The sequence below is a fragment of the Pipra filicauda genome, unplaced genomic scaffold (genome assembly GCF_003945595.2).
Source record: "Pipra filicauda isolate LSUMZ 115617 unplaced genomic scaffold, ASM394559v2 scaffold46_size3722508_pilon, whole genome shotgun sequence".
NCBI lineage: Eukaryota > Metazoa > Chordata > Aves > Passeriformes > Pipridae > Pipra > Pipra filicauda.
In genome coordinates, this window is record NW_024104609.1 from 2,986,912 (window position 1) to 3,131,090 (window position 144,179).

The 144,179-nt window shown below is 38.1% G+C and overlaps 1 protein-coding gene across 2 annotated transcripts; it reads right to left on the bottom strand.

Moving 5' to 3' along the window:
* Positions 1–12,404: 12,404 nt before the first annotated feature.
* TOX3 (TOX high mobility group box family member 3) lies at positions 12,405–85,699 on the bottom strand. 2 transcript variants are annotated; one of them, XM_027733512.2, is made up of 7 exons: positions 84,997–85,699; positions 37,913–37,978; positions 33,745–33,999; positions 18,667–18,936; positions 17,345–17,572; positions 15,965–16,045; positions 12,405–14,260 (listed from the first exon to the last, which is right to left on the bottom strand). In XM_027733512.2, exons 1-7 carry the CDS (start codon positions 85,096–85,098, stop codon positions 13,523–13,525), a joined length of 1,740 nt encoding a protein of 579 aa, XP_027589313.1. In that variant the 5' UTR covers positions 85,099–85,699; the 3' UTR covers positions 12,405–13,522. The 2 variants fall into 2 exon arrangements, with proteins under 2 accessions (XP_027589313.1, XP_027589320.1); XM_027733519.2 differs by having other exon boundaries at positions 33,745–33,996; positions 84,997–85,098.
* Positions 85,700–144,179: the final 58,480 nt, after the last annotated feature.

The window sequence follows — 144,179 nt, forward strand, 5'->3', positions numbered from 1 at the left end:
CAACTTGCAGCAAATCAATCAGTAACTCTTTAGATTGGCCTTCCTAGTATTCATATTCTTAATTATCTATTTAATGTGGGTAGAGACAGTTCATTATTTCTCTTCACTCCAATATTTTTAAATGAAGTTTTACAAGGCTATGACCAAGATATGCATTATTTTCTCATACCAAACTGTGAAGTCAGTAGTCACCCAATGGTGATCAAATAGGAGCCATGGTCTTACAGGTAGAAGCCTCCATCTGTTCCCATTGCAACTGAGTTATTTGGCCAGTTCGGCAGAGCAGGGACTGGTCAATGCTGAGTGTACTCAACTTTAGTAGTATTTGAACAATAAAATAAGGAAATACTGCTAATGTACCTACAGTTTGATAAAGAAAGAAAATCAGTAGTTACTGCTCAGTGCTTGGCAATTAAGCTTAAGACTTGGAAGACATTACCTTAACTCGATGTAGTAAATTTTCCCACTTCGGCTCCCATTGTCATGGATTTTGCCTACAGAGTTTGTTCATGAAACCCGGCTTTCCTTTCCCCATTCTGAAACTTCCCAAAGTCAGAGTAACCCTTGCAGTGGTCTTAAAATTAGTCTTTTTAACACAACAATTAAAATATAGAGGTTGTGAAGGTTTGCCCAGCCCATTCTCCAGCTGCTCTGGTATGAAGGTAAGCACAAGACATCCACAACAAGCTGTTTTCCCAGATTGCCTTCCAGTCTCCCACAGATTTTACGAAGGGGGTTTCCCAAACCAGAAATGGTATCTTTTTGTTGAAGAAAACTGAATGGGTTTTCTTTGATGACTTTGACGAGTCCACCCTTTGAACCCTCATAAACTTTTAGCATCCTGTCAGGAGGAGTCCAACAGGTTGAATATCTATTCTGCAGGAGCAATGGGATGGCTGGTACAGGTGCTGTACAGAAAAAGAGTGCAGGATTTAACCTTTTGCATGAATATGTCAAAGGAGGTATTTAGCTGCTTTGTAGAGTGCAGTAGCTATGTGGCAGTTTTATTTATTTAAAGCAGAAGTTAACTTTTTATTTAGTTGAACAGGATTGAACTAAATTCTACAAACTTTCATTTTCAAACTACAATAGCCAATAATCACTTACAATCCAGGTGCCAGGGAGGTGTGCAAGAACCTTTTAAAATGTAAAATAACATGATTCTGTGACAAATAGAAAGGAAATCATTTTCAATCTAAAAGCAGTTGGAAAATTCATGATGTGTACTCATTAAAAGTGCCTTCAAGATATCAAGACAGGCTTTCTCTGCAAACGCCAGATGAATAAGAATGGTAAGAAGCAGCTATGATGTACAAAACGCTTCACTGAACACAGTTGGTTTTGGTTTATGCTGCTGGGTTGGTTTTTTTAAAGCAAGTCTGTATTGCTTAAAAAAGCTGTATATATACCAAAAGTGGGACAGGAGTAGGGAAGAGAATCTAATCCCACTCTTATGTAAAGACAGAAACCCCAGCAATACTCATTTTGCTTTGCCACCAAATATTGGGATAGTGGAGGCAGCACTTTTTTTTGTAATTACTACCTGCTTAATTGCCTACAAGTGGAAAGCAAGACACTGCACTCACAAATACATGACTCAAATCATACTATAAGGGGAAACAGTATCAACTCTTTCAACATCAAATTTTTTCATTCCCAAATTTTTCCCAATCTCAGCATTGCTCACAATCAGTCCCATGGGGCTGCAAAGCCAAACAGGGCTGTGTTGGGCTCTGAGTCAAACGGCCTTCACCTCTCTGCCAGCAAGCATATAAGCACAGCTCTGAGCTATAATAATTCTTTTACGTTATAAAAGTACCAAAGCTGCTCTGTCAATTTGGTCCAGTAGCACCACAGCTACTGTGAGCTTTACAATGGATTTCAAGAGGTGGTGGCTAAAATCCCAGTGGTGCTACACTAAAAGTATAGGCTGGAAATTCTATATATGATACTGTAATGGGTTAATGAGTCTTTATTCAAGTGCTGTTTAATTTACAGAGGAATCATCTGTCTACTCTATTCCAAGGACTCAGTTTCTTACAGTACCTGACCAGCAAATCTCAGTAGCAGCAACATTTGCCTTGAGCTGCAGACAACCAGCCGCTCACCCTCTGCTTTTCCACACAGGAAACCCAGGAGGATGTTTTAAAGAAACAGGCGCAGTTATCAGCATTTAAACAGCCCAGAAATTAATTAATCCCCAAGAAAAATAGTGACCTGGTTCAGCTTTTCATGAAGTCACCTATTAAACCTGCTGCTTCAGTTTTAACAAAAACCTCTGTAACAAACTTTTCTTCTCACTTCACTTTTATAGAGTGAAATCCTTAACAGAACCAAAAGCTAATATAAAACATCAATCATTTGGGAATTCTCATTATTTCTATTTTCAAGGTCTGGAGAAAGAAGAGATGGATTATGAGTAGTTACAGGCTCTTCCACTGTTCTTAAATCCTAATTACGTTTCATACTCAGGAACATACCTCATAAGGAGCTTAACTCTGAGCATGTGCTTAAGAGCCATTGAATCCAAGGGGAACAAGGTAAAGTGTCAGGACGCTGGTAATCAGAAATGGTCTCTTGGCAGGCCACAGGTACCATTAGCTTATCTCCAGGTTCAAGGGTTGACAGAGGCCATTGATACCTACGGGACACTTAGAATGGTTTGATTTGACCTGGGCTTTTATTGGTGTTTATAATTTTTTTGTAATTAAAATTTATGAAATTTAAGCAAATTTTTACATCTAAACATGTGCTGAATCGGTATCACCTGAATGTCAACAGGCCTGAAGACATGCTTTTGCAGTGCACAGTAAGGGCTGAAATACAACCAGGCCAGTCCACAGGGGCTCGTGCTCACACCCAATCCCAATTCCAATCCCAGCCCCAACATCCATCACAAAATCAGCCAGTTGAACATCCATGTAGTAATGCTGCACTTCTCACCCACCAAACCACATGAACAGGAAGGATGGCAGTGAACCCCTGGAACTGCTGTCTTTTTGTAGGCATTTCTAACCCATTACCCCAGCCCCACCTTTCTCCTTAATGCCTTGTTACCAATCATTTTTCAGTGGTGTACAGAGGCTGAGGCCTACGAGGTAGATCAGTGCCATGTTACAGTACCTACCAACCCAAGAACAGCAGGGATTTTGTAACTCTATTCTGGACCCAAGATGCTGCAATTTAAACATCTTTGCATCAGGAACAGAAAGACATCAAGTAATCAAACATACAGGATTACATGGAAATCATCTCTCTCCCGTCCCTATCTTCTCCCTAGACTTTTAATCTTACAGGGGACACGTAACATTTTCTGCATGTGCATTAAAATAATTATTTCCGTAAATTAGCATTGGCTGTAGCTCGGGATCCTCTAGTGAAGGTGTTTGAAGGCAAAAGAATCATAGAATCATAGAATGGTTTTGGGTTGGAAGGGACCTTAAAAGATATCCCATCTAGTTCCAACCCCCCTGCCATGGGCAGGAACATCTTCCACTAGACCACATTGGTCAAAGCCCCATCCAACCTGGCCTTGAAATGCTTCCAGGGATGAGGGATCCGTAATTCTGATTTCCTCACATCTGACCCAGCCAACAGTCAAAATGCCCTTGACCCACAGCAGGGCCTCACGAGCCCACAGCCCCATTTCACAGCGAAGGTCCTCATGTCTCAGGGGTTTTCTATGGTGATCCTGAAAGTCACTTTACCATCAACATTGCCTGGCTGGCACTGCCTTGCTGTTGAGAACAAGCATCAGAGACTAATGATGTGGCCTCGAGTCTGCATAAAAATGAGAGTACTGAACCACTGGTAACAAACTGAAAGTAACATTTGCCCTCAAGAACAAGGCTTGGATAGTGCCTGCACGTGCACTGTGCCCTGTAGGGACACTGCAAGCCTGTCATGTTATTCCCAGTTGAATATTAGGAGCAACAAATACAATTCTGGAGGAATTTTTGCTGCACATGAAAGCTCATACAGTTATAATTTTGAGAGTGTTCTTTGTCTCTGTTTTTTGGGGGTTGGGATTTTTTGTTTCACTGGTTTTGGTTTTTTTTTTTTTCCACTACTCTCAAATAACCTGAAAGTTAATTTATTTCTTCATTGTGTGGCTTCTTGACTTCATCAATTTTGATTTTCCTGTGTTCACTATTGAGACAGTACCCTGTGAAATGCTTTTGGTTTGCTGAACCAGATGATTCTGATACAAAGTGCTCGTGTACCCTTGCATTTCCTTGGCTCCCAGATGTTGACTGGAGATCTGTCTAATCAAAACCATGCTTCCCCATATGAATGCCTGTTTGAAGTCTCTGTTCTGAGTAGGGCAGCTCCTTCTTAGGGTTTCTTAAGGGTGCAAATCATCCTAGAATACATAGTATACGTAGTCTGTCCCAATTCATGTAGATGACCAATCATCTAGTCATCTCCTTTTCTTTAGTTCTGCTTCATGCCTTTAGCAGCAGGAATGAGGGCTTGTGCAGCGCTCACCTCCCACCTGGCAGCACCTGAAATTACCCTACATGGGAGCCGTGGCCCCACCACAGACAGGTTCCCACAAGGATTGTGTAACTTTCCAAAGAGGTGACCTTCCTCTGCTGCTCAGGTTTCTGGTATCTCAGTCCATCTGTTTGTTTGGTCCTCTTGTGCTCCTGGCTCCCTTGGAATGGCCCTGGAGAACTGTGAGTTACTACCTGAGATAAAAAAGATAAGGCCAACAGTCTTGCCAACCCAGATGGAAAGGATTTGAAATCACTTTTATCACATTTGTATGTTAACCAAAACTCCTGCTCAGTTAGGAACACTGCAAGTATTTTGCATTTTTTACAAATAAGGCACCTCATTCTGGCAGCAGCTTTCACAAGTACAATGGCACTGTAGTTCTATAAAATAAAATGTAATATAATACTTACACTTTCCAATTACACGATTGTAATTGTGCATAATTACACAAAATCTCCGGCCTTTTTTATGGCTATTTCTAATTCTGAGTTTGTGTACACTATACAAACACCATCTGTAGAGAATGTAAGACAGCTTCTGTTGGAGCACAGATATATAAAAGTATATCATCAACTTTTCAGTGAGCATCCAGTGAGCATTGTCTGTACCTTCCTGTAAACTACATTAATTCAGTAACTCACCCTTTTGGATTCACACTCTTGCTTTATTGCATCCAAGCTTACAGATCTCCTGTACTTTCTGTTTATTGCCAGAACATTTATGCATATGCCCCAAATCCCTGGCTCCACCTCCATCCCATCCTCCCTGGGCTCCATCCAGCACGTGTATCACCACATCCTGCCCCAGCCCCTCCGTGTGCGGGTGTGATTATGCACCAGCAGTTGACACAGAGCAGTGGTTTCCAAATTCTTGCTGTGAAAAGCTTTTGAGGTGTTTCAGTAGAAGGCTGCTAGTTGTGAATACCAAAGCAGGAGCTTTCTCCGCTGCAGAGGCCCCTTCTTAAGTATGAAGTACAAACAATGAAAATGAAAAGCAATAAAAAAAGAGAGATCTGGGCTTTGAATGCTTCTTAGGGTCAAGCATTAAACCCTCTTTTGACAGCTACACAACCCACACTTGTTCTCCTCAAGAGAATTTGACCTCAAGTAAGGAATTGAACAAAGTGCATATTTTGTCTACAGTGGACAAATACATTGTTCTGAAGCAAGAAACTGCAGATAAAATATACACATAATGATAGGGGGAAAACCCCCACATTCCCCGAAATGAAACCCCACTATGATTTATGCACATTTAAAAAAAAAGAACAAAGTATTTCTGATTTCATTGACTTTGTGTTGGCAGAAGGTTAATCAAACTAAAGCATTATATTTCTCCTCTGTTATTGATTAACCAAAGTCAAATAACATTATCATTTTCCTTAATGCATTTAAATCACAAATATTTTCCCAGATGTTCTGCACAGGCACTTTGCAGATTTCAGTGGAAGCTGTTTACATTCTGAAACACTGAGCCTGGAGAGAAACACTTCGCTGTGATAGCAACATACACCCAACAGTTTTCATTTTCTCAATTCAGAAGGAAAACTGCTGTTCCTCCCTCTCCTTCGAATTCTCTTTCTGCAAGAAATATTCCTACGTCACTGGAAAAAAATTACAAGCTTGCTCATAATGGCTGCATTTTCTGTGTCCATTTTCAGCTAAGCCCTGGCCAAAGTCTCCCGAAATCAGTAGGATTATTTCTACTGGCTTCATGGCCTCTTATTTAGCCTTGAGTACACTGCAAAGTTGGTTTTAATTTATAATAGGTCCAATGGTGTGGCTTATGCAGAGAATTTGGCCTAGTGGCATAGGGGTGATCTCCTGCCCCTCTAAGTGGCTGCAGTTACACAACCGCTGGCCAGAAGATGCAGTGATCCACAACGGGCTGATCAGCTCCCTTTGGAATGATCAGTTATATCTTGCAGTGACTTTCAGCACTGAAGTGAGGTGAAATGACATAAACATGGAACCTGTTCTGCAGCCACAAATCCATGTCCTGCCGTGCCCTGCAGTGCTGGGACTGGCACCGATTCCCAGTGGGGAGCTGCCTGCTGTGCAGCTGAACGGGCAGAGATGCAGAATCAGGCATCAACTCTTTTTTTGCTGATCAGCGGCTTTGAAAATGGAAAGAAATAATCAGAACTGCACCTTCAGTTTACAGCCAAGTATAGATTTAGCAAACATCTACAGAAGTGCATGTGAGAATATTACATTTTTATTATAATTTTTGTTCAAAGAGGCTTAATTTGTCCAAGTCTGCTAGCAAGCTCTGTCCATTTTCTGAAGTGAAGGATAAGGAATTCATTTGCATTGGGTTAAAGGAAAAAAGGAAGGAAAAAAGAAAGACTGCTCAGCCCTTATACAGATACAAGTATCTAAACTGACACTTGGAATCACATGTATTTCACCACGAGTTCAAGATCTGCCATAATACGTTATCTGCTGTAAATGACCAAAAGACTTACAGATTTGTCTGCCACAATGCTATAAGGTAGAAAGTCTGTTTACACAAGGATGAAAATTATTACTAGTTCCATCTATATTCTGTCAGTGCCAAGGCATGCTGAGCAGTAACCAAATCCTTTGGCACTCCATGCTGCAAAGCACCTAGGCATGTTAACCCAAAAATCCTCAAATGCCTGCCTTAGACTTGAGTATATTTTAGACATTTGCCACATACAATTAAGTGCACACATCTGGACATCTCTGTATTAAAACATATATGTGTTGTGTATGTGCATGATCTATTAATTTCCTTCTGATCCACAGGAACAGGAGGAACATGAAGGGGGTCTGAAAGAGGAGAAGCTCTTCAGGACAAGCTTTCCACAAGTGGAAAGGCAGGAGCAGGGTGCAAGAGTTGGCATGGGGCAAGTGAGCCCTGGTTGCTCCTGTGCTTAGCAAAGCAGAGAGAAACGTAGAAAGGGAGAACAGGAAAAGTGAGAAGGTGGGAGGAACAGGGAATATGATTTGATTGATAGCACAGTGCAGCTACACAGCTGTTTGGTCCTGTGCCACAAAGTCAACAGCGAAATGCTCAGCACCCTGTGCTATGGGCACACAGGGCATGGCACCTTCACATGAGGCTGGAATGCACACATGGACTGCTCACTACTATCAGTTTAAACTCATATACACACACACACTGGAGCAGAAGTGAGAATCTCCTGATCAACAGCCGATAGAGCAGAATTTTCCAAAGAGAGCTCTAATTTTCAGACACAATGTTCTGCACTTCCAAAATTAAAAAGGAAAGAAAGTAAGAAATGGTACAGCTACTTAGTGTTTTTTAAATATAACGGCCAATTCTCATGATTTGTGGAACATCAAAACCAATTCCAAAATTAACCATCTGTAACCACCAGTGAGAAAATCATAACACAAGGGAAGTACATTGTTTATGTACTTCATACTAATGCAATGTATACGTTTGTTATCAGTACACTGTGGGATACAGCATTAAAATAAACTAGCCTGCAATAAACTACACCCTTTAGGCTTCACAAATATTGCCAGCAGGTATCCTGGTGCTTTGTTTGCCTGCATTTACCTCTCTGTTTTGTAAATACAAATATTTGGTTAAGGCATCTGCTCAGTCAAGAGCTGTGACTGCTGATCCAGGTAGAGGTTTTCAGATCTGTGCACAGAAGCAGCCCATTTAAATGACTGCAAATACAATTCACCATCAGGTTTATTCTTTACACATTTATGATGATTCACAGTCATTGAACCAGCACTGTTAGATATCTGTACTTGAAAATGAAACCTGTGACCTGTTCAGAATAGAATTTAATAAAAGAAAGCGCCAAAAATGTAAGATAGACTGTATTACTTTTAGGTTCTGATTATTCTTATTATCAATACTTGGAACTGTTTGGAAAACAAATGCAATATTTTGCAATTAGACCCCTGATCTATGAAAGTACTTGAGCAACTGTATAATGGAGCATATAAGTAGTCACTTTAATGAAATTACTACTTATATACATGAATTATCCACTCATTTAAAGTGATTTGCTGGATCAAAGCCTTTCTGTTACAATTAGAGCAGCAGAGCTAAAATAACAGTAACTCCAGTTTGGAGAAAATAATAGACCAAAGGAACTGCATCATAAACATATTCCCAGAGAGGAAAGGGAAAAAAAGATATCTGTAGGAAGTGTCCATATAACTACATCACATCAAATATAATTATCTGTTCAATTTTTTTTACCTAGAAGATTCAAATAAATTTAATTTCAAACCTTACAAGAAAATTCTCCACTAGTTTGGTTTGTATGTGGGCTGAAGATGTTAATGCTGCAGAAACTTGGACAAAACCCGCTATTTAAAATACCACTTCTGGCTTTTAACTGAGGTAAACAGAATGTATTATAAATCTCCAACATAGCCTATTGAAGTGTCAGAGCAGCTTGTTCAAAGCAATACATTCACTTTTGAAAGATTTTTGTATTATAATCGAAAATTCTCTCCCTCCGATGCACCTGAGAAGCATTAACTTCTTGGTGACTTTAAGAACCAAATCCTTTAATACAAACCTAGCTTTTCCCACAGGCACTTGAAAATATTTAGCATTTTTTCAGTTGGATGCAATTTTCATAATAAAGTAGCTCACTCGGCTACCTGACACCACAGACAAAGACGCTGAGTGAGCAGCTCCTGCCAACTTAGAGCATGAGCGCAACCCTCAGTTACATATTAAGTAGGCTTTGAGACATCCAACTGCTGTGACAATTCAAGTAATTTATGTATTATATATTATTGCCATATATTTTATTCATTATTCATAACATATGTATTTTATTCTGTAATGTCCAGGCACAACTCTTCTATAGTCCATGTCTTTCAGTCAACCTTAACGCAGCATACAACAGATCTTACATTTATGTAACATTTAAATTCTACCTTTTTTACAAGTTTTAGGATACCAAAGCAGCTCTTTGCTACTCTTCTGAACAGCACCAGCCCATCCCTATTTATGCTGCTCCCTATGTTCATTTCAATTTCACTGGCAAACTTTGCAGAAATGTATGGGAATTACATATATTTTGTTCTGTGCCAAAATATTCGGTCCAGTCCACCAAATTGGAAATGTTCATAGTTAACTGCATCTCTGGCAGTTTCAAGGGTATAATTTTAAACCTACAGTATATTTTGTTAAATCAAACCCTACAATGATCCTGTTTTACTTCCATCCACTTAGCCTATTAATGCAGGCTAATACTGCATGTTCTTGTGGCAGCAAAACCTAAAGTGTACCAGGAGACTCTGGTGATAGATTACATGTACATGCTGTGTCATATCCAATTAACTCAAATTGACTGTGTACTGCATTATGCTGTTAGTGCATGGAAGATCAATAAATATGGAGAAAATCCAACGAGGCGCTCTCCATTCCCATCCAATTCTAGTAGGTCTGAGACAGATCATGCTCCTATGATGTGTGTGCTGCTGCTGAAGAGGGCAGGTGGTGCATAGACACCATTCAAACTTGGCCTATTCAATCTAAACTCCTCTAACTCGCCATTCATGCATAGCAAAACACCATCTGGTCCTATTTTGCCTCCAGCAATCACAGCTGACCAAAAACGATAATAACAGCTGTTGCAAAACAAAAGCCAAACAAAGGGGGGAGGGAAAGGTTAGAATGCAGTCCAGTGCTGCAAAATACTCCATGAAGTGAGAAATGGAAAAGGAGCCATTCAAATAGGAATCCCCATTGAAAAGAGTCAGTGCAAGACTTGTGGTTAAACTTGAGATATTTAATCCATCTGTCCTGCAAACCACAATGGTCAGGTGATAATATAAAATTGAGATTATGTTGCACAGAGGTATTTAAAGGCTTTTTTCTCCAAGTTAGAAACTAATGACCCTGTGTCAGCTAAAAATTAAACCTCCTTATGTTCTTTCATCATGTGTCAACCTGGGTTAATGTGAAAGTAGAATGTGGTTAACCGGGGTGATAAAGCATCTGAAACCTTGGGAAAAGAAGGGAGTAGTTAAGTGCTTGTAAATGCTATGAAGGAAAACATTCTTTAAACCATGCACGACACTGAAATCATACGGATTATTGCATTTTTCCTGTATAAGTTGCATATCAAGCGATTTAAACTAACAGTTTTATTTATGACCTATGATAGCACAGTTATTCACTTAGACTTAGGGAACATGAACACAAACTTGAACAGTTTGAAACACAAGATGTTCTGCAATATGCTATTGTGGGTAATGTAAAATATAATTTTGTAGCAAGCAGGGGGATGCTCCAGTTTTTCAAGATTCGAATTTTGATATTTAAAACGTAAAGACCTGCTTGATTATTAATATTTATTTTTTTTAGCTGCAGTAATTAAAACTATTTTTCCTGGAATTGAACATCAGTAGTTCAGCAGCTCTTAATCAAATGTGATAAAACCCAGGATTTATGAAACTATTTAATGAGTGTAATAACACCTGCTTCTCGCTGCAAATAGTTGAAAACAGACTTCAGTTGTAATTAACTCTTATCACTAGTGACATTTTTCCAACGATATTTCATAGGTCTTCAAAATGACAATTATAGAACTAATACACAATTACTGTCACATGCAGTTTAGCAATTATTTCTGAAGACATTTGTCTAAAGGTTTCAAAAATGACTATAAAATGGTTCCCTTTGTTATGTAACATTGGTTAAAAGTGACACACACAAAATCTCTCCCAACCAGCCTCTGTTGTGCCATTTCTGATGCAGACAGGCTTCCTTGCTCTTGGAATAAACACCCTCCATCCCAGACATTATTAGATATCATGCTAAGGCTATTAGGAGCATGGGTAGCTGTCAACTAACACCTATTATGAAAAGCTTCAATTTATACATGATTTTTTTCTGCTCCAAGAAATCTATACATTTATAATTAGAATCTCTTGCTGTTCAATATTTGTACATAATAAACAGAGTACCTGAGGATAATGAAATATTGAAAGATGAATTCTTTATGAGTAAACTCACATGCTATACTACCTCTTCCCTCAAGTCTGGGTGCAACTTTTTGGGGATCTGTATTCCATTATTTTTGGGTTGTGGTCTGAGCATGGTAGCCATACCTCAAACAGGATTAGGATTCTGCTCAGGTTTGACACTTGCTGTTTTTAATTTTCATTTTATCATAAGCAGTTTAAGATTGTTGCCAATGGTAATTTGCAATTTTTATCAAGACCTCTTCATTATAGCTTCTGACAGGACAGATGCTGTAATTAATCATGCCAGACAACTGGGGATAGTGGTCAGACTGCACTCACAGCACAGATACTGCAGGCAAAGAAGGGAAAGAAGAAAACAAAGAATCTCTTTTCTGTCCAGAGCAAAAATATACGATCAGCACTAATAACACACTGGATGTGACTGTCTCCAAACCCTTCATACAAAACACCTGCCCTTTCCATCCCCACCTCCATCATGTTCTACTTCTATGAGAAAACAAAAGTCAGAGAACTCAGGACCTGCCTGAGTCAAGAGCTGGAGGTTTACAGAGGGAAGCCCACAGCAGTAGCTGCGTTCACATCTGAAACTCTCAGAGAAAACCAGAGTTTGTGCTGATTTGCATCTCTGAACACTATTGCTGAGAGACAGGTCCACTGCCCTGCTCCTGCAGATCCACGTAAGGAAGGCACCATGACTGCTTTGTGACTCTACCACCTGCTTCCTCCTCCTGAAGTTGCAGACACCCCAGAGAAGGTGCCTGGGACTCCTCATCGGTGCATCCTGATGGATACAAGAGCCGATCGCTCGCTCTGCTCTGATCGGTACCTGTTTACTCAGCATGCCTGATAAAAACCCAAAGCAGTTAAAAAAAGGTCCAAGAAAATGTTTGCAGAAGGAAATATTTCTGTTTTTTCTATCAAAGACTTACGGTTCATCAGTTTTACTGAAATGTGTTTATTCTATAGCAAGATAAAAGCATTTATTTTAGATAAGCAAAATACAAACAACTTAATTGCTGCTATCATAACTCATAAAAAAGTATAAAACAGCATAAAAACACAATAAGCAATGTAGCAATTAATAAATCATGTTACCAGTGTTTACATTAAAGCCTCATTTATGAAAACTTTACAACACATGATATGAAAACTTACAACTTTTAAAGAAAATATTTACATTGATTATTCGGTTGTGGAGTTTCATTTAAATATTCTACTGGTTTTACAGCGTATTAATAACTCTTGCATTTCTTGTCTTAGCTTTCTGAAATAACAGTTTTATTTAAGTGCATTTCCCTTTTAAAAATACAGTGTATTAAATCTGAAACTCATCACTTCGACACAGAATATAATATTCACATTTGTTCTGTAATTCAATTAACATAAGAGGGTAAATGTCAATATATATTTTCTTACAAACTATGGCAGGTTTATTTGGAGAAATGAAGTGAAAGGTTGGGTCAAACATTTAAGTCCACTTACTTGCATCTGTTGTTCTGAAGACATTTAGAAGAGAAAAAAATTAAGAGCTTTGGCAAAAATCTGTGATTTACTCTATTTTTTCATGACAAAAAATGCCATCAACTAACTCATGTCATACAAGTACGATTGTATGAAATCCAATCATCATTTTACAGGTAGTTACAACTGTGCTTTAAGGGCTTCATGAGTTCATACTGCCTTGAAGTGCATTATTCACTTTTAGAGAAACAAGGGTTATAGCATATAACTCTGAAAGGCCATTTTGCAGTCATAAGGTCCAGGTATTTATTAGGCCAGTTGATTCACATATTGTAGGTAAAGCTTAAATAAATTAAAAAGGCATCACATGAAAAACAGCTTTTCTTTTTTAAACAAAATGATTTATAGTCAGCTAAAAGATGATACACAGCTACATTGTAGTTCTTTATTGCCTATCTAATAGACACTTTAGAGGATCATTTGATCTGTTATGCATCCCTGCATAACTACCATCAACAATTTACAGTTTTCAGCCAAATATGGTTTACCCCTACCCCCTCCATCAACACAAAGCCATGTCGCAAGACCATTTATCTTCAGAAAATACTGACCTGCGATAATACTTGAGTCTGTGTCTGAGATTGTATTTGTGACTGGTGCTGCTGAGGTGCTGGCTGAGGGCTCCCAATGGCCGGGATGGGAGAAGTGATCTGCGAGGCTCCGGGAGAGTGCTGCTGAGGAGAAGGCTGCGACTGGTGTTGCATATGCTGCATTTGCTGCTGCTGCATTTGCTGAAGCTGTATGTGCTGCAGCTGCTGTTGCATTTGCTGTTGATTAATCTGCTGCTGAAGATGCTGCTGCTGCTGCAAATGTTGCTGCATGTGGTGCTGAAAATGCTGCTGCTGCATTTGCTGTTGTATTTGCTGATGCATTTGATGCTGATGTAGTTGCTGCTGCTGCATGTGCTGCATCTGTTGCTGCTGGAGCTGCTGTAAATGTTGCTGCTGGCTTTGCATCGAGGGACTGACTTGAGATGAAGACGGCGTTGCCACCATGTTTGTTCCCATAGAGCTCATCAGGGGAGCTGCAATGTTTGTTGGCATGTTTGGTGCAACGGTAACAGAAGCTACAATCTGGTTCATTGGCAGTCTCATGGTCAAGGGTTTTGGAGCAATTGCTCTAGGAAGGGGCTGTTGAAGAGTTTGAGGAGACACCGATACCGTCGCGTGTTGAGAAAGAGAAGTATTCAGAATAAGGGAGGAAGACAAATTTGTGGATGCCAGCGTTTGCTGAACAGAACGAATTGTCTGGGCCTCAGCAGATTCTGCAGCAGCCTGTGTTTGGAAAAGAAAATAATTGTCTTTTCAACAGAAAAAAACACTGTTACTGTTTACATGGAAATAAAAGTGACAGCTTCTCTGGGAGACTTCATCATGTTTTGTTTTCTATCAGAAAAGATCAATATACAGTCTGAAAATGATCACTGATCCACCGATTCATTACATCACCTCTTTATCTGTCTCCCTATATGGTACCTCCAGTTCTTACTTGGACAAAAAACTAACTTGTGCCCTTTCAACACCAGGAAGTCACAGATGGCCCATACATTTTGTTGCTGAAATTTAGAAACGGCACAACACTTTCTATATTTAGGTGTTTTAAAAAAAAAACCTCAAAACCTGTTCTTTGGGAGACAGCAGCATACCCCCCACACCAGTTATCATGGTAGTTTACAACTACCAAGAATTTAACTGACATGTTTCAGATATTTACCTTAGAATGTGACAAATTGTGCTGCATCCCTACTCTAAGCAATCATCTCAAATGAAAAAGCTACAGCAAGGATGTTTTAAGTTAGAGATGAGATAAATACGGGACTTTAGGTGTATTTCCACCTGCAGTCTTCCCACAAGTTACTTGGCAGACCAGGTCCCAGAGTTTTGGGGAGTAAATATTTCTGATGGTTTTGAAAAGGGAACTTAGGACTGGAAAAATAAAATCCCTCAAAGATATTTAGAATTCCTATTGCCATTGAACTTAGCATTGTGATAGCAAATGCTTTCAGAATATTATCTAAGTCCCAGAAGGAAGAGAAAAACACAGCTTCTTAACACAAGCAGAAGAAATCTTTCAGCTTTCAAAAACACGTGTGTATAATTTCTGCTGTTGTATTTTTATTCATTAGTTAAAATACACAGCAACTCTGTATGATTTACTAATGCCCTGCAGTTGTACATTCAAATAAATATTCTCAATAGTTAGACATCATCAGCCTCTGTTGTTTTCTTGTGACTGAATATGTTCTGGTAATTGATCTTCATGAAATATTATTAGAGAAATAACCACCTTGGCAATGTTTTACCCATATTTTAGATGTCTATAAGCATCTTTTCATTTACAATATTCAGATGCAACAGATCTACAACCCAGATAGTGTTGCCAGCTAGAAAGGTAAATTCTCAAATAAGACAGCAGAGCTTTGTTTTCTTCACAAGTTTTTATTTTAACTCAGGATCCACTAAAATACTCCATGTGGCTCACTGCCAGTCTGTTTGTAAGTACTCTCCAAATTCAGAGCCACCACGCATTTTTTACCCCTCACCTGCAAGAAATGTTTAAGCTTTGCCACACAACAACTGCTCTCCAGCTCCACGCAAAGCAAGCCTGTCTTTTGAGAAGCAGCACTTGAGGAAAAACAAACCTCTGCAAATAGCTTGCAAACGTTAACGTAAGGAGGTCAGTAGATTTTTCATGACCGAATTTTTGAAGAGCATTACTTTGCCTCCATAGCTCAAGGAGGATTTACATTTACAAAGGTCTTTTTCGGTAATTGTTAATATGCACGTAGAAAGACGAAATTATTTTTGGAGAGACTAAGCAGGGTTCAAGCAGCAGCACAACATCTTGTAGAGCTGTATGACAGGAATTCTAGGATGCTACTTTCGTTTTGCCCAACATCTCCCCCCCTTGCCGCCAAATTTTTAAACGCCATTGCCAAAAGCTCACTTGCATTACACGGAAGGCATTATTAGGCTTACCTTAGAAACAAGGCTTGCTCTATAGGCAGCAAGTGCCTTTAGGTACTCTTTTTTGGCAGCTTCAGTTTTTCTTTTATATACCTATTAAAAAGAGACCACAATTTCACCAACTTCAACTATTAAGATGTTTTTGCCAGAATCCTCTCAAAATCACTTGCAAAGAAACAAAAAACACAGACCAAAACCCCTGGAAACACTCTACTGTTAGATGTGCTTTTCCTTCCTTGAAAGTTCTAAATATTCTTGCAGGTGGCTACAAGATTTCAGCTCTACTTCCGGGACTTGCACTACAATTTATGTCAATTATCATGAATAACAAAAAGCTGCTGTCTGATATCAGTCTGAGCAATCAACTGTTTTACAAGACTAGCTATGCACACTTAACCTCCCCAGAAAATGGTATTTCAATGACACTAAGTAACAGGGATGTTAGAACATTGAGTATTTCAGATGCCAAAATGTATCAGCAGTAGTATACAATGCCTATGTATTTTTTTTCCCAAACAAATATCTGACCTACATGTAAAAACATCTGTATATGTTTAGAAAAGGGGGTTCAAAGAGCTTGGACTTGCCCCATGCCCAGCATGAGAGAATCATACTGAGTTAAACAAGAACAGTTAGGCAAAAACGAATAAATCTTTATTTTCAATCATCAATAAATTTAAAGTCCACCTTTAAATGATGTTCCTTATTACCTGCTACATCATACCAAAAGTTTCCAAATGTATTTCAGAAACAAGTACCATTCATCTCTTGCCAAAAGGTATCCTATATGGGAAGCTACTCTTCCACTGAAGTTTTTATTAACTGTTACTGGGAGATGAATGGAATAGCAACAGGCAAACAAAGGATATCTTTTTTAACCTCCTTCAATCTGTGTGCAGAAGTTACATGTGTATAAGAAGAAAAACCCTCAAGGAAGTACAAAATTCATCACTCTGTACCAAGTTTGAGTTGGAGATAGCATTTCACACACAAACAGTGTAATGAGACACAGAGGATTGCCTTCAAAGGTTGGAAATCAACACGCTTTGTAACAAATTCGTAAGGCAGATCAAAGGAAAATGGTAAATATGCTGTACCTTCTTTTCTAACTTATTAATAGCAAACAAGAGCTTTGAAATAGGAATCATCAAAAGATGGTCTTAAGAGGAGTCTAGGACACTATCACCTGAGCTCTTTTACAAACTGCTCTCTAAAATTTAAAGACAAATACAGTCACTTAACACTACCTACTGGGTCTTACAGTGTAGCCCTACAGAGGCAGTAGTCTACATCAGCAAGTAGTATGGTCTACTCAGAGTAGAGGTTAAGAGGACTTTTTTACAAGGATTACAATATTCCTTCTTGCGAGACAACCCCGAAACAATTTTTTACCTGTTTTTGTTCTTCTCCTAAACTGTCCCACATAGATGCCACTATTTTTGAAACATCTCCAAATGTAGCATTCGGATTCTGCCCTTTAATTGCAGCTTGTGTATCCCTGAAGAAAAGGGCATATGCTGACACTGGCTTTTGTGGCTCATTGGGGTCTTTCTTTTTCTTCTTCTTTGGAGTCTTGGGCTTTTTGCCAGAATCTGGGGCAGCTCTTTTTTCTCCAGTAGCCTAAGAAACAGTAATAACAATAACAGTCAATATATGCATTAAGTCACATTAATTACAAAAAATTATTGACAGTCAGCCTTAATAATATATGGAGAAAGCTACTATGTATGCAATTTGCAAGAGTCCTGTTGTGCAAGCCATTCTCCTACCAAATAGTTCTTAGTCCCAGCTTCATCTCATTGGATCTACTGGAACTAAATGCATGAATATTTAAGTATGGCTCAGAGAGTCAAATCCTACGAGCTTGACCTGAAAAAGTACACCCCCATGCTAATTTGTATTAAAAAATTACTGCTTAATTCATAGTAAATTTTGAATAGGCCATCTATGTTTTTCCATTAAGATGTAATTTCAGCAGCAGAGACTCCAAAGACAAGAGCTTGGAGGCATTTCCCAATTCCAAGACTTAGACTATCAACTTAGACACGGGTCAGGGATTAAAAAACCCACCTTTCAGGCAAAATGCAGCAGCAACTTGGCAGTTTCTATGCACCTGCAGTGAGCACTGGCTGTGTCCCCCCCACACCCTGGTGCTGGAGGCTCCATGCTATGGCCAGGTACTCCACCAACAGCCCCCTCTTCCCTCTGGGACAAGGAGCTCACCAGCAGCACACTCAGGTTTGCAGCAACTGCTATAACAACATTTGTACTTCATTTGTTGATAAAATTTTCCTTTTTATAACAGATTTATTTAAAGCAAAGTGTAAGTTAATTAAACTTTCAGTTAGATGAATGCTTTTTTTATTTCTGTCTAAAAGCATCTATATTTTACATGACTCCAGAAAATACCAAAATGACAAAATTGTCCAAAGTTGATGAGTGAAGAGATTCACCAGATCTGAAAACCTGAAGCAAATTAGACCAAATGTATATGCGTGTGTGTGTGTGTATAAACCTATCCTTAGGTTTATTATTATGAAGTATGAAAACTTCTTAAGTAAAGAAGCTAACCAGCAAGTTAATCATATTCCACTATACTGTAACATTTGTACTTTATATGAGTGCATTGCAGCTGAGCTGATATCACCACGTCCATGAAAATACAGCACACAGAAGTGCGAAGCTTGCTCACTACAGCACATGGAATAACTTACTCTATTTGATTCATCTGCATCTTCTTCATTGATAGAGCTGGATGGGGAAGGAGTGGCTGATTTACTTGCAGGAGGGGAGGGAGAAGTGTGTGGCAAATTAGTGCCTCCTAAATTTAGCCCCAGCTGTGCACTGAGCTGAGACTGGTTAATGGTGGTGAGCTGAGATGGAGGCATAATTCCGGAATGAGCAGAATCAGTCATATGGACAATAGATCTCATAATCAGAGAGTGATCCTGGCGGTACTGGGAAACTTGTGTGTGACTCTGATCCTAAAAGAGATTAAAATGTTATTTAGTCATTAGCAGTCACCATACAGCAGTATTGAGTAAAGTTATTTTCATGGCCTTATAAACCAACATTGTCAACATGCAGTTTGCTTCCTTTATTTTTAATGAATTAAATGCAGCAACAGTTACGACAATTGCCCCAGAATTCCCTGTTCCCCCACTTGTGAGTGTTGGGGTTTTTATGGTTTTTGTTTGTTTGTGGAACAAGAACTTCCCTATTTTTAAAACATTTCTTCTCTTGAGGCAGTAAGAAGTACCCACATAGGCAACAGGGAAACAGGCTGACTGACGATTCAGGGAAAACATTGCAACTGAGGAGACACAAACTGCTGTCAAATGCAGAAAGTAAACAAAACCAGGACTGGGTGAGGGGATACACATAGAGAGAAAAGCATCTTTCTTTACTGACATTCAACAATTCTTAGCTCTTACAAGTAACAATAGTAGCAGGTATAAAACAATCCTGTCTGAGTGGGATTTTTAAGCTGTTTTGAACACAGAACCAGTGTGCAGACACTGGAGTGCAGACACTGCAGCACGCTGGAGAACCAGCCCAGTAACCCTAAACACTCCCAAAGATCCTTGTTTACAAGTACCACATGAAACCACACATTTTTACCTTTAATCAAACAATCAAACATGTGAGGAAGCAGCACGTGATGTACAAACCACTGACTTTATTTTTCTTGTACTCTGTGTGTCAGAAACACAAGTGCTTGCATGGTTTGGTTTCTACTGTTTCTTGAGGGCACAAACTGTGTGTCCTACATCTGTGCAGCATTTACCACGTTTGTAAAGAAAAAGAAGCAAGACCCTGAAGGTAAAGTCAGCTGGAATCTTCCTATGAAAAACTCTTTTTTTTTTTTAACCACACACAGATCAATACACAATGAAGGAACATTTAAACAGAAGATTTTTTTTTTTTTCAAAGTTAATAAGAGAATAAATAGCTCACAAATTGATTCAGCAACCTGATTAATCCACAGTCATTGTTTGAACAGCCAGAAACATGAGAAATAAATTAGATTTTGAAAACTCTTTCATTATTAATAACCTACACTGCAATTAGTAGCAGGTGCAATGCTCCTTAATGAAATGACACAGAACAAAACAGCAATTGTGGGAGCCCGGAGTACAGCCCACCGGACTTCCACAACAGAGCCTGACCTTCCTGGTGCTCTCTTATTAAGTATGGATAAGCCCAAACCAGTTTTCAAAAATCTGTGTCAGCATGGAGGTAAGTTTAACTCCAGTGACTTTCCTCTTACTTTATACAATTCTGCCCTCAACAGAGGCAGTGGTTTTGTGCTCCTGGAAGCCTTTCCTTGCCTGGGACATACAAGGAAGCCATACACGTGTTAGAGAAGGTGCACACCCCGCCTCATCCATCTTTACATACAAGTGCTGCAGCACACTGCTTCCCTAGAGCAATAAATCATATTAATTCTGAATTTGACATTCATGTGTCTTTCTGCTGAAGCCTATACAGAAGAAAAAAAATCCTTCTTTAGCATAAAAGTACACGTAGTGTTGCACCTGGATCCAGTACAGATAAAGTTAACCTCACAAACTCATGATCCTGATCCTAAGCACTAGGGCTCACCCTCATTTTCCCCATGCTTTCCAAGCCATTGCCAGCTTGGCTCATAATCCATGCCATACCACACCACACTGCTTTTCCTACTTCTTGAATTTTTTTAATATTTTCAGTGAAGGACTGTAGTTCCTTAGAGATGAGTGTGTGCGTCAAAAGTAGAGTACTCGATACAGAAAGATCAAAACATCAGACTTATTGGCTGAAATACACATTTGCTTCAGGGTACCTTTCTGTGAAAATTTACTACCGTTAACTACAGGGTCATTTTGACTGTGACTTGTATTGGCAGTGGCATCTGGAAGTTATTCAAAGTCTTTTGTAAAACGATATCACTCTCTGTCCATTACTCCGATCATTTTATTTTACAGACATGAGTTTATGGCAGTAATTCTGATGGTTTTTTCAGCAAAGCTGAAGATCATCAGAATAACCTTCTCTCGTAAAAATTAACTTTCTTCATTATTGTGCAGACAGTACTTCCTTGGAGGTGCTCTACCCTAAAAGGCTGGCTTTTGTTCTCCTTCTATTGCTACACAATACAGGCCTTTCTGGCCTCTACACCGAGGCAACAAAATGTGATGACATGGGTTACAAACCATTTACTCCACGTCTTGTCATTTTGGTTGCATCTATGATTTTATTGAGACTAAATTCTCTTGACTTGCACTGACCCAGAATCTAATTTTATACACAAGCCCATGAATTCTTAACTGTCCCTTTTTCTGATACTATTTGATGTTTCTGTGGTTTTTTACATCCACTTATTTAATTTCAGTTTTTCTTTTCTGTATTTTTTCCTAATTTCTTGAGCCATTTTTTTTTAATCTTAAAAACTTCAGTAAAAGCTAGAAGTGGCAACAACAATATTTTTAAACTCTATTTAGCACCAAACTGATAAGACATGTTATATAAAAGCAAATGTTTCATAAAATTTCCAATCCCTTATAATTTACATTATATGTGCATATGAAAACAACTAACATTGTATTTTCTGCACTTTAAAAAAAAAAAAGGAATGGGAATTTCATTTTACTTGGGAATACAGTGTTGTGGGCCTCAACAACCTATGGTACCTATGAAAGAGCTTTCAGACAAGGAAATATAAACCATTTTTTCTGTTTGTACAGTGGTTTGGCAAGTAGCAAGAAGGTAGCAAGAAGTTAGTAGATATATTTTTATATAGCTCCTGAGCAAACAAAAATTTTCTAAAGAGGGACCTATAATCAAAACCTCAAAATTTCCATCAATTATCTTAACTCTTATTTTTTCCCTGATAGCACCAAACACCAATAACAAACCAAAAGGATCAGTGGCATTTCATCATGCTCAAAATGTTTATCAAAGAAACGTTTAACAACAAAAATCATCCTGTATCAGAAGCATGCATGGAAATGCAAGTGCACTGAAGCATCCACGTGACATCTTAATTATGTTACTATATGAAATTGAAAAACTCATGTCTCCAAAAATAATCCACTGAGAATCCTGGGAGAATTTTAGAGAATATCACAAGCTCTTTTACATAAACTTAACCAGAAGTAAAAGTGATATGCCAGTATTATGAGCATTCAGGATTTTTGGTAACATTAAGCAAAAATGACAGATTAGTTCTGACAAAAATTCATGAACTTCTCAAGCAGACAGTATCAAGTTTTGATTAAGCCTGATCTGCTTTACAGTCTTAGATTGAAGTTACGCAAAACCTGGTGATCTTAACACAAGTCAGGCAAAGCTCAACCACTGGTTTACTCAGCATGACAATCAAACAAGGATATAATGTGTGAAACCAAAAACCAAAGAGAAATAACTTGTGTAATTCTCTGCAGACTGGAATGACTTTGACTCAGACCTTCCTGTTGTCATCCTATGAGTGCTACAAAAAAATTAAGGTATAGAGACATTTTATTGAGGGGAACTTCAGAAACAGTCACCTCTCTGGCCTCTTCAGCTACAGGGCAAGGGGTTAATGACTCCTAAATGAAAGTGAGTAGGGTTGGATTAGATATTTGGAAGAAATTATTTAATGTGAGGGTGGTGAGGCACTGGAACTGGTTGCCCAGAAGAGCTCAAGACCAGTCTGGATGGAGCCTGGTCTAGTGGAAGGTTTCCTGCCCATGGCAGGGAGAGCTGGAATTAGATGAGCTTTAAGATTCCTTCCAACCCTAATCATTTTACAATTCTATGATTCTAATTATATACATGGATTAGAAAAAAAGCAAAATATGCTTTATTATAAAGACATTATAAAGACATTCAGCATTTGGTGCATAGAAGGCCTCATCAAAGGAACCTTAAGGATATCTGTACATCAAACTATCCTACTTTCAACTGTTCTAATCTATTTAGACCATCATGCCAGAGAAGTCATATTTAGTCAAGAGGACACGTTTCATGGCATATGACAAATACATAGCTTGTTTTACTTTGATTTGTAAAAAAATAACTAATTTAAAATTGATAAAATATCCATTCATCAACAGACACTGGAAAGCAAACAACAGAGCAAAGAGACTTAAGAAAAGGAATGTGTAAACTCCCGCACTTGATACAGTATTATCAAAGTGTTTTTCAACATACCCTTGAGTACCAAGGGAAAAAATTACGGTAATAAAAGATAAGTTCATTCTTCTGTTAGCAACTCATTAAGCATCCAGTACTTAGTACACTTTGTAAACAGTTAGTATTTATTTTGACAGATAAATGTATCCAGCCATTACATTGAGAAATGCCCTAATTTCCACTTAACTACTCTGTATTTTAAGAATCATTTCCATACTACAGTTTTATCCTGAATTTCTACCCTGATATAATTTTAATCTCTGGGGACATTCAACAAGATAATTAAAAATATAACTAGGAAATTACTTTTTAGAACATTTTGAGCAATACTGAAGTCTTGACTAAAATCAATGTCTACAGCCTTCCATCATTTAAATAGGCAACACCTCCAGGAAGATTCCAGCTGTATCAGGACTGAGCCCATGGAAGTGCCTACAGGAGGAAGTAGGGCTGGGATCTGACCCTACACTGCATGAGCTAGTTTAAGGGAAGTGAGAAATCTGCCAACCAAAATAACTAAGCAATAACTAAGCAAAACCCAACATTTATGGTTATGCTCACTGTGCCCTGGTTTCAGAAGTTGACTTAAGCCATTATATATTCCATTGCCTGAGGAATTCATCACTGTCAATATAACATAAGCTGATGTAATATTTTAAAGGATATATTTAAGTTGAAGTGAATGCACTGCAATGTAAAAGAGTGAAATCCTCTGTTGTCCCTGACTGTAAATTACTCTATTTTTAGGCAAGTCAGCATATCTCTAGAAGAAATCCTCAATACTCTTTTTCTCCACAAGTAAAGTATAGATAAAAGAATCCATTAATCTAAATTTTTACAGGATTGGAATTCACTGCCAATCAAAACAAATCAAACTAACAGGATGCTTTTCTCTGTCAGAGATTAAATCCTTACTTAATACAAAACAGTTGCACTTGATACTGCCACCACTGAAGAATTGTCCTTCCTCTCCCCTCCACAGATATTGCCATCACTAATAGATCTGTCAAAATGTAGTTATCAGAAGATCCTACAAGCAGCAGCTTCTTTTCCTGGCAATGAGAAAACTCCAATGTTCTACTTCATGTCTCTGCAGAAAAGTAAACCTTACCTTATTTGATTCCCAAATACAGTCTACAACAAACAGTACATGTTGATCCCTAAAAAAAACCAACTGTCTCCAGATCTAAGAGATGGGTTGGTGACAGGACACTCACATACATTCTGCTGCCTGAAGAACATGAAGAATATGCATCTTCTTGGTCTCTGGGCTCCCTCAGTTGTACTACTCTCTTCTGTTCACACATAAGCCTCAGAAGGGATATGAAGAGGAAAAAAAACAAACCAAAAACCAAAACCAACAAACACTGAGTGGCCACTGACTGGTTCCTCAAAACTGAGGAACTATCTTTTGTTCTGGCACCCTCAGGTGTCTCTAGATATTAATTTCCTTCTTATGTGATGGAATGCCCTCATACAGCTGCAATCTCCAGGTTAATTTAACATGTTTTGTTGGAATCTTTCCAATTTACTGTCCCTTCCTTTTCTTTGTGGTCTGGTCTGCAACCAGGCTTGCAGGGCCCCCTTGAATGGCCAGTGTTCCTCATCCTCCCCTGTGAAGCACAGTCCTCCCTTCTGAGCAGACAGCCTGACGCCTGCTCAGATTCCACAGATATTAAATAAAGTCCTCTGCCCAAATTAAGGTGCAAATGAGGCCAGATGCCAACTTTATTTTGCAAAATTAATTGTATAGGGTAAAGAGAGAGAGGAACGAGGAGAGAGACAGTGCAAGTAGAAGATAGTTACTGCTGTCCAGTTGGTCCTTCAGTGCCCAGGGCACTTGGTGGTGGGTGCCACCCTCTTCACTCTCTGAGTCACTTTGTACAGTCCCTTATTTGCGTGGGAAGCAAAGGTGGGAGTGACTTTCACTCCCTTGTTAGCATGGGAGAGGAGAATAGACGTGGTTTTGCCATCGTGTATGCTCAGGTCTTAATTTGATGGTTGTTGGAGGTCTGTTCTGTGGGTTGTACGAGACAAGTACCCCCAAAATCAAGCATCCTATTTGTGACCCCGCTTCTTGCCCTTGCCCAGGTATTCACTTGTTCCATAATGGGCCACAATAGCGTTGCAGTGAAAAGTATCAGTTTTTTCCTGCCTGCCAAGGCTAGAACTGAAATTTTGTCCCTTTGTGCTTTGTGTACAGGCACTGGTGTTTTCTGCAACAATTTTCACCACTGAGGGCTTGTTTAAGGCATATTTCATTAACCCTTTCCTTACACCACTTATGGGGGTAGTAGGTGTGATGTGAGACTATCAAACCACAAGTGAAAACAGCTTCTTCTATGGAAGTACATCCAGGGATTAAGCAGTAGGAGCACACTGCCACCAGGCAGTGCAACACCATCTCAGAGATGTGATTCCAAACTGGAAGGTGCCCAGGGACAGCGCCAACCAGTCCAGGCACCTGCTGGACCAATACAGCTCCAGGTCCCAGGGTTCACTACCACCGCAACATGAGGCTGCAGCCTCTGCTGGAACCAGCTCGTTCACAGCATGTTAGCTGTGAATCTCTAATAAAACGCTGCATTACGTGGTGAAGAAATACTGAAAGCTCACAGCCAGGCCAAAATCACACAGCTGCCAAACTAACGGGCAAAGACTTTTCTCTGAAATGCTTACAGTTCTTACTGGAGATGCCCCACCACCCTAGCATGGAGTGTTTTCTCTTTGGGAACTCTCTTCCCACCCTTTTACTTTTCTGTGACCCCGCAGATTCCTCACTCGATCCCCAAAGCAGGCTGAAGAGGTGACATTTTTTGGCTGCCTCAGTTGCTACCGAGTCCTTCTGTTCTTGCAGACAACCACAGGACAGGCTGGTGATAGCCCTCCACCCATCCACAGTGGCTGCTGCCAACCTAATTGATTACTTTATAGTTTAATCTTTGCACCATTTTATAGAAGCATTTAAGAACAGATTCTCCACTCTTTTCTTCCCAAACATCTACCATACTTTAAAGCATATTGAATCACACTCCTTTTGGACAAGGTACCCAACAGCATGATCACAATACATGTGTGACTCAGATCACAGATCTGGGCTCTGATCTGATGAGTCTCTTGGCATGAGGAGTTTCTCTCCAAATTAGCAGTACAAGCTTAGGTCTGCTGTATGCAAACAGTGAAGACACATTGCAAACAAATCCTGGATAGTTGAAATTAAGCCCCAGAATGTCAGATAAACGCTGTTAGCAGTTTTGTTACAACCTCTGCAACTTCAGGTGCTTCAGCTCCCAAATCAAAGGCAGACTTCAAAGGTCCTTATTATGCAGTAACATGGGGAGAGACTGCAAGGGAGCATGACAACTAACAAAGATTATCAAAGGTAACAAGAATTGTGCAAGGAATTGCAGGGGGACAGACTTGGGGGCTACATGGCATTTGTATGTTTAAAAATTGCTGCAAGTGTTGGTAGTTATGTTCAGGGGTACTTTGTGTTTCGGGGGATTTTTCTTTTCTGTGCATTTTCTTTGCTTGTTGTTTGTTTCTAAAGCAAATCAGAAAAGTAGGTCTCATTATGTTTTGTATTACCAGACTCAGGTATGTTTTTCTTCCTGCTACCTGACAACAAAGAATAATTTAAAACACTAAAGAGACTTCGCATTTCTTCATCAGTTGAGAACTTGAAGTGGAAGCTGAGTATTGGGTAAGCTGTCCAAGGGGAAACATGGGTGGTAACAGCAGAGAATGGCAGGAATTTCAAAGGAAGTTTTCAAATTTCACAAGAGCAGGAGAGGCTGGACCCAACAAAGCCTTTGGACAGGTACAACATTCAGACCAGCTGCAGCATCTGCCTCATTTGTCTGGCTTAAGGAAGCAGCACCTGATTTGAGAGTTTAAACTCAGGAGGAATAGCTTAAAGCCATGGTCCTGGCTTAATGCACAGCTGGTGTCCACAGTCATATACATCCAAGGTCCTTCTGAGCTCAGTTCTCAGGAATATCAGAGACTCAGCTTCCACTCCAATTCAGCTTTTCCCATTTTCTCCATATTCATATGGCACCTCACAATATTTTCTGGAGCTGATGGGTCTTGATTTAGGTACTTCTTAATATAAAATAGTTACAGTCTTTTTCCCCAGACTGTTCTGCCAATGTTACACTGCTTTTCTTCTTTCATGCAGATGTCTCTCATGTATCTATATAGGCAATAACCTACCTGCTTCATTTTTTTATTATTATATTTTTAGTTGTAGCAGTGCCTGCTATTCAGACAGGTGTCTTTGGTAACTGCTGCCACTTTGCTATGGACAGGTCCTTTCTAGCAGTTATTATGAGTTGCCTACTTCTAAGAACAGCAGAATACATTTCCCTTTCCAACCACAGCAGCTCATTAACAGATGGCCGATCATGTCTGTACCAATAAGCAAGGAGGGAAGAGCACATCTTTCAGAAAAGTAAATATATTATCCACACTGAGTATTACAATGCCACTGAGGGTATGAAAATCTTCACACTGTTATTTAGTACATGATCAGGCTAACACCATCTTCATGTCAGGTCAAAGTCAGAACATGGAGCCCCTGTGCCAAAGCCACTGCTGCCTCCAGGGCTCTCAGCCATCGTCCACCTGCCCCCAAGGCCCCTTCAGCTGGGCACACACATGCTCTGAAAGGTAACTACAAAATGCACAACTACATCATCAGGTGTAAAATAAAACAGTTTATTATACACCAAACCAAACCAAAAACCCCTAAACCTACTCAGTAAAGACTCGAAGTTCAAAAGCAAAGCTCCAACCTATGGCACAGCTCAGCTCAGTTGGAGCTTTCGAGTCCTAAAAGTCTCATTTTAGAGTGTCCAGCTTGTTCTGTATATGCCCAAATGTCACTGATCTGAGCCACCAGACCACCCTTTAATTGAGTGTTACTTGAGATGCATTTTTCCTGGTACCACAAGTTATTAAAACTAGCAGTGATAACAGCTGCCATTTGTGCTGGAAAGGCCAATACAAACCAGACTAACACTGTTGATTTAAAGCCTGAACTTAGCAATCCACCACAGCAATCAAAGAAAAAATAGAAATAAGAAAACACTAAGAGAACCCCTTTTTCAGTAAGACTAGTTGCTCCTCCTATAAATTAATGACTATAAACTTCTGAAATTTGTTCTATATTTTTTATCAAAGATGAAAATAAACATGTTCATAACAATAACAAGGGCTTGTTTTAATAGACCATTCCAGGCGTTAAACACATTAATGATCCATGAAATAACTGGTTCATCTACAACACATTAAACAATGTTGTTATAACATTTTATTAATGGAAACCTACTCCATTCTCTCTAGATAGGAGACTACTGACCGGGTATTAAAAGAGAGATGTAGAAATAAGTTTCTTTGTAAAGGAAAATAAAACATATAAATGAGAGACACCCAGTCAGGTGAGTAGGCAAATAACTATCTTTTGCCAATTTTAAAGCAACCCTTTTAGCTTTTAGTCTTGCAATCTCCTGTTAATCTATTAAAGTTAATTAGTAAATTGGGAATATAAACTACTAAAAATACTTAGAGCTGTAAGTAAAAGATACCACTTTTCTGAAACAATAATATTTATTTTGTATGCAGCCTTTAATAAGCTCAAATTTACAACTCATCTCTTTGAAGTCACATTGCTGAGATGTTTATTTAAAAAGTCTCTTAAAAAGTCTCTTCTTTAAATAAAAGCAATAGTTACCATCATGTCTTTGATTTGAGCACAGTGCCACTCCTAAGGAGTAATGTAATTAAAGATGAGCATATTCCACTATGAATTAGCCTTATCTGTGCAGAATCCTGACTGCATCTGGCAGCACTGCAACAATTATAAAATATAAACAGGCTCAAATCTTCATCAAATAGGAAACGTATTTTCTCTAGCAGCATAAGTAATGTAGGAAGCAATATATATAAAACTATCAGTCTGGTTTTGTAACATCTGTACGTTTTTGAATAAAAGAAAAAAATCAGACTGAAAAGAGACAATTATTTTACTGTCTGTTTCTTAGATATCAGAAAGAGAATTTTGAAATTCATCAAAGCTAACCTTCTGTTATGTACAACAGGCTAAGCTGAAAAGAATGTTAACAAGTTCAATTTTCATTCAATCAGCACTACTGCTCTCTGAAATGTTTCATTGCAGGAAAGAAATAAAAATAATCTATATGGTAATTATGAGGATGAATCCCCCAGTAACTTTCAGCTACATGAAAGGTCAGTTCTATTCAAGATATTTTATCAGTCCCCTGCACATACTCCTGTCCTGTCATTTTAAATCTGAACAGCATTTTATTTTCCCATTTACAGCTACCTGCAGAATTAAGTACTTAAGCCAAATAAGAAAAAAAAAAAAAAAAAGAAATGTTGAATGCTGGCAAAGGCTATAATAGCATGGAGATAAATCGTTCAGCTGCTCTCCCTCAAGCCTCTGGGGCTGCAGATTTTTCTTCTCCTGGTGCACTGTGGGTATTCAAAACTTGTTCAACATGATTTCATTTCATTTCAGGCACTGCCTGAGAAAACTAAATTACAGAATCAATCATACAGAAGGTCAGAGTGAGACTTCATTACAAGTATTGCATGCTTGCATGAATATCTTTCATTTATGACTGACCCAATATGTCACAATAGCTGTCTAGTAAAAATAATCCACTTTCTGAAATTGATGTACTACTGATGTCAATGCTACTCAGCAGGCTGGGCAGATTAGAGAGAGGTGTTAAAAAAAGGAACCCTCAGGAGCACAACTTGTAGTTTTATAGAATTGCCACAGTTTCCAGATTAAAATAATTTTTCTATGGGCAGCTCAACAGAAAAGAGAGCATTAATATAAAATATTGGGGGTTGATTTTTAATGAGGATATAGCTGTTGATTTCTGCTTATTTATATTCAAGTATTTATAGGGATAATATTTGCATCATGTAAATCCATGCATTCTTTGAAGTCAAATGTACATCAACACTCCATTTTTCAGTGACTCCTTTTTGAACATTAGAATTTTATTTGCATATTATTAAAATATTAAAATTAATAAAAATGCCTCCGTTTTATCTCCTCTTTTTGTTGCTGTTGCCTGTTTTTAAACGTTAAAAAATGCTGTAAAGATAACTGTATTATGTTTCTTGCCAATAACAATGAAGTTAATCAGCATTGTGACAAATTGTCATTCTTTCCATAATATGTATACCTTAATAGTAGAAACAATGGTTAACTCACCAATAAAATCTTCAGTAATTGCTAGGTCACATTTATGCTGAGAATAAATATTTTTCTTGCCCCATGAATGATATTTTCAATATAATAATACACAAAGAATATGTTAAAAAAAGAATGACTTTTTTTTCTTTTCCTTTTTTTGGTCTTCCTGTGGGAAATATGTGAGATACTTGCAGAGGCATTATGAGGTAGCTAGCCAACTCCATACCCTAAGGGAGACATAGGAAAACCTTGACATAACCTATTTTTAACCATGCCTCTGGCGATTCTGCATTCAAGTTTATAGGTGAACATGTCAGGTAGTACATAGAAAAAAGCCAAAGACACACAGTATTAATCATAATTCTGTCCAAGCCCATTTTATTTTTTCAACGTTTCTGATTTAAAATCTCGTGACATTTCTTCAAGGTGAAATTCTTCTACCAGGCTTCACAACAGGGTAAGACTACATTTACCTAAATTAAATATTGCTTACAGTAAAGCTCTCTAATGCTTCACAAGATACGCAATAAACTCAACGCAGTTACTATTAAAATAATTTAAGTTTGTATTCAGTTCAAGAAGCTTTAGTGATTAGCAATCCACTATTAATACAGCACTTAAATAAGACTATCCTGGTATCGCTGGATAAGAACATTGTTCTGTAAGTGTATACGAACATCATAATTATTTTACAACCTCATCTTTAGTTCTTTCAGATATAGTAAATTCAATTGACCATGAAATGAAATTTCATAGTCAAAATGCCTCCTTTACATTTTTTTATTGCTGCTATAAAGTTTTTATAGCTCCAAGGCAAGGTAATTCACGAAATGTCTAATTTAAAGATGAATTCTAATATTATTAATAAATATTTAGCATTTTAATAAACTGCATATTTTCACATAAAATATGATATCATGTTTTCGTTTTTTATTTTTTAAATACAGATTAATTGCTGGAAAATTTGAGTACTAACGAGAGCCATGTGAGTTCAGGGGAAACCTAGGCAAGGACCCTCTGTTAATATGTTTAAACTTCATGAAACTACCCAGCATTTATGAGCAGACTACGAAAAGACTACTAACTAGAATACAATGGCAGGGGCCACTCCATCTCACAGTATGAAACAAATCAAGCAGTCGTGGGGAAGTGTCTGACACATAAACCTCCCTATGTGGCTCCTCCATATCAAATCACACAATTTCTCATCAATTCTCTGCAGCAAAACTGCACACACGTTCCCAATCCACAGCTTTGAACTGGCAATCACCCTAAAATATACCACTGGACTACTGGGGTAAGAAAGCAGAGCTCCTCAACCTATATGGGAACAAATCCTTACCAATGGAGTCAGTGTAAACTATGCCATTAATTTCTACATTGCACAGCTGAGGAAAAAGGCAAAGATGTAAAGCCTCCCATTCGGTGCAAGAAGAGGTGAGCAAGGAGATATCTAACCAGGAGGCCTCCTCTGGTTGGAACTGTTAAGGTGACATCATTTACTCATGGAAGAATCACATTCAGTGAAAGGATGCAAAATCAACAGGGCAAAACTGGGTCAGGTTACAAACCACCTGGTAACATTGAGAGGATACTGGTACACGTAACACAACACCGATCCAGCCCACAATATTTATTATATATTTCTGAGCAAATTTCATTGTCTTCAGGGTACACACGCTCCATTACTTTCGTTTTCAGGCACAACATTCCTGACTCTCAGGTTTTGTTAATCCGATCATCAGCAGTCACCCTACATGTCCAGTGCAAACAGAATCCCATGCAAAATGGGATCTAAAACAAGTACCATGTCCTTCAAGGCCTGTTTTAGGGAGACCCTGTTTTGGATCCACGGAACGATGGAATTCTGTACCTCCTCAGGAGTGGGCAGTTTGTGCTTTACTCTGCATTACCCTGCATGACCTCCAAAGAAATATTAAAATTTGCAATGAAGTCATCAGCCTGTAGAATTACAGAGAAATATTTGCTGCGTGTTGGTTTGTAAATCTTTAACTAATTTTCACTTGCCAGAAAAATAAAAAAGAAGATTTACATGAAATCACAACATAACAACACGACCTTTATTACAGTCCAGCTGTAAATAATGTGTTTTCACTACACCAAGTTTAGCAAAAGGTCCTATGTAAAATAGCTAATCAGAAAAAAATATGGTTGATGTAAAATATCTGTTCAAGCTAAACATTCATTCACTCTTCAAGATGCAATACACAGAAGCTAATTCTAATTGTAACCACTGAGTCTAAAATGCTGAGTAGGATAAACTGGCTCACAGCTGTGTCTCATCACTGGGAGTGTGAATGCTACTGCACAAAGCCCTCAGAAACCCATGATGGGAGATCCCCCAAAGCTGAAAGGGAAACACAGCAAGAAAGTGGAAACTGCTCCGTGTACCCTCTCATGGAGATCATAGCCCTACAGTGTGTGTAGGTTCTGGAGGAAACTTCATACATTCCTGGTTTTGATTGCTCTGATTAACACTGGAATAAGCCTAACAGTCACTGTCACTCAGCTCTTCACACCCAGATCATCCCTCCCCGTTCTGGAGGGCCCAGAAACAGCCCAGGAACAGAATACCACCCTGCCCCAGCCTCTATGGCCAACAAGAGCACTGGACAGAACAGTCTTTTTATGGCCCTGTATTTCTGAATATGATCAGGGTAATACATCCCTATCATTTCTGAGTTAAAAACAAAATAAAAATCAATTTTCATTTATAAAGATTTAGTGGATAGAATATAGGGAAATACATGTTTTTTTCCTGCTGACTGGATCTGTGTCCCAACCTCGTTCTGAGCTACTCTCAGTACTGCACTTTCAAGATTTAATGTTGATGCTCAGATGTGGGTCCTACACTTCAAATACAGACAAGCAACTCATTCTACATGCTGCAGTTCACCCTGGCCAACCCAATGGCCTTTCAATCCTTGATGCCAGTGTCAACTGTATAGCACATTTTTGAATTTTAGGATCACTCAGGGTGCACATGGTGCCAATGGTGCCCAAAATGAAAATTCTGTGTTTATAAACCCTGATTGCTTCTTCACAGGAGATCTGTTCACTCACAGTATAGTACTACACTGCATATTAACAACTACGTTTATCTTGCTGAATCCACCAATATTAAACCCTTAACCATTTGCCAACTGCCTTAGGGAACTGAGTAATAGTATATCATTGTTTGCCGTGTACCACTGACAACACGTGTCATCGTTCATACACAACACGCCTGCACATGATACAGAGCGCTGGCAAAGGCTTGGTCAGGCTCCCCAGAAATCATACACATCTTCTGAGAGGTCAATGAAAACTGAAAGATGACACGAATCTACATTTGACAGACAATATTAGGCAACGGGAACACACAAAGAACCACACCTACCATATGCAATCCATTGCTGTGGATGACACCGTCTTGCTCCACGAGATTTCGGGATATTGTAATAGAGGGAAGATCCAAGCTCTGGGGGGGGAACTGAGGTGTAAATTCATTTCCTTGTGCAGGCAGCTGGTCACCAAGGCCCTGAAAGGGCAGCAGTATATCTGCCATCCCCAGTGCAGGGTCTGACTCAGGCGGGGGGGTAATGGGTGGGATTTCAAACTCCTCGTCCCCAAGGCTCGGCGTATGGAACGTCTGCTAGAAAAGGACAGGACAAGGCAAACCACGTTAGGGCACACTGTGCTCAGCAATCACCTCCACACCCACAGTCCAAATCTTGGTTTGTTCTCAAATGCAAACTCTATAAGCAACAAAACTTTTAAGTTTAATATGCTGAAGGGGTTTGTGGATCATTCCAATTAAAGATTTAAGTCTCATTATCATATGGTTTTAATGCAGTATCAGTATTAACAGTTTTTTAATGTGTATTTAATTAGCAACATCTGTCTGTTGTTAGTCCAAATATCAGCTACACTGGATTTGGCTGTATAACAAACTACCACTTTATTGATATGCTAGTAAAATAGCACAAACAGCTTACATTACTCTCATGCTTCATAAAACACTGACAATTTTGTAGCACACACAGAATTCAGCACTGACCATTTCACATCTTTTGTCTCCTTTTACCCACTAACAAACATGAAATATTATCATTCTGGTCTTCATTTCTTTTCCATTCCCAAAATACAATAAACCCTTTTAAACACGGGTTGTAATTTGGAGGAGAAAAGTATAAAAGCATGAGGGTGATTACAGCAGCTTCCAGTGCTTTCTGAAGCAAGCCAGCTTTGTTTGAACAGTAAGTTTGTTATGAACTAAACACCTGTTAAGATGCCTTGAGCAAAACATTTACTGCCAGTTATCTTCAGGGTTTGTGCATGTTTGTACGTGTGCATGTGTCTGTCAAAGATAATCTTTATTCAAGTAGAGTCTGTATCTGGCTTCAACATTGCTGACTTTTATTTGGGAAACAAATGAGCTACGCTTATTCAAATTTTTTGAGAGTTAAATGAACTTTCATATATTATTTCAGGTCCACTGCTACTTAATAATAGAAATTCAGTGCTTGAAATTAGGCCATTTTAAATGTACCGAAATCAGGACTGTCTTGATGAAATTGGGCAGTTGGCAATCCTAAAATAGGCACTCTTGTCTTGTTCTGGACATGCAAGGCTGCTCTGGGATTTGTTTGTTTGCATTAGTTCACAATTCAAGTTGGGGGGGGAAGAATTGTTTTATGTATTAATTACATTGTCTGAAAGAGTGACTTAATGCCAGTTAATTTAAAAATGATAAGTTCAGTGAAAGATCTCATTAACTGCTGCAAATTGTCATCCTTCAAACTGTTAATGATGATATAAATTAATAACCGCTTGAGAGAAGATGGAAACTGAAACACAAGAAAAACCTTTGCTTGCATATAGAACCTGTCAGCTGTCATTATTGGTCTCACACCAGAAATGATGAGGTCCCAGATTGCTGCAGTCTGCAGCACCATCAGAGTCTGCTGAGACTCTGCCCATTTCACTCCAACTGCAAGGCTGTAACTTAATTCTGGATGTGAAGGCTGGGCCTGGATTAGGGAGACGTTTGACTTCCCCGCTGCTATATTACAAAAGGTGTGAATTTTTCTTCCCATGGACAAACACAAAGGATGGATTGGCCAGGAGAAGTGGTTGGTTAATGAACATAACCCTATGGCTGCATTTGCAGTTATTTTGGCACTAATGTGGTCTAGTAACAGATGCAACTGTAATTTGTGACTCATTTGCTACCCCATTACTGCTTAATGAAATCTAACATATCACATTAACAATACGGATAAACACTCATTCTTGATATGTGGCATTTGGCTGTTTTCATTACCACTGTAATTAACACTTGAAATATTATTTCAATAAATATTTAAGGTGCTTTAAAATGAGTCGTAGCAATCATGACATAGAGACAGAAAACACAAAGCAAATGTGTGGCTTCTAAGCCTGAATGTGCTCTAGGATTACACTCTTAAGGCATTATTTACAGGAATAAAATGGGCTTCCTAGCTCAGCAGTGCTCAGGCCCAAAATAATACTGAGAAAGCTACATTCATGTAATGTAAAACCACTATAATTAAATACATTGTAATGTGGTAATTGCAAAGTTAGGTTGATGCTTTAATGTGAACAGTAACACTTAATCATATTTTTATTCCTTGTTCAAGCAAAAGGGTTCAGTGAAATCAGTATTATTATAGTACATTTGAACCTCTCTTTACTTGACATATCTATGAGATATTAGTAATTATAAGGACTGGATCTTTTTTTTCCCATCTAACAGAATAACTCTAGGACAGTTGTATAAATATAGAATACAGCTAGATAATATTACAATATTTTACTCAGAAAAGTAGCATTCATCTTAGTACTTATAGCTTACTACAAATGGGAGAGTAAATTGATGAATACCTTAACATTTTTAAATGTGAATTTAATTTTAACTCTATAACTTGTCCAAATATGTGTATATATATATATACATATTTTAAACATATAATGGACCTAAGAGTGAGGATAAAATAGATGTAATCTAAGAAGAAAGCAAGCCTCTTAGCAAAACAGTCTTAAATCCAAATCACTGAGCTATTCAGTCTGTAAAAAGAGCCTGAATAGTGTGCAATTTGGGACTGCAGAAAGGTGCTGTTATGACCAGAAGATGGTATAACATTTGTGAGATTTATCTTACCAATCACATTTTTTGAAGTTATTAACTTTTCAAATATTTATATCTTACATATTTAAAAAAAAAAAAAACAAAACTGTTTGCATGGTTAAATGCCATCTGTACTGAAATGTTCAAAACATTTGTTCCTTTTGATAAAAATGCAAATCTGGAGAACTGTTGTATCAACATATAACAGCCAATGTCTGACACGGTGAATTATCACAGCTGGAATTAAATTGTCTCTGAACAGCTGCTGGCAGCAGAGCTTTCATCAATGTTTGATTCAAATGTAGGAAAGAAATTCTACAGAAAGAAACATCATGTTGTCATTACAGATGGGGTTTGTGTTCATTATCACAAATAACACTGCAGCTAGTGCCAAACAATATTCCCTTATCTAAGCAGTCTTGCTGGGTAAAAAGAGATGGTGACCATTGTATAAATGATTCATAAAATCCTACTCTTAATTCTAACCTTCATATTTATTGTTACACCTTTCTGCTCATTTTCTCCGAGATCACTGTTTTAGAAGTGCACAGGAATACCTGCGACTGAATCCTGACTTACAACATGTAAAATCGGGGCTGCCCAGTTTTCTGACCTTTCCTTGTGTTGGGAGGATCATTTATGGCGTGCCCCCTACATCAGTAGTTCTTGTTGTCCATATTGCCATGCACACAGTACACAGTGCATCTTGCACTTTCCGTCCTTCCCTTTGGAGTCAGAGCTGTTGGGTTTTGGCCATGAGCAAAAGCTGTTTTGTTCTGGAGCTGGGGTCAGCACTGGCGTGTTGATGGTCTAGTAACTGACTGTAAGGTGACCATAACAAATACATGGAGCCTGTAGCTGCCATACCTTTCTCCTGCTTCCATTCTCAAAGGCAGTGATCAAATACATCCCCTCCACAACACAGCCAGCCTCCACCAGCCCAGCCTCCAGGTTTGTTCTGGATCTTGGTCAGAAGTTTCCTTCATGTAGCACACACACTTCAGGCAACAAAGCTGGCTTTGGTTTTCTAACTTGTATGAGTATTAAGAACCCAAATTAAAACATTTGTATCTATAACAAAAATTAGAACATTAGCTAGTAATGACTATTACTAAGCTTGCTTTCCAAGTGTACACCTACTGTGCTTTTTATTTGTTTCCTTCTGTTCATAATTTTTTTCCATACATAAAGCAGATCTGTTTCTATTGACATGCTATGTAAGTAACAGCCTTATGGACAGCTAAATTGACTAGTAATGGAGAGCTGTCAGGTTATTTTCTTTCTCATTAAAGTCTTTATTTTGTGCTCCATAAAACACGCAGAAATTCGGCACTTCACTCTTCATCCATTCAAAGTCTGTTAAATTATCACAGCAAACAGCAGAATATGAGCATAGATAAAAAATAAAAACATCTACCTCATTTGCAGCAAGAAATGCATTATTTGCCTCAGCCATGTTCATGTAGTTGTTATTGTTTCCAAACTGAAAGAAAAATAAATATTTGGATTTAATGTATGCCACGATAAACTTTTCTTTACCCCATTACTGGCATATAAAGAGTTGGAGGAGAAAAAAAACACAACAAAAACAAAACAGCAAACAGATAAGATGTAATTTTGCAGATGTTCTTTGAAGTCAGAACTAGATTGGATTCAGCTTTATTCTTTTTACTATTATTATTACATACTCTGCATGCCCCAGTCTGTACATGGAAAATACATATCTCTTCAACTTTTTTTGTCCATGCAGCAAAGCCACCCCACAGACCTAGAGGTGACTTTGGAAACCACAAGTCCATTAGAAAAAGACTGTTCTCCAGAAAAGTCACTTCTACTCAACTACACCTTTCGTGACACACATTACAATATCGCTCTCGATCATCCTGATCTGGAGGATTGCTGCAGTCAGAAGTGGCTGGCATGTTACTATTCCAAGTAGACCTGGTTTTAAAGAGCTGAAGGCCAGTAAGGGGAAGAATGAGAATCCACAATGTGGTTCCTAAAATCCCATTCTTTCCACAAAATTAAAAAGCCAAACAATCCCCCTTTGTTTATCCTTCATTCCAGTTGAGCTCCCACGCCCCCAGTGAACATTAACACCTGAAGAGTTTGGAAATCAGAACAACTGAGACCCCGAGACCTGCCCAGGGTGGAGTGGCCCAGTGCCCGCTTGTTGTCACTGAGGTGCAAGTCTGCTCACATGCCAGTGATCAGAAGGGATTTTATCGGATGCCATGGAGTCATTTCTTCCAAATTCTCAAGTATGAACATTTGTTCAAGTACTTTTTCTTCTAAGCACAGAAGAAAAGACTTTTTCAGACTAAGCACAGAAAAGAGAGAGATTATCAGCATAATACCGTGCCTTATGCCCTTCAACAGCACTTCCAAAGACATGTAAGGCTGGTAACTAATTCTGCACGTGTTCCCAGAGCCAGGCAGGTATCCAGAGTCTTTGCTTCAAGGAACAGACACCAGGCCTGCATTGCAGCTACCAGCAAAAGAGACTTTCACACGTGCACATTGTTATTACCAGGCACAGAGCACACTGCAAGGTAAGAGGGCTGAAGGAAAAGCCCCTGTGCTGTCCCTACCACATCACTGCTGCTAAAGCCACGCTAAGCATTCTTCACTTAACTTCCATTTTTGAGTTTTATAAGGCAATTTTTTTCAGGAAGGCTTTGTTTTATCTTGCCAGATCTTGGTGGACCTGCCCTCTCCTCAACCCCACAACAGCAAACACTCCTGACAGCAGAATAAGCTCCGCAACCAGTGTATGAGGATGGGTAACCATGCACTTGCACAGATTGTTCTTTCCAAGCAAGAAACTCTGCTGTGCTTTCAGAGCAGCTGAACCTCTCCTGAAAGAAAAACCACTTTGCTTCAGCTCAATTTGCTACAGCTGCACTTGGTTCTGATCGTTTTTAGTAGAGAAATGTTTCAGACCCTGACTCTCCAATTCCTCACCGGAGGGACCACTCACTGGAGTTTTCCCTAAAAACTCCAACAGCCATTTCTGAAATTAAGACAAAAAGTGAAAGGAGATCAAAAAAAAAAAAAAAAAAAAGATGGACACAAAGAATTGGAGCCTTGTGTACCTGCTGAATTGTCAGATTGACAACAGCTGACACCAACAAAATTAGAAAACAATCGCACGCGGGGGGAAGTAATACAAGATGGGATCCCTCATTCTGAAGTAACAAATTCCATTTGTGTACTTATCATACTGAATCTTTCAACCTATAACACATGTTCAGCAACAGAGGCCTTAACACAATATGTAGGCTGCCTCATAGCTATTAAAACTCTGTTATCCCCAGCTATGCAGATACTCAAGTAATGTCATCCATTTTTAAAAGCCCAGATGTCACCCATGTTCAGAGATTAAAAAATTCAAGTAAAATTGCACATTCAAATGACTGTTTTGGCACATAGGGATGTGTGTGTGGATTTGTTGCACAAAGACACAGTACTTCAGCTCAACAGTGCGATCGACAGGAGAGAATTTTTCATGTCAGTTAGTGACAAACTAAGAAAGATTTACATAAAAAACTCAAATGGCTCAAATAGAGCTGTTCTTTCTACAGGAACAAAAAAAAAAAAAATAATCAAGTTTTCAAAGGACACCCAAGTGTAAAGGTGTACTAGGCAAGTACAACTCTAACATAAATAAGAGTGGAAAACCCTCGTCCTGTTTTAATATAGGGGCTCTTGGGGGCTCCAGGGCCTCACAACAGAAATGCAGCTGATTTTTTACCTTGAAAAGTAAAATTCTACATTGTTTTGGTCTATGTGTATTGCTCACACCACAGCTACTGCTGTTCTGATTGCCACGTGGTTTTATTTCTTTCTGTTTTATTAAAGTAAAACAAAGAGAGAGTGACAACTTAATTTTCCATTTTATTAAGACTAGAAGCAACTTATGTAACAAGGAATGTCAAAGCTAAAAGTTACAGGTACATATCCTTCAAGTCATTCTGTTCTTGGGCTATACTATTTAAGACCCTATTGTGTATGACTTAGGCACTGATGGCAGAAACTGGAATATTTCAGCTTTTGTTAGTATGGATAACAACTAATATTCTTTACATTTATTTTTTGTCTCTGAATTGGAAATCCATTGAAGGCACACAACAATTATCAGTGAGTATTTCTAAGATTAAACTTCCTTATTATCTAATGGTACCTATAACAACAAAAGAAAATAAAATGGTTATTATCTTAAGGACTTAAACAATTCAAAAAACAAATTAAGCTTAGAGTGAAATAAGAACTGGGTTAGAAATCCTCTTCTGAACAGTTAGTCTGCGAATGTAATTACTGAAGAAACTACAGCTAATCAGCTGTGAATTGTATCCATTAATTAGTATTTGCCCTGGAGAAATGAGAAAAATCAGTAACAATGTTAACACTGCAATGCACTGATGAGTACTGAAACACAGGGCCCTCAGCATTTAGTCAAGCAGGTGGCTCCAATGGTCCAAGTAATTTAAAAAGCTCTCACCTGAAGTGCAGAGCTGGAATTACAAAGCACTTCTTGCATATCTTTGTATCTATATAAGGCTATAATTAATGGCTTTTAATTTAGAAACACTTTGTGATCAGCTGGGAACAGTTATAAATCATTCTAAATAGAACAAGGGGTTCTTGTCTATTTTAGTAAAATAATTTTTTGTGAAATGACTCTTGTTGCAGTCAACATTTTTCTCCATTTATTTTCAAAAGGATCCCCTGCTCAGAACCCTCATAAACATCTCAGAGCATTGGTATAATTGTCAGCAGGGATTCAAATTAAAGCAATTTGGCCCGCCCAGGTAGACTTGTGAAGGTTCCCACCTCTTGGGTTTCCCTGGGATAGAAGAACAGTAAGATGCAGCATTTAGTCCAGCTATCTTTTTGTTTTGTGCTGGTGTTGGGATGCTTTGTTAATTACTTAGCCAGAGTAGTTAGCAAGGTTTAGTATAAATTTTTTCATCTAAAGATCTCAGAGCACCCTCGCTCTAGGAAAGAATAAAACGTTTTCAGCTTGCTTTGGCAATACACACCATTGCATTACAAACTGTGACTTGTTTCCTTTGATTTCAGAAGCTCAAACTCCACCTTCAGTGTTGATGAACACACTGAGTCCCCCAACTGGCTGCCACCTCAAACCAATGGAAACCACACACATATGCCCATTTCATGAAACAAAAACAAACAAACAAACAAAACCTCTTCTGAACTGGTTTTGAATCACAACTTCCATTCTTCGTGCAAATCACTGCATTAAAACTTTGACAATTCAGGACTCTAGTCCTGCATGTTGTAAGGGCACTTGGATCTGGGCCCTGCTGGAATCTGTATGAACAGACATGGGGACTGTAATGAGAGAGACTGGATGCTGCTTTGTAACACCTTGTATAAAGCACTTCCAGAAATCTGATTCTTTCTAAAATAGCTGGTTGAAGCTCTTCTCTCAGCTTTGACTACCAAACCTGAAGCCCAACACCCAGCCTTATTCAGCTTTTCTAGCAAGGGTGTATATTTGCAATGCTAAGGGAAAATTCATGCCCTCTAGTCCTTCCCCAGCATATGCCCGAATGAAGACCCAATCAACTCCTACCCAGCACTGGGGATATAAAAACTGTATCACTGCTACAAACTGCATGTTTTCATTGACCAAACCTCTGGGGCCAGATGTTAGGATATCTGTTTGTAAATCAAGGGATAAGCCACTTGGAATCTGCACAGCACAACACTACTTGGGTTTTCAAGCTCCCCTTTGTACTCACCAGAGCTTAAAAACTGCTTGGTTATGAAAGCTGAGACTAATGAGCAGTAGTTTTAAGGCAGAAGTCTGATATGAAGAACGTCACAGAAAACCTTGGCAGTTTGGGATAAGAATCAGTGATTAAATGTTCACTGAGCCTGAATTCCTACTAAAAAGATCTTCCAAAAATCTCAAATGTTAAATTGTGGACACTCTCGTGGCTCTTCTTTGGCAACTGTGATTGACTCATCACAGCAAGAAACAAAAAAAAAAATCAAAAGAGAAATTTATGCCAAAAACTCCACAATAGTAAAAAAAAAAATCTTCAAAAGTAAGGCAAATAACTAATTTTGAAGGTGTTACGGACACAGAATAACATTTTGAACCTATAAAAGTTAATGGGAATTTTGCTACTGATTTTATTAGAGAAATGATTTTACTTAAAACATTCAGTCATTAGTATTTTTTATCAACTTTCTGCATCTCTGTTTTTAAATCAACTCAATTGTGGTGCAGTTCTAACCCGAAAAACATTAGAACTCATGCACAACTATTCATTTCCTCAAGAGGCCAAATACTGAAATACATAAATAACTTAAAACCAGACATAAAGGAGCCCAGACTTCTATCTGAGCATCTCAATGGAGTAAAAATACTAGTATTTTTATGCTCAAAAAGAAAATTTAATTCAGCAGGCAAATTCATTAGATATTCTAAATAATTCATTTTATAATATTGCTGTTTCATAGTGCAACCTCAAGGAAGAATAACCCACTAGAAGGGTTATTATTCCAGAACAGAATACCAGCAAAACCATGGAATGTGAATAAATGTCACAAATGAGAAACTCAAACAAAATATATCCAGAACAGGAATGAAACACATTTTATCATCTTCTCATAACTAATCCATCAACTTAAATTTTGCTTAAAAGGAATTACTGCAATTCTATACTCAAAGACTACATATTATGTATCTGAGAATAAATAAAAAAATTAATGGTTATTACAGAATCCACTTCCTCCCCTGTTTTTTTAATTAATTTTTTAAATTAATTATCCCAACCCTTATTGAAAAACAGACTTCTGGCTTAATTATCATGACACTCATAGTTCTTTCTTAATTATTAGTTAATATTTAGTCAAAATATGCATTTAAAGTTTCTCAGGATAGTATTTCCAGTCAAAATTCTCATTGCTTGCAGAACAAGCTCTAGTCTGTCACAGCACCACATATCCACTTGTGTACATATTTTAGACAGTTACACATCTAAATTCTATAATTTCTGATTCTAATTTACTGCTTAGGGAAAATGGCACCCTCAACTGATCACACTTCCTGTATTTCTGCAGTAAAATTAGAAGCCATATTTTTTAAAGTATGGCCATTAATAAAATCATTCTTTTATGGTGTGAGCACCCTCACGGTTTTATATAGAGTAATATCTACTTGCACAAACATATATGATGGCAAGGATCTCAGTTTTATCTTCATATTTGGCAAATTAATTCCTCTGAGGTTACACTATCCTTATGAGTAAAAAGGAAGATAACAATCCCAAAAGATGTAATTACAGACCAAAACTAAATTACTTTGCAGGTCTAAGTACTATATCTCAATAATTTCACAGGAGAACATCTTCACAGCATTTGGGCAGATTTGATTTTGCTGCCTGACCAATAATTACAGCTCTGGCAAATACAATGTCTGATAAGGACATCAATTAAGAATGAGCATTGTGTTATTTAAAAAAAAAAATTCATCATGTTCACAGCCTGTCTGATTGAATGAAATGCCAAATTAAATTAATGGAGATTGCTAAGTCTAGCTGGCTGGTGGGGAACCATGCAGAAAGTGGGACAGCATAGACAATAAACTGTCTGTAATTAAAAGATGAGAAGCTGGACTAATGCTACTTCAGCCTGATTATTCCAAACAAAACAATATACACTAAAATTATTCTGGCAACAGAAGTAGATGAAGTGGGAGGAGGGCTGGGACAGGGGAGTTTTTTTTTTAAGTAGTATTAACTATCACCATCTATGAACAGCAGTGTCTTCACTAGATGCATTAAATTAAATACTGGGGTTTTCTCATCAGGAAACACAATTTATTTTCTCAATGAACATTAAAAAAAAAAGTCAAAAAATCTGCAATCATTCCTGTTCTAGATGGATATCCAGCTAATCTGTGTAGAGGCTTTCTCTGTAAGCATGATGTGTTCATAGCAGGAGCAGAGTGTTCTTTTCTGGAAGAGCAAGTCCTTCATAGCAGTTTCAATACTTCAGAAGGAGTAGGCAGTATCTATATTATTTTAAAAAATACAGGCATTCTATTTTCATTCTGCTACTAGAAACCATGAGGCAGATTTTAGTTGCTGGTACACAGATGCAATACCACTAAAGCTGATAGGGATTTATGTCGTTGTAAGTGAATGAAGCATTTTTTTAAATGTTGTAAATGCACAATTTCATCTCGGAATGAATGTAAAATGGTAGCCTTGATTTTGACACTGCGTCATGACCTGCAGAAATTTCAGTACTCCCCTGGCAGAATGCTCATGTTTTAGAAGAAACAGTATGTGTTACCCAACACAAGAAGTATTATTGACCACAGACACAGGCAGCTATATAGGAGGTTATGGATTGAGTCACTGAGCATAAAGGAAATGGAGAGTCGGACCAGATGCAGGCAAAAGGCTGTCTGTCCATTTGGGTCAGCCTCTGACCACATGGCAGTAAGCTGATAATATATCCCAGTTACATCTAAGAGCAAACTGCTACGTGTGTGTGCACAAGGGTACAGATACATCTACAGAGACAATGCTTTTGTCAGCAAAAGATAACATTTTGGAAGAACTTCATGAAGTACTGAACTGCTAGGTAACTTGTGCCACGTTTATACTTGACCCTTTCCGTTCATATTCTTAGAGAAAATTTATGATTAGTTATTATTACAGAACAGTACAATAGCAATCAGCTTTCTGAGACAGATTACAGCGTTTTCTTATTTTCAGTAGTTCATATTTTCTGGAAGTGGGTTTATTTCCTGCTAAATTCTGCAAATTTTCTAGGACAGCTCTTCACGGACCTGTAAAAACCTACCCGGAAAGTGTCACCCTTGGCAACTTCGGCCACCAAAACTTACTATGTGACAGTTACTTCTGTTTCTGCCCCATCAAGATTCTCTATCACACATCACGATTCTGCAATAACCTGGAGGAAATGCAGGTCCTGCTGAAAACAAAAGGAGTTCCTATAGGGGATTTCAAGCCAGAAAGCTGAATTTGCTTACGACCACTTTGCTGATGAGCAACAAGCCAATAGACAAGCACACAAAACACTAAAATATAAAGTACCCAGCTTTGCAGTCACATCCTCAATGCTGAATTTTAGGCAAATGAATAATCTCATTAGTGGTTCATTAATTATTGAATCTGTACATAAGTATCTGTACAATCATACATGTGACAGTCTTTTGATATTTAAAATCTTAAAGCCTTTAATTCAGGGGACCATTTAGATTCCGATTTTTGAGTCTCAAACATCTGCTGCACTAATTGTTATCTATATCCTTATATGTGTGGCTATGTGTGTATATATAAGTACACACACATTCTGTAGCTCTTTGCTGAGAGCCAAAAAAATTCGCAGTGGGATAAAACAGTTGAGCAAGATCCTAAAGAAAAATAGACATATTTTATTCATATAGCCTCAAATATCCATCAGACATACTGCAGATAGTACAGATTTAAAAGTTTTAGGAAAGTAATTAGAATGGAAACATTTGAAGTTACTTTAAAAGCTTTCAGCCAGCAAATAAAAACTTTGACAATAACAATAAAAAGCACTGACTTAATCTCTGTGATTCCAGCCAAACTCTTTAATATGAACTCCTTCAGTGAATTCCACAGCCAAAAGCTGTAACTGAATGGTATTTTGCAAAGTACGATATTGAGCAAGTCTTAGGAACAGTAATGAAAGGAATATTTAATGGTCTCATGTTAGACATTTTCAGATCTCTTAAGAAGGACACATTCTATAAATGTTTTTATATGCAAGAAGTAATTTTGTATGAATATGCACAGTGTTAGTAATCTGTTGACTGACAGTCAAGGCAATTCAATATATGCCAGATTTTTAATGCCACTTATTCCATATTTAAATGCATAAATATTAAAAGGTGGTCCAAAGGGCAGTCCTGGTCCTAATATTTATACAAGATTAAGGTGTTATAAAATTAGTCTGAATCTTGAAAGTGCTCTCCAAGACAAACATACCAACCATTTTGCTGTCAGATGTTCAGAGAGTTTCAATTTACCACTCTGACTCTGTAGACAAGAATGTCTGTCCACAGTCTGTGGAGCTGGGCCTTCAAAGGTAGTAAAGTGGACACTCGAACACGGATTCTGTGTATAATCTCTGCATCCTCCTACATATACTAAGACTGCTTTTCCTCTGTACAAGGTTAATACAAATATCAAACTTAGCTCAACCCACTGAGATTCACATGAAAAAGACTCGAACAGATCTACAGATGTTACTTCCCAGAGTTCTGAAGTACATTCCCTATCATTACACCCTGTTGTTGCCTGAAGCTTAAAATATGGGAAGAGACCAAATGTTAAGACATTCAGTAACAAAGCCAAGAAGAGGCCACTGTAGTTTAAGTATTTGTTTGAAAATATATAAATATTTAAAGAACATATTTTCTTTCTTTGCTTTCTAACCTAGAGGAGTTTGTGATGAACGACGAAGTTATTTTCACAATCACTCTCATGAGTACATACTTGTCGCTACAATAAACCAGATTAAACATAATTGTCATGGAAGGAAAATACTGCTAAAATGCAAAAAGAACTTACTGATATGGCTAAGTCTCTTGCTTATATGTATTTTTCTACAACTTTGTAGAAATTTGGATTCCACAGGAGAAAGGTCTTCTCAAACATTCAGTTTCACTTCACCCATTTGATGTATGTATTTTATGAGTTACATTTCACTAAACAGCTGAAATTATACATAAGATTTCATTTCCAATGACATCTGAGGACAGATGGTGGTTAAATTATGCTTTTTTTTCCCACAGCAGCTCTAAAGAACTGAAGCAAGGATAAAGCACAATTGCTCCCTTTCCTAGGCAGGCACTGTGAGAAGGTGGAAATGTCTCCATTCTCCACGATATTTACAAAACAGAAGAAGATCAACAGCCTCTCAGAATGGCCCCAACATGCACACGTGGTACTGCAAAATAATTATCAAGAAAGACCCAAACCAAATCTATGGGCCTGATTCTGGGCATCACATGCACTCCTGCCACAACACAGCAGGGTCAGCGTTAACAGCCCTTCTTCAACTCCCTCTCTACACCTCTGAGTATCCCTTTACCCCCAACAGTTTAACTGCTGCAAGGGATATTTTAATATGGTTGTTTGGGGGAGGAGCAGAGGTTTTGCCCTATGAACACTTGTTCTTCACTTTCCTCTTCGAGGCATTAAATTCATACAATCAAGCTGTTAATCATGTCTACCCCCCCTCATTTATTTTATATAAACCATCTAAGCATTGAATATAAGCATTTCTTAACATAATGACAGCATTTTATACTTAGAATCCCAAGAAATAGTTTTATATCACTATACTCTAGATTACTGTAACATTTTCGCACACGAATTTAAAGTGATGTGATTATACTGCAATTGGGCTGTAAGTAGCTTTTCTTACAATCTTATATCAAATTTCACTCACTTCAGCGAAAATTGTAAATTTCATTCTGGACTGTGATTCAGCTCTACTACACTAGCAAATTATATCAAGTTTTAAATATAAAATTGATAGAGAAAGGGTGAAGCAGATGTAGACATTTTATAATAATCATAATGGAGGATCAGTCAGGATACTTGCAGGCTAAAATCAGTACATGCATAAAATCTTAAATACCTCAACTCTCAGCCATGTTGACACCATGGGTTCCTGCTATTTTTTATGAAATTAAATACTTTGCACTTCAGAAGCACTAATCATAATCCAGTAGATAAACAGCATTTTTTTAAAGTCTCCATTAGCTCTACTTCATTTTATGCAATGCAGTGCAAAGGAAGCTATCTATTGCAAAGACAGCCTGTGGGATATAATCACCCTTATTACACATAAACAAGAAAATGAGAAAACCCACCCAGAAATAGCCCAACCCCAGCACTAGTCAGTGATGGTTACCCTTGACCAAAGCAATATAATATAGATCACAGATGCATTATGAACAGGCACTTAACACATCACTTCCTCCTCTTTCTTTATCTTACATCAACCTGAAACCTGAAGAATTCCTCCACTATTTTTAGCTGGGGCTGGATTACAAGTCCCACAGCAGGGAGGCCTCTGGAGAGTCATCAGCAACAACTGACTTTATTTAAACATGCAAGATGGAATTGGATGCAATGCTCTGCAATAACAGTACAGGAGAATTAAATTTAAGAGTAGAATAATCCCTCATGCTAGCTTGTATTCCTAATTTATGCCACAGAGACTAATCAGGCTTAATTTATCTATCTTTAGCTTCCCACTGTTTTATTTCAACCTAAAGGCAACGTTTTGGGCAGCAGAAACTTTATTTTGTAGGTGAGTAACCTACTTAAATTGCATTTTCATCCGTTACTACAGTCTAGCATTTTCTTCACTTAATTGGGTCACTGTATTTCTTCTTGTAAGTGGGTACAGAAATTACTTCTGATATTGATTGCAGCCCCTGAGGTTCTGCCGAGAGTTGAGGACACACAAAGGGTACACGGCAAATTCCATTTACGACGAATGAAATTAATAAAGTTTCACTCAAACCTTCATATTAGAAAAAATCCTAATGTTAAAATATGGAGATCCCATATTAAGTATCTCACACATGCAGGGTTGGAAATGCCTGGCACCATCATGAAGCCAGACCTCTCAAAAGTCCTCAGGTGACTGTCAGCATTGATGTTTCAAAATACTAATGACTAATTAGCGTTAGAATTAAGTGTATATTAAAAAGCACACCAGTAATTTCTTCCCATAATTTTCAGATGGCACAGAAAAAAACAATATGTTTTTTAATATGACAAAAAATGGTAATAAAAGCTCACTCGAACACTCAAGTGGTACTCTTCATATCTCGATGTAAGCAAGCACAAGCTTTGATACATGCAAATTCTTGAGTTTCTTTTCTCGAAGTATGAGAGACAGCAGATCCTAGTGGCATTTCTGCTGCCAAGTTGTTCCACAGCTCACAACTCACACTCTGAATATATTCTCCTACTTTAGTGGACTGACATAATTCAGTCTCTTGCTATTCATACCAAGGACATGCAAGAAGTTGAATACTTAGTTGAATTTATAATAATCAGATGTAGCTTTAGTTTGAATTCAAAGTGGAGGTATGAACTGTAATCATAATCAGTAGATGTATAAAAGTTGTAATCTCTTCATGAACTTTCTTTGTCCGAATATTTAGAAACTATGCAAGACATTCCTAGGAATACCTGGCAATTACAAGCCAGGTTCATAACTGAAGGTCAAATGGGAGTTTTCCTTATCAGCTGATAGCATGATAATGACCTGAGCTCTACAGAAATATTTCTTTGGGTGTCTCCGAGACAGTACTTTTGATACAGAAACCACTCTGATGGAACCAAATAATACTTTGTACCATAACCACGTGTTTCTAGCAGGCAGATGCCTGTTACAACTAGCTGCAAACTACAGGGAGTTCTCTCATTTTTTTATCTTGAACCTTACCATTCCATTCCACTTTTAGAATGGAAAATTTCCCAGAGATCAGAAATCTTTGGGCAGCAGAAGTAAGATGTGCAGTCAGTGCATTCTCACAAAATCCTGTATATTCAGGGGTTTGTTTCCTAAAACTGTTCCATCACTTCATTATATTTCAGATCACATAACAACTTTAGCCAAGTTTTATGACACAAATGTATTATGGTTTTGTGATATCAAAGTTGGGTAAAAGTTCAGAACTGCAAATCCTATGTCCACTTCTAGTGAGCAAGTGAAATGATGCAAAACCATGCATCACATCAAAATTGCTTTGTCTGTTCACAGCCAGAACAAAACCACAGGAAACTCAAAAGGTTGCTCGCTTCATCATTCTAAACTGTAAATTCTCTTTCTACAGTATTCACTCCTCCTACAATTTCCTTCATAAACCTAAGTTTGGGGAAAGTCAGGCCCCTTTCCAGTCTCTTCATCCCCTCAGAAGCACAACCCATGCTACAGGCTCAGGAATCTCTGTTTGCTTCAAAGATAGGGAAGGGTGTTCAGTTTGTGAATATCACAGCACTTCACCTCATTAATGGATTTCTTTATTATCAGAATCTTAAAGTGGCAATTTCACACACTCCCCTCACACCAGAAGTTACTAGTTCATCTAAACAGTCATCAACAATTAGAATGATCAACAACAACAAATGAGATTTACAGCATCTCCTGTTTCCAGAAAAGGATTATTTACCATGTAACCTATAAAATGGTTATATCAGCAGCAGTGGGACCAAACTAAAGGCAATTCCAGTGACTCAAAGTCATGATGTCAGCACAGCCACCTGCAGACATGATGCTAAGTGACCTCAACTTCCAGAGAAGACTTCAGTGTGCATCATGCTTCAAACCTCCACTCGCTTATAACTCAGTATCCTTTTGCTTATACTGATACAACTCTTTTTGAGGTCCCACTGCAAAAAACAAAACCGAATTTGAGGACGTAAATGCAATTAAAGTTTCTTTTTCACCTGGGGCAGGGATAACAGTAGATGAAGGAACTTCTTAAGCTAGGAATAGTGACAAACCTGGCACACTGTGAAACCACACTTTATTTACCAACAGAAATGGTCAAACTTTCAGTATTCATCTCGCTGCCTACAGGAGACTTTTTTGAAAAAGTCAGCTTTTACACAGAAGCTGAATCACTAGAAACAAGGTCTGAAAAAGACATGCTGGACATGTGCAAAACTTATTTACTAACTGAAGTACATTATAGATTCTGTACACAATTCACCTCTGACTAACAAAAGAAAATGTACATGACCTAATGGAAGCACTGATTATTAAGATTTACCTACCCTCTTGATAAATTATGCTTTGCTGTTGGGCACTACCAAGAAGCTTACAGGACAGAAGCAGAATTAGTTCAGGACAAGGGAAATTATACATGTAAGAGTTAAAGCTTAAGAAAAGAGATCTGGCTTATATCAAGTTGATGTTTCAGATATGAGACTGCATTATAACAGGTTATAGTTGCAAAAATAATTTTGATTGGCATATCATTTATACTAACTACTGCCTGGAACACACCCAGAATATGCAGCGTACTATAAACTGTTAGGAAATATATCTGTGTATTGTTCAATATTTACAATGTGCTTTATTTTGTAAATATAAGACCTGGCAGAAAAACGTAAAGTATTAAAAATAGTTCTGTTTAAAAAGAATGCCCCTTTTCCCTATAAAAAGAAGTATTTCACTAGCAGTAGTTTGTAATTTTGTTCGAAAATGTTCACAGTGAAGCTAAATAAACTTTCAATGAAGAAAATTTGATTGCTTTGTTCAGCTGCTCAAACAGATTTCTATCTCTACTTATTTGCATATTTCTGAATATTCTCTTTCAGACCCACACCATTTTTGTTAGCAAAATCAATTTTCTGTTGGACAAAAAGTGAGATTTGCTCTAAAGATTTTAAGCTTTTAAATAAACATGAACCGAATGGTGTAAAGAGCTCTCCTTTTAAGAAAAGATTCTTGCTGTTTGGAAAGAAAAGAATCCTTTGCATTCACAGGTATCAATTGACAGCAACCGATTTTAACATGGAGAGAGAAAAAAACATACAAGGGCAAAACAAAAAGAGCTGCAACCTGATTATGTAGCTACAACACAGACTGATGCTAAGTTTAATTTTTAAGGAACACTGTGTACACATGTCCATATATGAAACATAGAAAGCATTAAACTCTGACATAAAAGATTTATTATTAGTTTTATTAGTGATTTTCCAAAGCTCAAAGAATACTCATAATAATGAAATTGTATCCTCTTCACACGAAGGACTGTTCTAAAATCCAACAGTTCTGCAGAACCCTCAGCAAACACCAACCAAACGCAATTTTTTCTAAGTGTGTTCAGCTCTGCTAATAGTTATTGTTTGCACAACTGTAACTAAGTACATTACCAACTAGTTGTTCAATCTATATAAATTTAAGAAACGCACATTGCCAAGGAGTGACTCATATATCAGTCTATTATATGCTACAGAGCTGACTGTATTAAACAAATCACTTTCCCTACAGTTGAAGAATAGAAGCTATATACAGAGCAGAGGTTATTGTCTAATTTAAATCTTGGCTCCCTTCCCAGAGCTGTACAAGATTCCAATTTGTGGAAATGTTACTCTCTGCTACTGCCAGAAAGGCTACAGAAAATGGTATTGGGTGCCTTCCAGAAATATGTCTGCAAAATGCCAATCAACAAGTCACTAAAGATTAACAGTATGACTATACCAAATTAATTTAAATTATAGAAACATATGGCTAGGATGTTTGCACTGCACTTAACACAACACCTGCTTCACAAACAGATAAGTTTCCTTCCACAGTATAAAATAATATACGTCAAACGCCTTGAACCTGATTCCTTATAATGGGGAAAAAAATCACTTAATAAACAGTAACCAGGGGGTACCACTACTAGCTACAAGCCACCATTTTGTAATGGTTAAATCCCTTATTTATTTTAAATTTTACACTAACTCAGATTAAGTGGTCTTTGCCCATCATAGAGAAAGTAATTAGTGAGAACAGATATTAAGTACAAGAAGGTGACAGAAATAAACATTTTTATATTCCATTTCAGAAATCCAATATTTTAAGTCGATTTTGTTAGAACACTTCCAGACTTATAACAGTCCTGCAAATACATCGTTATTGTGTCTCCTCTCTCTACACAAAGTTGACATTCTTAAGCAAAAGCCACTCTTGAAAGGCATTATAAGCTCATGAAAAATTAAAAGATTAAAAATCACACACCAAAAGTCAAATATTTTATATTTCCTCCTTGTGCTTTTCAATTATTTTTTATAAAACTCCTTGATACATATGATCATGTCATCAAATAAAGAAAGAATTTTAAAAAATCAGTGACAGTCTTAGAAATATTTACACATTAGAGTATGCCATATTTCAGCTGAAGAGGAAGGGAGCTGTTTTATGTTTCTCTCCACTGCTTTTCTATTATTGCCTAGCTAATGGAAATACATCAAACAAATGTTCTACAAGAGCAATAAATATTAAAGTTGACCTATCCATCTGGAAGAAATGAGAACAATACTGCTCACTTTTAGCCCAAATATGACACTGATAAATGAAGCCGTGAGATTCCATCACACTTTCAGCAACCTGGGCTAAGCGCCCACCACGTGATTCTTGTACCAGCAATTTTCTCCATTCATCTTCATTAGGCAGTCACTTGACCTGCCTCCCAACATCCCTGTCAAATTTGAACCTTTCGGGGGCTGCTCGTACTTTCTAACAACGTACTCTAAAAGCTTTATTCCCTTTTTGGAAAAAAACTTGGATGATCACAAAAGAATACAGGAGTTCTGGAGAGAGAACCGTCAGATGCTCATCACGATGAAAACAGGAGCTCGCAGTCCCGGATGTGTGACAGTAGGAACAGTAGTGTCCACACAGCACTAACAGCCCTAACAGCAGAACTAACAGCACAGACTGGCAGAAAGCACAGGTGGGCAAAGCAATCCCCTTTTTGGCCATCAGAAGACAATTACACGTTGAAGCGAGGACGTACGGAACCTCCTGCCACAAACGGAACGCCCTCCATTTCCTCCCCCAGTCGCTGTTTGAGGCTGGAACCAGCAGCCACAGCATTCCTAACCCCACGTAATAGGAGCGCTTCATCACATTAGCAGTGTTACATAACATCCCCATTATTTTCTTTTTCAACAGTATAATAATGACAGCACTGATTTGATTATTCTGTAATGGTGAAAATGAATACCAATTCAATATGAATTTGCCATGTAATAAAAAGCCCCTAACAGGATTCTTAGAGACTTCCTAGAAAGACTTCATAACTTTATGATCACTTAGGGAAATCAGAAAAGGTAAAAGCACCAAAAAGCATTAAGATTTTGACATTAAAACTGTCTCAGCCATTCATACAATCGCAATACCTTTGTCAGGGTAGCTCTACAATGTTTATCTGACAAGCATCTGATGTATTGACTCTTTTTCTATTGCACACAAGCTGCTTATCTTTCCTTTTTCAAAGAAGTCTTTAGAATTATAAATATTGTAGACTGTCATGGTAATGTAGCAATTAAAATACACCCACATAGATTTCTTTTAGCCAGGAAGTTCTTCAACCCTTTTTCACGTTGATCAGGTCTTACATGAGTGGTTCCATGCAGCTGCTAAGCACACCAGGGACTTACTCTTCCAGGAAAACATTGCTGAATGGAAGTAAAGACGGTAGAATCAAACAGAAAATAGGTACACACAATACAGAGGTAAGATGGATTTCACTGTGATCACCAAAAATGAACAGAGATGACTTTTCCACAAATCAAATAGAGTCCTTTCATGGTCAAGTACTTCAGTCATGCTAAGCTGGATTTACAGCACTCAAACTTTTCTTTTTAAAAGCATTCAAAGTGTACCTGACTTCAAGCAAAAAACACAGAACATCGTATTCTCTGTTATAATTTTAAAGGGTTCTGCAAACATCAGAAATTACGCTGAAAATCTGAAAGCATTCTCAAAAGTGTGGACAAGAAAAATTATGAACAGATGTACAATTTAAAAAAACAGATCTCACATAGGTGTATTTATGGTAGGTACATTTAATTGCTTGACCAGGGAATGCATTACAGGTCATGGTCATGACTAGGCTTCGGTAGTAACTAACTGCTGGTAAGGTGGTGTGCTTCCCTGCATAACATAAGGAATGCTTGTCTGTAAGATGGAATGCTGATCTGAGCTTCTTTTTGATCATCATTACATGTTCTTACATCAGTGTTAGAAAAATTGCACAATAATCCCTGGCCACTTTTTCACCAGGTTTGTACAAGAGACCAGACAATCCATGAGAAAGCCTTTGGTGGTATTAGGCTTCACCTGAGCCACTATTACAATGTGTTGGTATTATCTTCATTATCATCCGTGGGTGCAAATACCTTTATCAATATACACTGAGCTTCTCTTTGGAGGGAAAAAAATGGGATGGATTCTGTCTTATTTGTTTGTCTGAGATGCTGAAGATTTCAGGCACTCTGCATTGATTCCAAGCTTAAAGTTTGTCACATTTCCTTAACTGGCCTTGGTCACTTTCTTTGAATGACAGATCATTCTCGAGAATAAATGAATGTTTCTGTGAGGACAGAGATCTTCACAAGGGGTTTTCACATGTGGGACAGTTTATGACTGCTGCACAGAGTTGATTCTCAACATAAAACAATTTGGAAATGTGAGCTTGTAGATCCAATGGTTCTCAAAATCATCCATAAGTCTGCCAATTCTCTTTGTCTGAGGTGACTTCTTCCAAAAAATTAATATCAAGTTAATAATGAAACAAACTACTCTAAATGGAGTCTCTGTTTACAGATGGCAATGACTTTTCAATATTTTACCGTCATCAGTTCCTGAATGAAGCCTAATGCTAACAAAATCAAAACAATCACTTTGCCAGGGTGGGGAGCTAGAAAAATCAAAACACTAAACAATGAAAAAGAGAGACCTGAAGCAGTTTTCAAAGAACTTTTGATAAAAACAAAAGTGAGAGAGATCTCAACACAACTCCAAAGGTGATCCCACGTACAGCAAGAGATACAATGTTACGTGAAAGTCTAAAAAGGTGTGTCAGAGAAACTATCCTTAGGTCTCTGAAGACCTGATAAAGGGAAAAAAGCAATCAATTAATCTGCTTCCAAGATGCCATACATATAATTTAGGGAGAACCCCGATATGTTAGAGTTGGAAGGGAAAAAAACCCCAGGCAAACAACAGATATAAGAAGTGAAGCAGATTTTCACCTCAGCAAGCTGATGTGTGCTGGGGAATGTTTCATCAAAACCGATGACGATGTGTTATGATAATGTCAGCTTTACCAACACCATCATCTGTCATGCCAGAATTATTCCCTGGCTCTTGGTGATGAAGTGGCTCTTCAATTCTTCAAGACTGAGTGACGCTGAAGCAACATGTAAAAGTATTTGCTAAACATCTTCAGAAAAAAGTGAAAGTATTCCACATTGAGTTAGGCTGTGCATACATTAACGCAATATCCTAGTTGGAATTAGTCTTTCTCTGAGAAGAAACTTCAGGAAGCAGTTGTGCCTTGACCACGGGCAACTCATCTTAAATTTCATTAACTTTTTTCTATGCTACTTTCTCAAGTTTATTCAGAATGCCCTTTCAAATGCAGTTCAGTCATGAACTCTATCATTCATAGTGCAGCATTGTTTGTGTTGAGTCTTTGCAGCAGGGTTATCACTACAGGTTAATGGATTTGTGTTCTGAGAAGCCATGATTAGAATAGGTGACCTGTGTTCTGCATTATACACTGAAAAACATATCTAGCAGCATGATTGTTATCAAGCATCAGAAGAGATTCTGAGAGCTGTGTGTATAGACAACACTAAACTCAGATGGTTTTATTATTCCTAGGTATTGTGCAGGGGTTAAATTTGACATGTACAAATTGCTGAAGTGAAGATTTGCAAAGTAACAGTATATATCAATGCTAATGGCTTAGTTAAGAAAATGATGTGCCAGATTTCAAGCACAGCATGAATATGCATTTAAAATATTTGTGACACTTTAATGGACATTTTCATTAGCAGAGGTTATAACAATGGCAAAAATCTGAAATTTTATACAAGGAGTGAACTTACAATAGTTCCACAAAATTCAAAGAGATAAATTCTTACTGTTGAAGAAGACATTAAAATTAAGGCCCTTGAAGTCCCCTCCCAACACAGCTATTCCAGTAGAAAAAAACAAGTAGAAAAAAAGGAATAAGTAATAAGTTTTCTCGTCCCTTTTGTAAAATGTTTAAAGCACTGCTGAGTACGAAGAAGAAGAAAACTTAAGCAGTCATGGCTTTTCTCTTCCTCTTTATCATTACAATACATAAGCTGACATCAAGGAGAAAAAACACAGAAAACTCATTTATACCTGAAGTGGACTATAGCGCTGCTTGCTATGCTAGCAGAACATCAGAAATACTCATTAGGAAAGCATTTAATAGTAACTATAACATTAAAAAGAATAAGTAGCATATTCAAGGTAGAAGGCCAACTAATCACCTAGTGAATACTAACTTCTGCTGTCAGAACAAACTGCACATATGATGTAGTCTTGGACTTTCAAATCATTATGTATGCACAGCTACAGCCTTCCCTTCTTTGAAATAGGCCTTTTACACGTTGATTCTTTTAACAAATACAGTGATACTGCATTGTGATACTGAACTCATTCAGTTATGAAATGTGCATCAATAAAAAAAGCTTGCAAGGAAAGACTTCAATGGACACATTCAGAATTTAAGTACTTCATAGCATCATGCCTAGAAAGTCATTGACTTTCATGAGAGCTATACCTAGCATGTTTCCAGTTCCTGCAAAGGAAAGAATTCTCTCCAAGTTATGTTTGGTATGCTTGGAACAACCTGGCCTATGAGGAAGAGCAAGATCAGATGGTCTGCATCAGTCTCGTTCACAGGTATGGCTTAGAGAAACCCAGATTTTGACAATTGTTTGTCCACTATTTCAACTACTTGCAGGTAGGCATTGCTGCACTCCTTGAGAATAACAGTGATGACATATCCCTCCCGTGGTCTACACAGCTGAGTTCTAACTATGATACTTAAAAATTCAAGTTTCTTTTTTTTCCTCCCCAATAATCAGCCCTGAATCACCAAACCAGTTAGTTACACCAACTGTTTATTACACTTAAACAAAATTAAAAAAACCCACACTGCTTCTCTTTAGAGGCAGTAATAGATTTGCATCTGACACATGTTGTCCTCAGGATACAATTTCATTGAGCATCTCTTCCTCATTTATTGTAGTAGCTTAATCTGCCTTAGTTCTTGTTACAGCTTGTTTAAACTGCTCTCAGATATATTTTTTTCCTACCAAGCGCCTTCTACACTGGCTGTAACACTTCTGACATGACATGCTGTGCTACAAGTTGCTGATGATCATTCCCGGGACAGTGCCACTGACACACTGTTTGCAGTAATACTCGTAACAGCACTTTCCTTTAGAGGGAGCTGATCAAAAGCTGCTAGAAAAGGTCCTTTGTCCCAAGAATATTCTGTTAACATGGAATTTGACTGGTATCTTCATGCAGCACACTCGCCAGCTTTGAAACAAAACATCTGTTTACGACTTGCCAAGACTGTAACTCCTTGAAAAATCACCTTCCAAATCTTCTGATGTGAACCTCTGCTACAACAAAATAATGATCTCTGGAATAATGACTCCAAAACAATAACCTCTGTGAAATACTGAAAGACTGAGCTTTTAGATAACTGCCCTAAATTCTGCTGTTACCATAGTCAAGTAAACTGCCCTAAAGGCTCTATTTTCAAAGTCTGAAATTTGTTACACCATCGCGCAATGTGTTAACCATCACTTGCTCAATGGGACAGGACAATTCAGCCCATTCCACTCAAATAAGCTCTTTCAGCATTCTATTTCAAATATCATCAAATTCATTTCTGTAGAGAAGACAGTAAGGACTGTCTACAGAAGAGCATCTTCCTTACATGGAACCACACTGTTAAAAAAAAAATCAGCTATGAATAATGCAGAATTCTGGCATTTGGTGATCCAAAGAACCAACCATATCAAGCTTTTGTTACCCAGATATCCCCAGGCTGAAAAGGCCCGAGATGTCACTGACTATGAAACATGGATTCTTCATTTTAAAAAATTCAGATGCTACAAATAAGCTGCTTTGAAAAAAAGCAGTATTTTAAATGCCAAGAGAATAATTTAATGCAATGTGAAGCAGAACACAGTTCAGTATTTTTTCAGGAAAACATTCATAAACATTACCTTTTTTTACAGGGCTTAGTGAATTTTGAAGTCTACATAAGAAAAAAACGTAAGCAGAAATTTGATTTGCATAGGATAATATGTCTTTTACTGCTTCAGCAAATAGTTGGTTGTTCAGCTATCTTTATTTTGGAGGAAATTAATTTGCACCTTATTGGATGCTAAGGTCTGTTCTAGAAAGCAGAAGAGAAAAAGAAAAGAGCATTAAACAACGTCCACTCCAATTAAATGCACTTCACTAAAAGTACAAATACCCTATGAAAAACCCCACGTAACTTCACTAATTTGAATCTGTATGTCTATGTATGCTCACTTTGAGCTTTTTCTTAAAAATAGGTATGTGCCATTTAAGTTAAAATCACATATGACAGCTTCTCCATCCCTAAGCAATAACCAACAGGAACATATTCCTGTGCATTTTTAATTTTTCTGGCACAAGAAGTATTCTCACATCTGTTAGGACTGATTTGGAATCACTACTCTTGGAAGACAAATTCTTTTATTTATTTCTTGAACATGACTCCCTGAAGAGTTAGAGAGGCCTCAGTGACACAAATGGGGTAACCCAGCAAAACCCAACCTGTGCCAAGGGTAGGGGAAATAGTTTTAATTCTACAGTGCAGTCTCCCAAGCCCAGGGAACTGTAACCAGCTGGGGACTTTTACTGATTACAATCCAAGGCAGCTTTTTAATTTCTTCCCTGGAAGCCACTGATACATGTTTTACTGTCTCAGTGGAGTTACCTATAGGTTTCTACATCTGGCTAAAAAACACTTACTAGGAAAGGAAGGGTGGAATTACAGCTAAGGAAATATATTTACAATTCCTAATTCTGCCACCTGAGTCTGCATGACCTTGATCAACTTACTGAACTTCTCTGTAACTCTTGGCCCGGAGCGTCTAACGAAAACAGTACAATTTCTAACATCACAGGGTATAGATTTGAGGTAACACTAAAATCTAAGTAGGAAAACTTGAAGGACTGTTGTTCCAAAGATCAAGCAAATAAGCCAAAAGCACTTAAATCTATAAGGATAAGGGTAAACTGGGTTCCAGAATTTAACTACCAGGTTGTAAGTTACCCAGTTGGTAAAGGCAGAAAAAAAGAAGTGGTAATATTTCTACAGCCTCTATTTACAGCAAATTGCTGGTTATAAAATAATACTTCATATTTGCTTTGACTTCTGTTCTGTAAGGTTTGTTAGACATCCAAAAACAACAATAGAAAGACACATGCTTACAGGCTGAGTTCAGATATGCCTGTCTTTGGAGATACACTGGCATTTGTTTCCTCCTTAAGTGTACCAGTGCCACATTTAAAACATGAAGTCCCCTTCTGCTGGCTTAGGGCTAGATCTGCAAAACACTGTCCTTTGATTCCTGCCTTTGATCTAGGTCTTATCAGCTGTGGTCTTCCCTTTACCAGGCCTTCTGCAAAATGGTGGCGTTGCTGGCTAACTGTAGAAACACAAGATTTTTTTCTAGATATAAAGACTTTTGAGAAAGATTACAGGTTCTTATAGACTTTGGGGAAAAGAACACTGAAGTAGAGAATTTTAAAGCCCATACTTTTGGATTTAGATGCCTTCTCTCTAGACCTCAGTCTGACATAGTAGGATATAAACTTCTCAACAATTCAGGTTTCTAAATGGCAGAAAAATTATTTGGTGAATTGGTTCTTGGTACTACAGAATCAGCACTCATAAGAAGTTGCTGATGTATTTTAATCTGGTAACTGATCTGGCTGACTCAAATAAGACTTCTTTTTTTTTCCTTAGTACAAGCATGACTGCACAATGCACAGTATTAGAGATATGAAGCTATTTTAGCTGTACATGCAGTATTTGTGTGCGACTCAAATATATCTGCACAGAGCAGCAACTGATGCTGCTGCCTACAGTAGCACTGGAGAAAGTCAAGACTGAAGATTTATGTTCTTTAAATATTTGCTTAATTCTCTTGCACAGAGACTTTTTCCATTATTCACCTTGATGATTTAAAATATAAGAGATACTACTCTGCACTTTCAGTTAGTGAATAAGTGGCTTATAGAGCCTAAGAACGGCTGCTCCCTTCGAGCCAACAAAGAACGAACGCTAACGCTGGTGTGAGACCACAGTCAATGTCCAGAGCCATTACTTCATGCAGGTAAGAATTCAGAACCCACTTCACTACCACTTAATTTAGTTTTATTCTGGTGTGAATTTGCTGGTTTGGTTTTAATCCAGGAAGAACATAAAGGTCTATCTCCAGTGCATAGCCCTGCATGGAGAACAATACAAAGTCATGCATGTTCAGTGTGAGATAACCTTTGTATCTTAAACCACGACACTTGCATTACATACAATATCTATTTACACTACTCATGGCACAAGTGGCAGACCAATCTCATGGTGCCTGGAGCCAGTGCTGACATGCAGCCTTCCTGCAGATGAAAGCAAATGCTCTCCAGAGCCAGAAGCTTTTGCTTCACTCCTGTGAGCTGGATAAGGTGACACTGAAACTTCCAAAAGGTTGCTGAGGACAGAGGAAGGAACAGTAGGAACTGCTGTGCTGGAAAATTGCACTGCAACAGAATAAATCATAGGACAGCCACAGGAGTTGTATTTTTCTCCTTCCTTTTTTTTGCTAAGACAACGAGACAGAGGTTGGCCCAGGGACAGACTCCAGATCACCACATAAACTGTCGGCACTGATATTTAACACTTTTAGCAATTACCTTGCATACACTGTGCATCATTCCTCCACCTAAATATGAAGCATCTAACAGGTAGAAACAACTCCCTTTTTAAGATGTGAGAGTTTTGTGTTTTGTTTCTCTTCAAAACCAACTTTATTTATTTGGAGACAATCTTCGCAACTGCATTTGGAACTAATACTCAACACAGAACTATTTATTCTGCTCTAAATCCTTGGCTTACAATGCCTGTTTCCTTTTTGAACTACCTTCACTGCAAAAGGAACATTGCACAAATAGTTCTTCCCCAAAAAGCAAATCAGAAAGCACAAACGCTACCTTTGCAGAAAACACAGCACTCAAAATACTAGATTGTAATTAGGTTTCTATTCCAAGTATTTCAATGTACAGTTAACCTTAGACAACTGTGCATGAACCTTCTAATTAGCATGTTATCTTTGGAGCAATTAGTATCTTGTACCTCATATGTTATCTTCAAATTAAAACTTTCCCTATCTCAGCATTATTAATTAATCATTGTGAATCTGAGATGAAATAGACATCACTCAAGAGAAAGTCAGTGTTTTTAGAATGTCACAGCCACTGACATTTCAGAACAATTATTTAGTTGTCTTCAAATAGTACAAGGCTATTGCCTTTAGCTTACACTGTCTTCATAGAATGTGCACAAAACACTCAATGTAATTATCACATAAATTGTTTTACATCTGCAAACAAATTTTATTGTTGCATTATACAAAACATCCAACTATTTACAGTCAAGACAAATTTTAGTTAAAAATACAAAAAAGTTCATTTTTTAAAATCCTTAATAATCCCCTCAATACAATTAAGAATCCTCCTTTCTCTCAGGGCCTGTAGTAAAGCTATAGCCAGTAGCAACAATTCAAAGTAAGATGCAATATGATTGTTTGACCCTGAAGATACTAATACAGATGATGATCTTTTATATGTCACTCTGCCAACCTGATTTACTGTGATGAATGAATAAATTCATAGCCTAATATCTCATCGCAATGTTTGATCTGAGACAATAAAAGAGGAAATAATTTCAAAAGATGATTGCCCTTCTAAAATACTTTAAAAACCTGGAATATTTAATTTTTTTATAATATATCAGATTAAATAAAAGTAAATACAAACCAGCGTAATGTGGTTACTCTCCATCAATAAATAAAGTTACCTTTTATATCAATAAATTTCCTGTGCTTAAGCTAGAAACTGTCTTACGTCTGTTTGTAAGCAAAGGGCTCCTTCATCTATACTGCACCAAAGGAAATTAGTATATTTCAAAGAAAACACAACAGGAATAAGTTGCAAAACATTGTGTTTTCTCTAATTTGCTTAGAAAATTAAAAGCTTGACCTATAAATATTTAACAGACAAGATGAACGTTTTCTTACAGCTGCAGCACATTTGATTCCCAGTTCTGTCCCACAATTACTTGACTCCATACAGACTTAAATGTGAAATTTTAGGACACTTAGCCAGTTCTCCACCATACAGAATTGCTATCTGCATAATATTCTAAGCAGGCTGCTATTCTAGTCTTTACTTTACAATTTGACTTTACAATTCCCCTTTTTAGCATAATCAGTTTTATTAACCCCATATAAATTAAAATCCATGTGTATATTGTTACAGCATACCTACTTTTAAAAAAAATAATCCTGACACCCACAGAAATAAAAATTCTGAGTCAAAACACCTGTGGATTTAAGATACAGAATTCGCTCCTACTTTTTACCCCTTTATTCTACTATAATCACAAGTGGAAACAAAAATTTCAGTAGTGTCAAAAGATGGCTCATTGTGAAGTATAACTCTACGGGATGGCAGTCAAACCTGCTGATATACATTATATATACACATGTATCTCATATATAATAACATAGGCTAGACACAGTCATAATATGCATGAAAGTGCAGAAATGCCTGCAGTAGTGCCTGGGCAGGTCTCTAGTGCCCGACACAACAACCATGACTTGAGTTCCAGAGCACTACCAGGAGGTCCCTACTTATTATCATCTCTACTTTCATGGAACAAGTCAGCGAGGGACAGGCACAACAAACAGCTTGCCCAAGGTCACACAGCCCTGTAAATAACTGAAATGAGATTGGAACTCAAATGCCCTGACTTTTATTTTAACAAATACACGATGTTTCTTCTCTTATAATAAAGGATAGAAAGAGAACATATGTTATTTTATGAGAATACACTTGCTTGCTTGAAGTAATCAGGTTTCATCAGTTTTTTTTTAGGAAAATCTTGAGCTATGTTTGGAACCATAGGAGGAAAGAAGAACAGGACAAAGGACTAATAAAAGAACCACCATGAGTTTGATAAGGAGTGAACTAAATTTCTATCACATGCACATCAGCGTGAAACAGCGATTTTTTTTTAAAAAGGATGCAACTGTTCAAGCATAAAGACTTACAAAACTTTTACCAAAATTAATATCTTTTAAATTTCTTACGAAGAAACTAGACAGCTTTCACTAGATGTTCATAATAAAATGCAGAGGAATTCTGATGGTAGTAGTTTTAAATCAAATATAATCTCTATCTAAATGCATTTTCTTTAGAAAAGTCACTGTCTTAACACAATAGGCCCAGAGAAATACATTTCCTGCTGAAATTACTCCATTCCTTTCATGCCACAGGGAGAAATGGAAGTAGAATAGTCTAAATGAAGTTCTATTTGATTAAACCATCTCTAGCAAAGCCCAGAGTCAGAAGGTTGCTTTAGTGCTGCATCACACCCATACACATACAGAATTATTTGGATACTGCTAATTTCAAACACCCCTGAACTGTAAAAATCATGATAACGGTTTATTACAAATTACTCCAGCACAAAAACTACAGATTTTCAACTACTGCTTCAAAACCAAATCTATTTTAGATTGAATTCATCAGTAGAGAAGTCTGATGGAAAATAAGGTAGCAAACTCTATACGTAACTGAAGGAACCTGGGTGGTATCTGAAGAAACCTCTTTTGTGGCCTTCCCAAGAAAATTTGCTTAGAAGATCCAAAGCACAGAAGACTCTGAACCCCCTGTCTCTGCTGTGTTTCCAAAAGCGCTGGACAACCTCCCCATGACTCACAAACTTGAAAGCATTCTACCTGATTCTCCTGTCTTAACCTGTAACCAGGAATCTTTCTGCTAGGAGCACTGAAGGCATGGATATATTTTGTTCCCCTCACACCCATCCACCGACAGTTGGTTTGTCTTTTTTCCATATTTAGTGAAAAAAAAAAAAAAATCACCATTTTTACAAGTCTCAAGCTTTGAAATTCCAAAGCATTGTATCACAAAATAACAGGAGCTTCATCAAAACCAAGGCTATGCCAGAAGTTACTGCTTTTCCTGACCCACCTATCAATTTTTCAGTTCTTAGGTTAGTGAAATTATCACATACAATAATTTAAATCTAAGCTGAAACAGATCAGTGCTGAACTTTGGATGAATGATAGACATGATATATTTTTAACATTAATATTTATTTTTTTTTTGTTAAATCTACAACCATTATTCTGGACTTTTGTTTCCAAGGACACAATGATTCTGATTAAGAAAATAAATTCACAGAAATTTGTAACAAACAGTTTTCAATTACATTTAATAAATCTTGGTATAAATGTGAATAGCTGCTTATGCAGATGAAGAGCACTAAATAATGAATTTAATGCTACTGAGCAAATGTCATTAACATTTTTTGAAGACTGGATGAACATTAGCTTTGTTGGTAAATGACATTTTAAATATTTAGGGTTTTATAAGGGTGGCTCATTTCTTTATACAGCAACAAATCTTCAGACAGTACTTCTGTCTGGTTCTAGAAAACTACAATTGATATCTTTTCCATATATACTTAACCTCCTACAGATTTATTTGATTCTCAATAATTACTATTCTCTGGTAAGAGGCATATGTTATTACAGCACACTGCACTCCCACAAGCTGTCCACTCAGTGTATTTTAATAAATCTCTGCCAAAGCTGTATAAATTTGATCCTGTTTAAATTTAATAAGGATCAGAATATATCAAAGCACAGATTCCCATGAGAGAAATAGATATTTTGCATAGTTATTGAGTGCCCTATTCATAAATACAATGTGTAAGACCTAGACCATCAACCTTGAATTAAAAAGAAAAAGAGATTAATGTGTGCAAAGCCAGCTACTTCTTAAATAACTAGTGAAATTAGTGTTTAATAAAACATTTTCCCCATACTACTGTTAAAGACAGCAGCACTGCCACAGTTTTACTATTACGATTCTAATACGTAACTACTGAATATCTGCAGTATAGAAACACCTTCTCTCAAGTACCTTTCACAATTCTTCCATTAAACATTTACCAGCATAAGGACACAGATTCCTAAACATGTCACCATGTGCTCCTCGTTGGGCTGTGACTCATCCTTTTCCATTCCTTGGGACTGCTGCCTTAAGCAGGAAGCAGATCAGGCACCAAGAGCCATGGGTATGGCAGAGCCTGAACCAGTTTAGGACAATGAAGAGAACAAACATATATTTGACATCCATTTCCTTCTCTTTTCTGAAATGATGTCTAGAAGAGGAAGAAATTCTCAATGCTCTATTAATTCTAGGTAAAATTCAGTGATTTTATATAATACCCTACAACATTTTATATTCTATTCAGTAGTTCATGTTTCAGTGCTTGCTGCAGCAAAATACCAGGAGAAATAACTATACAATTAGATGCTGATCTGGCATCTTACTACGAATTGTGAAGATCACTATCATAAACACAAATGCTGCATGTATTCCAAATATAAATATGTTTATATAATTAGTTCTTCAGATTCCAATGTTTTCTTTGTTGTTGTTTTGGAGATGTTTGCACATAAATGGAAAAAACCCCAAACACCTAAACGAGGTTTCCAACAACACATGTAGAGACCACACCTAACAGCTGCTAGTCACAGAAAGAATTTGCTAGTCTTCCACAGGAAAGCTGCCTTCCTTAGCAGTTTCAATTAGCAATTGTGTATATAACTATAAATGCAACCTGCCACTTTCAAAATAGCTCCACTTTTTTTCACCGTCTTTGATGCTTACGGGACCATAGGTATAGGGGAAAAATCAGACTGTATTTATCCTGAATTAAAATTCATATTTTCAAAGTAAGAGCATGAAAGTCAAAAGACAAATCATTTTACATGGAGCAGAGATCTTTCCCAAGGGGAAAAAAAAATGTACTAAATCAATTTGCCATTGTTTTATAAGTCAGCTACCGAGAATGAAATTACAGACGGCTGAAATTAATGTGAGTTTTGCCATTGACTTCAATGAGCCAAAGATGTCATCCTCAGTGTTTTACTATACACAGAAGCCTGATGTCAGAATTGGTACAGCTTTATGAAGTACAGTACAACATAATTCAATCCATCAAAGTGAAGACAATCGTATCATCACTCAATCATTGGTCCCACTTGCATCTGTGGTAACATTCATTCTTGTTTTCTTTTCCCTTTACTGTCATAGAGGTGTTGGAGCCGGGAACAACCATGGCCACGTTTGTCAGCAATATTCCTGTATCCACTGTCAATATTATGGCATTGTGGTGAAAGTACAGGTATAAAAATTAAATTGAAAATTCAAACTACGCCGACGGAAATGCATGGAAACCACAACACAGGCAACAGAGCTTTGCCAGAATATTGCCATCAAAATCATAGCACTTAAAACACAAGTACTTTGAATTAAGATCAAACAATATCACGGTATAACTATTCATCCTGGGTAAACACATGTCTAGGCCTTTTATGTACCACCTGTAGCACAGGGTTACAATCTGTCTTTGTTTTCAAGAATTTTAGAAAATACTGCACTTCAATGGTAAAAATCTTGGATCCATCTATTTAAAGATTCAGTGCTTAAGCACAAAGACACTGAGTTGAGAGTACGGTGACTTGATTTTCTTGCTTTTACAGGTTTGTGTCTTTCAACCTTAATGTTATTTCAACAAAGTGCCTTCTGTTTATTATGGAGATATTCTGTTGTATTTCCCTTCTCTCAGTTCATGAAATTTTCAATATAACAAGAAAAAACACAGCTTAAATTCTTATTTTGAAAACCATATTGCCAATTTTATTCAGCCTGTATTTTAATATAGCATCAATATTTAACTACTTCATTAAATGAAGTGTGACTTTTATAGTGAAAATGTCAGTCTTTGCAGTTCATTAAATTCATTTAAAGTATAGCTGCTTGATTTTTTTCCTGAAGGAATAAAGGACTATTAACTGAAAGCATAAACTTAGCATTAACATGTACTTTTTTCTTTAAATTAACATTCAAGATCTGCAACAGTCTTTACAAATTTAAGGGATTGTTTGTATCCTTTTGCATTATCTTTGTTTATATAATAGATGTCATTTTTATAGCATATACAACTGTTTATCACAGTTGGATATGACCAGTAGGATGTTACAGAGGACATTAACACGTCACGTGCTATTATGAATCTGTAGAATCCTACAAGTAGTATTAAAAATACATTATTTTGAACTTGGCATCTGGAAAAATAAACTGTATATGATGTAAAATGTAATAACTCTTGGAATCCAACAGGGTTTATGAGTTCTGTTTTTCTGTTTCATAAAACATTCTTTGATGAGTATCCTTTTCCTTTCAAGGAGAGTTTCTATTAACTAATACAAAAGAACACAGGGAAAGCTCCATTTCCATAAAGGCAGCACCACGTTTTTCCCATATGTAAGAACTCCTGGTCCATATTCTCTAGAATATGTGACTTCTGTGACTAATGTCTCTAAAGCTGGAAAAGCTAATTACTTCTGATTAATAAATTACTGTGATTATAAAATACTTTAATAAGAATAAAAAAGCTTCTTTGAAAGGTACTAAGATATAAAGGTGGTGATACTCTACTTTCAATCTACTACTCCTTTCAATGTTTGGAGCAGATCTCAATGACAGTGAAATCCTGGGTTTTGGAAGATTATCATGAGTCCTTTTCAATTTCAGTGTTTAGGTCCTGCCCTCTCCTGCCCAACAAAGCAATTTGATTAGGCTGCTCTCTTGTAGTAATGATCTGAATCACTACCATGATGATTCTCACACTTTCCTATTCTCAGATTGCACTAAACAGTCAATTTATTCCAGTACAGATGGTGATTGAGGGAGGGGTTTGGGCATGGGCATGAGAAGTTTTAAAGCAGTTCATTTTCATAACTATAATATCCATCCCTTGAAAAATCAGAAACTTTTCTAGTATCTTAAATGTAGAACCCAAAACATCCTACCACACACAAACATTTTGGGTACCACTACATACCACAAAGATTTAGGCTGGAACTAGGATTTTGAAAAATATCAAATTATTCACTCTGTGATTTGAAAGTTCACCACATTCCCCATTCCTCTCACACATGGGCACTTTAGCCTCCATGTAACCAGCAATTGGCATCAAACTAGAGAGGAAGAAGAAATGTAGAATGCAGCAATTAGTGTCTACTAAAGTTAAAAGCATCCCTCAAAAACCTTCTTCCACGAATGCTGTGCAAAATAAAGTTTTATTTTCTGGGAAAACTACTTCACATCTCCAAATTTATGCTACACTACTGGGATCTGTTTTTCTATGTGTCAAAAGTAACAGGGTTTCTAGGAAATTATGATGTGTGAATACCTTCCTCTGGATTAACTTCTCTAAAAAGCAGCATAGAGAATAAAAACTGAACTATCATGTGACTGTAATTCTGAAGAAGGAAAGAAGAAACTTTAAAACTTAATTATAAAAGCAACAGCCCAGTCACTTATTTGCAAAGCTAACAGGTACCAGTGACACATATTCCAAACTGGAGTCTGAAAGAAAGTCTTTACACACTTACCTTCTATACTGTTACAACTGCCAAACCAAACTGATGGGCTCTATCTGGCAGTCCCTTAAAATAAGATTACATGGAACTAAACAAAAATTGTTTCTTTCAGGATGTCATAAGTTCACATGCAACTACAAAGGAAGAGGGACCCAGCTGGTTGCATTAAAATGATATGGTCTTGCCAGGCCACAGTGACCAGCTCACTGACACTGGAAAGCAAACTCTTCCTCAGCAGAGTCAAGATGGGTATCCTGAATGTGAAACAAGGGCTTGACTCTCCCACTGCAGGGACTTGCCAGGCAAAGGTTGAAGCAATGCCACTCTTCTAGAACTATGTTTTTCTAAAACAGTGCAGGAAGGATCAAATTAATCTTTGCTACCAATTCACATTGTGCAACCATAGCATCATTCAGGTTAGAAGGGACACCAGGAGATCTCTAATCCAAACTCTGCTCAAAGCACAGGCCACACCAAACTGAGGAACTAGTTGCCTGGGGCTTTTCTTCAGTCAGGCCTTACAAACCATCAAGGGTAGAGACAACCCTTTGGGGCAACCTGTACCAATACTCCATTATCCTCAAAGTCACTTTTTTTTTCCTCTTTACTTCCAGTTTGAAACTCTCATTCCAGCTTGTGCCTGTTACCTTCGATCCCACCACAAACCCTTGTGAAGAGCCTGGCTCCATCTCCTCGCAGGTACCGGGGCTGCTCTCAAGTGCCCTGAAGTTTTCCCTTCTCCAGGCTGGCCAAGTCCTGCTCCCCGAGCCCCTGATCACAGGGCAAGTGTGCCAGGTACTGACCATCTTGCTGGCCCTTTTTATGTTTCAATCCATCAGGACCCGCTGGTCCTTTCCAACAGATGTGCTTCCCTGCCAGTTAGACCCCAGCCCATATCTCTCAAACCAGTATGCCATAAGAAGTATTTGATACATTAGGCCAAGGATAAATGCATTGTCATCGAGCTTCAGGGGTCTGTGATGCTAAAAAAGCCTCACACATTTCTCAGTCCCTTTTCTGAAGTCCACTTAACATGAAAAATAGTACTTTTTTCACTTTATTTTTTTTGAATCCAGATAAAATACTTCATTGCCCATTTTGATGCACAAGCATAAACAAATAAAATCCCACCATTAGTATTCAGCAGCTGAAGTAGGACCAATCATTACTTTGGAAAACTGAGGCTTTGAAGAAAACTTTCACGTCAGCTACAGTCACCTGCTTCAAAGTTTAACTTTCAACTTCAAAAAAAGACCAAGCTAGAATTTGCTTGAAAAAATTGCATACTGGTTTTTAATCACATTTTAATGGCACAAAATTAGCATATCTGTCCCAAGACATATTAAGAAATAGCAGCAATGAAATCTGACAATAAGATTTTTGCACTTAAACTGCCTTATAACCAAGCAGCAAATCTTCACAGTACGTTTCAGAGCTCAGTAATTCTCAGAAAATCGCGTAGCAAAGGTAAATAATCAGATTAAAAATTAGCCTACCAGTGTTCAGAAACAACCATCCAATTCTTAAAACCTCAGAACTAGTTGATATTTGCCACTTTTTAATTATTTTTTTTCTAGACCTTCTGAGATTAATCTAAAGATTTCTTGAGTCTGAAACTCAAAACCAGTTCAACTGAATGACTGCTGGAATATTTACAACAGTACTGGTAAATGGAACTTCTTACCCACACAAGACTACATACTCTGTCTTCATGGATTAAAGGCAAAATAGTTATCCACTATCATAATTTCCAATTTTTTATGACCTTTAGAGAAGAGAAACAGACTTGCATTGCTGAAGAACACATACAGGTGCTAAGATGAGCTATAAACATTTGCAAGCATTTCATGTCTCTCTCTGAAGGCCTGCTTAGCTCCACGCTCCAAGCACTTTTTGAAAATGAAGCTTTTATTGAGATCAGCAAGAACAGGATATTTTTAGAAACTTGGGAATTGAGGTAGACACCAGTTAGCACAGCACGGAGGTGATGAAGCAGATGATTACCTGATGTGCACTCACGAAACACCCACATCAAGACAAACCATCCAACAATTCTCTCTTCTAGAGACTGTTAAAGTTCCAGATGTGGATTGTTTCATCACCTCTTTCAAACACTTAAAGGCCTTTCTCTCCCTCTCCACCTCCACCAAGGAAACGCACACCACTTGCGAAGGAAAAACTAAGTAATCGCTTCACATTCACTACAAGATTCTAGATAACTATCCACCATCTATAAATCTCATTTCTAATAGTTTTCCAACACAAAATTAGATTTCACACATAAATTTTCTTTGCTAGCTGTTATGCAAAACTCCAAAATTGATATTGAGCCTGTAAGTAACTATCATATCTGTGGTTGCTTTGTCCAGAGTCTCACAAAGTTTCACTCTGTAAGACTCCCAGAATACATAACACAACTTCAATATCACATGTTTAGGAATGTAAAGATGAAGCCTAAAAGAACAACATTAAACAAGATTAAAAGTATAAGCGACCCCATGACCCCTGTTTCATTCCACCCACAGTATATGACATTTGGTATCAACTGTGAGCCTTAAAAGTGACGACTGCTCCTTTGTCCCCACCACTATGGGAAAGCTGCCTCAGCACCTCAGTCCCCTGGAAAAGAAAGCCTTTCCTCTCATTCCCATTCTAAGCTCATAGTCAGTGTTTGTACAGCCACATTTGGAACAACACTGTTTTCTTTCTCCACCTGCTGTTTCCAGTATTGCCATTAGGGCCTAAATACTTTAAGTCTCTTATGTCTTCTTTTCTTAAGAAAAATAAATTCTCCAACTCCAAGGTACTTATAAAAAAAAAAAAAAAAAAAAAAAAACCCACAACCAAAAAAGCAATCCTTTGCTGACAGACCTGCAATTTTATGTGTCAGTTCTTTCACACTTCAGAGATGAAGATTATCTACACCTTCTCAGCTGAATGTAGTATTTTCCTTCATTTTTGTTTGGTATCTAAGCCTGAGAAAACATAATAATCATTCATTTATTTAGTAGAAGTGCAGACAAAACCAATTGTAGACTGTGTTTATGATTTCCAGTGAGGCAAATGTGTTGCTTCTGGTAATGACAAGAGGCCCGACAGACCTGGTGCTTTCCAGCAGACAGCGTTAACACTTACAAACGTTACAGCCTGGCCCCAGGTAAGAGCATCATCAGTAGCACCTATTCCTTTTTGTTTTGTCAGCAGGTGGCTTTATCCTTTTAGGAAATGAATGGTTCAGTACCCAAGAAACTACTATTTCAAAATAAATCCTCTCAGCAAGTTTATGAAGCTCAATTCAAAAGCAGACACAACTCTCTTCTTCAAAGAGCGTATACACCCACATGCAAGAGCAGGATTGCACCCTTTCCTTTTGAATCCACAGAAGATTTTCACAAAGTAAGGATGAGAAAGAAAAAGTTGGAGTATGTTTTAAATCAGTTCTTACATGAAGTTCAGTTTGTTTCTCTCATTGACTCGGGTTTTTTAAGATAAACATAAATCAGCTTCACAGGGAAAACTTCAGTAGCTGGGATCAATAAGCAACTGGCCTTGCTCTAGCATACATAGTGAGATTCATCATCTAAAACCCTGTTACTTCTTATTCAAAGATCCTTGACAACTACAGTTTCAGAAAACAAAAGGGCTGTAGGTTGGAGCTCCTTTGCTTGGTGCCATAACCGAACAGAATGAGGAAGACAAACCTCTCTCTTTCTTTTGATCAAATGAGAATCAAAGATCAGTTCTTCAAAATGTAAAGGAAATTTTTAAATGTGAGTAACACGTATTTTCACCGTCTTCTCCCCCTGCTGACCCACCCACCCCTCAGCCAAAAAAACCCCAAAACACAAAACAAGGCAAACACCACCCAGAACTACAAGAAGTTTAGGAACTCAGACAGACTGAAAATCCTCGATCCTCAAACTGTAAATGTTTAGCAGTGTTCTCTAGCCACCATTCCCTCTTTCTCCTCAAGGTGAGGAGAGCCCTTTCTCTATTCTTCTTTTAAATCAACAAATGGCCATTTGGCAGCAGACAGCACAATGACTGCTTCCTACCACAGAAATGTGGACCATGAAGTAAGACTCTTAAGACTCAACAAAATAAGAAGAAATGGAAAAAAACTGTAAAAAAAAAGAAAGTAAACAAGTAAAAAGGAAGTAGGAGATTAACAATTTTTCACTGTCAACATTCTGTGCCAGATTTGCAGTGCATTGCTTGTACTCACTGTAGCTGCAAAGTTTCAATCTGAGTTCATTAATACAATTTTCCTCCAAAGGAATTGTTCCTTTTTTAATTTTCACACTTATTTTAAAAGAAAAAATGTTACATCTGGGGGCAGAAAGTAAGATGTATCCTTGATATCAGGTCTCACCCATGCAGAGAATAAATGAAATTCAGAAGATCTAAATGTTTTATTTAGTCTAAAATAACATGGATAGATATTTATAGTCTTGTGATTTCTAGACTTTATCCTTTCATATGCATTTAAAATACTCTATTGATGTCATGGTATTTTAATGGAGTCCTTTTTGAGTCACAGAAACACTGAGAATGAGGCATAACAACAATGTTCACCTGCAGTTAGTCATAATATGAATCAAGCTCTTTATCATCACTGTCTCTCACTTATGCCTTGTGATGGAATAACCTTAAAAACTTTTATTTAGAAATAACTCTGCGTAAACACACAAATAACATGGAATACGATGCAGGTGCGCTATAATGGAACTCAGTTAATCAGCAATCCAAAAGTTACAAGCAATGGTAAGGAGCCCCATGATCTCCAAACAAGATGTATGTATCCTAATGTTTGTATTCTGTACAGGAGCAAAGTGCCTCTCCCCACGTTTTCCAAGCAGTGGAAGCTTGTTAGAACTGGTGCAGACCAATACACATTGTTTGTGCTTTAAAAATGTGTGACTGTCCAAGAGTCACGTTTTCGATTTCACATTTATTAGTTACACATATTACAAGTGATAGATGCCAATTTTCTTTACAAAAACCAACACAAAGCTCAAAAAAAACCTCCTTTAATATGCTATCAACTGAAGAATCAGGATTCTTTTCTGGTATGTAAACTCTCCACCAGACTATTAACAGAAGGGCAAGTTCTGAGACCTTCCTTGAAAAATTGCTATTTGCTAGAGACAACAATACAGGGAGATAGGCAGCACACTCGTATGATATGTTATCGCCAGCAATATATTTGTGCTGATAGAAGTCAAAGCCAATCTTCACCATCCCTACTCAAACACATTCTAGGACAGAAGACAGAAAAAGGCTGCTATCCTATCACAAGTTGTTTGCCAACTAAATTTAGAAAAAACAGTTTACTACTTAAGCCTATAGTTGCAGATTGAGGCAAAACAAACACAGAAGCTTATACTACCATTCTATAGCTGTTTTTTAGAGGAGAATTACAGGTAGAAGAGCAAGATTGATCTCTAAACTGTACACTGGACATACCACACATCTGTGCATGCACAACACTGAAGTGCTGTTTGTTTGCCTACTTGAGTAGGTGTTTAATGAACAGAACTATGTTTTCCTTTCATGTGATCTTTGATTAATCGCTCTGAGTCATATTTAGCCCTAGATTACACTGCCCGTCTTTCACCTCATTCACTCAGAACTGCACAGACCATGAAATTCTGTTCCAGTTGTGGGTGGCTCCAAGAATGTCAGGTTTTTGGTGTGTGCTATCAGCCAGCGAGGCCAAGCCAGAGCAGGCAGCAGAGCCGAGGGGAGAGGAGAAAACCACCCAAGGAACGTGCTGACACAGAGCACGGTTCGAGGGTCCTCTCATAGCAAAGGCACCCACAAAGCTCATTCCACAAAGGGAAAATCTCAGAAGCAAGTCATCATCTCCCTAAGGCATAATGGTTGGGAGAGCATGGGGCACTGAACCACTGCACTGAAGCCACTGATGTACAGTGATGGCTGATTCAAAGGACACTTGAAAAAGACCACGGTAAGACAACCATCAGAACTGAGAATGCACACACGGATGGCTTGTCAAATCCTTGAAACAACAGTTGCAAGAAGCCATACAACATCCAGTGCACCTTACAAGCATCATCCAAGACCCCAGCACAGCACTATTGTGTTAAAAAAGGCTTAGATGAAGGTATGAGAACGAAACAAAGGCGGCTTTCCTTACCAGCACTTCTGCTATGTCATAACAACAGGTAGATCTCTATCATGGAAGCAGTGATGCAAGCCACTATTTAGGAAGCCAGGCTGCCTTGTGTGACATAATATCTGATTTACTACTCCACATGCACTCCTTGGGTCTCAGCTGCACCACCACAGGAGCATGGAGATAGCTTTAAGTAGGTTTTAAAAATGTCGGAAGGACAGGACAGCAGAAGCATCTGTTAAATTCTTTCATTTAATAATATCTTGAACTTGCTAATTATTTGGCAGAGCAAAATAAATTGATACAAATTACTTCATTTTATCATTAGAAATACAGTTACTGGACACCCTCATAAAACACAAACAGAAAGTCACATAGGCATAAACATATTATTTACTCTAGTGATTGCTTTGTAGTGCAAATCTATTCTAAGCTCCTGTGTTTGCACCTGACAATGTGTTTACACCTCTGGTATGTCCATGTACAGTCCTGAAATCAGTCTTGTTTTTACTTACAATTCTGCTGTGTAAAAAGAGCAAAGAATGCATTGTAAAATTCTGTTTACTTTGCCACATGTATAGAGTAGGCTTTTTTAAAATCTAAGGTTAATGTATTTCAAACTGTATCAAGCAAAACAACAGGAGAATCATGTTGGGTTGTGGCAGGAAATCATAACTACCAAGTTTTTTCCTACAACAGATAAATAGCATGGTATCCCCATATTTACATCATCATCATTTCATCCACACGCTTACCAAGAACCCACAAAAGTAACAGCATTAACCTACTAGAGCAAACAAGATGATTATTTTTCCAGGTCTAATAAAATTCTTCTTTATATAAAGAAAGCAAATAGAGGACTGCTAATCCCCTATCAGGTAAACAGTATACTGATAAAAGTACAGTTTAACAAAAGCACTTTTATTAATAAGAAAGTAATACTGAACTACAGTATCCTAAACCATTCAAAAGTCAACTATTTGTATAAGCCATACAACTATAAAGAGAGTAGCATAAAAAGAACAGCAAATGAATATGATCTGCTCTGGAAATAAGCTACTTCAACATTCAGCAATTGATTCCTGTGTGGTTTTAACACCATTTTTCATATCAAAATTAGACAGTTAATCAATATTGAGGTGCTTAAATATGTCCTGAACCTACAAACCTTTATATAATTCAGTGACTTCGAATACAGAAGTTGTCCCATTGGGAATAGAAAGGATGATTCATAAAGCTCAGGTTGTTTCCATGCATGGATTCCTTGCAAAAAAAAAAAAAAAACAACAAAACAAAACCCAACCAATAAACAACAATAAAACCACACCACAAAACAAACCAAAAAAACCCTACTTTATTACTCTGGATGTATAAAGCTATTTAGATTTTAGGTCTCTATCTAGATAATTTTTCTCATATTAACTGCTTACAGAATTACAGGATAAACTATATCCATTTGAAGTGCCAAACACAGCAGAGTTTCTCTTGAAAAAATTTCATAAGGAAAGCAAAAGGAGAGATGAAGACACCTTGCCTCAAGTGACCAAAACCATATGCATATAGACTACATTTTTCACAAAAACTACCATACTAGTAATGTTATGCCTTTTCAGCCTTTTGTTAGGTTGCCCAGCTGATCAGAACTCTTCAGAATATTCAATGTAAAGAAAGAAAATCCAAACGTAAATGTGTCTGTCCAAGAAATATTCTGTGTTAACATAACAATTTTACAGAACCATCAATACGTACTTGGTAAAGCAGATGAGGAAAGCCAGGAGATACCCATGCTGTGCCTCTGCAGCTCTCACCTCAGCCAGCAGCTAAGACCTCTGGTCCCTTATTTCAGAGGTTGTCAGCCCAAATCCTGGCATTTCATCCCAACACACACTTTATTTTTAACTTCACTATGTCACAATCCACTGTCTTTCATATTAGATTTAGCCCTCACAAGTCTTTGGCCAGGAATGATAATACATGGCTGCAGTGACCCAGACAGTAAGAAGGGCTATGACAGCAAAAATAAAACACGGCATTGATAACAATTTCTGCCATGAAATGCCAAGGGCAGGCCTGATCTAATGCCCATGTAAGTAAATGAAAGATGCCCACACTGAATGAGTCTCCTATGAGCATAAACGAGGCTGAAATACAAGGGTCAAGGGAAAAAAAATAAAAAATAAAAAATAGAAGATGTCTATTGATGATTTCTTTTCTAAAAAAAGTTTAAAAAGGGACATTAAAGGATACTTTCAACTTGCAGTTTTTGAGAATGGACTGTTTTTCTTTTCCCTCTTGCTTTTCAACAAAACATGAGCTGCTGGGCAAACCGGTCATGCAGGAGTAAACAGCAAACACTGACACCAAGAGCTGGCAAATGAACTGCATAAACTGAAAACTAGATGAACTCTTTAAAACTTTTCTCATTTTCAATTATAAATTAATATTGTCTAGTTTTAGTAGCACACCTTTCTCCAACAGAGTTCAGTCGGTAGCACTGGTCAATCATACTTCCAGCATTCCAATCATAAGACTCAGTTATTTTTAATGTGATGAAAACAGTATTTTCAGCTAATCTGTCCATTACTATGAAGTGTCTGAAGAAGTTCATGAAAACATCTGTTCAGCTATTCAAGGTACCTGAGCAGAAACAGCTGTGTAATAGTCTCCCTTTTTGGATTTGGTAGTTAAGCAGCCCTGTAATGCCTGCGTTTTTCAATATATTGTTTCAGGTATAAACACAATTTGGACTGTTTTGACATGTGCTAACATGCAGTGGAAAAAATATGAAATAGAAATCTTGTTACAAAAATAAATAATGAATACGTGGCAGCAAGCATGATCTCATCAAAGTCTTCATCTGAACAGAGCACAGAGGCAAAGACCAGAAGGCTCTTGTGTGACATTGTTATCTAAAGTCCTGATTAGATTTTCACCTCAGAGTTCTCAATTTTGGTAGCAATCATCGCAAAGATACTATGGTGACTGGCACTCTATAAATACATCACAGACAGGTACCAGTACAGAAGATGACGATCAGATAAGAGTTTGAAGCATTTGAAAATTCAACCCTGCCATTAGGTCTGTATAACAGTACTCAATTTTACGGTGGTGGAAATGTGATTACAGATAAAAAGGTAGGATTAGTGCTGTACAAATTCTGCTCCTCTTAAATTAGATTATCATCATTCAGCAGCATTACTTCGGTTTTCTAGGGAGTGTCAGAATTCAACAAATACATAGGCATGTATTAACTGTAAATTTAATAAAAGCTGCAGCGCAAACCACAGGTCACAGATTGACTGGCCTTGCTTTGTCAGACACTGCACAAAACTGCAACAAATGAGTCACACAACTGACAGCCGATGCAAGCCACCCTCATCTCGAGTATCTGCCAAAGAACAGAAGCTGTTATTTCCCATGTTTCTATTTTAGATTTTATTAGAAAATCCTGATAATTCCTTATCAGGTTCGGCTGGATTCGATACCTCTGCACGAAACACAACATTTGATGCAGGTGATATTACAGGAATGAGGCTCTTGACAACCCAGTGGATTTAGTCAATATTTCCTCACTCCAGAGCCAGACAGTGAGTGGGTATCCATGGCCATGGCATGCACACATCAGAGTTGTAATTGCTAAAAAATATCATTATTTTAAAAAACACACACACTAGTCACTTCCACACATACCTTAAGTACTCCAAATATCTCTAAGCATTAAACTCTTCGTATATTACTGTACATTATTACAATCATCTTACTAAAGCCCATTGTAAAGAAAATATCTAAAAAATATTTTAAACATCCACTTCTACTAAGTATACTCCATATACAAGCAACTCCCTATGTCTTGATAACAAATGGTACATTCTGTAGAGGAGCTGCACAAAATTTTACACTGCACAATCCAATCAGTATCATCACAGGTGCTCATTCGGAGCAGCACAGGTTCTTGCACAGTTGCTGCCTTTGGCATACAGGGGTCTCCTTTCACAGCCTGCTCTTCAGCTACATCATAAAACCTCTGGGGTGACTGCTCCTGAAAAACAGTCTAATGCAAGGTGGGGTGATGATACAAACTATAATTTGCATTCTGGTGGACATACCCATATGATCATTGCACTTCCTCTCCCAAGGACTAGGAATCATATATCCAACACTTTTAGTTCTGCATTAGACAGCCAAATACTTTGGGATCTATTTTGCTCCCTAGCAGTAGTTGCCTGCATAGTCCTGAGGTTTTGAGATACCTGAGGCAGGGGGCAGCTGCTCTGGGAAAGAAGCAGTTCAGCACACTACTGTGCTGAAGATCAGTAGAAAATACTGAAGATAAAATGCCATTTACTGAGTTGATACTGTAACAGGAATTTCCAAATCCCTCACCTAAACTGTCTCCAGCAAGACCTATACTTGTGTCTCTGCTATGCATCTCTACTTTAGGGGAGCTCCTTGGTGCTTTCTACACTCTCCCATCACCTGAGGCCACCTTTGTCAGGGTCAGGCTGTAGGTACATGTATGACCACAGCACACAACAGCCTCCCGTCACCAGAGACCACCCCATCTGCACCAGAGCAGAGCCCAGATGTAAATAAGCATATTTGCAGGGCAGATGATGACTGAGCATGGAGCTTTCTATCTTAACAGCATACATGAACCCATTGTCTCTCACCATCTGCTATAGGAGAGGAAAACCTATGCATATATAGGCACACTAAATTTGCAAGAGTGATTTTCAATCGTTTGCATAACTGTAATCCATTTTTTCCTAACAACACACACTAGGAATGACTTAGAGCCCCAGTTTAGCATACCACTAAACTACTGCTGTCTTTGCTTTACCTCTGGAAGAACAAGATAAACTTCCCAAGCTTCCTTTGTAAAATGAAAAATATTTCAGCCAAAAACATCAAGCTCTGACATTCTCATACGTATGCAAGTGCCTAAATTAAGGTATGTATGTTTGAAATTTGTATCCTTCAAGGACAATCTGTGCAGGAGAGATAAACATTATAAAATGTAGACAGTTAAATAATGAAGTAAGGATTCTGGAATTTAATATAATGATAACTCAAGCACTGAGCTGTATGTGTTTAGGTTTTGGAGTTTTCTTTTCCCTTTTTTTTAACCACATTATAAGAATTAGAGTTCCTTTAACAAAAAAAAATGTATGTGCTAGGATGAATAGTAGTTCCCTAAATATTTTTAGTACAAGACATGTAATTTACTCAATAAGTAAAAAAGTTTGTTTAGAAAAAGCTACTCAACTGTAGTGAATGTCCAAAATCATTCTCCATCTGCAGAACCATAAAAGGGCTCAAAACAGAAGCAGAATGTTTTACAACAGCTGGTCTCTTTCAACTTTCTGAAATTTTTATAGCTGCTTTTTGGTGATTTTTTTTAGCATACCGCAGCAGGATTCTTCTAGAAACAAGCAGCCCATGATTTCACTTGTGCAATTCCACGAAGCAGAGGTGGATCACTGTTATCCCGAACCACCACTGGCCAGACACATGCAGGGTCAAGTTGTGTACTCTCACACCAGGACTGAAAACTTATCAAATATGGCCCTGATCCAGCAAAGCACTTAAGCACATGCTTTACTTTAAACATGTAAGTAATCCTATTAGAGTAAATGAGATTCAGCATAAACCACTGGACTGAATCTCAGAATACCTTGGTTGTGGCCCTGATTATGTCAGTGACCGACTGTGTAACCTTGGACAAATCACTGCACTTCTGTGTTTTTATTTCCTCTTCTGCCCTCTACACATGTACACCATATTGCAAACCATCTCAACAAAAATAATGCCAATGAATCTTCTAGAAACTGCTGTAGTACAAACGATAGCAGGGATACTTATGTACATCACCCTGTTTTCAGCTGCTTGTCATATACTCAAAAGTAATGCTCTTCCCAAAAAAAACACAAAGTGAGATCCCTTATCCTTAGGTCTCCTTATCCAGTACTGACAACTGATTTCAAAAGCACAACACTGCTCTTAAGCAACAGTGGGGATGGAATACAACCGAAGGGTACCTGCAGGTCGGGGCCAGGACAGTTCCAAGCCCAGGACTCAGGCTGCAGTTCCTCTCCCACCACTGACCCTTGCTTACTGGGCACCCTGAGATCCCAAGTCCTGCCTGGGGATTCACAGGTCAGTCTGCCACATTCCTGCTGGTGCTGTACCTACTGAAGGAAAAAAAACCGTACGGTCCTGGTAAATTCTGTTTAAAGCATGCAGGTGGAAGGCAGCATTGTCTCACAATCCATTTGCACTAAAAGGCTTTATGTTTGATATTTTTAGACACCGCGATACAAGATAAAATCTTCCACACGTAAGCCATATGCCATCAACTCCATGTCTTAATGATCCTGAGAATATTTTCACATAAATAATTCTGCTTTTGCACCTATACACAAGCACACAGTGTTCACTCTTGCCATCACACTGCTTCCCGGCAGTTGTCACTGGCAATGTCACTGTCACAAGGAGAATATGGATTCAGCTCCTAACAATGAAGCAGGCACGGATGAGTGGGCAGGATACTCAAATGAGTTTCAGAAAGACTTGAGGTGAAATACTGTCCCTAGTGAAATCAATAACAGTTCTCCCATTTACTTCAGCAGAGTAAATATTTCAGCTCTTTTTTTTCTGTGCCTTCTGGTCATCTCAGTGCCTAACACAGGAATCATTTATTTTCCTTAGGAACACAGGGAAAAGGACAGAATACAAGAAAAGCAAGATAGGGAGGCAAGATTTCAAAATAAATATACTCTTTTTATCACAGTAATTAAAAAACCCCAAAACTTACAATGATTCCTTTGGTTACAGATTATAAACAAGGCAGAAAATCAGATTGGATTAAGAGTTAAGACCATCCTTTCTAGGAACTCATTCATGAACTCCTTCTCTGTCCTTGGAACACCTGTGTACCATGTTGCTGTTTTCCCAGCTGAGCCAATGAAGAGCTCACAGCAATAGAACACAATTTCGTGTGTTGTCACTCTGCTCAGGATTAGGCCTTTTGCATACAAAGATATCTATTATACGACACAAGCATCGTGAGCTGCCCTCTGTTAATTAAACTATTTTCTGCTGCAGACTGGAAGCCTGGCCTGCAAGATACTTGCCAAAATTATGTTCAGGAGTACAGCAACTGAGATGTGTTTCTGTGCAGGTCAAAAGTTAGTTACTCTTGACTTTTCCTGAATGCATGCTCTGTCCTCATCGTACAATGAAGGGAAATACAGTCAAAAGGTTATATATAACTGTGCACTTGCAGCAAGTTAAAGGCCACAATAAACTACTGGTTTTCAGAAGATATTAAAAATTTTGGACGTAAAAAATACATAAAAAAGAAGGCATACAGTAACCTGTACCTGAAAAAAAATGCAAACCAAAAAAGTCACTGAACAAGTGACATTTACAGTAAACACGCTGCTTGCCGGTAAGTGCTGCAAGTTCCCAAAATGAGCCGGCGTATCAGACAACAGCGGGCATTTACAGTGCATTTGAGACCTCTCTGAGTCCTTAGCAGCGCTCAGAGTTGGGGCTGACATTTCATCTTTAATTCACGCTCCCGTGTCTTCCCCGATCCCGGACTAACAAAGCCGCGCTCCCGGAGCCCCGCGCAGGGCGCATGCGCGAGGCCGGGCCGTGCATCGCCACTCACGGCGGGGATGGACAAGGGGCGGCCACCGAACCCCTGCCAAAACTTCAGCATCCACCCGCCGGGATGGACACGAGCGACAGAACAGTCCACCCGCAACACCTACTCACAAGCAATCTCTCCAGGAGAAAGTTTTCTCCAGCGACTATTTGAACCCACATTACTTCTCTCTCTGAAAGTGATCTTTGTATTTCGGCAAACTTTATTCGTTTGGAAAGGATTCTTTAAAAAAAACCAGGGTTTAACATCAGCTTAGACTTCGCCCAGCACCCTTCTCTTCCCCAGCATCTCACTCAGTGCCTCACAAAAGGCCCCAGAGGTTGGACAAACATAGCACCAGGAAAAACACAGTGTGAAAGGGATCTTTATGTGCATGTGTGAGGGCCCAGTGCTAATAGCTCAATGTGCTATTGACACATCACAGTGCAAACAGCTAAGTCTTTTTCAAAATAGCATGAGTCACAGTGTCATTCTTAACTTTGCCTTTCGCAGATTTCAGTAATTTGCGAAACAAATCATCCCCGTATTATTAAAACATATTTCTGTAAACGAACGTAGACACTGGGAAATGACTATTGCTTCTGACTGTAACGTTCACTCCAAACGCTGCACATGCCGCAGAGAAGGTGCGAATAGACAGAAGGGGTACTGCAACTTCTCTGACAACCCTCGCCAAACCAGGGCGTTAGTTACCTTCCCGTGCCAGCAGCTGATGTACTTTTAGATAATACTCCCGTTTGTATAATCCTCTAGTTAGAAACTGGCCATAACGGAGCCGGAATGAGCCGAAAGAATAGAGCAGATGAGGGCTCCTTTCCCTGCTCGCGGGGCCGCCGGAGCCCCACCGGGCTGTGCCCGACACGCCGGGGAAAGTTCGGCAAGTCCCAACCCCACCGCGAACGCTGCGCGCTCCGGACCCTTTGTTCCCGGGCCATGGGGAGCAGGATCGGCTCCCCGAGCTCCTCCCGGCTCTGCCTGCGGTCCGCACCCATCGGAACTGCCCGAGCACCGGCCCGAGGGCGGGTCCCGGGGGGCGAGCCCCGTCGGGGCCGCGGCAGGAGGAGGCGCTCGGCCCCGAGCTTCGGCCCCGCCGACCACAACTTTCCGTGCCCGGGTGTCCCCCGGGCCCACGGAGAGCGGCACCCATCCCGGGCTCCGGGCATCCCCCAGCCCCGAGCCTCCCCCCCGACGGAGCACGAACTCCGGCTCCCGGGGAATCGGCCCGGGCAGCAGTACGAAGAATTAACACCCGCGGGAATAATCACCTTGTTGTAGTTGTAGTAACCCAAACACTGGGCAAAGTCCAGGTTGGAGGGGTCTCCGGGGAGCGCGCTGCCCGCCGTAGCCGGGTAAAATCTTACATCCATGCTGGAGATTTGGTCCAAGAAGTGCACTTGGAGAGACCGCCGGGAGGTTTAATAGATCCACCTTCAAGTGCCTTCCCCGGGGCAGGGGCACTGGCAAACCGCCGAGGGAGCGGAGCTGCGGGGCGCCGAGCCCGCCCGAGAGCGGGGACGAGCGAGGGCCGGGGGGCGGCGGGGACAGCGGGGGAAAGAGGCGGCGGAAAAGTGCAGGTAAACAAGGAGGAGAAGAGAGAAGGATGAGAGGAGAGGTGGGCGGCGGACCCCAGGTGGGTGCCCGTCCACCTCGGAGGGAGGAGGGGAGGGGAGGGAAGGAGGGAGGGCAGGGGAGCGGGAAGGAGGGAGGGAGGGAGGGCTGTTGTTTTTTAAAAGCTCAGTGCCAAGCCACGGGCTTTGCCTCCGCATTCAGGAGCAGCTGCTGTACACAAAGGAGCCACGCGCCCGGCGCGGACGGACGGACGGACGGACGGACGGACCGGCCGCCGCTGCCCGCCCGACAAAGGCGGGGGGGACCGTCCCCGCCGCGGGGCCGGGGGAGCGGGACACGGCGGGGCCGCCCCGGGCTGCCGGGGAGGGGGGCGGCTACCCCGGACTTGGTGCAACAGGGGCTGCGCTGGCCGGGCCGGGCTGCGGGGCGAAGTGCCGAGCGACCGGCGCCGCGCTGGCAGCGCTCCCCGGGAGGAGCGGCCGGGCCCGCGCCCCTCCCCGCCCCGCCGCGCCCCTCCCGCCGCCCGCCCGCCGCCCCCCCCGCCCGGTGCGGGGCCGGAGCGGGGACGGGAGCGGCCGCTGCCTTTCCCATGGCTGTCCTCGCTCCTCGAAGGTTCCAGGTGAGTAACTTTCACCGCTTCCACCAGTTTTCTGCCTTTTTTTTTTTTTTTTGGTAATGCACTTTATCGATTGACACCGCTGCCTTGCTGCGTCAGGTTGGTGGCAGAAGAAAGGAGATTTTTCTAGCGTACTGTCAAGAGCAGGACTTTAAACCATAGTAGCCTGCCTCACAGAAACCTCCCCGAATCCGCAAAGTCTCTGGGTGGTGAGTCAAAGCAATCTGCTAATAACCCAAATTTGTTTAGCCAGTCATAGGCACTGCCCTGCCTTATCTTCTCCTTTGCATGGATCTTTCCTGACCCGAAATCCTGCTCCAGAACTTTTGGAGGAAACACTAAAGCAGTACAAAGGCCACTTAACCTCATTACTTGTGCCCTGCAGACACGGTGCGAGGAAGAAGGATGAAAATATGCCCTTCACTCAAGGCTTCTGTGACGGGGAGAGCATCACCTTTTGGGTCTAGAACAGATTCCTGGGCAGTTATAATACAACTAAAAGTGCACCCCAGACTGAATTTACTCCATTTGGTTGCAAAATAGCAATGACAACACAAGTATACAAGGTTTAACTCTACAACAGCAGCAAGACCTTCTTGGAAGGTCTTTACATCTCTCCGTGGCTGCCAAGGACAGACGTCCTGGTCCGATGCTCAGTCCCACTTCTGACTGATGCCTGTCTCAAGAGCTTAGTGCCCCACACTTCTTCTCTAGGTGTGATTCTGCACAGTCTAGAGATCTTGGAGCAAACTGTAAAACAGTCAATAGCTACAACATGTAAAAAGGGAACATCTTTCCAACTCCATTCCTAGAAATCTTATGTTCGATATTTATGGTTGCACAAGTAGTTCCTGGTAGCACAGGACATACCAGATCACCTTTATTCTGGATATTGATTCTGATGTATCACACTTTGAAGATCTCTAGTATGTACTGAGAGCAGAATTAAACACAGGCACACATTTGTACTTACATGGAATATTCAGAATTTAACTCTCTAGAAAACTGGACAGAAAATGGGCAAATACCTCGATAGCAAAGGTAATAGGCATATTCTGTCAAATAGCTAATCCAATTTCATATTCATTGTGTCAACCATTTTTAACCAAAGGGGAAAAAAAAACCTGCAAGATGTACTCTGTTGCTAGAAGGAAAATGGTTGAGGAACGTACAGCGCAGAGCGTTCGCACAAGCACACCCCATACCTGTGGCAAAAATTATTTATGCTCCTGAGAGAAGCAAACTGTTCAGAAAAAGACACTGGAGCTGTTTCAGAATGCAACATTGCATTAGAGCATTTCTTCAACACAGCGACAGAAAAGCGGTAGCGTACAGGCACAGCAAACACATTTCAACTGAGGTTAATAAAGTAACACCTGCTTTGTTTTATTCCTTGGGTGACAAACATTTCCATAGACCCAAGCGTACATGTTGGAATAAGCAGATTCTCAGGTAGAGAAACAGATCATTGGCATCAAGTTCTGGGGTGCTCTGCTATATGAATACAGCTATTTCCAGACTGCCTATCTCTAGGTCTCTACACTTTTAATAAAAACCAAAAGCACATTCCCACTGAATCCAGAGGGAAACTACTTCAGTAAGGAACAAACAGCAAATGATTCCAAGTTTAGGGTTTGGGTCCATTGCCATACTGAGCAGCCACTGAAAGGCTACAGACCTATGTGATATATGGGCAGCACATGGCCTACTTTGGCTGCTGCGCAGCTCCTTCCTGGCAGGGCAGCCCCAGTTGACCAGCCCAACTCATCTGTTCTGTCCTGCTGCTGGAGCAGTGGCCTCTGCCCCGGGGCCAGAAATGGGAGCCTGTGGAGCGGAGGTGGCCGGTGGGAGGCACACCAGGTGCTCCGTGGGCAGGCGGCTGCTGCCGCAGGGTTAGGAGGGTTAGGTTCAGGAGTGATGTAAATAATGATAAGTTTAAGAATTCTCATGGGATATACAGTTTCCAACACAGTTGCTTCTGAAAATAAGAGTAGTACCTCTAAATATTCCATTTTGACATCACTGGCTCAGAAAGTTAATGTAAAATTGAAATGGAAAAAGTGAGAGTTGAAAAAAGTAATTATGCTCAAGTTCAGCAAACACTTATTCCCAAAATAGAAGTTAATGAAAAGTCTTGAAATACTGTTTATACATTTTTGAAACTAAAACATGGAAATTTTATATTTCCAACAACAACAACAATAAAAATCCAGTCCCTGATTATAATCTTGCTTTGTTACCTCTGCCTAGTACCCAAAGTAAGTCTTTTGTAGTCTTTTAGGAAGACCACAGTGAAATTAATAAGTGATCTAAAATGATCTAAAGAAAAACTGAAGAGAAACTGGGATATATATGCTAATTTGTTTTTCTTTTTAAATAAAATGTGATTTTATGTGATATGATACTAGAGAAAATTTTACAAACTAAAGAATTAGGCAAGTGTGTGTTTTCCTTTCTCAACGCCTCTCTAATATAGTAACCTCTGCTAGACTTTTAATCCATATACATGACATCATTCCTGTTTGCTAGTTACAATATATTTGTCTCAGGAGTACATTAGAGATGGAATACGAGCCAAAGCATTTATAACTTTCTGTACATGATGCTTGAAAGGGGTCCAACAAACTCTTCTCTCAAGCTATTCTCTTTAAGTTCCTTCAGTAAAACTGTGGCTTTGGAATTCTATTTTTTTTTTTCTTTCAGAGTAGTTGGAATTATGAACTATTTGCTATTTTGAGTAAATATTCCCTTCTTTTCTGCTGGTTTAATGGAAGCAAGTGGGAACCTACACTAAGTGGAGTACTCCAGTAATTTCCCTGGTCCTGGGTAGCCTTGATTTCGAAGAAACTTTTTGAAAAGCCTTCTTCCATAAAGGTTTGAATGTATACCTACTGGTGCCAGCAATTATGATTCAGTCAGCAACACACAAACAGTGACTCTGTTCCATCTTCAGCTATACTTTCTTCTGACTCATCATCACAATTCAATTTTAAAAGCCATTAAGAACACTCAAACTGCTTTTCTGATGTAAGAACAGAAATTGTATTGAGTGAATCAGTCATATACAAACTTGAAAGTGTGCCTGCACAAATTCTCACTGCTGCCCAGAAACCTTTCAACTTGCACAGGTAAATAGAAATGTTCCAGTCCTGACTGATTCCCACAAAAGCCTGATGAGTCTTTTTTTTTTTTGTACCAGGACAAACTGGTACCCTTTAAAGCTTCTGCAAACTACTTTGCAAACCTTATGTCAGTCTGCCAATCTGTAACATGGAAATAGTTATCAGAGGCTCAGTAACTTTTTTTTTGTTGTCACTATACAGAAGTCAAAGGCACTGGAAGATTTACTCTAACAAATCACAGGGTCAGGAAGGAACCTTAGAGATAAGAGCAAACACAGCAGGTCCCTAACACCCAAATGCTGAGATAGCCAGCCAAGTCCTCCACCAGCCCTGCACCTCAGCAACCCTCTGTCTCTGGCCACACAGTTCCCTCCCACTGGCAAAGACAGCAAGCATGGAAGGGGGCAGGAAAATGAGGGAGAAGGGGTGGAACAAGCCAAGGCTGGACTGGAATTCTTTGTTCCAGTTTTACAGTGCAAACTCAGCATTAAGAAGACCTGAAATTCATATCCACAGTGCAGGGTCCATGTGTGTTGCCCCAGCCCATTCAGCAGGTTTAGGGGAAGGTGGTTGGATTTACCCTGGGCAGTGAGTGGGAGTAACAACCAAATTCTCAGGAGGTTCAATAACAACTTTTACTTGCAATCTTCAGAACATTCAAATAGAATAAGGTACTTGGCAAATTTGAAAACATTCAGACAAAGTAAGTAAGGCACTTTGCAGACCTTAACTCAGCAAACTTTAACTTATCCATACACAACAAGGCACTAGGTAGAATTCCTTGGTCTGCCTTACAAATTATTTTGCGAAGAAGAAGGTAGGAGAAGAAAGAGAAAGAAAACGGGAGAGAGAGAAGTAGAAAGTCATCACCTTAGGATCCAGCGTGGTCTCAGCTGCTTCCCAATCCCAGGCAGGGAGCTCAGCCTCAGCATCCCTGTCACTGTCCTTGGATCTGCTCTGGTCCTCTGGGGCCTTCCCCAGATGCCCCTGTGCTTTCATATTTCCCATGGGGCTCACCCTTTCCTCCAGTCTCCTACACCATGTCTGTTGGCTTCTGTAAGAACTGGGAGGAACAAGAGGAGATGGAGAAACAGCATCCCTGATGTCACCTGTTAAGGAAAAGTGTCTTAGCCCTTCACCCCAGAGGACATGTGCAGGATGGAAGGACACAAAACAAAAGGAGTTGAATACAGAAGGAGAAAATAAAGACAGCACCAACCAGGCCTGGTTTAGAAAATAATCTAAAGGCTCCTCAAATCAATAGAGAGTCCCTTTAATTGATTGCAATGGGCTTTGAATTAGACCTATATTCTACTTATCAAGTACAGCTGCTGGGAATCAATGATATTTTGACTTACCCTTCAAAGCAACAACTACACTGGTAACTTTTGGCTAAGAAAAAGTACAATTAGTAGCACATTAATTCTTTAGAGTTTGTCTTACTGAAGTCCACTTCTCATCGGATTGTAGAGTCAGCTGGCATTTATAAGTGATCAGGCAGGCATGAATACCCTATATGAATGAGACCATAAGGAAAAAACTTTTGTTCTTAACATTAAATCAGATCAAATATTCATTGATATCTACATTTCTCAGCAAGTATCTCAAGCAGAGATCAATAAACACTTATTAGTCACTGACTACGTTTCCTGCAGTAAAGGAAGACTTTTCAGCCAGCAGATCGGAGAAGCTGAATAATCAGGGGAGCTGGAGTTTAGTGCTTGTCTGCCAGATGATCATTTACCTTCTCTTTGTCTCAGTTGCTACAGCTAGAGAACTACAGATCAAAGGATTTTTTTAAAACTATTTTTATAGCCATTCCTTATAAATACAAATCACTATTTCAAAATACAAGTATGTATTGTTGCAGGGAAAAAAACCCGTCACAACTGCAAGGTTTTAGTTTGTGAAAATTCTATTTCTTTCAGGCCCAAGTCAGGAAATGCATTTTGTGAAACTGGGAAAAAAGTAAAATTGTTAAACTTTTCAGACATTTACATGGACCTGCTTTGATGTTCCTGTGGAGTGCTGAAGTCTCTTACCTTACCTGAAGTATTTTACCACCTCAAATCACATAAAATATTTCTAACGATATTCTAGCAGAAAAACAGGTGTTTGAGTTGTTTAGAGAGCAGAGACAACCACTAATACTGTTGAACTATGTTACAGCAAAAAGGTTTCTGCTGCTTTAAAGAAAGTATTCCACAATCTTCCAAAATAACCCATGTGTAATGGACAATATAGGATTACTTTTTGGCAGAGTGAATATCCTGTTGCTATTGACTGCAGTGTTATAGTATCCTCACATACTAGTACACAGTTATTGTGAGATAAAGACCATGTTGAAAAACAAACTGACTGCAGTACTGAAAACAGAAAAGGAACTGTCCAGTAATATAAGAATTGACTTTGGGAGAACAATGACTGGAACAGTGTCGTTTCCAGATTAGCATTAAAGAATAAAATTAACTGAAACTAAGACATTGTTGCAGTGTGTTCCTTTCTTCCATAGATGCCATTTTAAAGCAAAACAGGAAAACTTGTTTAGAGATGGCACTGTATATGTGCGTGTGTGTGTGTGTATATATATATATACACATATATACACATAAAATTTATATCATCTGTGAATATAGGGCTATGTAGTATGTTTCTGTTTTTCTTCTCCTTTCTCTCCACATTCATATATTTGTTGAACTTGAACTGCTGGAATTATTATAAGAGGGAATTATTATAAGAGGGGCGGAAAAAAGCTACTTGCACCAAGTTTTTAAAGGGAAATTAGAAGGACAATGTCTACAGAAAGAAAAATTTGCTCACCACGAGCAATCCAAATTCTTTTAATTTCTGCGTTTAGAGGAATTTGTCCAGCAGAAACTTGCATTTTACAGTAGAACCAAGTCTAATTACCGAACGAATTATTGTAATGAAACATATCTGAAAAGTCTTAATGAGATATGGTGAAGAGTTTTTCCAGGTGAGAAAGGTTACATTTAACCCTTGTGTCTGCAACAGACTCACTCATACATGTTTTTCTGTTTTATTTTCCTCCAATGTTCTAGTAGGTACTGAAACATACACATACAGCTCTATGACCTCTGATGTATTAAGGTGCACACGTTGCACTATAAAGCACACACTCACCCTTGAGAGCTCTGTGGTACCCTGGGGAGAAGGGGAGCAGTGCCCTGGCTGTCCCTGGGAGCTGGGAAGGGGGTTGTGTACACTCTCAGTGACCACAATGCACATCCTTTGTTGGTGGCTCTGGAAGGGATGGGCTCATGGTCATCTCTTGGAAGCCAATGAAGGACTTGATGAGACACTGCCAAGATATAAGGTAAAAAGCTATAGTTTGACAGTCATGTCTTAAAAACAGAAGTCATTATTTAAAAATGCTGCTATCATCGTGTCCCTTTCAAATGTTACAGTGAGTTACCATGATATTAATGTCACACCTTCTACTAGCACCTGTTATTACATAAAATAGTGATCAATTCTAGAGAATACAAAGATATAAACAAAATTTGATAAGACCGTAGACATACAGCTTTATTTGGATAGATCAGATCCATGCAATAACTGGGAATAGTCTTCCAAAGGACCCATTAGTTACCCTTTAGGTCTCCTAATTAATGATTTAGTCTTCTGAGAGCATATTAATAACACTGGTATTAATAGCAGCATGATTCTAGCTGAGGATTAAAAAAATTGAAGCACTATTTTATAAGGAGTTGTACAATCGAGTTTGGGACTTAGTAATAGACACATACATAAACTCATCAGATTAAAAATTAACAAACAGATTTCTGAAAGCGTAATTAGGACTGCAATAACTTCTCCAAACAAACTGCTGTACTTTCATTCAGGACTTATGTTGTTATGAGCTTTTTTTTTCTTCTGATGCCTCAATGGGCCACATTTTCAACATTGAAAAGCTGAAGACAGATTCCAGTTCTCTAGACAGTTTCCTCAAGCTCATGAACAGTATGTGCCAAGCTGTTCTTAAAGAATCAGTCCTCATTTCCATGAATGGCTAATATTTAATAAAACATCTGATCACAAAACCAAATCTAAAAAAAAAAAAAAAAAAAATCAGTAGTAAAATAACACTCTGACTTGCTACTAAATGCAATGTTCTTTGATATAAGTCTATTTCAACTTCATTTATTCCAGGGTTCTACAGCAGTCAAAATAATCAATGCAGAATTTTCCATGTGATTTACACATTGCTTTTTAAAATGAATTGTCTGAAACAAAAAATGCTTTTTTCTGCTGCCTGGCTTGTTTTCTAAAACATATTCTCTTTCTTTTAAAGTGAGAGAACGACCTCTGCTTCAGGAACAATTTTCTGAGACAGCGTGTTTATCAAATGGCTTCTCTGCTTTCATGAAAACAATTTATTTTCACTGAACTCCTCAAGATAAGCATTGAAGTCAGGAAGAATGTACAATGACATTTATAATTACATTCAAGAAACAAATATTTTGCTAAAGAAAGGGTTTGGATTTTTTTCATTTTTAGAAATACAAAATATTTTCTTTCCTCCACCATACCATTTAAAGATATTTTCTCCCTGAAATTACAAAGTGTATTTTCATATTGCATGGAAAGAGAAGCCCAGGACAGTAATCGTCTTATAGAAGGGCTACAGTATGCATCCTAAACAATGAAAACTGTAGCATAATCCTTACAATCAAATTGCCTCTCCTGCCCCACTCTTAGGAAATAATCTGCAGAAAACAACAATTTAAGCAGGAGGATACTTGCCCCTTGCAGAGCCTCCTCCAAACAACCCCTCGATGACCAATCTTAGAAAACAGACAAAACAGTTGTCCCCTGGATGGCACGTTCATCTCTCCAGCTTTCCTCCCACATTTCCCCCTTGCTCAGAGACAGTTTCTTAAGCTCCAAAGCTCATACAGAGCCTATGGACACAGGGTGTGGTGCCTCCCATTCTCTGGGGAAGTAGGAGACCTTGCTAAAAAAGCTCCCTCTGTTTCCCTTATGGATTCAGCCCTGGACCCATTCTCAACCAACAAGAGGAGCTCAGTCATGCCAGACAATTACTGCTTCCTGCTATATTCTGAACTACCCCTGAAATCAAGGTAGCCCATGGTGTATCTCATCTTTCAGGACAAAGCAGCCACAGATTTAGCCATATAGAGCCTGTATTTTGAAATGCAAATTCAATAACTACCTATGCAAAAGCTGCCCGTGAATATATTTAGGAGTTCTGTTTGGACTGCCTGGAAACATGGGTCTTACAGGATTAAAAAGACATACTGCTATTCCTCCAGTAAATGCCCTTTAATTTGTGGGAATTCGTTTCTGAATAAAAAATTTAAGGTCTGGTTTATTCCTTGTCAGTCAAACATCCTAGCTTTTCATTATCCTTTTTTTTTTCCAGTGCATGGAGGTAGTTCTCATCATAAAGATTCCCTGATAAAGTTCTCCTCCAGAGACATACTCTTTTTGTAGGCTCAGCTAGTGAAGAAATATCATTCATTGGTAATACTCAAAGAGAAGTCGAAAAAAAAAATCAAAAGCAGCTGAAAAGAGATGGTATTTCACTAATATACACCAAGGCTTTATTTAAAATATACAATGTTAAATTTGATCAAATATCAAGCCACCATTCAGAGTGAAATAATCTCTTTTAATTTGCATGTATCTGTGTGTGCCAAAGAGAAGTGTGTTTGCTTTCAAGCAGGTGCACATCCTGCTATGACTAAGTCTCTAACTCATCAAATTGCTTTACCAGTGTGGGACATGCCCTTTTTCTGGAACAGCTTCAAGCATTTTCCCCAGCATTTCAGCCACCTGTTTACTGAGTTCATACTCCAAAGGAGATGCATGCAATTAGAAACAAGGAAATGAAAATAAATGACCTTGTTTGTTATAAATAACAAAGAGACTCAGCAAAATTAATGCAGTGAAGCCTGACCTTCTGACCTGAAAGAAAGAATCACCTCATTCCTTTGTAGCAGGCTCACAATGCTCCAGCACCAGGCATTGTTATGCAGCTTTGCCTCTTTTGATGGATCTTAAAGGAGTATATTCTAAATACTAAATGTTTTACAAGTTAGATTAGGAAATTTGCATTAAAAAGAATGTTGAAACAAAGTCAAGAGAGCAGTGATAAAGATTATCACTATTTTATTTAAAGAGTCCAGGTAAGCTGTGTGTATGGCAGTTCACTATAATACAGTTTTTCAACTGAAATATAAATATGGCATTCCAGGTACTAAAAAGCCATGAGATGTCTCCTTCGATCTTCATTGAATTGATGAGGGAGAAAGTTTTTAATTAGCCAACTCCAGGAAAAGGAACCATTTTTCTTTTATTAATTGTTTGTGCTATGATTATCTGACTTCTGAGAAAAAAGCAATGTACTTCCACAACTATTACCAAAAATATACAGTTTTTTTCACTATCCTTTAATTAGGCAAGTAGAAATGCCTTCTTTTGTATGAAGCCTGCTGAATAATGTTTCTATGGGTTACATTTTCACTTTTAATTGATTCATGTCATTCTGGAACAGCATCCAGCTGTAACATAGGGCAAGGTGTTAGAAATTTGTTTCCCTGCTTGCCTTTGGAGAAAATGAGAACACACCGTTGTTTTCATGGCAGTCTTCACAAAAAGAGCAGTGTGTAATTACAGTGCTGGTTCCCATCTTGTCACTCTCCCAAACAAGTCTGTTATTAATGAAGCAGCTCAGAACCGTTGCAGAAATGAAAGGATAACGCGTTTGCATCTCGCTGAAAGCAGTTCCCACAACAGGTATTGTTCAGCAAGGATTTTTCCAAAACTTGTTTTTGTGGGCTTTTTTTTTTTCCTCACTTTTAATAAGGTCCATCCAGCTGCTGAGGTACTGCAGCGCCCTTGCTTCACAGCAATCACAGCCTCAGCTCTGCAAGTTTCTCTCCCACCAAGAGCACATTGAGTGGGGACAGGGGATGGGGCAGCTCTACCTGCAGGGCCCACGGGGTGACCCCACAAGGTCTAGGATCCATCTCTGCAGTGTTGGGGATCAGGATCATGATGGTGCAGCAGCTCTTCTCCTCACCCTCTCACCCTTTTTCCACATTCTGTATGCAATGGAGCAACTCTACCCCCCTTAAGTTTGACTCACTCCTGCTTCCATACTTTTACAGTAAAAGGGTGACCTGAATTAATTTCCAGCAGAAAAAAAGAGCTGACCAACACAGCCTCTCCTTTTGCTCATGAAGTCTCATGAACAGCTTGTGTTTTTGTCCAAATGCGTGCATCATTAAAAACTAAATACTCCACATGGCTGAAGGTAGGGATATGCTGAAGTTGAATCAGAGGCCTTCAGGGTATTGTCTTCTCAATCAATCTGCATTTGTCCACACATATTGAAACCAGAGCACTCACATGTCTAAACACTGATCTGTGAGGCCCTGTATGACAAGCCACATCTGAGAAAACCTGCATGACAAACAGGTTCTGAGAGCTGAGTCTAACCAAAAGAAATTCTGCATTTGTGGAGCATGAAGTCACAATCTCTGTCCTGCTCTGGGGCTCCACATGTCAGCCACTAAATATCCAGGCTGGAGAGGGGCTGTGGACCTGTGCTGAGGCACCACTGCATGATGTGCAAGGGCTAGAACTAGAAGAACAAAGCTGAGGATCCATTAGCATGTCCCATGCTCTGGATATGAAACTTACTGTTCTATAAATTGTGAGTATTTATGTGAATATCTACTGTGAAATGCCTAGACTGGGTTTCTTTTGTCAGCTCTTACTGACTTCAGTGTGTGTAGTTCATCTTCTTTGTGAGGGATAAGTGGAAATAATTGATCATCTTCTGCAAAATCTCATTTTCATCCATTCAGAATAAATTCTAGATGAATATTCTTCAACAAGTAACTTAAAATTCACATTTAATATTTGTCCTAAAACTCACTCTTTGAAGGATTTGTGGTAATTCAGCTTAAAAAACCTATCCTGTTAGGCAAAGCGAATTCGGGACTCTCAGGAAAAGTCTGCTTGCTCCCCCACATTTGCTTTATTACAACCTCAGTATATGATATCTTAAATGAGGAAAATAGTATTGCAAATATTGTATTGTTATGTATTTATTCAAGACAAAGCTCTGAGACACCTGTGAGCTGCCTGAAGAATCAGTGAGTGGAAATATTAGAAAAATTGGAATAGACAATTTTACTTGTTTTTCTTATTATTTGTATTTAAATAATTACCAGAAAAACGACACTGAAGGAAAGCACTCTGGGACTCCAGCAGCTCCAGTTACTGTAGGTAGCTAGTGACTTCCATAAACCCTTTCCTGGCCCTTGAGGAATCTTCCTCAGGTCTTCCCAGCTCTTTTGCATTTTGCCACCAAATTCCAGCCATTTCTGCCCATGATGCCATGGCACCTTTGTGTCCTGCCACTTGCACACTGACAGTGCCCGCACGGTGTATCAAGCATGTGACAAAGCCCAAGTTGTAATCTCATCAAGGCACCAGCCCATGCTGAGAGCTGCACACTGAGAGAACCTGCAGGGCATTCTGGAATGAAACTCTGCCTCCAGCCACCTCCATCAGAAAGCCAGCATTTCCCTACCTGCAGCATGCTGTTGCTACAAAGCCAAAGTGCCCAAACAGGGATGCACTGCTCATGGGGTTCTGCCTCATTTGCCACAGAGCTAAAGTCAGGATGTGCAGTGCAGAGAGGAGCCACACTGCCTGCAACATCCAAGGCTGTGCATCTGCTCGGCAAGCTTTGCTAGGCTTTGTTTAACCACACTGTGGTTTGGGTTCCCAGAGTATTATAAAAACTATACTGTCTGCTACAGACTAAGGAGAGCAATTTGAGTGTCCCTGATGACAACAGCACAGGACAAAAGCCATTTCCCTTGTTTTCAGGCCATATGTTTCTCAAAGGTTAAAAGCTGTATTTCAAAACCACCTTGATATTATTTGCAAATAGATGATGAGTAATGCTAGTCCAACTAATTTCTAGATTTCCACCACTAATGGAAAACTTACATGGGCTATTTAGAGGCAGCAGAACACAGAAAAATAATCTATGCAACATGAGCAGTGTGATCTTCTGGCTCAGCAATTTTAGTCCCTTTTTGACTGGTCTCTGCTTCAGCATGTGGTTTAAAACCAAGTTTCACCTAAGACAACTAAATACACGCATTTTTTCTCCTTCTTCTGCAAGCTTCCCAGACTTACATTGCCTTCTTCAGCTGATCACCTTTATTTTAGAGCAATGCCTTCCACCTTACACTTCCAGTCAAGTTTACTGCAAATTGTGCAAGCACCAAAACCATGCTAAAGTGCAGTTCAAACATGCAAGCTGGTTGTGAAAACCCAGCCATTTGCTCTGCATCACAAACCTCACTGCTGGGAAGAGTGGCCTTACTTTTCCATAATGACAACCTAAACTGAATACTAAGAAAGGCAAAGAACACAGTAGCATTACATTCAAGAATCAGTGCTAGAGATATGTGAATTAAAACAGTATTTCAAAAGGCTTGATATGAGTAACATCCAAAATGAGTGATATTATAAAGCTGGGTTTAAAACCAGCAATTCTGAGGAGCATTAGTTTACATGAAGTACATGCATAACTGGCTCTGAAAATCAGCTGCAGTCAAGTCTCCCTGGAAAGCAAATGGTGTACTTTTCCCCCTTGGCTTTTTCCACTATTCAGGAAGAGTAGCTACCCACACTGAAGCTCAAGAGTACATATTTGTTTCACAAGAATACAGGAGGCACACACTGACCAAGAAAATAGTTGTGGAGAACAGAGTTCCTACACGCAAACCAGGGCTCAACCAACTGCAGCCCGGGCAATTCACAATTAGAGGCGCCACATGGTCAAAGTTATTGTCACTGGTATTGGGGAAAGCCTAAGAATTAACAAAAGTTTCCTTCTTTCTTCCTCTGGTACCCATCTGAGGAGAGAGTAAGCAATACTACAAACAGTTTGAGGGGACAAAGAGAGTGTCAGGGCCAGTGTCCCTGTCTCAGCACGACAGCTCTTACTGACCATGGCTCTGTGAGCTACTGCTGAGCACTTAATGGTTTTGCATTGAAAGGCTAAACCAGCCGTTGCTCTGGACTGAACAACCACAACTCTAACTCATTCCTTCACTAAATGCTTTGCCATTCCTTGAGAATGAGAGGGTCTATAGAAAAATCACATTGTCCTGTATTCCATCGGTAAACAATATCTTAGATATATTGAACTGGTTTATAGTAGTCATCTGTTCTTTCCAAGCTGTGACAGGACTTTGAATTATTTGCTCCATCAGCAACTGCTGTAGTAAATTCCCCAGTTATGCCGTGCATGGCAGGCTTGCGGAAACACCCGTGACAATGAAGTGAGCAGAGAACTCATACATGACGGAATCCACTCAGCAGACTGGTTTTTGGGGACAGTTGAGCCTCAACAAACAATCCTTTCTTCTCAGTCTATAGAGGAGCTGCACTGGGGCCTACTTTGGCCATTAGTCTAAGGAAAGCCTTTGTTGAACATATAGCTGCTTCTCACATTGAAAGAATAAATCACATTCTTATTCTGGGTATGTCTCCACTGCATTCACTGATGTGAATGTTGTTCCATGGCTGAAAAACTGGGTAAACAGCGTGCCCTGTGCGGCTCTGCTGCTGCGGCTACATCACTGCCTGAGCAACCTAATTTAAAGCCAGCGTGGATCTGCCTGTAAGAGCGGCAGCCCTGGCACAGATCTGTACTTCAGACAGCATACCCCCTCTTTTCAGGAATATGTCATTCTTCAGGCTGGATTACCAGGATTTGAACCAATTTGGAACCCAGTTTGCCTGAGAACATCTTTTCTATGAGCTTAATGAAGCAAAACACAATCTAGACAAGTTTTGGGAATGATTCTGAGTCTATAGGTGTTTTTTAGGGTTATGCACATATATTTAAATTTCTCAAGCACACATGCTAAATGTCCTGAATAGTAGATATTCCCCCACTAATATTTAAAATCCACAGTAATCAATGTTCCTAACTGCTTCAATATACAGCAATTCAATATTCAATCATCTCCACAATCATACACCACTCTCCACTCTTCAGTGTGCTTCATCATTTACTATTAACTTACATTTATGCCCATCTTCATATCCTTGAAATAAAATGGAAGATCCAGGTTTCAGCAGACCATAGGGACCTCTGCTGACAGTTTCTATAGAGGCGGTCATCTCTGGGTGAATAGAAGTGGTCTTGCATCATACCTGAGCTTCAGCTACTGGAAATTAGATTTTCTCTCTCACAGAACGAATCTGAAGATCCATCACCACCCTGGCAGAAAGGTTCCCATTTCCAGGTGGGATGCTACAGCCTCATCTGAGCTTTTGAGTGACTCCTAAGTATAACAAGAAACACAGCATGTGTTAGTCTGTGTACCGACAGGATTCTCCCTTCTGCCATTTGAACAGGAGTTTATTTGTCTCTGGCAAAAAAACTCTCACATCCCTTCTACCTCACATTTCAGTTAACACTTTTCCATTAAGTGCTGTGTCACAGAGGAGAACCATGGCTGAGGCATAAGGGGAGCTGCTGGTTAAACAGGGAGGCTCTTGGGAAGCACCCGTCCCAGAAGTGCTCTCACAATTTTTCTTCAGATGTACAGCAGGCAAATTTATGGCTTGTGATACCATTTGTATATATATTTATGTATGTGTGTGGTGTGCATTTGTGTACTCCTCTACACATATGTAAACTTAAATTAATTTAAAAAAACCCAAAACACAAAAATCATATAATTCCTCTGATGACACAATTGCTTCTGCCATACATGATTTCAAACAGGGTAAATGGTAGACACGAAAATATATTTAATGAAGTAATTTTTACTTCCTCTTTCCACACACAACTTACTTATGCTGCTGGAGAATCACCGCAGGAAAATTCCCAATAACCAGAGTTATAACCACCTCAAAATTAGAATTTCTATTTCAAAGTTTTTCTGCCTACTTTTATTCCAATAGAGCTGCCTTGCAAAAAGATTATGTATAATTATTTGCAAAGAAAACAACTCACTGCAAATGCTAATGTTAAATGTCTACACTTCTAAAACCTTAGATACACTAACCCTTTAAATTATTGTTTCAATTATTTCTTCATCTTGCTGTCCTTAGTGAAATATCTTATATATGCAATTGCTCCCAATTTGTGTAAGAAATTCCAAATAAATATAGCTGCCATTGATTTCTCTTAGTTCATGCTCCTTTGTTCTTGCATCTCAGAAGAGTTCAACTAACCTGGTAGCATTTATCCTGCCTATTCCCTTCGGAATTATCTCGGACTCAATGAGATGACCTCTTAATCTCTTCTTTTCTACAAACCTGCTTTCTCTAACTTTAACAAATAACTAAGGTCTCTCTGCCCTTGTACTGTACTAGCATCAGTTTTGAACCTTTTCTGATTGTACAATAACTTAAAAAAAACCCACAAAAAACTAAAACCAGAGACTGGTCTTTTGAGCATTACCATGATGCTGTCATCTCTTACCAATATCAGACTACACAAAGCCTCTATATTTGCATTCCACATAATTTCATACTTTGCTCCAATTCTTTTTCTTTTTATTTATTTAAAGCATGTTATACATTCTTTACTTCTCTGTTCTCCTAAATACTGTTTCACTGTGTTTTCTCAAATTTTTATGTCAGCTTCTGAAAATTACCCCTTCTCCTATCAAAAGATGTCATTGTATCTCTTTGTTTTCTCCTTCTAGGGAGGATTTACATATACCTAGCATACCTAGTATCTGAAACTATAGGTACATATAGAATACATATTATTTAAGAGTATATACAACCCAAAATTGCCTGTACAGAAATTCCATATGTCTAGTTTTTCTTACTGTATAATAGAACAGTTTGGGCTAGATTATGTATGACGTGAAGGACACAAGCACTAGCAAAGCACTGTGAGACGTTGCTTTGGCAGATTCTTTCTTCTCTTCTGCTCTACTTGTTAAATTTACCATTAAATACCCTAACTCAAATAGAATGAGGATGTGGCCTCTCATCCCTGCTTCTGCACATCAGCCTCAATTTGGTCCCCTTTTTCGTGCCCTCCCCTCTACAGCAAACTAGAAAAAAAGGCACATAATACACAAGAATAAAGGAAACTGCTACGTGCAAAACTATCCTCTTGTAACCACAGACTACCCCAAACATCTGTCATGACTTAAAATCTGCCAAAGAACTAACAGTCTAGGACTATGGTCACCATCTTCATGTCTCCTCCTGAGTGTTTCAACTTCTCACAGAAATCTGAGTTGATTGTTAAAGCCCTGGATTTTATCAGTATTCAGAGCCTATATTAATTCCTTATTCTTTTTCTGTTTCTGCGTCTCTTCTTTTTATTATCCTTATCTTCATTGAGAAAACTGAGTCAAAACATTTAACATCTGAAAAATATATTTTTCTCAACCGGAGGTAGGTTACCTTTGCAATGTCTCAAACTCTACTGCATTCTCCAGTGACCTCATTTCTAGTATATTCCGAAAATCTCTTATTCATCTTAGCCTTTGTACAAACTTCTTTTATTTTTTTCCTTTTACTTACACTTTCCCCTTTGTTCCGTAATCTTTCAATCTTTCCCACCAGCTTTATCTTTCAGATGACTGATATATGCATTTCAACAGTCTCAACTGCTATTTTATTTATCCCAAATAAATATCCACACTGGATGGCAGGTGTAATTCTCTAGCTACAACATTTCTGCTTTGAAAATCTCCTATTATATTTTCCATCCATACCTTTCCGTGATCCCCTCATGCTTTTCAGAGCTTTTCTTTCTTCATGTACTTTTTGATTTCATTATAAACCTTGCTTGGTTTATAACACCTCATATCAAGATATTCTACCATTCTTACATCTCTAGTCATGCTATATTTATTATGCACACCTATGAAAAGGATTGTTCACCTTTTTAAATTGTGCAAAGAAGCAATATTATAGCATTCAGTCTGTGATTTGGCTTACACACCCAGAGTGAGTTAAAGCCAGATGGAGGGGCAATTCAGGTATGGTGTGTGTTTAAAGGTCTCTGTGTGAAATGAAAAGAAATCTATAATGTTACCCTCAGGATTTCAGGCAACAATATTCCAAGTCTGAAAGAGAGGGAATAAAGAAACTGAAAAAGGATACACACCACTGACCAATCAATTGAAAAGTAAGGTAAATGGAAAACAGAAACCCCCCTGGATTTGCCTTGTGGTCTGACAGCAGTGGCTTTGTACAAAAAGAGAGAGCACTTATGATCCACTTTCTACTTGAGACATTATAAATTAGTTTTTCTAAAGGCATAATCCACCATAACAGATTCTAAGGGGGTGTGGAAAAATCCCACCACTCCTTGATACGAACACTAAATGATGCTCTGTCTTTTCATAGATCCCATGTCTCCTTTCTCAGGCAAAGCCTGTCTCTGGAAAACTCAGAAGTTATTGAAATGCACCAACCTTTATTGCAAAACTGAACCACACTGGGGATGACTGCAACCTTTATTAAGACTCAGGAGACTTTGGTTAGGCCTCACAGTAGATAAGTTACAAAAGGCTCCTATGCTTTGTGCTACCGTCTGTGGGAAAGAAACCTGCCTACAGGCTTGGAATGAAGATGAGAGGAGTTCTCCTCCACCTTAACTTACAGAAGTTTCTGTAAGTTAGGCTTTCCAGCTCCTTCCCAACACACCACTGCCAGATACCTCCAACTCCTTTTACTGACACGAAGTCCACCTCATTATTTCTGGACTTTAAATAGATCTTCAGGACCAAAATTAGTGAAAACTCAGTATGGAAAAGGAAAACTATCCAAGGCAGGATTCCACAAGTACCTATTACATGGCTGGAAAACTGCAGAAGTCCCAAAAGAATCTAAATGGAGCATGTAGCCTCAGACCATGGTGATGGACAGAGAGAACCTCTCAGATGATCAATGATTTTTAGAGCTGGGTGACAATGCAGGCAGCACTCTCTGACACCTTTTTAAATACATGTAACACCATTCATTTCTCCTGTACTGCTTCTAATTTTCTCCCAGCTTAAGGAGTATTTTAGTGGCATCTCTCCTACCATAATAGGCTTTATAATGATGTTAAACAATTGTCAGCAAAAGAAAAAGGAATGACACATGAGAACCGAAAAAAACCCAAAAATTAAGTCAAGCCTGTCAGTCAGGCTTCCTGTCTCCTTCAACACTTCCTCTGGAAACATGGAGCAGAACAAAAGAAGCCTGTGCAGGCAACCTGGACCACTCCACACTCACTAGCACTGCTCTCCAACCAGAACAACAGGCACATTTCACCTCATCATGACTTCTCTAAAATAATAAATCATGATTATTCCTCAGTAGGATTCCTTGCATAAAAAAGATCTTAGGGGACTTTGAAAGCTCAGTTCTGAAAAACAGTAAGTGAAACACTCTCCTCTGCAACACTTTTCTCAAACAGGCTGAACTTATTTTGCAAACCCACAACTCACCTTTCTAGTACAGGGACACTTCAGGCCATAAAGTAAATAGGCAAATATTAAATGAGGTGACTCAAATATTTACGCAAGCAAAGCCACTCTTATTTTGTCAGAAAACAAATAAAGTTAAAGTTGGCAGAGTTTTATAAGCCATCACTCTCTTCACTTTGGTTTTCCACTTCTTCTCGTGGCCCAAACTTGAAAGACAAGGTAACCTTGGAAACTGCTGAGGTTGCACACAGCTGCTCAGGACTGTCCCACCATCCTCAGGGCTTCATTCGGGCAGGACATGCAGAGACCAATTCCTCAGCAGGGACTGGGGGCAATAGGAAGCAACATATTAAACCTGCATGGTGGGCATGTGGTTGGGATACAGAAGAGATCAAACAGAACCTCAGCCTATCTACTCATTCTTGTAGAGCGTGAGGAAAAAATACACACTCTATTTCTTAAGTCCAGTATATATAGAAATTTTTAAAAAGAGACTGAATTAACTTTTGTTTATATTACAGGCATTGAAAAGTCCTACCTTGACATCCGAGTCACATCATGGTTTTGTTACTAGGGTTCTCAGAAGCTCGAAAGAGACAATGGAAAGATAAATTCTAATGGACTGGATAAACACCTTCCTTAGAAATAATGCAAAAGTTGTAAAGGAACTATACAAAACCTCTTCAATTTTAATGGCAGATTTGTGTCAGAACAAATCAGGTTTCACTGAAATGCTTAGCTTAGCTATTTTAGCTCTTTTTGTGTACAACTTAAGTAACATCACTTGAAAGGGAAGACAATGAATGGAGACTAGAAGCAGATAGCTCTGTTCCAAAATGAGGCATGTAAAGGTTGTATGCACGTTTGGTGGATAGTGCCCTAATTCATAACAGAATGGGATTCGTATACTTACACAGTGAAAAGCTCGGATTAGGCACACAACATAATTTCCATTATGTTAATGTTGCTTTAAAATATATTGCACGGAGTGCTGCAACAATCAAATTATCAATTATAATGTCTACTCAGAGTAGAAAAGTGTTGCAAACAGAGGGCTGATTACTGCTTCAGTACTTCCAATCTGCATACTCATTGTTTAGTACAGGGAAAACAAATTATCTTGTGTTGGCCCTAGTTCAAATTTAATTAAATGAGTGCAAAGCAATTATAATAAAGTACAATAGTATAGTAATGAAAGGAAAATAACTCATTAATCTATTAATCTTTATTTATGTTCCTCTCAAATAAGTATGTAATTTCTTTATCACTGCATCCCATAAGAAATAGCAGGCTCTCACTGCTCGTGGCCTGCTTTAGTGGGGCTTATTTTGCTAAAGATCATTGTATGACTTCACTGTTACTATTTATATAGATTTTATTTAATGTGTCTGATTTTTCTCCTCTTCCTGACACAGTATATTTTAAAACCCTTTCCCACATATCTGTGATGTAGATTATAAACCTGTTCGCACCCCCCTTTTCTTTTAACACTTGTCAGTTCTGAAAGGTAAACCTCTCTAGGAGCATTGGTATGCTTGTGCCATTGCATAAGGGAGGGAGCACTCCCAGAACATCTGCTGTAAAAGACGGTCTTACATTAAGACATAAGATGAAAGCATATTATTTTTAAGAGGACCTGACACAGCTATTGCTTTACAATCTTTATGGGTGTAACAACATACCCCGTATTTTCAAATGTGCTTTTTTGATTCTTTATTCCAAGATTTATCTATGCTGCTGGGTTGTTTTGTGATTCTGAAAAGTCTCAAGTTTAAGGGAAACCAATATTTTTAGATGATTAGTCAAATATTATACTGTGGTGTGCTTTAATTGTGCTTTCTGTATGCTAGCTATCATTATTACCTTATCTCTCCAGAACTGGTTTTGTTTTCATTGACATCTTACATTCTAGTGTGTACATTTAATGTCACACACCAGTGCTTAGCTTATTGCAGCCAGTCAGGGTTGACTCTGTCCTTTCACTAAGCTGAGCCACTCACAAAAAAAAAAAAAAAAAAAAAAAAAAAAAAAACAAAAAAAACAAAAACAACAAACTAACCAACCAAAAAAAAAGGACAAAATAAAAAAAGATGAATACCAAAAAAAAACCCCAAACCAGCACCAAAGCTAAGCAAGGAGGAAGCAGCAAGATTATGAGCAAAATCACATTTCAAAAATTTTTACTTAATAGCCCTTTTGCTCTTTTTTAGCTGAGGAAACTAGTAACATTATTTTTCTTTTTTACTAAATTCAATGAAGTAGAGGTGGTACTGTACCATAAATAGTGACTGAATACTATCCTGGAGAGTAGGAAACTTGGTAACTGCTGTATAAACCATAAGACAAATTAAATTAGAAAAACTACAGATTTAAAATATAGTCTCCACTTCTGCATGTGCAGGTGTAATTACTGGCACTTGCAGAAAAGCAGAGGTACCTTTGTAAAACATATAATCAACAGAAATATAATTCTGAATATGCATAAAGGATGAATGAAGGCTCCTTTTGAAAACTGGGAAACAAAACTTTAACAACAGAGTTTCCAGTGTCATATGTCCCGAGGCTTTTTCCTTCCCATGCTTGGACCCTGTGCAGGCAGGGTCCAATCTTACTGCCTTAAAAGATTCAAGCAGAATAGCTTCCAAAAAGTTATTAACAGATTCTCTGAAAGGATTGTAGAGGTGCAAATTTACAGCTCAGATGGCTGAGAAACATACAAGTTCACCATATCTTTCCTCTTCACACATAGCAAAAAACTTCTGCCTTGTGGAGTGTATTTCTGGTTTCACAATCTGCTGCTGAGAACTCTGTTAGCAAGAAATGGAACTCTTTAATCATAATGACACTTAATGAGTCACTCCATTCTTTGCACATTTTTAACACTCAGTTCTTTATTTCACACTTATTGCTCAATTCTTGCTTTTATATTATTGCAGCACCAGCACTGCATTAATACAAGGAAGCACAGAGCTGTGTGTAGCTCTATTGTGTCGTGTGGGACAAATGACATTGTTCGTGGTGACTTTGCCGCTGACCTGTTGGAGAGTGATCAAGAAGTGCAGAGCCGTCACCAATAGGTGGCACATTCGCATTTTGCACGGTATAATGCCATAATTCTTTTTGTTTGTGTTTGTTTGTTTGTTTGCTTTGACAATGAATCATGTTTTAATTACAGTATTTCAACATGTGAAGTGACTAAATCATTAAAAGAGGAAGAAAGACAAATAAATAAATTTTGCTATGTACAACCATCACAATCTCACTTGAATTTTCATCTTTTTCAGTTCAGAGTTAAATTGTCATCAAGCTAAATCAATGTTTATTCTCTGTGTACAGCAACCACTAGAGGGGAGTTTGACACTCACATCGCAAGTTCACAACAATATGCTAAACTACAGAGAAATGTAGATCAGAAATCCACAGTAATTAAAAAAGACCATCCTGCCAAACCCATGACTTCTCACCATCTTTCCAGATTACTGAGTGAGATGATTTCTATCTGACTTAATAAAGGTCTAAATTCTGCTGCCACTTGAGCTTTGTCCGGCTTCCTGATACATAAAATGAAGCAATGAAGCTGCAGTGAGCCGAGGAAGAGAATATGAAGCGTGCTCAATAATGAAGACAAATATAAAATAGAATTGCCTGAGATGAGACTAGACTTCACAGTCACTGGGCTTTGTGAGCCCTAGGACAGTTACACAGGGAAAAACACTTTATGTCTTTCTCCTGCCTGCAGATCACTGGCTTAATGTGGTATTTGGTAAAAATGTACAACTTGAAAACATATAACAACGTCTTCTGTCTGCACCTAAACTGTATGTTTAACTGCCCTTGATGTTTCCTCCTGTGTGAATCTTGGTTTTATTTAGGTGAATTCCTACTGAACTGCACACCACAGGGAGCGACAAGGTCAGATTTTCAAAAAACATCAGTCTCCCTGTGCAGTGGGGACAATGCACACCATTGGTGAAATTTTCCTTTAGTGCAAACAGACACAGTTTCACTCAAGTCATCTTACACCTGTAAGAGATTTGACCATATCTGTATAATCACAAACATACCTACCAGCACATCAGACACTGCAGAATGCTTGGCAGTGGTGGGAATTAGGACACTACTCCTCAAGCACCTGGGCACAGGGAGCTACAAACCATGCCCGATGACCTCTCGAGTTTTGATCCTTTGTACATCTAACTCTTTGGCCAGAGGGAATACTTTCAGCCTAATTGATTTAACCTATGAATCATATGCAATCTCACAACACGAGCCCTTGTATCACAGCATCATATGGAACCCCTCTAGTAAATAAAAACAACAGCATGGATTCTGCAACTTCCTTAAAATTCTAGTTTGTTTGACTATGGATATTTTCAGGTGCAAGCATATATCTGTCACAAGCAAAATGTATATATATATATATACACACAACACATCATTTTTCCATAACTGGGTCTCAGTGTACTTCTACTGATCTTCAGAATAATGGAAGAGTGCAGAATCAAAATAATGAAAAGGATAATCTATCTTCTAGAAGAAAGAAGTGAATACACTGCACGTTGCTTGTCACAAAGAATATATTTAATCCATGCTCTTATTTATAGCATCAAAATGTTTTTGACAGTAATAAGGAGAGTAAAAGTCAACAAAGATCAGACAAAGACAAAACAAAACTGCACTTAATTTAACTCAAACAGTATTTAAAGGTACATTGATCATTTAGAATCTATAAAGTATATATTTAAAATTTAAATATGTCATTTATTATGACAACATTCCTGTTGTGCACCATAATATACCATTCACCTGATTTACACTAACACCTACCAGCGTAAATCAGTAGTTATTCCACTGACAAGAGTGACATTTCTGTGGCATACAATTGATGCAAGAGGAGACTTTGACCCTATATCTGAAAACTTTCCATTAAAAAAATAATTAGTGTACACAGGTGTTGTTTTTCCCTAGTAATTGATGTGCAAGTCTAACCACTTCTAAAACCTGGCCATTTGCTCGACAGACAAGAATTTATTTTCCTCAGTAATGAGCACAATTTCATATGGATGGGCTTTTTTTTCTTCCACAAAGTAGAAAGGCAATCTAGATTTCAGCATTTAATCTTCCTCATGACAAAATCTCAAATGGCCCCTAAAGATCTTCTACAATTCCGTTGAGTTTATATAAGAGAGTGCAATGAGTCTTACTGCAAGGCACCACCTTGGGCACTGGAATACTCGCATTCCTGAAGATTTGGAAATGTGCTGAGAATACCATGTGCCTGGAGACTGCTGCCCTCAAAGTTCATACTGGAAAGCTTCCAGGAATCCATAGGTAGTTCAAGGCAAAATGGCCAAAAGGCATTTCTTCATGTTTACAACTTAATTACAAAATTTTGCACACCAGTTCTCCCTGCACAGGTGATGGGATCCACCTTATAGAAGTGATCACGCTTTAGCAGGCAGCTTTTGCAGAAGAGAATTAGTACTTTTGTCTGTCATAAGAATCATGCTTCATAGATTAATTCCAAGCATGAAAATTAAGCATGTCTACTCTAAATGAGATATCAAGATCAGTATATTAGGTGATCTTGAAATGACTATGAGTCTGCACTGTAACACTGCCCCCAGCCAGAGACTTAAAATGATTCTAAAATATTTCATGAAAATAGTTAGAGCACCATGTCAATGTTTCCTGCATCTGGAACAGTCTACAGGTTTATTCCATTCAATATTCTACTTATCAAAGACGATACACGTGATAACAGGATGAACATGGACCTCAAGACCTAAACTTAGAGGGACTGCTTAAGAATTTGCCAGCCTCACCAAGCAAGCAGCTCTAGCAAAAAAACCTGGAAGTTACTATTTACAAAGTGTGATTCATCTGTTTAATGGTGACAGAATTCAGTATGTAGTCCAGATGGTTGGTCACACAGATAACAAATCTAGCATGGCTTTTTGATGCTATGGACAGGCTGTCTAACTGGCTCACACTATGATAGACAGATACATTGACAGACAGACAGACAATGACTTTCTCTTCTTGAAAGAGTTTTGCTGTTACTACACTTACCATGATATATAAAAAAAAAAATCCAGCTATGCATAGACCTCACTGAGTTACAGAACTACTACAGAAGAGATGTGGAAACATCAGCAGACTTTTATTTTAAGTTTACAAGTTCAGATGTTTCTGTTGTCCCCTTAGGAAAGAAAAGGGCAAGGACTGAGTTTGAAAACCCACTCAATAATAGATCTTAAGCTCTTAGCTAGGGCAGGACAATTCTGGGCCAGCAAAGTGATTCTCCAACAGCTGGTATATACACTTTGTACTACTACAAGCTTTTGGCAAAGAAACACAACTAACACTGGATTCTATTCCCAGTGCTGCCTTTCCCCAACTTTTAACCCAGGGCAATTTAGCTAACTTCTGTCTGTTCCTGGTTAGCCATCTGGTAAATAGATAATATAATTGCATCCTTTATAGGCTCATTGTGGGGTTTAATTATTGAAAGTCTTTAAGATATGTCAAGGTTCTTGGTGGAGAGTTGTGCAACCCATTAATAAATAACAATGGGAGGAGTTCTAAGATGAGGGGGAGCATAAAGCTGAATTATTGCATAGGAGAAACATTAGCCCAACTGAGGCAAGAGGAATATAGGCAAGTGATTAGTTGACATGATGTGAAAAGGAAAGGTGCAAAATCACTCCACTAATTGAACTAGAAACTTAGAGAAAGAAAATGGGCTAAGTTGGAGTGACAAAAAAAGTAAACTTGGACAAATGGAGAAGGGCAGACCTGGCAAAACAGAGTAAGTTATGTGTCACTGGGGAAGTGTTGAGATTGGACTGAGCCAGGAAGCTTAAACTGACTGGAAGGAGAACTTCTCCATGCTTTACAATTCATGTTTCATTCTGTTCCAGTTCACTCATTTCTTTACAGTGTAGCTTACACAGATTGTCCTAATGGATGGCACTGCCACGGGGCATATGCCCTCTTCTGTCTCATCTGAAGTGGGCGGCATCTCAGGGAGTTGACAGCTTCTCCTGAATGTGTGGCATTTCTGGGACAGAATCTGCACAGACATCTCCCTAACAGCCTGAGGGAAGCAGTGTTGAGTCCCTTCACCAGCCTGATCATGTGCAAATTACATCATACGAACTAATTCATTTCCTAAGCATAATTGCTGTAAGTGATCCATTGATTGCTATCTGACACTCAGCTTTGCTGTTCTCATTTCCCAGATGTTTCTGCATTTGTCATCACTCCCAACTCCTTTTTATCAGAGCTAGGACATCGTACATTGAAAGGACATGGTCCTACCACAAAGAAAGAATTATATCAGAAAAGTACAGTAGAGAACCACAGTGTTTAAACAGCGTTATCACAAATCTAATAGTTCACAAATTAAACACAATTAGCTCACTCTTGATTCAGTTCTCATTGAAAAAGTTGTTTTATATACTGGATTTCTTTATTGCAAAGGCCATGCACTTTAGATAATGTGGCATCAAACAAAACCTTGCCCCATAAAAGAAACATGGTGATGTGAATAAGGAGATGTGTTAGTCTGCACAGTAGGAACTCAGAGATATTTTTTTCAAGCTTTATAATAAAACCAAAGTAGGGACCTAGCTCTCAGATTTAGTTATTAGGAATTACCTTTCCTCCAAATGCACAAAAGTAGCACGTTATGTAGGCACAGTGGTTTTTATGTCAAAAATGTTGAGAGATTGAAAGACAACCAAAGTCTACAAAAACAATCCTTACACTAACATTTTGCTACAGCATTCCTCCTGTACTTAAAAGGTACAGTCTGGTGGGGTTAAGGGGATGGAGGGGAAGATGTGGACAAAAGATCTTTTTGACCAATATTGATGGGTTCTTCTCTAATGTACGAAGATAACCTGTGATTTTCAAGAATATTTCAACCATACTGAGGAATGCCCCTCAAAAAACAGAAGGAGTCATTAGGTATAACAGAAAAAAATAGCAACCAGCAAGAAAGAGAAAAGATGGTAGAAGGAGGACCTCATGGTTACTCTCTATGTTGCTGGGTCCATGGCACACACTCTGAGATATCCTGAGCAGTTAAATGATTTTGTTCCACATAGTAAATTTTGAAAAATCATTTGGCCTCCTCACTTGGTGCTCAACAGTGGGTCTTGCTCAGTCATGCTCTTAGAAGTATGAATTACTCAGAAAAATTCCATGCCTTTTAGCAATAAAATATTAAATATGAAAATTGAGCTTACCTTCTGTCACTCCACTACTTATTTGCCTGTTACTGACAATGAAGGTGCATTGCTTCCAAGAAAACTTGATTCCAGCTTTCATGTTTTTTCTTGAAAAAGAAAGCAGGTGGATCCTTGATCTGTGAAAGATAAATGTTATTTTGTTTTAGCCTGTCTGACCAGTCCATCAATGACAGTTATTCATCTGCTGTGAAAAAGTGAATAGTGCACCATGAATTTGCTAACATTACATCTACCATTACATTTTTCTTTGATAGTAAGTGAAGCATAATAAACCTTGATCTTTTTTATATGCTGTTTTTTGTTTGAAAAGTATGATTCATTGGCTATCTGCTACTACACAATGTTCCTCTCCAGCAACATGTTCTACAGTCACAACAAATTTCTTCCTTGGATTCATCAAAAAACACTATTTGTTGTTCTTAGAAAATAATAATATCACAGAGAAAACTCAACGTGAAAATTTTAGGCCCAAATTTTCAATGCTGACACCTGCTGAGTGATACATCAGAGTAAGAGGGCCTATTATCACCATAAGAACTCAAGAAAATTCTTTCTGAATTCCAGTTAATATCTTCCTTTTCAACAGCTTGAGATGTATGAATGTGATGGAATTCTGTGTTCTTTGTTTTTATTTTCATTCAGCAAATAAGAATCTGTAACACCCAATGACATTAAAGATTATTTGTCTTTTGAGTACTCCATGGAAGTCGTTTGAACACACCTATGTCAAAACTTTTCAGCCTAAAAGCTACATTGGTGATCATTTACACACACACACAATCGATCATTTAGGGGCTGGAAAATATTCTTAGACCTTTCACTGCCAATGAAAAGGAATTTCCATAAGAGTACACATTTCAGTGAGTCTGCTTCACAAATAAAGCAAAATACTGAACTGCATTTTTGCTATAACACACTAATGACTCACTTTCTCCCATTATGCTTCTTCCAGAAGAACAAAAAAGGCAAGGAGAGCACCCGTCAGTTCTTGTCTTTCACTCAAAGTACATGAAAAGCTATTAACTGTATCACATATTTCTTCCTTTTCAAATGTTTCTTTACATTATATTTAGGAGCTTTCCCCTACGATTTGGGTAAGCTTCTTCACTTTTTTAAAGAAAGGGAACATGAGAGAAAGAGGAGAGGGTCCAAGCTAAGAGGGACACAAGTGAGTGTGATCCAATTCAACAGACAGGTTTCAGCTTGTGCATTCTGCTCTATCTCACCCAGGTAATGGATTCACAATAACAGATGCATTATGGACCCAACCCAGTACCTGTCATCTGTACACAGGGGAAATAACATCAATTAAATGAAACCACAACAGAAAATAGCAGTAATGCTCCCTGTTAAATATATTTTGCCTGTACATAAGAAAGGCAGTATGAGGATTTCTTTGCTCTTTCCAATGCTGACATGTACGTGAAATAGATTTAAAAATAATACAAGATAGGTTTCTATCACTCCAACATTGAGATTCCTTTAAAAAATAAGTGGAAACATTACTTTAATTTTTGTTTATATATATTATTATACTCCCCATGTTTTTCTTTTTGTCTTGACCGGTAGAAAATTATAATCTATTGTATAGAAATATGACTTATTATAAGGACACAAAACAAGTAGATACATGACATGCTGAGTAATGCCAAATATAATTAATGGATAAAATAAAAATTACTATGCTTTCAATGTTTCGCGTAGGAAACACTTTTTTAACACTGTGCTAGTAATTTTTTGCCCTCCAAAAATTGTCACTTCTAATGAATACACTCTCTAGAGGGAGACTCTAATTGTATTTATAAGTATGCAAACAATGATATACTATATTCTTAATTGATTTGAGTCAGGAAAAATATTTGGAACAGTTTAACTGACACAGTAGGTACATTGTGAAGCAACTTCCAACCTATTAAAACACTGAAACGTAACAATTTAAACAGTAACAGAGGCTCATACACATGAGCTTTTTTTGTTCAGTTAATATCACAATACTTCCATGGATTCACAGTAAGATATTTCAGTTTTTCCTTTTATCTATCAAAAACTGGTGAGCTCTTTTTCCCCTAATGTAACTTTTTATAGTCAGAGCAGCAGCAAGAACAAGAGAGAAAATCATCTTTATAAACTAAAGGCCCCATCTGCCTTATATTTCCAAATTATTATGAATATTGTTATGTAGTTTTCATTTTATGGCAGCACCAAGGCAATTGAACTCTGAATGAGTATTTCCTTCCACAATGACAAGTACAAACAACAGAAAAGCAATCCTTGCTCCAAAGCCCTTACATCTAAACAAGTTATTAAAAATAATAATACTGATCATTATGGTCTGTGTGCAAGGCTGCATTTAAATTCATCAGCAGATGCCACATCAAGCGGTGTGCAATCATAAATTGTTACATAATCTGCTCAAGGACACAAGACCAACACTTTTGATCCACAGTCAAGGGACTGTGACTGCAATGAACTGTATTTCAGAAAAATTAATTCACAGAATGCTTCGGTTTGGGCCTGACTACCATGGAGTAAAGGCAAAACATAAATATCCTCTTGCAGGAGCATGCAGCTAAGACTGTCTTTAATTTTAAGGTACACAAACCTGAACTACCTTAGACTGTTACCAAATTCCTAGTATGGACTGGATCTGCTCGGGATGTTAATTGGAGCTTGTGTATTTTCTGAATTTCAGCAGGTCTGCAAAATTTTACTTCAATAATGCTATTATCATCAAATTGCACTGGAAAAAAGAAAAAAAGAAAAAAAGAAACAAAGGGATATTTATAGCCTTAAAATAAGTCTTGTTACCTGAGTTTCAGAATTATGTGCACTTTTTTTTTGAGTAACCTTAACTTCATGGCCAAACATAGTATGTAAACTGGGCAGATTCCATAACGATTATGTGGAATTGCGAATTCCATGCTTGCTTGTGCAGTTTTACGGCTTTGACTCATAGTGTCAGTATGAGGGGGTTTGTGTAGAAATTATACTAATTTCTTATCACCAATAAACTGTATTTCCTTCAACAATGTCTTTCCTTAATTTACTAGGCATTTCACATATAAAAGCTCAGCCATTGGCCATTCTCACTTCAATAACTGCAAGGTGCATGTCATGGGTTAATAAAACCTATCATCTCTGCCAGCACTACACTATAAAACATCCAGCATCCATCAGTTTTGAAAATGCTAAAAAAATACAAATGGTTTGCTACAGATTTAAAAGTTGAGAACCCTTTTTGAGCTTAAGAGGAAATTTGGTCATAAAACTGAGGAAGGTTTATGGCAGAGAGCTGTATTGACATCTGTACTTATGTTCTTATCAAGAACAGGTCAAATAACCATTTCTTGGAATTAGACAGTGATGAGTTCACATAAAAAAACCAGACCATGTAGTTCATAATGCTAAACAGTAATAATTACTTCCAGAATCTGTCTCCTGTGAAAGCAAGCACTGGTGTTTCAAAGCCATGATTATTTTAGCTCTGATTTACTTGTACCACAGTGTGTATCAGCCTGCTTCTGAACAGCTCTGGAAAGTAAGTGACTGGGCCTATAAAGCTATACTCCATGGGCTTCATATGAGTCTCAATGTAAACAACAGAACTTACAACTAATTGCCTTTTAGATAAAGCTGACTTAAGCAAGTGAGATAACAGAATCCTTCAATACTCCGGATGAAACATACTAAAACTGTGAATTAATAAGTTAGCTGATATTGAGCTCCAGATGTTTCTTACTCTGGCAACGTTCCTTAAGTGATGATAAGCAGATTTACATACTTAACTAATATGTTTATTTAAAGAAAATTTCCAGATCCAGACTAACATCCAGATTTCTTATTTGGCTTCAGATCAAAAGACATACTATCAAGAAGGACGGCTTCCAGGAAAACCTTTTCAACATCTGCTTGGAACTAAACAACAGATATTCGATTTTCTGCAAATTTGATTTCAGGCAAAATTTTACTTCATCCAATAATTTTTATATCCTCATGGCAGCCTGACCTAGTCATTTTACATATTCAAGTCTCAGAATACAGCTTGTACACTGGAAGAGACAGCAGTTGCTAAGGAGAAACTCTGTTAGTTTGTAGTTCACATTTAAAATTGCTATAAGCAATTTCACTTAGAGTGAGACAAAAGCTTTTTAGAAGCAAAGCCCTCCCCTCACCAACAATTTAAAGAATCAGGCACAAAACATTTAATATGTTCTTTGTAATCTAAAAAAACCTCAAGTTCAAGCACAAAAAACTAAGCTCCACTGTTTCAAAAGAGTGAGGAATGGAAAATAAAGTTAATATTACTGAGTCATAGCTGGTATTCTTTGAAAATCTCTCTTAAGAGAAGTGTTTATTGTTGCATTTAAGGCAAACTAAGAAAAAGACCAACTCTGAGAAAAAAACTTAAGAAAATACTTGGAGGAATGGATACAGTTCCAAATTTCTTCCCAGGTTACGGAAAGGAAAACACAAATATACTGGGAGGGAACGTTTATATTCCAGGGTAGAGCAAAAAGAACTGACCAGGAAATACAAAATATGGACTTCATTTGCCAAATTAGTTACTTTAGAAGAGAAAATAAATAAAAAAAATGTTTCCAAATAAGTTGAGCACTCACATAAACTTCTACTGAAAGCCAAGATAATGATTATATTAACATAAAACAGTTAAATGTGAAACAATGTATTGTGCTAGTAAATATACAGACTGTTTGAGGAATGATGCCAAGGATTAGGAGAGTAAAAACTACCCAGTTTTTCTTGTGTTTTCTTGATGTACATGAGAGAACAGGAAATTTACCTACCAGGAATTTGGCACAGAAGAAAACCTTCTGGATATGGATAACCCTATGACATGATTGGTCTCTGGTACCTCACACCCACAGCTCTTAAACCTACTTTGTAAAACATGTAAGTACAGGAAAACTGCTAATCCAAATCACCCTGCAGGGCCATGGCAGATTCAAAAATATAACATAAGAAACAAGAACGCTCTACTCACTGAACACACTGATTTTCTTACTTTAGAAAGAGAGAATGTACTTCTACACTTCATTTTCTGTGGGGAAAAAGATGGAAAAATGTGATAGGAACATTCCCTAAGCTGTACTTATAAATTAAAAGAAAATAAAGGGCAAACAATGTTTATAACTTCATTAAGAAGGGGGGGGTGGTGGTGGTGTTATTTTTTCTTTTTAAACTGGCACTGAGACTTCGGAATATCTGGGGTTAACAATACTGCTTATCAGATGGAGCCAGACTTTCCCATGGAGATTGGTTTTGCCACTGAGTCCTTTCCTTCCATCCACTTCCACCTTGAAGACCATGGCTTTTCCCTTCTTAAAATCTATACACAGAACTTCTGTTCTGATTAAGCCTAACTGCTAGTCTCTTTGCCTTATTGCTTTAATTCCTCTTTGCTCAACTGCAGAATTAATGCTAAATTAAACTGTCCATAGTATATCCCACCCTGGGTACATGAGTGCAACAGCAAACAGAAACCTTTAGGGAAGCTGGCAAATGGTCCAATTATTATGTGAACTTCAAAAAGCAGCTTCTGTCGAGATTAGTTTCCTGAATGCACTTTGTGTGGTGTCACTGAGAAGACATGGGCACAGAGCCTAAATGGGGTAAGGCCCGTGCAGCACTAATGTGGGCAGAAACAGGGTGGCAAAAATTTGTGCTTGCTCTCTTCCAAAGACCTGCTTTGCTCCAGAATCTGCTCTCTCACTTGAAACCCTGTAAAGTTTCCCAGAACTATGGACTGTTTGGGTCATGAGCACATCCCACTCCAGTTTCTGCCCCATCCCTTGGCCTCTTCTATCTAATATGGCACCAGCCTCCAATCCCCTGGGTGAATGCTGCCTGGGCTTTCCTACTTTCTAGGAAAATATGCCTGATTTAGTCTACCCTTTGTACTAACTTCCTGTAATTATCCCCGTGCAGGGCAATCAGGCAATAATGCAATTTTGGATCTCAAAACCTTCACCCAGCACAAGTGAAAATGAAGGTAACACGCCATTGGAGAAATGCCCCTTTGAGTAAAATTAGCCAGCTCTAGCTCTGTCACTGTATAATCCCTCCAAAGCAGACAAAAATGCATATTTCAAAAGGTTTCCTTGTTTGAGTGCACCCAAACACATGATGCTGCCCTTTCCATTTCGCAGACTCGGTCAGAATTCGAAGATGTGCAAAGCCACGTATAATGAATCTGATCAGATGCATTCAGGTACCAGAGTCATTTATCTTCTTGTATCCAGGCCTCACTCCTAAAGGAAAACAGAGCTCTTCTCATTGCAAACCATAAAATATTTCCCTCTAATTATCCTAACATCACTAGACACATTTGGTCTCTCATAAATTAATGTAAATCATGTGAATACCATTTATCATAAAGCATACATCTGCAAAGCACAGTAAAAGCTTCTCTTCTCCCTTCTCAAGCAATGACAAGCATTTCAGTTGGTCCAGTTTAACATTGGCCTAACATTTAATTATCCAGCACAGTTAGTCTGCTCTATTACAGACAGCTGCATATAAACCATTCAACATGAACATATAAAATAGATTCAATAGAAGCAACAAGAACTGGTATATAACATCTGCAAAACTATTTAAGTGATAGAGGAGCTGTATTCCCACTTTCGCAAGTGAATTAAGACACATAAGAGATTTTGAAAATTGTAATAATCTGACAATAATTAGGCATTTATGTGAATTATACCTTTCATCTCCATTTAATTATTTGCTTTTACTCACTTTTGTGATTAATTAGATTTTGTTTTGAAATATGATTCCTAGCAGCTTACTGCTTGCAGTGTAGGGAGGTTTATATAAGTCCCCTGATGGAGCTCAGAAGAAATACAGCCTGTAACACTTGCCAGAGGAGTCAAAGCAGGAGAAGGTGCTTGTGGTAGTGGTCTTCTACCCTTAAAGGAAGGACAGCTGTGAGTCAGGACTGGGAAACCCATAAAAATTCAGCAAGTAAGAAGAAATACTTCTTTATCCAGGTTTCAGTAAGGGAAGGCTGCAGGTGCTGTTCCTTTCTAAAAAAGAAAAGCTATGCAGGAACTAGAAAGAAAAAAACTTGTGGTCAACAAAAGCAACCTTTTTAACTACCTGCTGTGGGAAATGAGCACTTTGAAGGCACTTGGGCCATCTGATCAAAGAATCAAATATTCTAGGGAGGAATTCATGTCATAAACAGCAAAAAAATTGAAATGAGAAAGGGTTACTATTTTATGAGGGGTGTTCCTGGCTAAGGCAGGGAGATTTCCTGCAAGGTAATGGACAGCTCTGGCAAACAGATACAAAATGAGCAGCGTGCTGAAGTGACTGCGCTGAACTTGAGAGAGAAGCCTGCACCAGAGATACAAGTGTGCTCTGTCTGCTTCCATTCTTAATTAAATTCATGACTTCTCAAAGCTGCTCCACAGTTACAGAAGAACTCCGATTATAGCACGGTGTCCCGTGTGGGTCTCCCTTATCTCTGCATGGAGTGAACGAGCCTCCCGTTCCTCCCCTGCCTCGAACATAATTCCCTTGTTCTTTCCATTACTTTGTTTTTATTGCTGCAGGTGCTTTATTGCTGACAAAGTCTGAAAATTTGAAGTGTTAAAATGGAAATGAAGATAAGAATTTAACAAACCAAAGTGATTTCAATATCAACCTGATAGTTTTCCCAGCCTGACATGCTAATAAACGAGTGTTCCTTTAGTATTATAAAAGTCATCAAGCTATGATAAGGGAGACAAAAATCACTTCCAATCTCACCTGGGGACTTGCAGCTAACAGCACAATTACACATGATACTATAACAGAATATACTAAAGCAAACGTTAGGAGGGGTTTTATTTATATGTATTCTGCCTATGCAGCAGTGTCAGAGTTGACAGCTCAAAAGACTGTGTATTCCCAAACTCTTACTTTTAATAATCTGCAAACATGATTGAAGGAAGCAGTAAGAAATCTAATAAAAATGAATGCAGAAAGGATTAAGGAGACAGCTTCATGACAATTTACAGTTCTATATAGCAGTCTCTTGCTAGGAGTTATGATAAGACAAGCCTTGTTTACAGTGTGCTAATCCCATGTCCCAATAATGCTGGTATGCAATGGATTCAACTCTTCTGTAAAAGAATGGAGATGCTTTTGCATTAAACGAACAGCTGCAGGTAGCAGCAGCCTGAGTGAGAGAGTGGAAGGTCAAGGGTTACTCGAGATTACATTTTCCAATGAGCCATTCACATCTCTCTCCTTCAGAAAATGGTTGATGGAAGTTGTTTGGATGTAAATTATAAGTAAACCTTTATTTGAGCTTTTCTGGGTCAATGATTGACTTTTATTGTTCAGGTTTTTCATATAATAGAGATTTATGCATTTTCTATGACTAAAGAGGACTCTTACACTGTAAAATATCCTTAGCCATGGACAGTGTGTTTATATAATATCAGGTGCTCTCCTAGATCAATTTCCGCTAGGAACGTAAAACTTTGTAATTCTCTTTGCAGAGCCAGTAAAAGTTCATGGACTATTACCTTTTTATCTCTGTGTAGGTGTTAGGTCCCATCACTGCTTACCCATGTCCAATCACTTCAAAATATTAGCTAATTAGACATTATCCAAGCTATTGCCCTCAAAAGGTAATAGTTTGACCCAGATAGGACATATGCCTGGATCTCAGAAGCCAGATTGCATTTTTGGATCTGATAGTTAATTCTCTCAACACTCTAGGCAGCTCACTTCATCTTATGTGACTGTTTAATCTTCAACCTTTCTTACTGTCTGTGTCAACTATAAGAGTTCAAACACTCTTTTTCCATGTAAATGCCACTCCTATTTTGTTTTGCAGCAATATTCTACTAGAAAAGAAAATTAGGAAAATAATTTGAAAAGTTTCAAGAACCCCATGCACAAACTGATCTCTTCAGTTGCTGTTTATTGGTAATAATCACCATTCTTCTGTTGCAGTGCTTTCCTCATACATTTGAGAACTTGAAAATACATTTTTTTCTGGGCTGCACTTTACATCAGTAAGGGAAAGTTAGTTATCCTTTGTCAGTTTTTATACTCTTTCTGCCCAGTTTGTTCTTGGAAACAATAATCCAAGTTTCTTGTCTTTCTGCCATTTGAATGCCTGCATTCTGCATTGACTGCTAACCAATCTGAGAGCTGTGAAGCTGTATTCTGTTTAATCACGTCTGTCATTATAGGAGATGGTCACCTTAGCAGAAAGATCACTATAATGAGTTGCTAATGGGCTATTAAGGGGCTTTCAAGTATCAAGATGATCATCATAAGTAAGAACTGAGAGCCATTTTTTATTTCTGTTTAAAATTAATTTTTCCCCAGTAATTCTGTGGATTAATAATGCAAGGTTTGTGCACCTCAGGAACTGCTTCACGGTTTCTCTACCATATGCTATGCAAATTCAATAATTAACTCTTGACTTCACAATTTAAAAACAAGGTGCTACAACTCCATTTAGGGATGGGGAAAATATCAACTGAACAAGCATTCTGAAAGCAACAATTAGATGATATACTTAGAAAGGGTCATGATTTGATCATGGTGTTCAAAATTACCCTAAGACACACTCAGTTGTAGTCCACAAACATTTTTAAATGGCACCAACACACAAAATATTTGTAACCTCAGATCTTTCTTTAGCATTGCTTTGTTCTCGGATGAATTTCTGGATAGTAACACCTCTGAGGGCTTTGTGGACTGTATCAAAATGTTCTACATTGTGCCTAACCTGGTGCTCTCAAAGTTTATATCCTTTCAAAAGAAAGCAGGAAATGTAGAAAGTGGCACTAGATGTTCGGATGTAAAATACTGAATTCATTTTTGCTTATATAAAAGATGGAAAGAAAGAAAGCAGTTCTTTCCAGTCATAGCTGGTTATACTTCTTATAACAAACTGTCAAACAATTTGACTTTTATGTCAGATTTTGCTTAGGTATAGTTCCTAGTTTCTTCTCAGTTGAACAGGTACCCTTCACTACAGACAACAGAATAAAGAGGTTTATCTGCACTTAGACCTTTCAGCTTTGTAGGTTGTGGTTTCAAAGTTGTACACACACACAAAAACACACAAGTAATACATATACAAAGCTTTTTTTTCCCCCCAGAAGAACACTTACTCTCAAACACATCTTTCCAGTTAAACACTTCTGACTTCTTTTGGATCTGCATCCTGGCCAACACGGTCAGTGTGCCTCTATGTTTAAAATGTCTTTCTGAAGTTGTTCTTTTGATTCTGCTTGTGTTTTCTGACTACCCGGAGTCGCCCCACATTGCATCTCTTCCTCTCCTTTACTGTTCCACCACTAACTTGGAGGATAAGTGTCAGCAGGTGTAAACAGGAAAAAGGAGACAAGTGGCACCATTATAGCATTGCTTTCACTTGAGAGGGGATACTTTTAGAAAAGAAAGCACTCGCAGCAACTCTTATTTGATTGGCATCATTGTCTAGTGAAGCTGGCACACCATCTTGTGAGCAGGCACAATGCCATCCGAACAGATGGGCATGGGGATAGGAAGCCAAAAGATAATGTACGAGTACCAAATGTGTGTATTGGAGGGCAAGTTTCCCAGTCAGGAACATCAGAATGGCAGTTTATAATCTTCTGCACCTATGTTTGAGGGAGATAATGCATACATTGCATCTTTACAATACCTGTGTGGGTAAAACACTCTGAAAAAATAGACAGGGACCTGCAAGTATGGAATTCGATAACTGCAGAAGGATTATCACATTTGTAACTTCCCATAATAAGAGAGCCATGTAAAACCCCATCATGGTATCTTTACAGCTGCAAACTATGATATTGTTTCTGGCTATGGTGGCATGACCAAGAGGAGATAACTGAAGACCAAGAACCAGGGGCTGTATGGAAGTATCCTCTCCAACACGTACCTCTCAAGAAAAGCTTTCTGAGATTAAGTTTTCATGTGGACCATCGTATTTAATAACGGCTGGAATTAAGTCCACAAAATTGTTACATCTTTATGAATCCATTTATAGTTTTATTTGCCAAAATACCTTAATGAATTCTGCAAGTGGATCATTCAGCATAAAACAACTGAGTACTTCCTTTGATTTCTGTTAAACTTGCCACTTGATCAGTATTATAGGGTAGCAGCATAGTTCTTATCTTGCCAGAAATAACTCCTTCTCATTCCTCTCTTCTACATTGCTTGTGGATATATGGACTTTTAGAATACTGCACTGTTATGTTTGCATTTCACAGCTATCACTTCAGGCCTCCCAGATTTCCCAAAATAAAAACCAGAACAAGCAATTTTTAAGATCTGGTCTGAAATCTTGTTTTGGCTAGAATGTGGTCTTTGTTTACTTTTGTCCTCCCAACACCACCATTGCCATCACTAATCTGGTCAGCAGCAATATTATGTGGAATACAATAGAAGAAACCAAATCAGTGGCATGATAAATATTCATGAGAGATACCAGTCAAACCAAGCTTGGCAGTATTACACATCTTCTTTAAACAGGCTTGAATCACAAGGAAAAAAGATCACATCAAATACTGCCATGTTGTACTTCAGCATGAAACCACAGTCTTTGGTCCCCCATAGCGTGTGTGCTTCATCAAGCACTAAAGCACAGTAATAGAATATAAAAATATAAAAATAACAATAGACTGAGGAGATAGGAGTTATCCTGAGAACTGAGAACACATATTTCTGAGCAGACAGACACTACATTCTTCCCTGGCAACCCAGTGTATACCAATAAAATTACATTAAAGTATCCATTCATACTATGAACTCATCACTAAATATTCTCTTAACTGTAGCGCTTTTTCCCCCCCATCAGTAACCGAAGGATAAACATGGATGTGACTGTAATCTATCTGTTTTCATACCACATGGGGATTTGTAATACTTCTGACAGTTATATCCCTAGACACACCTAATGTAGGACAAGAAAATGTTCCCTTTGATTCCCAAGAACAACAAAAAACGAATAACTGCTCTAAGTGCTTAGTATTCCATACCAGTACAACTTCAACAACCTCACACAGTACAAAATTTTTTAATACAGGTAGCACACGATACTTGCTTACCTTTACAGAAAGGACACGTCTTTGTCAGTGTAGCACCACTGTATGATATTGCAACACAACAGATCAAACCAAAAATCTAAATTTCAGGGTTTTAATCTTCTGTAGTATTTTCTCCAGTAAATGCCACTGGATTTAAAGACTCATAGTATACTCACATTATTACCTCTGTACTGCTGAATACATGCATATGAAAGCTCTAAAGTTTTAATACCTCTGACTTTCTCAAACCCTCTTTATTATACCTTTAGATATTTTAAGATGAATTATTAGGCTTCACGTCCTAAGCTTTTTCCCCTGAGAACAAATCCAGCCTGCTCCATTTCCTTTCCTTTGTACATGTTTCCATACAAATACACCGAAGTGCATTTCATTCCCAGTCAAAAAAAACCAAAGGGGAAAATCTATGATCCTTTTTGGTATATATTGGGCCATTTTGCTGTGTTCTTTAGGAGTCACAGTAGAATAAGTGATAATCAATAGTGATATCTGCTTGAATCTAGATGGTTTGATGGAAGTGCTTTTGAAACACATCACGGTGCCTGTGTTACTTGGCCAGCTTTTCTTACCTCTGCAGCAGCAGCACCATATCTAAATGACACCAATTGTTAGTTGAAATCTATTAAAGGTTATTATTAGCATTTCAGAATACAGTTGCACCTAGCTGGTTTCTCTCATGTTAAAATTGCCCAGCTGCTTTAGCTCCAAATCGGAACCAAGTCACTGTTACAATTCCGGGGTTTCACTGGAGGGAGACTTTCCCTCTGCCTGCACAGTGTTCCAGACAGCCACGCCAGTCAGAGAAGTAAATTACAATTATGTTGCATTACATTATTCTAGAACACACAGAGTTCTCCTCCAAGGCTGAAACATGGCCCAAACCCTATGGTCCTTGCACCTATTTAGCTTGTTTGAACAGGATGCCTCTGAGACTGTGGCTTATTGTGTATCGTTCATTAGTCCTGGGTCTTTATGTTAGAAGGTGATTGTGATCACCATTTAAAGACACAAGATTTCACAAACTGACTAAGACTGTCTTTCACTATGTGGCCTAAAGATACCAACAACTCTCCAACCATTCTGTGTGCAGACACATTATGTGTCACTCCTTCTACCAAACCAACTTCAAGAAAACAGGATGAATAATTATTGCAGTAGTGATTTTATGTGATTTATATGTACAAATGCTCACATAATGCCCTTAGCAACAAGGCATATTTTAAAGCTCATAGGATCTAATATATGCATTCAAAACATGCTTTCTGTGCTTTCCTCTTCTGCAATAGGTTCAGTTTTCTGGGGCAGAGGACTATTAATTAAAAATATTTTTACCAATATTTTTTCCACAGAAAAATGCTTATGTGAAGTATAAAACCTGCTATTTTTAGTGTTCTCATTTTGTTCCAAATTTATCACAGAACATTCTTTCATAATAATACTAATGCTTTTATGGGGAACCTGCTTGTACCTAACCCAATTTTAATTCAAAGTGAATTTGGATCTAGGTAAAGCACTGTTCACAGAGTGAATCTTCCAGAGTATAAATTGCTCAATACTAAAACGCCCACCCTCTAGAGAACAACTTCTACAGGTACTTTATAAACAACTGCTGAGGTTACTCAACCTGTTAATTACCATTGAAAATTCAGTCTGGTATCCAAATTATGTATGTTACAAAGAATGTGTATGCCAGAGTTGTCAGCAGCAAGCTGCCTTCTACATCCCACCCCCACTGCCACTCTGCAATGCCCTTGAAACTAAGCAGATACAGTGTCAGTGAAGAATAAAATGAGGAATTCATGGGAGCACTCCCATATACTGCAGGTACACAGTCTGTAACGACACACTCCTGCTCTGTAAGCAGTTCTTATACATCAGATGCTCACAACCTAAGTTACTCACCTAAAAATAACTGCCTATGTCAGGAGGTTGTAAAGCAGGAGGAACAAGTACTACTTGCACCCAAGTCCCTAAAACCAAATAGATAAATACTCTAGCTTTAATAATCGCAACAAGCACCGTTTCAGAGCACAATTACAATTGATCTACTGATGAGATTGGGTTCAGAAAAGGCTACTGACAAAACTCCACACCTCAGGATAAAGTTAATGAGGCTGTCGAGGGAGCAGCAGGGGCAGATTTAGTGCCAAAAATGCACCAGTGACACTAGAGAGCCGAGGAAGGTGAAGAAAAAGCAGCTCTATGTGATTAGGAACAGTGCAGCTCAGTGACAGATAGATTTAGACCTCTTAAGTTCAATAACCTCATGACAAAGATTGTTAAATCAATTCATAAGAATTATGCTGAATCCTGACTAAGATGCACATCAGACAAACAGCACAGCATTTAGAGTTAGGAAACATAAGTAGTCGAGAAGGTAATCTATGTCACATGAAATATGAACAAGGAAAGGGCTCTTGGACTACTTGTAAGCAGTTCAGTGCCTTCTTGCTGAGCTATAGCAAATTTCTACCTTCATGATGATGAAGACACCCTGGCATCCTTTCCCTGGCACTTCAAATGGACAGCACAGGAACAATGGCAAAGGATTTTGAACTCATAAAGGACCTTTAATCAGGACACACACAAAGCTCAACACAAAATTTCCAGTTCTGTTTCCTAAGGCTTTTAAATAAAATTTGTGTGCCATTGTGCTGGGGGTAAGAAATAAAAAAATGTGGTGCAATGTGCAGTAAATCATTAAGTTATAATGGCTCATTTACATTACATGTAGTCAGAGAAAAAGTCCACTCTAAGGTCATTTCAAAGAAATCCTGATGCAAGAGATCGTGGCAGTGGATGCTTCCTTACAAACCTTGAACCCCCTCTAAGTTAAACAAACCAGATTGGAAAGTCCATGTTGGATCTTGTCAGTATAATGCCAGAGAGAGTCCATTTTCCTAGTCCCTGTGGATATGAATATGCCCAAATACCACAAAATATATTCATTCTGTGCTTCAATCAAAGTTAAGAAAGAATGGGAATTTATTTTTTTTCATAATTCTTTCAAGCTTCTAATCTGCTTGTGTTCTTATTTTGACCAAACACCAGTGGTGCCCAAGGACGACAAAATCTGGTGTTTGGTGTAGTTACCGAACTACAAATAAACAAGGCAGTCAAATTTAGACAATAAAGTCATTCAGGTTTGTCAAGTCCTGAGATATCTGTAAGTATCTCCCAAACAGCTTAATAATCTAAGTCAAAGTCACTGCAGAAAAAATTCAATATTGATAAATTAAAACTAATGTACATTGTGGAGGCAATGCAAATTAGTCATTCATCTTAGCAAGTTCTGAGCTGATATAATCCAGGAAAGGCACCTAACCAATATTATATGGACTTGAAGAATGGCCTGTAGCAGGAGCTCATAAAAGGAAAAAAAAGTTTTACTATAAAAGGAATAGAATGAAATAATGAGGATTAAAACTTGTATAGATTTTCTGCAGTCATAAGGGATATTCAAGAAATGGGGTTCACAGAAACAGACAAATATGATGGAAGGGGAAAAAACCCTCTTAGATAAATTGCCTTTTAAACTTATTTTGTTTATTGTCTTGAAAAGAAGACAAATAGGAACAGGCATGACAAAAAAGTGTATTAAGAAGTAATGAAAGCTATAAAGAAGGTCAACTGGGAGCTTTTCTTCTTCTCTTCCATAATACAACAAAATGAGTTAGTTATTAAATTGAAATGGGGCAAATTAGGAACTGATAAAGGGAAAATAATTTTTCTCACACAACACATAATTAGATTTTGGGACTCATTGCCATGGCATTTTGCTAAGGCCATAAATTAAACAAGATTCACAGAGGGATTGGATTTCACATAGATAAATTCTTGAGATACACAGTGGTTGAAACAAAGAATTTTACTTAATGCTGACAAAGAATTATTTGAAGTGATTTAAAACTCCATGTTTCAGATATTAAGACAAACTTAGTGAGCAGTTCACAAATGACCCCTATTAGTCAGAATGTTGGACAGCAAAACTAGAGCTCTCCTTCAGTGCAGTAATTCCCAGGTACTCATGTTTCAAACATTACTCTCCTTGGCTATAAAGCTGAAGGTATAAGTTTACATTGCCCAATGGATAAAGAAAAGTTTGGGGGCAGGGAGTTGAAGGGAAGGGGATAACTCAGGGAGCAAATTAAGGGGATTCCCAGTTAGTCCTCTTTAAGGTTTACAGCCACAGTTGAGGAGAGATTCCATATGGAAGAATTTTGCACGAATTTTTTTTTTTTGCTTCCTCCATCTTTACCAGCTACTTTTACTGTCATTAGATCATTTTTAAATGCTGATCATGAAACAGTCCAATATGGCAGTTGTCATACTAGAAAGTACAGTGATTGGTTTGTTAAAAATCTGGAAAAATGTGATCCTACTCATAAAGACCAAAGGTCTGTTACATTTCTTTCCCAAATGTTGAAGTCACAGGGCCCAGAAAGGTCATTGCATGTCTCTTTTTCAGTGGCAGCGGTGCTCAAGAATGATGTTTGGCCATTCTAACCAAACAACATGCACAATTTAGAGTGGTTAACCTAAAGAGCATTTTTCTTCTGAGTGGAAAAAAAACCCCACTAATTCATATAGGAAAGGCAGTAAGTAGCTACTTGAACCATTTATCACAGAACACGTTTAAATCAGAGTATTTCAGTTACTGAGAATAACTGAGCCATTTTTGGGGGCGATGGCAAGAGGACAGCACAAGAATTAAATGGAATGGAATGAGGAGAAGAAGAAAAAGGGGAAAAGTTGACAATTGCAAGGACAGATCCCAAACTGGAGAGATGCCTGTAATTGACCTAGCAGGAATACAGAACTTTTAAAAATTAAAAGAAATATCTCCTCACAAATGTACAGACAACCTTTGTTGGCCTATGCTCAATGGTATGATATATGTCAGGTGTTTAGGTCCACAGAATTTCATTTCTTTTTGCTCTTCTAAATTACAATTCTTCATTGAACTTCAGTATTGATTTACTTCCAAATCACATACTGTACCTTCCTGCACTATTGCTTTTTAGGTAAACGCTAACAACACTACAAGATGGAGCTGATCCAAAGTGTTTGCTAATTCATCAGTAGTGGGAAACCTACATGTTTTCAAGTAATGCAAATTGGTTTGGCTTCTGCACAGCTCCTACTTTTCTCAAACACTGATGGCAAAGAACATTTCCCAGGGTTCATATCAAGTATTCATTTTAACAGCATTAATTTACGATGTATGTTATTCCATTCTACCCCGTGCAACATGACTTATTCAAAAAGCAAGCAATTTTCCAAAGTAAATACTCATTTTCCATTCTAGAAGTGATGCTCTTTGTGGATTTTAGGAGAAAGGGGCAGAGACTGGAAAACATCTTTTCTACATTTTTTTTTCTTGGGGATCATTCATGGTACTGCTAGAATATTTTAAATATCCATCCCTTCCCACAGAATTTTAAAACTATCTGTCACTCTGTATCTATTGTAGATACAATAGTTGTTCAGGGACTACAATAGTAGTTCAGGGACAACTGAAATGCTAGGGTGGAAAAGTAGGGTGCCTGAGGACAAAAAACATCTGTGATTTTGAACTAAACATGGCCTATGAAAATTTGCAGGAAAAAATATTTATACTGCATTTCTAACAAAAAAATCCTTTGAAAAATACTTTTTATCCTTAAATTGACCTTTTATCTCAAAATTATTAATTAACTGCCAAAGAGAAGGCAGAATACAATAATTCTGTATCATGAATACTCATACTCTATCTGTTTTGAGAACTAATAATGTAAGATCAATTAACTAAACACCCTCTTAAAATAAATGCTTGAATGATTTTTTAATTCACTCAGTGTTAATAGTATGGTTCTTAATAGACCAGTACTCTGTAGTTTATTTCTAAACAGAATTTTCAGAGTCAAAATTAAACCCTCTACCAACTAAAAGGTAAAAAATATGTGAGTGCATGCATGTGTGTGTCTGTGTAAGGGGGAAGGAGTGCAGTATTATGTTGGTGGCTATAAATGATCACCAAAATAGAACTCAAAAATAAAGCAAGAATTTCAAGAAAAATTTTTTGTTGATAACACTAGATAATATGAGTATTTCTACTTGATACTTCACACTGAGAACGTCAAATACTAGGCAAGATAATTATATATATGAGCAGTGAAAATGTATTATCGTGACATGATGAGAAGCAAATCATGCAGCTGTGAAAAGGCAGGTGTTGGGATATCTCTACACATAGGAGAAGCCAAGCAGGTGACAACATCAAGCCTTATTATCACACAGGCTATAGTATGTAATACTGTGATATCTGGCATTATATGGTAGTTCTTCTCATGAGTGATGTCTTAAAATTGGAACACCGAAGCCTCCACTTTAGGTGACACTGGAAAAAATATCTGATATATTAATTTATTGATATAAATAGCATGCTAGTAGAAATTGGTGAAGAAAAGCCTTGGTATTATTCTGTGCACTAACACACTGTGGTGAAGGATACACTCAGTACAAGAAGGGGTGAAAAGGTACTATAGGCATGAAGAACACATATGTTGTTACAATTGTTCTAATAAATCTATGAGCAACTGATTCCTTATGATGTTTTTACAAAGATTAAGACACCATTTCTCCAGTTGCATCAGTGAGGTTATAGCCATTAATATTGCTGTACTATTTGTCTGTTAGGACTGATTACCTGGGAACACTCGTGCTGGGCTGCTACCACACACTCCACAGTCCTGGCATCAATCAGTAAGGTCAACTATAAACTTGAATCACAAACTAGCAGCCTCTGTCTTAACTATCTAAATAGACCAAAAAAAAATAAAATAAAATTAATTTGGTATAACAAAAGTAAGAAAAAAAAGTCTACCAAAAAAAAAAAAATCTATGAAGGTCAGCAGATCAGAACATACTGCTCTTTCATTTTCACACTAACTACAGCTTATGTGATGCTGGCAGCATTCAGCATAAGTCACACTTGGAAATTTTCAGAAGACAAATTGCCTCCTGCAATGTGACATCAAGGTGGTATACAGAATTTTATATACAAATTTTACTTCCTCAAAATACATTTGAGGTATGGGCCAGAATGTGTACAGGAGCTCTGTACTGAAAAGCAAAACAATCCTGAGCTTGCACATGAATTTATATATAGATAAGAAATTTTTGAGAAGTGGCATTTCTTAGTGATTAGAAAAGCTTATACTGATAATTCAATTAGTATAGTGTGTACAAGTAAATATTATGTGCAGTTTTAAATTATACTCCTTGGTCAAAAATTTAGTTTCTGGAAAATCCATACACGACAGCATTTTCAAATAATGGCAGCACCTTCCAACAGATGTTTAAAAATTCTACTCAGCAATAACAATTATCTCTGTTTGAAAATTCTTTTCTATACAACCATTTTGAGTTCATTTTGAGTAAGAGAAACAGACTAAGCAGCTTGCAATTTTTTGTTCTCTATACTTATTTTTCTGCTTTTAACAATATTATTTTAATTCCATAAAACACATGTAGGTTTTGCTCAGCAGTGTTTGCAAAAATGCATGCTGAAGGAACTGGTTTTCATCAGCTCTTAGCTTTTTCATTAAAAAAAAAAAAAACTGATAAGAAAGTTAGCTTTCCTTTCAAAGCAAAACCTAAACTACTTAATAAAAAGTATTTTTAATATTTTGAGTTATGTACAGATAATATTTCAAACCACTTCGCTATTCCTATGAAAGATCACCTTTTGAAATAACATCTAAGAAAAAAACTCTCTCTCTCTAGACATTTTTCTTTTTAAATTTAATCCTGACCTTGAAATAAACTGAATAAATTCAATGTGGATCAAACGTTTACTAAAATAACCCATTTATAAGGAGGAAGCTACATAGCCATAGAAATATTTATAAATAGATGATGCATATAGAAATACAAAAAACTGATTTTGCAGAAAAAGCATGATTTTAAGAGATCTGCAGCTGTTCTCAACCTTTAGCAGTGCTTATGTGAGCCAAGAGATTTTTGTCTAGTACTGAAGCTAAATTAACTTCATGGCTTGGTTTTATCCCCTTGGGTAAACCCCTGACGTTCACAGTACCAGGCAAAAAGCTTACCCTCAATTTCATTTTCCCAAAATTGAAATGCTTTAAAAAATAAGCATAAATGTATTTCAAAATCCAATTGCTTTGGCCCTAAATCTAGCTTTTCTTGGCAGACTGCAGTTGTTTTTAATCTGAATGCTAATATTTTGCAATGTGGCATCAGAAATAAAATACTAATTTACATTGTGCCAGAGATCTATAGTATTTCACTACTAGTCAATCAATAAATGATTAGTGATTTTTGTTTCCAGAGAACATTATTTGAGCTATGAAATAATACTGTAGCTGTAAAATTATTCTGTAGGTTATATGTACCAAAATGTCTAGAGCAGAACAACTGAATTCATTACAACTGTCTCAAACAGGGGGGATAGAGAGTAGAAGAAAGAGTTGTGTGATTTCAGATCAACCTGTTGAATATGTGCAAGAGACAGAGGTACAAAGGCTATGCTGAAAGAGGACAAATTTAATCAAATTCTGAAGTAAGATTAGGATCTTTACAAATACTTTGAAAAAATGAAAATTGGAACTACTTGCAGACTGGGAGCATCAATTCTAACTTTTATTCCTGCCAGCATACCTTGCTGTAAGTAGGAAAAAATTTTATTTAACTGTTATGTGAAATATATTATTTATAAAGTTAGGCCACTTTTTATATGTAGACATAGGCAGAATTCCTGACTGGAATTTTTTTTTTTTGTAAGACTATAAAACAACCTGTAGTATTAATTATTGGATGTTGTATTTTTTTCTTTAATATATTGGATTGGTTTTCATTTGTCAGAAATAAGTAACCTAATATTCACACACATCAGGCTAATAAGTCTTATGTAGTCATAACTCATGCTATAAACTGTGAGAACTAAAGAAATTTTTCCAATTATATCATAGAAAAGTATAACTTCTAACCAGGCTTACAGCTTCCTTACTAGCTGCAAAAATGTAATGAGAAAGCTGAAGGTTTCTTCTATTTAAGCAAAATGGTTTTTCACACAGTAACAGAATAATTGCAAGTGTTTGAATAGCCAGTCAAAAAGGTCATTTTGAAAAACATATTTAAGATCATTTTATACATGGAAACCATTTTCCGAGAGTTTACTCTAATTTTTTAAGGACATGAAAAACTTAGCAGGGAAAAATACACACATCTGACTGTTTTTCAACCCATAGTTTTCTCTGAGTCCTTTGGGGTTTTGAATCTGATGGAAAAACTCATCTTTTCACAATGATGTAGCTGAACTACTATATAATTGAATGGATACGCTACTACTTGGAAAAAGATTTTTTTTTAAAAAATACATACTTTTCCTTCTTTCATCAGTGCAAGCATGATTTCATTTCACCAGTTACATTCTTTAATAATCAGTGTATTATCCTACTTACTGGACAAGTGCATATCCTGCTAATATAGATTTCCACTCCACATTCCTCAGAACTAGTCTAGTCCAAATAGATTCATTATTCCAAGCCAAAGCCTCCATTTTCCATTAATCCAAGTCTAATGCCTTTCCTATTATTATTTACCCCAGTACATCTGAGTTGGTACATCTGAGTCTCCACGAGATGTTTTGTGGATCTGCCACACAACTCAGGAAGCCAGAGCACAGCAATCTTTTGGTCAGTTAAAGAGACTCCTTTTTGCTGTTCGCAACCCCTCCCTTGCCTTCCCAAAAAACATGAGACCCCACTCACCAGTTCACAGAATGAGGTGGGAAAGGAAGATGTGGCTGAGGGAAGGATATATCTAATATTACAAGGGTGACATGACCCTCCCGTGTCCGCCCATGCAGAGAAGGAAAGGTGTCAGCTGGAGTCTGTAACAGAAGAAAACACACAAAGTGGTTCTCTCAGGGCAGTGTCCTCTTCCCTTCTGAACACTGGGGGAATTAGGAATAGCCCACTTGTGCTTTACAAAGAGGAAAGAGCCAAAGGGCTGTATTAAATGGTGGTGTTACAGCACAGGAACACGAGATTAGCACAACCTGCCTCCTTCCTTGACATCTGCAACCACAATGATTTAAGAATCTACTGAATAGGGCAGTGGCTCTGGAGTATTTAAGCATTTAACGCTGCTATTGCAGCCAAAGACCAAAATCCTCCAGAACTAGGGGCTGGTTTTCTGCAACTTCTATGCATAGCAGTTGAGGAATGGCTGTTACATACCAATAGTAATTTTAATACCAGAATATACATATTTTCCTATTCCAAGTATTCTTCTTGAATTTTTCCATTTCTCAAGTCTTTTTATTTTGCTATGTTGGGATTTACAGTATACTTAATAATATAGATACTATGATAGTACTAGTTTACTGTAGGTATTTTATATGAAGTTTTACAGAGCAGAAGCTTGTTTATTTCATGTTCTTTTACTGTAGATTTTTATTTTAATATTGGGACTTGGCTTGAAAAGAATTAATGACATTGTAAGCCGAAGTAGCTGACCAAGGATTACTGAGCACAGAAAGAATAATATTATCACTTCAGTGCAGGATCATAACTGAACAGGAAAAATCTCTGGAAGTTTTAAAGGCTGTCTAAAACTATAACCATGAATCCACAAGAAAATTCGTCTTGCTGCACTCCATCTGTAGAATATGTACAGGGAAATAGTTTTTCCATTGGTACTTTCAGAAAAAAAAAGCCTTGCCAGTTTTCATAACACAAGAAGTCTTCTTAACTTTCCTTTGATTTCTATTTCTTATTGTGATATAAGAACATATTCAGCAGCGGGTTCAGTTTTAATTCAATTGTACAACAAAATATCAGTAATATGTGGAGCCCTACTTACCTCTCAGTTTTCTCTCTGCCTACTACTGCTGTATTTCATAATTAGTTTGCTGATTATACATTTAAACACCTGATTTACTTGAGTCTGAAAAGCAGAAGAAAAATACCAGGATCAGTGAAAGGCCAAGGCCTCACCTATTTCCCTCTCCACCATGTAGGAATACCTGGTATCTTTTTGATAGTTGGGGTCTTTTTTCCTTCAACATAGAGGATCAGAGACAAGATAAAGTGCATCTCTTGTCAGGTGTTTCGTAAGGGAGTTGGAATTCCGGTTATTGATGGAAAGATCAAATTCTGAATGGGGGAAAATTTAAATAACAATAACATTATTATGACATTATTTTAGCTCCTATACCCAAGGTGTTTCTCAATTTATTCACATAATTCTCAGAGTTGCCCCAAGCAACAGCACCAACCACTGGGGCATAGAAGTTGAAGAACACAATAGTCCTCAGGGAAAATTTATCTAGAAAGTTAAGGGATATAATAGAATTTCAACAGGAAGAGGTGGCACTATTCTCTCTGATTGATTCAGTTATCTATTTGGTACTTCACAATGAAAGCAGGTATTGAGAAAAGCAATTACTTTGTTTTATATCTTTTACTTTTTCGTTATTATTTAGTCTGTTGGGATATTCATCACATAGCACATAATATTCATTTCCTTTCATAATTGCCTGCAGTACATGTTAGCATAAGCTTAAGTTCTCCATATATATCTCTGCTAACAATAAACTCAAAGTTATTGTTTATTTGGAAAATTAAGGACGCGAAACAAAAACATAATAAAAGTTAAGAAAAGACATAGAAGATAAATAAACCACTGATATTGCAAAATGGAGTGGACTGTGAAAGCAATCAAGCAATAGAAAGGTGGAAAATAAAAGGAGTGTTGTAACATCACTTGAGATAAATTATGACATTTTTAAGTACAAAGAAAGAGGTTATTCCAGGAAACAGTATGACTTCTAAGGCATGGGTATCCCAGTGACCAAAGAAGTAAACAGACAGTAGACACTGCTTCTAGAAAATGACGCGAATCATTCTGTGAAGAGTATCTGCAGGAAATCAGGAGCACTGCAAAAATTGAACATCTGAAGTCTGACAAAAATGACAACATCAGAAGGCTTCTGAAGAAAAATACTTCACAATCTTGGAATGATTTAATTTTAAGTGGCAAGACAAAAGAAACATTAAGAAATGTCTTTAAAAGCAAGACGACAGGTAACAATTTCTAGTTGATAATATCATCTCTCAATTACCACAAGCTGCCATAAATTACTTCTGTTTCTTAATAAAGTTTGATTTTAATATAGGTAAAAAAAAACAACTAACACAGTAGTTTATATATGCAAAATACTGTAAAATCCATAATGAAGATAATATAATATTAGACTTCCAAGGCGAAATTCAAGTTCTCAGGCCAATTACTGAGTTGGTGGCAGAAACTAAAAATTCAACAACTTGTCATTTCCTCCAGTCAGTGAATTTTAGCCTTCTCCGTATGGTACCATCACCTTGTGACAAAGAAAACGCAGAATTTTGATATAAAGCGCTGGAAGTAACTGTGATCCACAGTTGTAATTTACAGGTTAATATCCAGTGCTGTAAAAATTATGGGTATTTTGGACTGCTATTCACAATAAGCAACTTGAACTTGCAGGAAATGTGAGCAGGCTTGAATTCTTACCCCAAAATCTGAAGGTAAACCTATAGCTTACCTGTGCCAAGACCCTCCTATAAACCATGTTGCTGAAACAGAGGGGAAGCAAAACTGAAAAATAAGTGTATTTTTATCTGCCTTTTGCTTTTACAGTGGATTCTTATACTCCAACTGGTTTCTCTTACTGCCTACATATTTAATGAAAATTGACAGTTCAGGAATTTTATGATCTTGATTCTCATTTTTATAATGGACTTCTTGAGAAAATAAAATGTTGTTTTGGGACAATCTGACTTGCCAAAGTATGACAGCGCCAATGTCTGAATCAAGCATTCCAACATGTGATTTATGTAATGTTATTACCAGTCAAGAGAATACTCTTCATACTTTAAGGCAAGACAGCAATTAAAGATTGCCTTCTGTGTTTAGAAACTGAAAGAATCCCACTTTTGTGACTATCATTTATTCTGCTGCTGACTGACTCAGTATCTACCTCACAATTTGAATGCAGTAATTTTTTAACTGTATGTCAAGAAATCCCTCCTACATTCCTGCAACTTCATTGTAACCTATCTTACAGGCAGATATCACTAATAAAATTTAATTTTTCATTGTTACATCTCTATGTTTCCTAAGTCAACTTTCATACTATTTCTACTTATGATTTTATTCAGACCTAGAAACCATCTTTTTACAGAAAACATACAGTTCCTTACATATCTATGGCCTAAAACAAGGCATAAATGCATCTGTTTTATTGCTTCCATTTTTTGCTGTTGCTTGGCTTGAGAGACTTAGAGCCACTGCAAATCAATTCCACACTCTTGGAACCAGGCCCTTTCTTTGGCTTCAGTGTGATCATAATCAAGTTGTTACTATTAATTACACAAAACTATGATTAGAAACTGACATATTTTGAGGTGCTTAAATATTTATAAAACTCTAGAGCAAAAGATAGACATGGTATTTGCATTACGTACAGGCAGCGGAAATATGCACAGAGAACAGTCCGAGCTCTCTAGTCATCTGAAAAGTAATACATTTTGTTTGTCTGTATTTTCTAAGAAAACCTATTGCATTATGTTAAATACCCTGAGGGTTTAGCATAAAACGTGACTGGAATGAATATAAAGAAAAAACTTTCTGTCTCATTAGATGATCTGAGTTTCAAAATCTGTTCTAAAAGTGTTGTAAAGTGTGTAGTGTTGTAGATTAATGCACTGAATACATTTCCACAGTGCTTGATGTGTTTCATAAAAGGTCCATTTCAGAAGTGTGCTGTATTATAGGTGAACAGTCGCAGTAAATAATCTTGTTACAGAAACCTAAGCAATTTTTACAAGGCGTATTTCTGGCTGACTGAACAATTTATTCTCCAGATGTCACATTGTATTTTTCCAATATAAAATGAAACAGCTTTTTTTTCTTTTTTTTTCTTTTTTTTTTTTTTTTTTTTTTTTTTTTTTTTAAGGCAGAATCCTTTGTTTGGTGAGACTGGATCAAAGGTACTTCCTTAAAGAGTAAAACCTATCATTAAAACCCACTGTGGTATAAAATTTACACTATATGTGATTACTATATGTAGTTTATCATTTCACTTGATTTAGAGGGATAAAAGACCACACCAAAGTGTGAATGTTGCTGAGGATAGCTATGTACATTTTCAAAACAAGAATCATTAGTTCTCAAACCGATCATCTACGTTGATCCTAAAGGTTGCAAGCATCTTGACTGGCTCTATGTACAGTTAAAACTGTGTCACTTCAGATGTTACCCACTAATAAATCCATATGTCACATTATAGGCCCTGGAAGATTACATGATAATGTGATATGATAAGAACTGCTTCCCTGGAAGGCAAGGGCAATTAAAAACATTTTCACTAGGCAGACATCATCAGTAAAGATAAACAGGGTAATTTTCCAGGATATATTTTCTTGGCTTCAGAAGAGAAATACTTTCACAGGAAGCTCTCTCCCAGGAAAATTCACAGATTATCAGCAACCTGATGAAAAAAATGGAAGAATAATCCTATGCACTAGTGAATATCATGTTTCTATTTTTTCATCCTGTTTCCTTGATTGTACAAACAGAAAATTAGCACCAAAGGAGAAATTGCCAGATTTTTTAAAATATTCTCCATTTTACTCTTTAATTTTTTTTAATAATTTTTCTGTTTCTCTTTCTACCCACAAAGCTACGTATTCATATAAACCTATGCAAGAGTTCCAAACAGTTGAATCCTAGAAGTGTTGGTCTATTATTATGCATGTGGTTTATCTAAATCCAATTTGACAAAAAATTTAGGATATTGATTTTTCCAGTGAGTGATTTGTTTGATCCGAGACTTAACTCCTTACTCTGTATTTAGGCTTTAGAGAGATATGGACCTCACTGCTATGAATTTTAGGTGGTTCTGAGGCAATGGATATCTGTCTTTCATACGGGACTTTATATATGATAACAGTAAAAATTATTAGTTGTGATGGTGAACAAAGATTTATCTTCTAAATAATATAATAAAAATTGTCTGAAACAGCATGGACATGTTAGACTTTCAAGACCTTGATTCTGGATTTTTATCTAAGATAGCACCTAAGAAAGACCTTGAATCACAGCACAAATTATTTTAAAAGAACCAAGTTGAAGTATAATAGGCAAGTACCAAAATGTGCTTTTCAAGAAAACTCATTTGTTTCTGTAGATTTTTCTGTTCTTATCTCAGAGGACCTTCCATAGTGATACATGAAAACACAAACTTATTGCAAAAAATAATGTTTTGGTGAATCTTTGTTTTGTGCTCTCTGTTATTTATTGAAACTAACATCAATAAAAACCCACCTTGTGCTCTGAGTTGGCAGGAGGAGGTTTGGACTAGTTTTTTTTGCTTTGAGAGAGTTCATAGCATAGCCCAGACAAGCTATTGAGAAAATGCATTCTCTTCCGAATGCCTGTCTTAATCCTGACTCCAGAAAGATCATCTGTTAAAGAAACATAGCACTGGAGATTCCACCTATATGCCTGCAATTCAGCTGAAAGGTGACAAAGGTATTATAAACCTAGGCAAGATTTTCATATTCCAGGATAAAGTGGAATTTGATTAACCAGTGATTACAGAAAATGTCTCCTGACCTGCTTGCAGGAGTTTAGTGTTAGGGAAGAATCTAAGACCAACTATGGACTGAGCTAGTTTGCTCTCATGCACAACTGAGCTCTTCCAGCTGTTCTTTTCTGGTAAAGGTCACCCTTAATACAGAGAATTCGCAGTCGAGTAGATACTGAAAAGGACCAAATACAGGACTGATTTTTGAGGACCCTACAGTTAAGAAGCTTAAAGGAAGAAGCAACCAGCTGCAAAGATTTCAAGAAAGTACATTCCCATCCTATATGACAGGATGCTCCACGTATGCTTTCAGTTCCACAGCCCATCCTAAAAAAATATCATGCCAGGGTTGGGACATTTCACAGAATCACAGGATGGGTCAGAGGTTGGAAGGGACCACAGTCCAACCTCCCTGCTCAAGCAGGGTCACCCCAGAGCATGTGGCACAGGGCTGTGTCCAGACAGTTCCTGAATCTCTCCAGTGAGAGAGACTCCACACCCTCTCCAGACAATCTGTGCCAGTGCACAGTCACCTGCACAACAAAGAAGTTCTACCTTGTATTCAAGTGGAACCTCCTGTTTGTGCCCATTGCTTCTTGTCCTACTGGTTGGCATCACCAAGAAAAGAGTGGCTCCATACTCTGAGATAACTATATTATCTCTAAAACTACCCAAAGTCAGATTTAAAACTGGATAAAATTATAATGTGACTTCATGTAGCCACTGGAGAAAAGATTCTTTACTTAATCTCGTAACATTTACCTTTTTGCCTTTGTCATTTGAATTCCTACCTCTGCCTCTCATCTGGCAACAGAGGTCAGAAAAATTGAGATAATCTATGCAATATGGAGAGGATATCCATTTGAGAACCAGAGGGTTTATCACAGTACTTATTGCTGGCCAGCGTATGCAAAGGCCAATGTACAATGACAATGGTTCACTAACTCCTCAGCTTCTCCTTCACTTCCAGGGTCCATTAGCAGGCTTTGGAATTCCATTCAAGTCTGTTATTTTTTTAGGCTGAATTGGGATAATTGGACTGGTGTCTCTTCTTGCTTGAGAGCTGGAAGGTCTCTGACAGCCTTCTTATTAAGGTGATAACCTGTCAAACACATGACTGTGTGATGATATCCCCAGTCTCAACAGACGGTCCCCTTTGGCCTGCAGTGGCAGTTGTATCAGAGTTCCCCTTTGAAAGTCCAAGGGAGATGAATGAGAAAATTATTTTAAGGTTTTTCTGTACATGATCCATTATTCACATTCAGGTGCTAGTAAGCACCATGAAGAATCCCTTCATAGCTTATGATATCCATTCATAAGCTATGAATGACTACAGAAAAGCTATTTTGAGTTTTGCTTTTTACGTAAGTTCAAATAGATTTGAATGAGTTTCCTCACCTGAGACTGTCCCAACTTATGATTAGATGAAAGTAAAACAGTGTCTTCAGAATCTTTCCTGGGTAGGTCTTCAGTAGGAATATCAGCACCAGCTGTGTGGCTTTGTATTCCCATAGCTATTTGACATACCAGATATAGTTAGCTTGGTTGGAATCCTTTTTTTTCCAGGGATAGTCCTCCTACACTGAACAGCACACCTGAAGAACACCTTGGGCAGAGGAAGCGAAAATATCTGTCATGTTACATGAATGGAAGACCTGGACCTTGTGAGTCATGAAAGGAAATTAAGCTTTGAAAGTCATGGAAGGTGTCAGAAACACAGGAGTTACACAGTAACAGACCAGACAAAGTACCAACAGTCCTGAAAGCACAAGCCAATGAAATTAAACATCGTTATTCTTAAAATAAGCATCCTGGGTAGGTTTTGCATGCCTTTCCTTATTACTTGCTTTGGAAGAGTTGTGGAAAAGAAGGCAGAAAAGATAAAGTTATATTTGTAATGTGCACTACTCAGTAGCAGATGGCATGGAAGCCAAAAAGAGCAGCATTATTCAGCTGAGAGGTCCAAGGACCAATACAGTGGTCTCACATTAAAACTTCTTCCCCCTCTGCTTCCAAGTTTTCAAGCATGAAAATCAAACTTGAGGCTCCCTCACTACTCTTTCAGAAGTTGGACAACAAGAAACATGTTCCATCGCCACTGCCACGTCCCACTGGGGAAAAAAAATATGCCAGTGTGAGGCAGATGATGCCAGTAAGACACTGGGAGCACGAGGATCACATAAACTCAGGTTTTCAAAACTCTAAAGTAATTAACATCTTCTTGCCTTAAAAGTTTGCAATGAGCAATTACTGAAGCACAAATCAAAACACCTTAGCATGATGTATAATGGTAAAAGTATTGAAACATACTTATTAATTAGTATTTCTGAAGCATTCTTAAGGTATTAGCGAGCTTATGAAATAAGAGAAAACTTGAAATTGAGGCAAATTGGAAGGGAATCCTTTCACAAAAATACCTTTAATTGGCCATCATTTCCTGTGCTTCTGTTTTCTCCAGCTGCAGTGTCCCTGTTAACTACCTCTCACACAGTCCAGTCTTTCTTTTCCCTGATCCTACAATGAGGCAATAACACTGTGCTCATCAGCTATCCTATTACCATAGAAATGATAACAACATCACAAATTCAGCAGTCTGATTCCTTGACAGGGTTGATTAGGAATAGATGATGAGCTGGAAAAAAGATGAATCCTTGATTAAACACAAATAGCTCTTACAATGAACAAATATGCGAATAAAATATATATAAATCATGTAAAGAGTGAGCATCTTCATATTCTAGATGAGATGTTTTGCACTTTTTAAATTTCAGAATTATTTGAAATTGTTTGCACAGTTCCCTAATTCCTTTTTAAATCACATACATATGTGCAATTAGTAGTCATATGTGCTCTGGAATTCGCTGAAAAATTAGTGAAAGTACAGCTTGTAAAACATTAGTTAGGACTTTCCATTTCATTCACAATAAGTAAGAATACACAGTCACAGAAACACAGGTAAACCTGTGGGTTTATTGTTTTCAATCAGATCTACTTGAATTCGAAGTGTGTGTTATTTAGGGGCCTTTCTAGTAAGTTCTGACCATTCCCTTAATAAAACCACCTCCCACGAATTGCTCTGTACCTTTCCCCAGTACCAGAAAATCACTTCTCCCTACACCTAGTCAAGACCTTGGCTCAGTAGGACACTGACCCTCTCCTCTCCCAGTGTTTCAGTACCTTAATGAATGAATCAAAGCTAGATACTTTATTGCCTTCAGAATCAAGACCAGTATTGAGCCCACAGCCACTAAAGTTGGAAAAAGGACTATTTGTATAATTCAAACCATTCATCCTAAAAGAAGAAATATCATATATGGAAATAGAAAAGTGTTCCAACAGTTCATTTTTCAAGAGACTGTCTTCATTTTGAATTCTCACACTAAGTGTAAGTGCTAAATCCTCTATTCATATTTTACTGGAGACTTGACAACTCCGATTTCAACCACAGTTTATTTTACCAGTAAAAGTGTGCAGTAGGGTGTGCATACCCATTCCAGGCCATCTCTATTCTCAGGCCTGCTGCAGTGTTTCTTCTACTTCAGACTATTTAGTCAATGCCATTAATCAAAATCCTATAGCAGAAAATGCATGCATAAGTCCTACACATTTATTGCCATGGCAACAATTCAGGCTCTTGTTCATATGTCAAGCTACATCAGTGGAGATAAATTCTAT

Coding starts and splice junctions, on each gene's coding strand:
- TOX3 (XM_027733512.2), bottom strand. CDS start 85,098: ATGGATGTAAGATTTTACCCGGCTACGGCGGGCAGCGCGCTCCCCGGA. Junction 37,979..84,996: donor GTTACTACAACTACAACAAG/GTGATTATTCCC, acceptor TTTTTCTTTCAG/TTTGGAAACAATAACAACTA. Junction 34,000..37,912: donor CATTTCTTGCTGCAAATGAG/GTAGATGTTTTT, acceptor GTCCTTTTCTAG/CAGACGTTCCATACGCCGAG.